The following is a 144,179-nucleotide window of genomic DNA, read 5'->3' on the forward strand; positions in this document are numbered from 1 at the left end:
GGACATTTATTTTAATCAGTTTGAAGTCACACCTCTGAACAGCAGCATTATCCACTGGAGGGTGCGGGCGGGGGGGGGGGACTACAGTTCTACAGTTCATGCACTGGCCACTGGTGTATCTTGGGGGTGGGGTGGTCATTTCACCCATTTCAAACAGGGACACATTTTCTTCAGGTACACCACCACATAAAGTCTCCATTGGGAAGAGAAAATGAATTGCACTGGTAGGCATATTAGAAGTTTGGGGTGGTGGAAACTTGTTCTGAATTTCTGGTGGAAGACCACCAGTCCCAATCCGAAATTCTTTCTGGTGACCCTTTGCATCGTTTGTATGTGGTTGTTCTTGAAAAACTGTTCTTCAAATGTTATCTCCTTGGGTTATTTCTCCACAGGGTTACATGACCTGCTCTTCAGAAGGTAAGTGGCATCCCAGATGTCCTTCCAGCTATTTCATTTTTCTCCTCTTCTTCGACTAGTTTGTGATTTTCTTCATCTACTACTCAATCTACTTTTATTAGTCCATCAGTTGGATCCTAAACAAGAGCGAGCAATTAAACTAATGAGCTTCTCAAAAGAGAGCTCCCATTAGGCAGACAAATAGCATGGTATCGGGCCAGACTATCTACTGGGTGGCTTTAGGCAGCCTAGGGCATCTAGGGGTGTATCTCTGGAAAACAATGCCTAGGGCAAGCACTGAAAACCTCCTGTCTTGCAGCCTGGCTGAGGCAAGCATTCAACTGCAGGCCTGGCCTGGTCGGGTCCAGCTTTATATGTTTGGCTTCGCCACTGAAGTCCACATGACTTTGGAGGTGGAGCTCCTGGGATGGAGCCAACTCTACCAAGCCGGACCTGGTAATCCCACACACGTGCTGTTTTTCCTTTTTTTGTTTTGTTTTCAGGGGGATAGCTGTGAAGCTCTGACGACACAACATGAGAATCTGCAATATGCGCATCTTTGTGATGTCATAGCTTCACAGACCTCCCCGCTGGGAAAAAAAAAGGAAAATTAACACATGTGCAGGATTGCCAGGCAAAACAAACCTTTTTCATGTACTTCTACAGTGAAAATATGTGCAGATGAGTTGTAAGCAGAGGTGGGATCCAGCACGTTCTCACAGGTTCCCGAGAGCAGGTGACTAATTATTTGTGTGTGCCGAGAGGGGGTTACTAATTGGTGATTTTGCCACGTGATTGTTGCCTTAGTTACACCCCCTCCTCTCAGCAGTAGTGCGCAGAACTTGAAGCAGTCTAGCAGGAGGTGCACCGGCGTGTGTGGCAGCCTGCGCCTGCGTGCATTTGTTTCCCGCCCAAGGACCGGCACAGCCGCTGGGCGCCCTTGCTGGCACAGCCCTGCCCAAGAATGCCCTCACTCGAATGCCCGCTGGCCACTCTGTCGTGTCTCCACTCCAGCCCCATTGGCGCTACGCCACAGTTTAAATCCCACCACCATGGGAACCTGTTACTAAAATTTTTGGATCCCACCACTGGTTGTAAGCAGGGGAAACCTCCCTGGGAAACCTTCACCAAATGGTGGAGGCGGGAGAATCCCTGCAGCAGCACACAAAATGGCGGGTGCAACTTTGAAACTAACAAGAGCTCTGTTGGGCAGTAGGCACAAAAAAAGAACCGTTTTGGCTGGCAACACTTGTGTTGTCTATGCAGAGCAAACACAAAAAGCCAAAGTGGATCTTTTAGAAACACCAGCAGGAAGGGCCTCTGTCTCCTGGAGATCAGTTGTAATCTCAGGAGACCTCCAGTCACCACATGGAGACTGGCAACCCCATAAAACCATGATTTGTTGCAGCAAACAAGGCTTTGAATTACACCTGTGAGCCAGGTAGTTTTACAAACCACCCATGCTTAAAATAGGCCTTGTCTTCTGTCGGACCTGAACAAACCTGTGCTACTGTTTCATATGAACAGGACATATAAACCACTGTTTCATACGAACAGGACATAGAAATCCCAGCTTCAGTTTGCCCGTGTCTCTGCAACAAAGCCAGGGTTGCCCTTGTGTGCACTGTAGGTGGAAAACACATATGTTGCCCTTTTCAGACAAAATGGTGACTGTGCATATAGAGGCAACAGCACAAAACATGTTCTCCTAAAACACAAAGCAGGAGGGCCAAAAATGTGACAACTGAAAACAGATGTTCTCTCTAAGTTCTGAAAAGGATGGCACTCGTAAAGGCCAGGCAATTAATTTTATATCTCCATGAGGACTGGTGGTGGTGGTGGAAAGTGTTGACAAGTCACAGCTGATTGATGGCAGTCCCGTTGGGTTCAGAGGTGGTTTGCCTTTGCCTGCCTCTGTGCCATGATCCAGAGCTTCCTTGGTGGTCTTCAGTCCAATTACTAACCAGGGTGAATCCTGGTTAGCATCCAAGATCTGACAAGGGTGGGTTAGCCTGGGCTATCCATGTTACCCATGAGCACGACAACCCCAAAATAAAAATATGAAAATTATTGGGCATTTGATGAGAGAAGGCACTGAGAAGTATATCTGTTTTGGACTCTCCCTCATGTCCCTCCTGTGTCCCCTTCCTTTAGAGATGGTGCAGAAGCTCAGGAGCGCATTAGCAATCCAGAAGATGCTGAGCAGGAGGCAACGACAGCGGTGGATGTCGGTGAGCAGCCTGGAGAAACCTCTGCTCCGGCTGAGGAAACTTCTGCAGGTAAACAGCTAGTGGGCCACCTCTGGATTGATAGCATTCACTTATTTGGATGAATCCAGCAAACAGAGACACACAGATACTCATTATAATGTCTCTTTAGTGGGCACGGGGGGACTGGGGGGAGGGGTGTGGAAGGATATCATTGTAGGTAAGAGGCCCTAACTCACTGGAACAGCATCCACTGTGGATGCAGAAGGTTCCTGGTTCAGTCCCCAACATTGCCAGTTAAAATATTTCGAGGACTGAGGAGAATCCTCTTGTTTGAGACTCCAGAGAGTTGCTGCCGGTCAGAGCAGCTACAACCAAGCAGTTGTCTGACTCAGCAAAAAGCAACTTTCTATGTGGGTCAGGTAGACAGATGAATGGTGATTGGATTGGGTAACATGAATGGTGATTGGTTGGGTAACATCCAAACCCTGCTTTCATAGGCCTAGTTCACATTTAGTCTTAACATTTGGTCACCAACAGAGTAACTTCACTGCTATTCTGCCTTCTGAAGAGGCAAGCCATTTTTTTTACTTAATTTTTTTAAAATAAAGGCAATGGCTTAGCACACTTTTTAGGTGGTGGAAAGTGTGGCCAAGTTACACCTAAATATTAGGAAGAACTTCCCGACTGTTAGGGCGGTTTGACAGTGGAATTCACTACCTCAGAGAGTGGTGGAGTCTCCTTCTTTGGAGGTTTTTAAACAAAGCCTTGATCAGCATATGTCAGGAGTGCTTTGAATGTGTGTTCCTACATTGCAGGGGGTTGGACGATGGCCCTTGTGGTCTCTTCCAACTCTATGATTCTAAGGAGTCTCAAAGTGGCTCACAATCACAATTTCTTCCTCCACCCACAACAGACACCTTGTGAGTTACTTGGAGACCGAGAGAGTTCTGAGAGAACTGTGACTGGCCCAAAGTCACCCAGAAAGTTGCATGTATAAGAGTGGGGAAACAAACCCGGTTCTTCAGATTAGAGTCTGCTGTTCTTAACCACTGCACCACACTGGCTCTCAGAGATGGTTTGCCATTGTCTCCTCTGTGAAACCACCTCGACTTCCTCGCTGATTTCCCATCCAAGCGTTCCTTGGGACCCACCCTGCTTTGTGTCTGAGATCTGCTGAAATTGGGCAAGCCTGGCCCCTCCTGGCAAACATTTCTGTAGATGGACCAAACTAGTTTGTTTTTAAAAATCACACCTCAAATTTTGTACTGAAATGTGAGTCTAGGGTCTCTTGAGACTGCTAACATGCACACCTGTGGCAATGTGGAACCACCTGCCGCCAGACTTTTTGCCTCATCTACCTATCTCCGCCCCTGGTGCCCTGTATGCATTTCCCTGCCTTAGTTCATTGTAATCCAGATACAGCACATTTGTAAAACCACATATACTGATACCTCAGTATGAGATATACAGCATAGTTGTTTGTGAGCACAACATCTGCATTTCCTTGTAGCAGAATGGAAACCACTGTTGTGGGGTTAGTGTTCCTGCCTCACCTTAGCTGGGATATATTCTGCCCCTGAGTACCAAACCTCAGTACAAAGATATTGAGGTTATTTATTAAGCTCCCTCCTTTCCTTCCTCATCTCCATCCCCTGGAGTCTCCCAAGCGCTGTAGCTTTTGCTTGAGTGCCCTTTCTGTCTTTTGCAGATGACAGCCCACAGGAAGCTACAGAGGTCCCGGAGGATTCAGCCCCAGCCCAGGAGGACGCCTCTGATCCCGAGCCTGCTCCAGCTCCCGCTGATGAGGATGCGCCAGTTAATGTGACAATCACAGTGGCAGCAACGCCTTGACTGCCATGAGTTCTTCTGACTCCCTGTTCTGGGGGAAGGGAGGGAGATATGATGTTTGGGAAGACGGGAGAAAAAGGCCTTCTTCAACAACCGGCATAGCAAGGGCTTTCATGTCATACTGGCCTTCTTGCCCCTTTGAAGGACCAAGGCCGTCTTTAGAGAGCGTGCCTGCAACTTGGGCCACAGAATCACAGCACACCTTGGAACGAAGAATGGAGGGCTTGTGAAAATCCTGAGGCTGCCTTTCTGTGGGCTGAGGAATCTGCCCAATTCGATACCTTTCTTCCTCTTTGCAGAACCTAGCAGGGCTGGATTTCGTCCAGGAACCATGGCCTTAAATTTGATTTGAACGGAATGGCAGACTACCTGGAGAGAGCTCAGCTGGGGCACTCAGGATGGCATTCTGTTGTCGAATACCTTTGTATATATCAATACAGAAGAGCAATTGGTGTCACTAACACTGCTAAACAGTCTGATGCACTGAGAGCGTGGCACTTGTCTTTTTTTCTTAGCAGAGTTAAAAACCAGAGCCACAGTCCAGGCTAATAAGAGTGCCATCTCTGAAGGGCTGGAAACTGTTTAACCTTTCTCACGGCATCTAAAAGGTTCTTGGTAAAGTAGATTAGTTGGAAGTCTGGTTCCTCCAGCTTTTCACTAGGATTAAATCAATTCCAAGGACACAATAGATAAAGCACTTATTGGCAAGTGAGTTGCAGAAGGAGCAAGTGTAAAGTGGAGCAAAAAATACTAATATCACATATCCACTGACTGGATCTTTGTAAGTAATACATTGATTCATAGGGTCACCAAAAATTGGAAGCAACAACATACACAATTATATCTACCTCGTTTTTGGTGGGGGTTCTAATAAGTTGATCTCCATCTACCCTATTACTTACAAAGAACACTTGCTTCAATGTATTGTCGAAGGCTTTCATGGCCGGATTCAACTGGTTGTTGTGGGTTTTCCGGGCTGTGTGGCCGTGGTCTGGTAGATCTCGCTCCTAACATTTTGCCTGCATCTGTGACTGGCATCTTCAGAGGTGTATCATAGAGGGAAGTCTGTTACACACCATCTCCAGTGAGAAGGGAAAGTTTAGAGGGGTATATATATTGTCCATGTCCCAGGGTGGGAACCAATCAGTAAGTGTTTGGGTGGAACTTGCTATGCAAAGGTGTGGTTGACTGCATTGTAATGCGGGCGGGGGTTTTCATTCTACCTGGCTCTGCTGTCTTTTCCTAGCATGCAGTTTAGAACCAGGATAGCCCAGGCTCATCCAATCTCATCATATCTTGGAGGCTAAGCAGAGTTAGCCATGGTTAGTATTGAGATGGGAGACTGCCAAGGAAGTCCAAAGCTGCTACATAGAGGAAGGTGATCGCAAACCCCCAGTGAATGTCTCTCACCTTGAAAACCCTTCAGGGTCACCACAAGTCAGTTGCGACTTGATGACCCTTTCCACTAGCTGTTGGGAGCGGGAGAGCACAGAGAAGCGAAGCTTTCCAGAACTGCACATAGAAAGGGAGATTGCTAACAAAGAGCTATTTCCAAAAAAAACCTGAGCCCAAAAGGGTCATTAAAATGCTTCTCTTATTCATCCTCTGTTGGGATGTGGTCTTCCTCAGATGAAAAAAAAAATCCCTTGTCCATTGCCCAACGATGCTGGAAAACTGATGAGAAACAGCAGTCTCAAGCACCCTGTGATCTGACCTCAAGAGGTGATCTGCTATTGCTCACCTTATGTAGTACAGCTGCACCGCATTACATTCAGACGCAGGCATCCCCTATATTTCAGTCTGGCAAACCACTGAGAACAGCCTGCCTGACTCAAGATGCAGGGAGGGCTCTTTCCAACACCCATCATGGGGACTAAAAATGGAATGTCCTCACAGCCATCTGGAACTGGGTGCAACAGGAATGCAAGATAAGAACCCAGGGTTGTCTTTCTGAGGAACGCTGAATCCAGAAACACTAGACAGGAGGCTCGGGCATCCTGCAGGGCTCACTTCTGACCCCTAGGAAATCACTGCTGCCAATCACGAACCTCTCACTCCTCTCTGGCCACAATGTCCTCTCTTCCACAGCATTTCTGATGTTATGATATTCCTGCCTTGCTGAGCTTGCTTCTCTAAAGCTCCCAGGCTGTCTTGAGTTTCTGCCTTTTATGCATCTGTAAAAGCCAAAAGAGCTCTACCATGAAACAGAGGTAGCTGTGATCCTCAGAGCTGCAATTGTTGAAGTTAAATGGATTCTAGTTTATGTTTGTGTCAAAGGCAGTGGTGGGGAAACAGAGGATGCGGGAAGCTGGTGACCAGGGCAGAGGTATGGAGCAGACAGTGTTTGTTGAGCTCAAATAGAAGAGAAAGAGGGGCAGGGGGCACACACAAACAGGAGTGCTGACTTCATCACATTAATCCCTCCTGGTTTTAATCCAGGACCCAGAGAACGTGGCATGTCAACACCAACTTTACAGCGGGACACATTCCTTTCATTGTCTCCCAAGAAGACAGTTGGCTGCCCTGTGGGAACGGCCAGCCCCACCAGCATCCGTCCCCTCATCTGCCCTGGAATCTCTTCATCGTGTCATCTCTTGTTAGCTCGGAGCCCAAGCCAATAAAACAGCAGCTCTAAGCAACAGGGACAAAGCGGCTCTTCAGCAAACAAGAGGCAGAACTGCTTTGTTCACTAGCTGGGCTACTGGAGGGTGGTGGTGGATGAGAACACACACACCCTCCCCAGCTTGAAAGATGCCAGCTGCTTGCTTAGGCATTTCAGCACCTCTTTTCTCTCTAGCACCTTCCAGCCAGCATGGCGTACTGGTTAAGAGCAGGTAGATTCTGATCTGGAGAACCGGGTTTTGAGTCCCCACTCCTCCACCTGAGTGGCAGAGGCTTATCTGGTGAACCAGATGCGATTCCGCACTCCTATATTCCCCTGGGTGACCTTGGGCTAGTCACAGTTCTCTCAGAACTCTCTCAGCCTCACCTACGTCACAGGCTGTCTATTGTGGAAGGAGGAAGGGTAGTAGTTTGTAAGCTGCTTTGTGGCTCTTTAAGAAAACTGAGGTTTAACTCCAAATTCTTCTTCCCTTAACACTAACTGCCAATGAACTGGTAAAACTTCATGCAGGGGAAGTGAGCTGCTGCCTCCAGATGCAAGGAGGTTTCCTGGCCTTTAAGAATTGCATGGAGGAGGCCAACTTACAAAAAAAAAGTCTGAATGAATGCACACGTGAGGAAAATGGAGAAAGATAAATCTCCAGGGAGCTTGCTTTTGTATAGCTGGCTACTGCAGTATGAAATCTTTACCCCCCTGATTAGCCATGACAGAAAAAGGAATTGCATTTGCTCTAATCAAAAATCAAAGTAGTCAGCTTTCACATACAGCAGACATCTCGAGTTGGTTAAACACAAAATTGTGAAGGTGGGGGTGGGTCAGGAGGTGGTTGTTATGCAGAATGAAAACCCCTTGTGTGCACACAGTAGCAACACATCCTCTCCAAACCTGATGTGACACATCTTTTTAAGTGGCCGTAAGAAGAGGTATTAGCCTGCTGTTTGCTTTGCATTTTTTTTAAATTTCCCCCCTATTGTTCAAGGTAGCCATGGGATTTGCAGAACCTCTACAAGCATGCAGGACACCAGCTGAGAGGGAGACCAAGGAAGCGGTGGAGGTGGCCATCAGAAACACTCAAGGACAGAACACGCAATGATTAGCACATGAATGTGGGAGCTGAGAAGACAGGAATGCAGATCCAGATGCACAGGTGGCACTTGGTAGAGTCCAATGCAGTGGTCTTCAAACTATGGCCCTCCAGATGTTCATGGACTACAATTCCCATCAGCCCCTGCCAGCATGGCCAAATGGTTGGGCTCATGGTAATTGTAGTCTATGAACATCTGGAGGACCATAGTTTGAAGACCCCTGGTCTAATGGCTTAAATAACACCGGATGTGCACAGTGTTCTACGTAAACACACAACTGAAGCTTAAATGGTGGGTTGAGATCTCCCATTGTGTCACGTCCACAGATAAGCCAGCCACCCTATAGTCCTGTGTACAACCATGAACATATAATTAAAACTCACAATTCCTAACAACTCTTCTCAACTGTTTACACCTAGCAACAAAACAACCGGCTCCCAGAAGAAATGTTAAGAGCGCTAGACTGCTTTTCCATATGGAACTTGCCTATTTGGGGAAAGACTTCAGCATTTCTCCTCCTGCATGCACCATGTTGAAGACATAACCTCCAAACCCCAGTACAAGTGGAATTTTTTTGGGGGGGAGGGGGGAGGATCCTCTTCTGAACATATGACAGTTCTACTGAACTGAACCATTGGCCTATCAAGGTCACTATTATCTACAGCAGGTCTTTACATGGTGTAATGGTTAAGAGCAGGTCGATTCTTATCTGGAGAACCAGGTTTGATTCCCCACTATTCCACCTGAGAGGCAGAGGCTTATCTGGTGAACCAGATGTGTTTCCACACTCCTACATTCCTGCCGGGTGACCTTGGGCTGGCCACAGTTCTTCGGAACTCTCTCAATCCCACCTACCTCACAAGGTGTCTGTTGTGGGGAAAGGAAGGGGAAGGAGCTTGTAAACCACCGTGAGTCTCATTACAGGAGAGAAAGGTAGGGTATAAATCCAAACTCTTATCTCTTCTACTGCCTGATGCTTTTAACTGGAGATGCCAGTGATTGAATTAGGATCTCTGCACGCCAAGCAATTATTTATCACTGAGCCACAGCCTCACATCTGCTGGAACAGATGTAAGCAGATCAGAATGCAAGGCAAATAAAAAATTCTGTGCCAAACAGCTGATGGCAGTAAGGTCATATGAACCCACTCTTGCGGGTAATTATGAACTGGTTTGTTCAAGGCAACCCCCCCCCCCCCACTCAATTCCTAGGCAAAAATATTTGCACTGTTCACCATTAGGTGACATTATGGCAATCAAATATGCTCTACAGTGAAAGTAAAGTTTTTATTGACCAGTAAATTGTTAGCTTATTCATGAGGCTGCTTTAAAACAGTAAAGCACCAATTGTTGTACCTGGAAAGTCCAGGGATTCATCCATTCTCAGGCAGCCACAAACAGCAGACAGCAGTCATAATTATTACGCTCGTCATTAGACAAAGCAGCAGCATTCTCTTTAATATTAAAACATAAGAAAAATCCTGCCCCAAACTACATCATTTAAACATATGTACACTTCCAAAAAAAGATTACAACTTTTAAAAGGGAAAATATAGTATATTTTCTATATGATACAAAAGACATGCATCTTTAAATCATTTATTTGCAAGACGACAAAAGTACAAAATATAAAAACCGCCTATTGCTTAGACATCAATACTTTGTTTTAGCCAAGTGACTTTTTAGAGGCTCAAGGGTGAGGAAGAACGTGAACAGCTAAGGATGAGTACCCTCAGGGAAGCTGAAATCTTGTCTGAGCTCAAGAAATTACTGATGTGGAACCGCTTCAGCGCCAACCTGACTGCAGGTCAATTCCAGTGGGACATGCTTGCAGTGTGGCATCCCAGAATGCAACTGAAAGCCATTTGGGATACCCTCTGGGAGCTCCCTGTACTTACAACTGGGGGAAATAAGCCATGAGCTAACATGAATAGCTATGGCGTAACCAGACATCGCTCACCTAACTCATCTCATTCTTAACCAGGCAGCTGTATAACAATCTGAAAGTGAATTTCAGAAGTATGGGGGATAAAGCTTCCCAACAGCCATACAATACAAAGATGTCTTAAAAGACCAAGCAACCATTAACATGAACAGTTTAGATTTCTCCTTGCTTACCAAGTTTTGAACACATACATTCAAAGTCCTCTGTAAACATGAGGACTTGATATATTAAAAAGCTGGCATTCTGAAGATTTTAAATGAGAAAATCTCACAAAAGAACTCTTACAAAAGTGCTTTAGGGGCTTCCAAGGAAGCCCACAAGATTACTGGGCTTAAAATTTTTTGACAAGGCAGCAAAATAAAACCATATGAAGTAGGATGGCAAAACGCTAAGTGTCAGACAAACAAGATTTTCCTAGCTTCCCGGGCAAACTTTGCGAGCCAAAATTAGAAATCGGAATGGCCGCTTGGATTTGTGAAAGGGCCACATGCATAAGCTTTGTAAGGTTCATAAGAACATACCTATAGTTGGGAAAGCACACACATCCCCCTAAAATATTAAAGCAATATATAACTTTTATAAATAAAAATACAATAAAAGGGGGGAAACACTTAAAACAGTGTCACACGATATAAATAAAGCATTCCTTGATGAGATTCTACTAATACAACAGTTTACTTAAGACTGTCACAGCCTCCAAATATGACAACATTTAAAGACTCATGTTACCTGCCTGGGGTCTCTTGAATCAAACTGGCTCCATGTTACTGAAACGATGCCTTGAATTCCCACTTCAAAATTATGCTGACATTTTTGTTCTTGGGAAAGGCATCCATTTATGTCCAAACCAGCAAGGGCATTGCACATGACAGGTCACACTAACTTACAGGACTGATTCTTTTTCTACAGCTACAAAACATAATCCTTTGGAAGTCTCAATACGTTATCAGTTCAGTGTGGAGACACATAGCAGAGACTTTCTATAGGCCCATTAACCAAACCATGTCTTGTGCCAACTTGTTTCCTAGTGGAGAATATCCTTGCATAGTAACCCAGAAAAACGTACTGCAAATTCTCATTAGGGAGCCTTATTTATAAAATTATATAATATATATCATATCATATATTATATAAAATATATCACACACTATATACACACGTACAGCATTTGACATTTGCTGCAGCAGTTATAAAAACACAAAACTTGTTTTCATCACACACACACACAGTGTGGTACATTGCACCTGCGGGCATCTCCTCCGCGCTTCTATAAGGGGGGGGGGGGGGGTTGCAATTTTTATTTGGGCCGCTTTGCTCTCTTCTGCCTCCCCCTTGAATGGGGTGTTTCTGGTTCCTGTCTCTAGCTAAGAAAAATTAATTCATATTGCCTTGGGGCAACTGTAATTTTAAATTTATGTGCCTCTGATTCTTGGAAAAGGTGTTTTACAAGTGCAAGTTTGTTTTATTTATGCTGGTTAAAACCAGGAGGGGAAAATATGCAGCTTGCCTTGCGAGACATACATCACACGCCCTCTGCTATTTCTGAGACACAGGCAGATTTCTTAAAGCAGTACACGCAGCTGTTATACAACTCATGGCAAGTCTGACGCCACATCTTAACAGCGGAGGGTGAAGCGGAATCGATGCATTTTTAGTCAATAAAGTGAAGCAGGGATTCTGTGCCACTATTCCTAGCTGCCCAGTTTTGCATATACACACCCTACTCCCAACATTTTTTAAAAGGCGTTAAAGACAGTACAAGCACAGATATCTTTGGAAAGACCAAGGCAAAAGGATTCCATTTTGAACCCGGTATATAAACCAAATATAGCAAAAACATTGATCAGAAACCTCATCATAAATGCTTGATTTCCCCACCCCCCCTCTGCTCCAGTGTATTTACAAAACAGGGACAGCAGGACCTTCTTCTGGACCAATTTCCACAAAGGAGCACACAAGCTTTAGATTCTCACGTACGATGCATTTGCACCAACGGCTCTACGAGATGGGCTCCTCAATACAACTGCCGACAGCTAGTTAAGTCTGCATCCGCTTCCCAAACGTGTCCCCATTTAATGCTCACTTTTTTTTTTGCATTAAATTAGTGCATCAATTAAAAGGCACTGATTTCCTTGTGATTAGTCTACACAAACATTCTGAATCTCCCCCACTGTGGTCATTCTCCTGTATTCTCTTCAGTATAAATTACTTTTGTGTGCGTCCACTTAGTTAATTAAACAGCGCCCTCAACAACAGAATGGGAGGAGGAACTGTTTCTAATTCATTTTGTTTGCTTTCCTATCCCACAGACACATCAAAATTGTTGCTGCTCATTTGCTTTTTGGACAGCCACTACTATGCCATTAAAAATTAACCAGACTTAAGAAAAAAGCATATATTATAGGAAACAGCAAGGGAATGCCAGGAGACATTTCAAAATATTTAGAAGTGCAACAAGGGACACCAGCGAAGAATAGTCATGCTTAAGTTTTCTACCCAGCAGGAGGGGCTATGCATGAGCTTCTCAAAGATACACTGTGTCTTCCTACCTAGGATGAGTACAACAAGAACTCTGCACTCCTGTCTAGTACTGTCACTCAGATGAGCCCTGTTGCAAGCATGCCACTGGACAGCCAGCTTTCCCCAGTACTGACTGACCTATTTGGCGTGCAGAGTTAGGATTCACGTAGTTATTGGTACAAAGGCAACCTTTTCATTTTTGCCTTTTAAGAACTATTTCCCTAATGTGCTGTAACAGTTAAAACAGCTGGATCATTTGGAGCAGTGCTTCAATTTGTTCTACTTCCATTCACTGCAATCTTCCTGAAAGATCATAGCCCAAACGTTAGATGCTTAACCTGCAGACAAGCTAGAGTCTAAACCATTCTCAATAAGCAGGTTCAACAAATGCTTCCTCCAGTGTGAATCCAATCAACCTTTCCGACTCAATCTTGTCTAACTCCTTTGCTTACTACAGCCTCTGCCCCAGCTGGCTTCTACTCAGGCAGGTCTCATAACACCAGCACAACTTTTTAAGTAACCCAAGGGCACCCCTCCTTTTTATCAGCAGAAAAGCTGGCTGGATGCACCTCACTCTGCAGCAAGCACGGTTTGCAAAACAGTATCTACTCATGGAAGGCACCCTAATATGTTTCCCAATAATGACTACAGACCTGTTAGATAATCACAAAGGGGCGATTATCTTTCAATCTGGGAAGGGTGGGGAAGAATTTCTCAAGACATAAATAATATGAAAAGGCAAAAGATTTCTTTTTTAAAAATTACATTCATAGGACACTACACTCAAATAATAAATAGTGACTCTTATAATTAACATCCTGTCATCAGTCCCTTTCAGCGACTCGGCTGTGCAGCTACTGGCTTTAAGAGGGGAAAATGGTTGCTTCCTCAAGTCTCCTGTAGGTGGAGCTGCCGAAGGCCCCCCAAACTGTCCAACGTAACTCCATTCGAAATCCCTTCTGTTTTGTCATTACAGTCTTTTGAAAGAGGTTGAAGAATAAGTGGGCTCCAGCTCAGCATGTGATTGGATGTTTCCAAATGTGAACCATTCTCTGCAAATCAAAAGCAACAATCAGCATCCAGAATTACAGTAGTCTGGCAACCCCTACCCATCATCCACAATGCAAGATGTTCCGGTGCAAGACTCATCTGGCTCAGAAGCAAGGCTGTCAATCTGCTGAATCATCAGCCCCCCTTTCCCCTCCTGCAGGTCTTCTGCCTAAAGAATGCAGCCTGATTAATCGGAGCTGTTGAAATATAAGATCACAGCCGAAGGTGGTCCTGGCAGGGATTTGAATAAATTAGCACTGCGATTAAAATAAATCAGTCATCGCAACATAATCTAAGGAGAGTTCTGGGTGAAATCCATCAAGAAAGCAACCCAAGTTCATTATTTAAGCAAAGAGCCATGAAAGGCACTGCAACTTCAGTTCCTGACATACACTAGGAACCACAAAATATTTCAGCAATTGATCTCTGTCTAATCTTGGTTCTGGGCCAATGTTTTAGGGCGGCTTGAAGTAAACAGCAACCACTTGGAAGCCAACTATATTTTCCACCCTCTCCAAACTCCAGCATACCTTCTGTACAATCCGTATGGAGCGGATTCACATTTTCTTGGCAGTAAGAATCCTGGGAAGACAAGGACTCCCCATTCTCCTTGCCATCATCTTCCGTCTCAGTACTGCACCCGGGGACTGGTGGCGTTAAGCACATAGCAACCATCACATGATTCAGCGGCTTCATCTCTAAGCTGTCCTGCTGATAAGGTGCTATGATGGGCATCACAGGTACAGCGCTGCTGCCAAAAGTGCTGGTTTTCGTGAAACACCTAAAAAATTTTAAAAGGGGGAACTGTGAAAATGCCAAACACACCGATGCTTTTGTTGTCCTTGCATAAAATATGAAGGCTAATCATAACCAGAATTTTTAAACCACCTCTGGTCAAGTGCTGCAGTGTAACATCACTATTTCACTAGAGTAATTTCAGGGTGGAACTACATATTATGGAATTCAGTTATTATTTTCCCCAGCCGTTGAAAACATCCACATGCCCTGATTAGAACCACAGCAAGGGAAGAAGAGCTTTTTAACTCTTCTTGTGCTTTTTTCTCCAGCTGAAAGCTAATAACTGTAAGCTGCTTTTACTCCTGTTATGGAAAGTGTATAAATACTGGCCATTCCCCCCCCCCCCCCCAGTGCAACTTGGAGGTGGGGAATTTCAATGGGGAAAAAGTCATGAAAAGACAGCTACGGCACCCCCATTCCCCACACATACATGCTGGTCTTCTCTTTTAAGTCAAAACCCCCCCCCCCCGCTGTTACATGTAGAAAAGTATGGAAAAATAAAAGATTTCACAAAACATGTGAAATGAAATGACCAAAAGAGCTTTAATCAATGACAAGAAGAGCTTTAAATCAATTTGTTCCCTGAACTGGTAACTTAAACTCTTGCTAGAGAGCTGCTGATAGAGCAATTACGTTCAATATGGAATTCTTCACCATTGTAAACCTAAGAAGTGAGAACATGTTTCCCGACTCTTCCCAGAAAGAATCTTTGATAATTCTGAATTGTGAAAGGCTAGTCAAGCAGTGAAGGAAGTCAATTCCTTCTGGGCGAAGCTACTTAGCCTTTGCAGAACAAAAAAGGCAGCTTACAGCTAAAATCCTTTGTAGACATGTCCAGCACTAATCCACAAAGCACTGGGAAACTGCAAGTCCGGTAAAAGTTTGCAGCTCAGCGACCCAAGGACACTGGGGCAGTTATCCACTTGGTTTTTTTAAAAACAAATCAGAATAAATGCTAACTGGTGCTGAATTTGTAATTAATGTTTAATCTAACAAAAGCAACCGTACCTTATATTTAGGACTGACATATGATATAAAGCATATATAATGATAAAAAATGTTTCCAGAACTGTTCTAAGTGGATGGGAGAAAAACTTCCCTTTACTGTTTTGGGCCTTAATGGTCACAGGAAGCCCTGACTTCTGGAGGATCTGCATGAATACCAAAATGTATGTTACTGCTTCACAATTAACAAGTCCAAGAATTACTACACATACTACAGCAGTTGTTCTATAATACAACAAGCTGCTGTAGGAGCCTTGCTTACTTAAGTGGACAGTAGAGGAATCAGGACTGGCTCAAAGGCTAAGCCATTTAATTTCTGCTTGTTTTACACTGAGAGGGAAGACATTTGCTATATTCTGCCACAAACAAACTTAAAGCTGTTTGATAGAGGGTGTTCCCTTACTGGTCAAACCACTAAGCTCAAAATATACAGCCAGAACAGGTAGTGTATTTCATCATCTCTGAAGTAGGAAAATTACTTCAGATTAATTCATAACCCCCCAACTACTAAAATATTCATCATGTCCATCTATGAACACTGAATAAACACTGTGTTTGTTTGATGTAATGACTCAGGCTAGTCAACAGTGTGCAAAGTAGGACCTCAGACAGGGCTAGTACTTCTTTCTGGTAATTCAGTGTCTATCTTCTACCACCACCCCCATCCTGGACAGCTAAATTTCAAGTTTACCACCCCTTGCAAGTTGTAAATATTAAGTGCAGTATCTGAAGGGCTGTAAGATGGAAGTTCTCCCAGCATGAAGGCTCTGATCCATAAATTAAGACTTCCTTGACATCTCTTTTCAACTATGCCCCCCATCATACACCCCAAACAGTCAGTCTAGAAAGCTGGAAGACATTTGCGTCAAGATAATTATGGGGTGGGTAGGTGGGTAGCTGTGTTGGTCTGTAGTAGAAGAGCTGGTTTGAGTCCAGTAGCACATTAGAGATCAACAAGAGTTTGGGGATTTTATCTTCAGAGAGTTAAAGCGCCCCTTGTCTGATAGGTGCCAAGTAAGTGAATTCAAATCCAAAAAATTCTATGGTGAATTGGAGATTGGTTTGTTCATTAGGGTCTTACTGGTCATGGAGGGAGAGAAGGTTTAGCAACTTTTACAAAAGGAGAAAGATGATACATGTATATTACATCCAGTGCTTGGGTGACTTATGTTACTACTAATTTATCCAACTCTTCCCTAATGCAAAATAATGCTTTATTTTAATGAAGGTTAATTTGTTCAGACAGGATTCAACTCAAACGTTTACTTAAAATTTGATTTGCCTCAACAAATGCTGGTTTAATTTCCTCCACTCTGTAAGAAGCACTGAACATAGATACAAACACCAGCAAACCTTATTATCCAATACCATGGACTTTTCTTAATTCATGCTAAGCTTCACAACTCAATTAACACTTCCCCTCACATCGGGTGGCTTGTGCATGAATGTAAAGAAGCTAGGAAATGGTTAATGTATTCCTGTCAGGCATTCAATAACAGAAGAAATCATACTTGCTATTTGAGAGCTTTGTGATCATTAAAATGTAAAAAGTATCCTGAGCACCAGAACCTGGCAACAGAAAATGCAAATTACCCCTCCTGTTCCCCCAAATCTGTTACCTGTTATTGTTCCGACAGTTCCGGCAGTTAGCACATTCAGAAGGGTCTATCTGAGGGACTGCTGTGTACAGTCCACCACCCTGGACAATACAGAAAAAGAAACTGAACTCAGAATAATGCAAGACATTGAAGGATGCTGTGACAAATGGACATTAGGCTGGGAGATTTGGGTGCAAAAAATCCTGGATTCGGCCCGAATCTGGGTGAATTCGGGCCAAAATTGGCCGAATGTGTCCTGCCTGAATACAAATGAATCCGAATGCAAGGTATTCGGGCTTTTGGGAGGTATTTTTTTTGGTGTTTTTTCATGTTTGCCGCAGGGTGGTCTCGGCCTGCAGGGGGAGCATTGTAAAGCTAGAGGCACCAAAATTTCAGGGTATCATCTGTCCTGTCCTGATGATACCACCTGAGTTTGGTGAAATTTGGTTGGGGGGGCAAAGTTATGGACCCCCAAAGGGTTTCCAGTGGGAGCTAACAGGAGATGGGGCTATTTGGGGCTATTTGGGGACCCATTTGAGGGTCCATAACTTTGTCCCCCCTGAACCAAACTTCACCAAACATGGGTGGTACCATTGGGGCTGTCTCTGGATGATAGCCTGAAAATTTGGTGCCACTAGCTTTAAAAATGTGCCCCTGCAGGCCAAAATGCAAAACCACCCCAAAATACCAAAAAAATCACAGGCCCAAATTTTTCGGGTATACCTGAATATTCAGGTATATCCGAATATGTTATTTGTCTTATTCGGGCATACAGATAATTTTATGCCCTAATGAATCCAAATCCGAATTTTACCGAATTTCTAGGGTATTGACCAAGCCTAACGGACACCAATCAATGCAGCAGATTAATTCCAGCCTAAATGATAGCTGTCATTTATCTGAAAAGCTAAACACATCACACTGCCAAGTTTCTATTTTGTGAAGCAGAAATTTCAACTACAGCAAAGCAGGTATCTGTAGCTTAGATATGTCCCTGGTAATTTTCTTGGTCCCCGTTTTCAGAGTTAAACTCTCAAATTCAGCAAAAAACCTAAATTGCTTCAGCACCAATGTCAGACATTACAAAATTATCTGTGTGGACAGTGAGTTATATGTGCCTGATGTGAGAATCTGTCCTTATTTTCTTGCAATTACTCTGATTAGATCAGCTCGCTTCACTAAACGTAGTTTTGAAATTTTCTGTATTTTTACAGATGTAGTAATTCATCAGCCAAGAGCTATTTGGGAGTGAGAAGGATTCTGAGTTGTTGGTTTTGGCCACAGAAAACCTTTGCAAATAAAAATGCCTAGATTAACACATACCTCACTGCTGAATAGTAGGTGGATAAAGATTTGAAAACTATTTGAACATGAAGCTGTACAGGTGGCAAGAGAAAATATGCACTTTATGCTTTTGGACCAAGACCGTAAAAAACAGTTCTACTCTATTTTATTTAGCACTCTATGGAAGCCAGATGACATTTTGGTCCATACCCTGAAGGCAATGCTGAATTGTGTGAGAGCTGAAGGGTTTTAAGATTCAAGGGACAAGTCTCTAAGAAACTTATGCCCATTCATACTCTAGTCGGATATTCAAAGCAGAAAACATTATTTATTATTTAGATTTATCCCCTGCCCTTTACGTCAGCCTCAGGGCATAAGTTACATACTCCTCAGATTTAATGAGAGGCAAGTATATCTCAGAAATCTGGCAATACAACCTTCAAAATACTCAGAATTGATAATCAGGAAAGGATTTAAGGACTGCATGCCAAGAAATACATACACTTGCCCTTCAGACATGAGCATTTTATACTCTTGAGTACAAATGAGTGCCACTGATAAAAGATCAGAGCTTGTTGCCAATATGTTCCCAGGCACAATTCAAACGTGCTGGCTTTCACCCTGAAAGCCTCGAGCAGCTGGGGAAAATGGGATTTGAAAAACTGTATGAACCAGATTTGTCTGCAGCAAGTCAGCCTTTCAGAAAAGCCAGGCAGGCAGCAGTCTTTGGTAATACCATATTCCTCCTAGACAGATTCACGAGGCTCTTACACTTTCATTTCAAAAGCCAGCTTGTTTCAGTTCCTCAAGGCAGTCGGGATGAATTGGTTCTGCTGTGTTATTAGTGCTTATCTGTTGCTTAATTTAATGGATTTTAAATTAACCTTAATTTGTACTTAATTGATTTTACTGTACGCAACTTTCAATGTTTGCTGAAAGAGAAACTGCTTTAAAATACTGAAATAAAATCTGTGACTAGTAAAGAGAATTAACTGTCATGGTTTATTTGTTATAACTGATTTTAATTCTATGCAAAAAAAAAATACCAAGGGGAAAAAAAGGAAACTATCTGTCAGTTCCAAGTTTGGCCACCTGAAATTCTTCAGCTCAAACATGCTTTGATCCTTTAGCCCTATTCAGACATTGCAAACAGATGGACAGTTTGCAACAGGTATGTATTGTGATAAGGAAAAGCTGGATCCTTCAGTTAGTGCAGTGAGAGGCCCTGGCCTCAAAGAAACCTGGAAACTAAGGCATAAAATCCTTGGGTTTTAGGGTGTAGGAACTGATTCCCCTTTTTGAGACAGATAGGCAGGGAAGCAATAACCATTTGCTCAACTGCCAAGAAGAGGCTGTTTGGGTACCCCGAGCTGTAAACAAGGATTTGCTCCTGGTTATGAATAGGTAAAAGGAATGGTGGGAAGCGTGCTGATACAAACCCTTCAAACTTCTCTAACCATCAAAATTCCAAACTTCGCATTTCATAATTGCCATCCCCAAAATCCCAGCATGAGGTCAGCTTAGCAATTAATTCATGCGCTCAAAATTCAGAGTACTCTTTAAACAAGGAGGGATCATTCAACATAAAAGCTAATTTTTCTCTTTAGCTACAAAGGTTTGAAGAAATTGTGGTAAAGATGACAGCAAGTTAGTAACAGGGTATTTCAATAATAATCTGGCTTCCAAGTTGACAATACAAATCACATTATGAAGCAAGTGGCATAACTGAGAAGTACAATAATCATTTAACATTCTACACCTTTAAAATTCAAGAGAAACTTAATAAATTCACTTACATTTCCTAGGTGATGTGTATGTTCATATTCTACATGAGCTCTAGATAGAGAGTTAGTGTGTCCTGGATAAACACCAGTTCCTCCATTCACAACACCATTCATGATCCCATTCATCCCATTAGGAATCTTGTGATGGTGGTGAAGGCAACCATTAGTAACATTTCCATTACTGATAAAGTTTCCATGGATGTTGCCATTGATACGACTTGTGCCTGGCAACGTAGTATACTCAACTATTTGCCCATTGATATCAGCACCTTGATAGAGGTAACTAGGAGGGTCATATTCTGAAAAAATGAAACCCAGGAGAAACATCTTAACAAATGGCAACTGAAATCTCAACCAAACACATATATTACATTTGAGAGTCTGTATATGGAGGAGGCATGGGGCTGAATGATAATCAGCACATTTCATATGAGGACTAAAGCCATTTCACCACCACCCTCAACCCCTTTCACATTATTCAGCTGAAAACTCATGCTTTACACCAATTGGGCTCTGTAGCAGAGGACATTAAGTATACTTGAAGGAACTTACTCTGCATGACATTTTGCTGGCGGTTCTTCCACAGACACATGGCAATGAAAACTATAAGTATAAGAACCATGACTCCAAGGACACATCCCACAATCAGGTACAGCATGTCACTACTCCGGACAGGGCCATTTGGTTGACCAGCATTACTTCCAGCTCCACGATCAATAGAATTAGGTGGTGTGCTAAGATCCTTCACTGGGTATTCTGATGCTCCAGGTGTACGCCGGACTGATTGGGATGAAAAATATTCCACAAACACAAATCTGAGTTTACAGAAGTATGACTGACCATACAAACTATTCTATTCATACCATAACTACTATGAACTACAACACAGGTTAGCATGGCTAATCAGCTAGAGGATAATATACATTTGCTTTGGGTCACCCAACAGCCATGAACTTAAAACCCAAATTAACATAAAACATGGAGAGATGGCAGGCCTTGAAAGTACACTGTAGTAGTTTTCAAATTCTATTTGGGGGCTAAGAGGTAACAATATGAAAATGCCTTGGGCTCTGTGTCCTGATCACTGGCATTCCAGGGCAAGAGGTTGGTGGCCACTGAGCAAAACAAGATGAAGGATGAGACGGACCCTCTATATATCCTTGTTCATGTCGTTCAGCTATAAACAAATTCTGCCCATACTTTCGCAAATTTCAATTATTATTGCATGTAAGAATGAATGTAAATGAGCTGTTGAGCAAGTCTTTTGCCAAATGCTGCATGCTGATGCCTTGAACTAAACACAGATGGACCACATGAAAGAGGATGTATATGCTGAGATACATCTGAGGAAACAGCAGCTTTATGGACCGGATGTGAAGTTTTCTTAGTGATCACATTAGGTTTAATGCCATATGGGCATCTAGGATAGTGTACTGAACAACTATGTTAGTGTGCTGTCTCCCAAAAATTAACCAGCTGAAAACACTAAAAAGTCAAAACAAATTGTTGTATATATGGATTAAGGTCAGACACTAAGTATGATTAGTAAGTGATGCAAAGTCATATTCAATTATTATAACGAGATGAACAGACTGGCCACCTAGGACTGAGTAGACATGGGTTCAAATTCTGTACTATAAGAACTACTGGGTGACCGTTGGCAGTTTAGCATACTTTGTGAGATTGTTGTAAAAATCCAATATGGCAGAACTATGTAAAGTCAGTCTGAGCTCCTTGGAGCACAGAAGAGATTTAAACACGACAAATCAATCTCCCTCCCCCGTTCTCACCTTTGGTTTCACAGATCATTACATTGCTGTAATCACTTTCTCCTCCTTCGTTATAACACTGCATTTTGATATCATATGATGTTTCAGGTTGGAGGTGGCTTATCAAGTGCAACTGTTTGGTACCTAGAAAGAATACAGCCAGAGGTGCTTTTTGTTCAACATGAACTGTGTACTTTGGAAACAAAAAATGAATTATGATCTGCTGCAATTTGAATTTGACTCAGCGATATGCACTGGGATGTTTGCAGTCTCTTGAATTTGGAATTAATTTCCCCAAGTAATCTTTTTGCTTACAATTTTCATTTACACGCTTGTTTCACAGGTGGAATGTAGCTACTGTTTTAACACAGAGCCTCAAGGGCACAGACCGAATCAGGCAACTACATAAAACTGTTAATATGAATATTTTGCAAAATGCAGTTGCTCAAACTCTGCATTTTGGCCAATATACTGCAGTGGTACTACTACTGCTTTTGCAAAATGAGACACACAACTCTTTACATGGGCCACAAGACTTGACACCATACACTTCTACAATGGCGTTCCAAGAATATCCACAAATAGGAACAACTTAAGTAGTTCCTTATCCAGACTAGGAGGAATCTCAGACACCTATCTGAGCTTGTTAAAAAAGCTTTGATATTGTGTTCATTTGACTACCTATATTGGGGATTCCGATCCCAACAAGCTCATAGATAGCAATTAATTGTGTTGGGCTTAAAGCCAATCTGCTATTTAAGCATATAAAGTTGCTGAAGAATCTCAGGTGATGAACAACTTTTCAATAAAGTTTTAATGCATTCATGTTTGTATAGTGGGTTCCCTTAAATATGAATGCAGCTACAGGTTGATCTGGAATCCTGACTTCCCCCAAGGCAGCCATTTTCCAAGGCTTTAGTTTCATCTTCTCTCGTCTTCCACCCAAAACATTCTTTTCAGTAATTAAATCAGGTTTTAGGTTTCTCCTTCCAACTATTACTGGGACTGGAATCAGTACAAGCATTTCAACTCTGCTCTTCATAAAATAGTGCAAGGAAAAATGTAAGCAACTTTCAACAGAAGGGATTTTTAAAGCTCTCTCTCTCTAAAGGAACCAACCATGGAACAGTTTCAGCACGTAAGATGAAAAGGTTTATTGCTATGTTTTTGCTGAAATGGCAAAGCCAGCAACTATTTAATGAACAGCAAAATGAAATTTAAAAAAATAATTTAGCTTATGGCAACATATTCAAAGAAGGCATCAGAGGCATGACTCAGTCTCAAAGGACAAGTCTGAATAGGAAATGATAATTAAACCTCAGGCTATCAATGAAAGAGCTTTTTATCAATTCAGTATTTGGAAAGGGAAATCTTGTTAAAATTTGACACACTAAAGCGTAAACAGAACGAAGTGGACATTTGTAGTGACGTAGCATCTGAACAAAGAACAGAAAAGATTCCTTTTATACATTTGTCTCTGTATAATTGAGGCTGAATGTACTAGTTTAATTAACAAAAGAGCTGTAGCTATTTCATGGACCAAAGAAAAATCTGCTGTGTAACATTTCCCACAGTCTTGCAACTTTCTGTTCCAAGCTTTGGAGCAGCAACACAGCTGCTAGTGATTTCAGGGTTCCACAACATTTCAGTAATGCATAAACTCAACAATCAGAAATGAGCAAATTTCACAGCACCGCAGAACGGACTTAAATATTTATAAATATAGATTCAATATACAAGAGAGGCTAGACAGCAATAGACTACTAAAAACTAGAGATATGCAATTTAAGCATATTCAAAATTAACTGAATAATAACCTATTTGCAACATTTCCAAATCTGAACCTTATAATTCTGAATACTTGAAATTAAACTGGCTCCTGTTTAAACAAAAGCATGAACATGAGGCATATTTCCTCAGTCTAGTTCCAAGGTGGTAAGGGCAGGGAGTCCATTCTCTCCTGGTTAGCACTGCTATGGTTCTGCCAAAGGAAGGGAGACTAGAATGAGGGCAAAAGCAGCGATTGATGTTTCTCTGTACATAAGAGTCCTGAAAAAGGTACAGACAATAGACAGCACTTTCACATTGGTTCCCTCTAACTGAAAGGCAGGCACAGCTGCTTTACAGTCCTGCAGCTATCCCCCGACAATCTGCAGTCAGCTAATGTTTTGCATGATGAAATAGTCCCTGTGACAAGTCCAACAGTTGCTGGAGTCGGCTGCTTGTTCTCCCATTACCATCTGTTGCTCCAACCTGCCTGCCAGGGCTGCCAGGAGGGCAAAGAGGAGTTTTAGGATCATAAAATTGAAAGAGACCACAAGGGCCATCAAGTCCAACCCCCTGCCATGCAGGAACACACAATCAAAGCACCGACTTAGTGCATAAGGATTCACTCCACAAACTATTCAGAGGGATAAGGTAGTGAGGAGAGGTACTTAGGTTGAATATGACTGCAGGAACTAAGTGAGCAACAAACTTGTATTCACGAACCAAAGCCAATGCTTTAAAGTACCCCAAGGCTAAAGTTTTGAAACTTTCTTTCTCAGAATACCAGGGAATGGCTTGACTGGTTTTATGACAGAGCCAGACAGATTTAAGCAGTCCAATTTATCCGAGTGCCTTATTCTGAGACTCCAGAGGAATCCAGAAGGGCTCACTCCTTGAGCATTAGTCACCACATCATTTGAGAAAGCCATAGGAGCAAAACTCCCTTTGTCAACAGTAGACATCTATTTCCTTGTGACTATTCAATTATGACCTCTCACTTTACATCTCAACATAGTATCTTTAGCTGATACATCTCACTATCCCTTCTAAGTAACAGGCACCTTGCTGTGCATACCACTAGAGCATATCTTACCTTCTACAACATCTCGCTTATAGTCACTATCATTGTCGCTATCTGTTGGCCGATAGTAGATATAAAAACCTTGAATAGGTGTATTGTTGTTATTCGAAGTAATGTACTGGAATAGAAACACATAATCTTTGTTCACCAAAACTGTAGTCTAAAAGGTTTATAGACATGCTGTTAATGAATATGTTTAACCATCTGGGCAGAAGTTTTGCAACATGAGGTCTGCTTTACTGAAAACTAACAAAAAAGCAATGTAAACTAAGCAGAGGGGCCACAAAGACTTTTACAGTTTTGTCATTTTCTTCTGTTGACCACACATCAAAATATTCCATAGTTATACTTAAGTCTGCAGATGCATCAGTAACAAGAATGGAAAAATTAAATAATACCCCAGAGGCAATTCAGAAGATTCATCCAAATGTCAGTACATTTTAAGACAATGCGCCTTATTTTGTACTAATTTTAATAAGGCTACAACTCAGTTTTACTAGCTAGTAAGATATAAGTAACAAAACAAGTGTGAGGGAAACAGTGGTTGAGCAACCAGTGCCATACTGATTGTTTCAGAGACTGGGAGCTCTTGCAGCAGATCATAAGATCACTGAAAAGCTTACACGGTCCAATACTATGTACACTGATGAAGGCTATCCAAACAGGACAGAACCAGCAGCCAGTATGTGAACTGTTTTGAATTTGGATAAAACTGCTGAACAGCTTGAACAGAATAAAGAACTATGACTGCACTGCAAGTGACTTTAAGGTGACAAAAACCTCAGCAAAGAAAGCCTCTCTTTCCTACAGTGCTTTCATGAGTAGTCTTTCATGTCAGTAGTCTTTATTACTCCTTGTTTTGTCAGAGTTAAGTCAGACGTATGCTTTAACGATGAGACTAGCAAGTCATATAGACTATTCTGGGAAAGACACATATACAATATACCGCAGTCTATCCAGAGAAGGGAAAGAAACAGATACTTACAGTCCATTTTAACATGATCTGTGTATCGCTGACTGCCTCTGTATAAGCAATGTGAGGGCCTGTTATGGGCCGGTTGGAAAATCGGTTGGTAAAGCCAGCTACTTGATAAGGCCGAGATGCAGAACTTCGTGGGCTCTCCCCATAATTATTGATAGCAATCACTCGGAATTTATAGGTGGCTCCTTTCAAAAGATGGAGAGAAAGGGTGGGGGGAGGGGAGAAGATTAAGTGACAGGATAAAATCCAGTGAGAAGAACCTATCCGTTCATCTATAGTCCAGCCACTACACATCAGTCTGTGTTAAAGAATTAGGTCTATGAAGTCACCAAGTGGCCATCCCCAACCCAAGGAAGGAGATTTTTCAGACAACTATTTAGAAAATACTCAATACTAGACACCCAGTTCTTGGAATATAAAGCAAGATGAAAGGGTTTGCACATATAGCTCTGCCCCTTTCACCTTGAGCAGAATGTAAAATATGACAGAGCCAAATACAGGATTAATTTAGGGAGATTCATGGCACAGAAGGATAATTTGGATGAAGGAGACTATATTTTTGTTTTGAATCAGAGAAAGACAGGCTAGGCATAATGGGTAAGGGGCATGCTGCATGGGCACACACAAACCATACACTGAATCGCTGTATTTGGGTTAGGATTTGGTTAAGATACAAGCATTTCTGATTAGGGACTCACTTTCATGCTTCATAGTAGCATGCTGTTCAGGTACTAGGGCGGAAATGATTTTGTCACAACAGAGAAGCAGGGACTGGTAATGTTTCTCTGAATTTTGTACAGCATCAGTGGCAATCCCAGGCTATGCCTGGAGAGCATGCAACACAGCCACCTTGCTAAAAAGATCTGAATCTGTTCAGTGTCCAGACTGATGACCCCCTTATGTACATCAGCCTGAATTCCATAATAGAACACAATAAAAACTGAAGTAATGCCTCAGTTTTTAAGAGGATCAACTTGGCTGCATTCCAAGATACTGCTAATGTTAATCATGTTATCTGTTCATTAAGGTCACTGGTGCATATTAATACCTGGTTCCAAAAAGCGAACTTCGACTGAAAGTTTGGAAGGGGAGATGTTATCAGCTGCAACCTTCCAGTCACCATTCTTGCTCGTGCGCTTATATTCTACTTTAAAGGCTGTAATAGGAGATCCACCATTCGCTCGTGGGATCCAAGTGACATAAACAGATGTCTCCGAAGCTGTAGAGATAGTAGGTCGATCTGGTGCCTCCGGAACTGAAACCAGGAATGGAGAAACCATTCTAAATTGTGTACAAAGTTTACAAGCCTCCTATATTTGCAATGGTCACATATGCTTCAATTATACATTACATTTCAATGCAGTTAGAAAGAATAAACTTGATCCAAGAGAGTCTTAAGTCCAGGAAATTGTTCCTTAAACTCAAACATGGAGACAATTAAAGATTCTTACAGAAATAGACTACTGAAATAGCTGCCAAGACAGTCGATATACAACAACTATGCTGTGCAAGACCACTGAATTACGTCAGCACACACCAGCTCTGTAGTATTAGCACATCAAGTATTAGCACATTCAAGATCACAGAAACAGGCAGGCTAATCTACTACAGCACCCCTGCTTGGTACTATACTGAATTCATCTTGTTATGCAGAAGTGGAAGGTCTAAAATCTGAACAGGAATTCCAAGGCCCATGAAAGCTTTGTTTCTATGTCTGTCAAGTACCAAGATGTTTTAATCACTCGAAAACAAATCAGCTAGCAGTCAAACCCAAGAAGATCATATTAATACTTACTCAACTCACTTGAAGTTAGACAGCGGTGGAAACAGAAAGAATGGAGAGAGGTAGGGTTAGTAAGCCTGATTACAAGCTTTCTGACATATCCTGCAGTCTCTATTGGATTGTTTTACACATGTTCTTTAACTATTAGTGACAGAGGGAAAGGGGGAATTTAATATGAAAAAGATATCATGAGATTGTAAGTTATGACTAGCTTCCAGTTCATCAACATCTGACAGAGTAAACCTTATGGTGATCTTGCATTTTTACACAAAACACCACACATTCAAGAATTAACTGTTTCAAATTCATGTATAATGTGGCATAAAACGATGTAATTAAACATGGTTTGTAAAATTGGGTAATATGACTGGACTGACGGAATCTGCATTGTATCAGAAGCCCAATGTTGTATAGGGTAGAACAGTCTACTAATTCACTCGCTTAATTTCAACATCTGAACATATTCTATTGCTCAGGATATTATTCATATGTTTTTTTCTAGCAAAATAAATTTTCATTTGCAAATACAGGTTCTTATACCACAAGCAATTTTTTGTAGATCACAAACATCAAAAGACAGAAACATCAAAATGATTCCTGAATATCATGTTATTCACCCACTATCCTACAATAAGAAAGAATAATGCTAAGTTTCTATAAGGAATCAGACCATCATTCCATCCAATACCATCTATTAATTGGTCAGTAAGGCTTTTTAGTGGACTTTTAATACCGTATAAGCCTGCTTATCAGTCATCTACCTAGCCCTGCTCCATACGTTCCTGCCTTCAGAAGTCAGGTAGTGCCTTCTCTGTAGTGGTGACCTGGTTATGGAACATCCTGACATAATCACTACAACATTCTACACACTAAATGAAGTCTGTTTGGTTCACATATTTCTTAAATAATTGGATCCAATAATATTTGTTTTTGTTTCAACAAACTGTTATTTTCATTGTATCTCTCTGTACCCTATCATGAGGCTCATTTGAATGAAAAAGAGCTATATATATATTTTAACAAAAAGTTTTATTATTACATTATTACATTAAACATTACATATTAGACATTCTAATAATAAACATTCAAACCCAACCTAATCACATATCACAGAGCTATATATTTTAACACACCCACACAAAATCAAACGTCCAACTGGCAATAGTTCTCTACAGTCTCAGACAACAATCTTTGCCAACACTCACTCTTTGTCAATAACCAATATTTTAAAACTAGAGATACCTAGGACTGAACATCAGATGTTCTACATGCAAATGTTATGCATTGCCTGAGTTATACTTACCTCCACTATGTCGAGACGAATCTGGAAGGACTACACCAAAATTGTTGGTTGACCCTTCCTGAATGACAGGGTGCTTAGGAATGCCAACTGGTTGAGATGGGGTCTGTGTGTTTTTTGAGGAGGATGATCTTTCTAATAAATGTTGGAAACAAACTCCATGAGTGGATGAGATAGCGCTGAAAAATTATTAGCCATTGTACCATCGTAGCACACTGCACCTTTCAACAAGCTTAAAGTCACAGACACTGTATACAATTTCTGCTTTACTTTAAACTCAACACTGCCCTATACAAGGCTTGTGTCAACTAAAAAAGGCCTGTTGCTAATTAAATGTCACAGAGTAAAGGTGAGTTGAAGCAGATTACTCCCAACTACTAAAGACACCATCCAAAACGAAACATTTTTTTGTTTTAAAAGCATGCAGACTTGGGAAAAACCCCAAGGAACAGACTTCAATAATTTATTGTCAATTCATTCACAGGCACAATTCAAAATGCAAGGGCTCAGTGGATTGGGATGTCGGTATTAAAAGACCAACTCTCACACTAACCAGATAGCTAGAAAAAAAACCTGCGCCAAAGGGTCTTCCCTGTGTACCCCTCAAGCTTCTTAAGTAAGGTATGTGGCAACTGAGACAGGGTTTCTATTAAGCAGGGGCCACAGTGGCAGAATGCCCTCTTTGCAATGCCCAGGTCAAAAACTAATTTGTCCAACCATTTGGTTGAGATTTTCTCCTCCACCATCAACGATCAGTACTTGTTTTAAAGATGTTTTGAGCCATCCCAAACACTTGAACGGAACCTGTTAAATACTTTTAATGAATACAATGATTGTAAAATATCTATAAACAAGCTCGGGAGCTTTAGTCACAGCTGTCAAAGCTGGGCAAATTTACAGCAGGTCTGAATATGGTTTTAATGGGACTGTATCCCCTGAGGTGGACCATACCCCCATTCTACCACTCCAATGAGCAACGCTTATTTATTAGAATATTTATACCCCAAATTTCCCTTTGGCTAAAGTCTGAAGTACTCCTCTAAACAAAACCGCATGTTCAATGGCTGAAGAGTTATTCGCTCCTGTGACAGGAGAAAGGCTACTTGGAGGAAGGTTAGAGTCATCACACTATCTTCGGTTTTTCTGGGTATTATGTTAGGGAACTTAAGAGGAACTTAAGAGGAGAAAAGATCTCATCTACTGAAGCATTCTGGAGAAGAGGTATAGAATAGCAAACACCACATTTACCTTTGCTGGTACGAAAAGTAAGCATAGAAGGTTGCCCTTCACCAGCAGCACTTCTAGCTACCATCAAGACTTCATAAAGACTGGAGGGTTCCAGTTCTGAGAGACGAAGTTCATTTTCACTTCCAGGAACACGAATTGTATTCCAACTGGACACATTGACATTATCATCCAGCTGTATAAAAGAGGAAGCACAAGATACTAAGAGAGAGAAAAACCCAACCTAAATCTATTGGGGTTATATAAGAGGCGATAAAAGACTAAATCTGATCTGATCCTAGCTATTCTACTAGAACAAGGTGTAACAAGCATGTAAGTGCGCTATGACAATGTAATGTATGGAAAAATGGAGGAAAATATAGCACGTATTTCCTTTATATTGCTTAATTAAGAAAACCCCAAAGGCACTGAAACCTGCTTATGCACTAAAAAAATCCACCCAAAGGACAATGTGTGTGATGCTGTGGTTGTTGTTTGCTCATTTCAACAGAGTTTAACTCATCTCCATGGATGCCACTGAGGAACCTCACCATTCACATTCATTATTTGTTGGTTTTGTATCTGACTGGTGATCACAGTACCTTTTGATTTTGATTTGAGAAGCACAGTTAAGCCATGTGAATTCATAACTTTTGTTTATTTACTTAATTCATCTATATTCCACCTTCTTCACCAATGGAGCCCAAAGCAGCTTCCATCATTCTCCCCTCCTCCATTTTATCCTCACAACACTGCCATGAGGTAAGTTAGGCTCCAAGAGTGTGAGTGGCCTACAGAAGACTAGATTTTCCCCTCATGCAAAGCTTTCCCCCCCTAAATTCTGAAGGGAAAAACAGAAGTTCTGTCCAACATGATTAAATGCAAGAGTTCCAGATCTATCATTTAGGTTGAATTGATGTAATGGAATTATCAAAGTGTATACTGAGGCTCTCACATGGCAAAATATGTCCTATGGTTCTTAAATACCTTGGGAGAAAATTCCAGGTGGCAATTTTGCAAATTCAGTAGCAGACATAAAAAACCTAGCAGCACAAACACTGTGAAATTAATCAGCAAAATCCATCTATAAATCCCAAAAAATGAAGGAAATAGATTTCCAATATGCAGTGAAAGCTCTTGATTTAACTGAACCAACTATGTCTGGATGCAACATTATATAAACAGCCTGTCATACGATTTCAAGGATTTTGCCAGATCAAAAAATACTTTGTGGTATTTCTGGTTTTAGGTCAAAATGAAACCAGGATACACACAGATGAACAGCTTCAATTTATGGGAAAGCTTGGCTTGCAACTTAAGCAAACATGTTGCTGGTTCTAATTTTGGGTCAAAGTATTTTTACATAGCTAGACACAAGCTGCAAAACGTTTCCTTAGAAAGCATCAGTACTAAAAAAAGTCAGACATATGCATTTTCAACCAAAATTTTAGCAATAATATTTCTCCATTTAAGTACATAATTCTCATTATAGCTTCATTTACTATGATGAATACACAGGCACATACAGAGGGTGCAAATGAACTTCAATCTCTATCACTACCAATCTAGTGATTAATTGTATCATCTTGTTGTATCACTATTGTTAACGCCAGGGATTTTTTGCAGCTTTCCAAAATTCACGGTTTTTAACCACTGAAACATTAAGTTCTGTTTGGTAATAAAATGCTGCAAGTCTTAGGATGAAACAAGCAATACCAAGTCCTTCAGTCTACCATGCAGATGTGATGTCACTTTAAAAACTGTGCCCCCCCCTCGCCCTGCCACTTTTCAAAGCATTACAGATGCCCAAAAGGGATTGCCCCTTTTCCATTTTCAAGAGCCCAAATGGTTATGCAACAAACTTGAGGGTGCACCATTGTGAGTTTCTCCCTCAATTACTTATCCATTCTGCCAACAGCAGCAAGAGGAAAGAACATTAGATATGAGATAAATCAATGAAGAATTACCTTACGATATTTCACAAAATAGAAATTAACTGGCAGGCCGCCGTCCTTTCCAGGCCTCCACACAAGGTTGTACTGGTCAGGTTTAAGTGTCTGTGGAGGGCTGAGAATGATTGGAGCATCAGGTGGAGAAACGCCATTCAAAGCTTCTTCTGTAGCAGCTTCATCAGTCATCTCAGTGGGGGATAAACTTGGGAGGGCCATTCCTGAATCAGAATCTCCATCACCTTCATCACCCTGAGCAGCTTCCACAGGAGCTGCTGCATCTGGCTTCATACTAGCTTCATAAGAAACTGCAGAAGGAAGGAAGTTAGAAGCAGAAATAGGCTAAGCAGTTCTGTGCAGACCTGAGAATGATGTACAGCCCACAGCACAGATGTGGGTATTTTAAACAAATTGGAATCTTCAAACTTCGGTCTTAGATCTTCATGGCAAAAAGGAAACAATCTCATGGAATGATATCATGCAATGGAGTGTTGATTCAAAGAGTGTTGATTAACATATGAAGTGACAATGAATAATGTTTAAGGAATGCACAATTATGATTACTACTTGTTCATTCTACAAAGGACAGCTCCCAATAATTACTAACAGCTTTAGCCCATTTGTTTGAAAATAATTCTTAAGTAGTTCTAAGTTATTTTTCTGAAGTCATACTGCTTCACAGCTTCTTCATTACAATAGCCTTCGCTAAGGTAATGCACTGGTTAAACAGACAGATTAAGCAATACACAAATTTAAGATCAGCAATGTTTGCCAATTATCCAGGCAGATGAAATTCTGAAGTTTATCATTCCACTCAAAATATGGAAGCATGAAAGGAAGAGCTTCTCTGCCCCTTCCCTCCAACTACAGATTTTTAAATATGCAAGTGGCACACAGTCCCAGTCACATTCCTGCTTAACATATACTGTTTGATTAAGGAAACAGTTTACAAAACAAACACTTCATAGAGCATGGACTGTGAATGACTACTCTAGCCTTCCTCACATTCCCTAAAATATCTACTGAAATACCAACAAGCATGATGAGTTTTGGCCACTTCCTGAAACATGAATTAGAGAGAAATCACACATGCCCGCTCCCCACCCCCACGAGTTATGTCCTCAGAAAGCACAGCTTGGAGTAAAGTTTTGTATGGTAATTGTAACTGTGAACAAAGTGGGGAAGATCATAGATGAAAGCATGTTTATGGTAAAATGTGAAAGAATGTTTTTAAGTAAAGGCCTGATATGGAGAGACCATCCACGCAAGAGATGAGAGACAGTTAATAAGTGCCTGATAAGTTTTGGGGACACATGTAAGCAAGTCATACAAAATGCTGCCGCCACAAGATCAGCTGCATCGTCAGCCCAAGGCCCTGGCAATATTTATTCAAAATATTTACACTGTTATTTAGTAAGCCAACTAGGATACCACTTACCAACTGTAAGGAAAGCTTCTGAAAGAGCCACGCCATGTTCATTGGTTGCTTCACAGGTATATTTCCCCGCATACTCTGGTGTAACAGGCTGGATATATAGGGAGCTTGATCCAGCCCGAGACATGATGAAGTAGGCTCTATCTGAAACCGAGTTGCCAGCTCTTGCTTGTGAGGATGATTTCCTTGGTTTTGAATACAGAACTTGTGAAGGATGGTTGGTAATCAGTCCATGGCTGTTATACCAACGAATTACAGGAACAGGCAGTCCAGTTGCATTGCAGGACAGTGTAACCGTGTCACCGTCTGGAACTTCGATGTTTGCTGGTGGTGAGGTTATCACTGGCTTGGAACCTCTTTCTATTGAAAATGGAAATACAGAGTAACAATAATGGTTGTGATTACAGCAACCATTCTGTAATTCTGTCTTGAAAGACAAACTGCTAAATTGCAAGAAACTATATAAGAGCTCCTTCCTTAAGTATAGAGAGTGCAGAAACAAGACAATGCTCTGGGCCATATAAATACTTCAAAACCCATCCACTCAGGAGAGACTTGTGAATCTGGAATGAGCTCATTAGCTCAGCAAGCATGGTGTTACCAGACCAACCCAGGGTGGGTGGGGCTATGTTTCTAAGACAACAATGTCTCTATCCAATGTCTCTATTTAACCCAATCCTTGGGTTCCTAGAAGTGCAGTGCCAAGATGAGGCACCCATTCTCTGCATTGGCTAGTATACCCACAAGAACAGAAATCCTGTCTGGTTTTGCCCTCATCCATATCTGCCTTGTAAATAGTCTACCTCTCCCTTTCTTCGTGCATGCATGGTATTTTCAACAAATCTCTCAATGAATGACAATTTGCAACCAGAGACTAACAGCGGAGAATCATAAGTGGTCTGACATGAATTAATTGAAAGACTTGTACTGCTACAATTGAGAGATTAACTTGACTGCCAGGCAGTTTTGTGCAACTTTCTCTATTGTTTGTACAAATGACTATTACAGCAGAGCAAGTTACTTCTGGGTGCTGCCATATGAGAAGTTTGGAGATATATTATTTATGAAGTGATCTTCATGAACAGAGTGCTTCACAGCAAAGGAAGCTTAACTTCAATTTTTTAAAGCCAGAATTAGTGTATACTACCAATATATTTTGCTTCAAATGCAGTTCAGATATAGCTAATATCTGTATCAAATAATATCAATGCACACTCTTGCCAAGAACATAAGAAATGATTTATGGGACAAAGCCAGCACCCACCTCATTGAATACTATTTATTTGGAGAATTTATATGCCAACTCTCCAGAGATCTGTACTCTCTACAGGAAATCCAGCATCATGTAGGTGACCAAAAAATGGCCAGTGAACTAAAGTCCACTTTTCCCCATCACTGTTTTACAGTATAAGCAAGAGACAAAACCAGTGAACTATGATCTGAAGTATAAGCTGTGAATGAATACTAATAATCCCCGAAAACAGATTTTTTGCAGGTGAGTTTGAAAATAAAGGAAAACTTTAAACAGAAAGTTACCTGCTTGTAAATGAAGTCTCCCAGTAGACTGAACAAATCCAATACCATTGCTGACTAAACACTGGTACAACCCTGCATCTTCTCTGGTGATACCACTAATTCTCAGTTTGCTTCCTGAAGGTAAGGGTCGAGGAGAGAGATGGACAGGAGCTGCGTTATGGAACCAAGTGATGTTAGGTGTAGGGTTCCCATGTACTTCACATGAAAAATGCACAGTTTTTCCCAGAGATGCAGTTTGATTCTGCAATCCTTTCACAACAGAAGCAGATTCTGAAACAAATCATACATGTTATGCTAAATTAAAATGTGTTTCATTGGTGGGTTTTACTGAAGGTTAATTTTTAAGGTGCCTCAATTTGAACAGTTGAAGGTTTACTGCCATTTCTTACCAAGAACATTCACGCTGAAGTTTACATGTTTCGTAACTCCAGAATTGTTATCCACTACACAGGAATAATTTCCAGCATCTGATGAGTGAAGCGAATCTATTGTAAGATGTGAATGAAACATTCTCCACCTGCCTCCAGCTAGAGCATCTTGGCCATCCTTATACCAGTGGACATAGGGTAAGGGCAATCCACTAACAACGCATTCCAACATCAGAGGACTGTGCTGAGGTACTTCCAAAGCCTGAGAACTGGTAGGGTGAACAATGTGAAAATCTTCTGAGGAAGAGGCTGAAAATCAGGGGAGAATCTGATAAGTGATATGGGTCAATGCCTTTCCACACCTTTTCCAAAGCATCCTATTCACAACCACACTTCACACACATTTAACTGGAACAATCCCCTGCTGCAGCAAACCTACGGTAGACTATACTAAACCCACTTAAGAACATAAGAACAAGCCAGCTGGATCAGATCAAAGTCCATCTAGTCCAGCTCTCTGCTACTCGCAGTGGCCCACCAGATGCCTTTGGGAGCTCACATGTAGGATGTGAACGCAATGGCCTTCTGCGGCTGTTGCTCCTGATCACCTGGTCTGTTAAGGCATTTGCAATCTCAGATCAAGGAGGATCAAGATTGGTAGCCAGAGATCAACTTCTCCTCCATAAATCTGTCCAAGCCCCTTTGAAAGCTATCCAGGTGAGTGGCCATCACCACCTCCTGTGGCAGCATATTCCAAACACCAATCACACGTTGCGTGAAGAAGTGTTTCCTTTTATTAGTTCTAATTCTTCCCCCCAGCATTTTCAATGTATGCCCCCTGGTTCTAGTATTGTGAGAAAGAGAGAAAAATTTCTCTCTGTCAATATTTTCTACCCCATGCATAATTTTGTAGACTTCAATCATATCCCCGCTCAGCCGCCTCCTCTCCAAACTAAAGAGTCCCAAACACTGCAGCCTCTCCTCATAGGGAAGGTGCTCCAGTCCCTCAATCATCCTTATTGCCCTTCTCTGCACTTTTTCTATCTCCTCAATATCCTTTTTGAGATGCGGCGACTTGCCTTAAATCTTAAGATTCCAAGCCTATAATGAAACCATGTTTTAGTTTGATGAGCTAAGTCCTCCCATGAAAGACCTGTTTGTTGCTTTACAAGCAGGTAGGATGGAGAGACACAAAAACTACTTCAACAAATCACCAGCACCATGAGGAAGAGAAAACAAACTCCCAAATTCATTTTTGTAAAAAAAAAAAAAGTGTACAAGTGAAAAGCCTGGCATAACAAAATGAAGCAGCTTGAGTATGAAATGCCAATTGTCTTCCTACGATACGTGCATACATGGCTTTAAGACTGAAATCTAACAAATACAGTTCTTACTCTATCAGCAAATGCAACACTTTTAACCTCCAAGAAATGGATACGTTCACACAAGCAATAGTCCTATAACAAAAGTTATCTATGACACTCTTTGGTAGCTTACACCCCTCTGAGTCACTACTACCACATTCCAATACTACCATATTTAACACTCACTGCTGATTATGAGTTTATGTCCCATAGGTTCAACTTTGAGATCATCAGTGACTGGGTTATACGCTGCACATTTATAAAGTCCTCGGTCATCTAAAGATGCACTCAAAATTTGCAGATTTCCCGATGGGAGAATTAGGTAGTTTTCTAGGTTAGAAAAAGAAAAAAGGAGATAATTAACTTTAAATAGATTATACAAAGTTATAAAGATTTTGACTTTCTATTCCAATACAGAGATTGGGCATTTGTAATTCGTTTTAAAACAGAAGTATAGAGCAGAAAATTCTTTTAACAGTTTTTAATGATGAACTAGAATATGTAGAATTTCACCTGTTGATTGTTCTAGCAATTTTCCCCGCACACGGAAGCGAACCTGTGCTTTTGGATTACTTTTTGGTAGCTGGCAAGCAATGAAAGCTGCATTCCCTTGTTCCACTGTAGTTACATGTTTCACTGAAGTCTCAAAGTCATCAAGATCTGGAAAAGAATAATTTTTAAAAGAAAAAAATGCTTCATAACTTCAAAAGTTTTGGAACTAAGCACAATTTATGCATTCCTCCACAAAAATTTTCTGTTGTGTTCTCATGGTCCATTCAGATATTAAGAAGGTGACTTCTCCATATAAATTATAGTGTGGGCAAGCCTTAGGCTTATCAACACCCTTCCCTTAGGAAGTCTGAAGAGAAGGCTGGACTGTTGGATTTGTATGCAAGTTCTCAACAATACATCCTCCTCTGAAATAGACAAGGGGATTTTGGAGGGGGGGGATGGGATGCATGCAAAAGGCAACTTTTGATTGCAGAAGTGTGGGTGAGTTCTGGCACAGAAAGAGAATGTGCACAATCTTGAGACGTGTTACACTGTTTTCCCACCTGAACATTCATGACATGAAAGTTTGTCTCAATTCAATATGAAGCACACATTACAACAGAGAATACTTCAAATGTATGTCTCCTTGCTCCCAACTCCAGTGATTAAACATATGGTTGCTTCTTTTACGTATTTATTAATCAATTAAAGTAGGGAAAAGCTTTGTGCTTGTCAACCCTCAAAAACAGATCTGTTAGTCCTGTTTTTTGTCTACGGAATTGATTACTGTATTTTATCTTATTGTGCATTTTTATTTCACTGTATCTCTTTTATTGATTTGGTTTTATGTTATGCTATTAAGGCTTGTGGCTATAACACTCAATAAATATTTACATTTCATAGCGTGTTTGTGCAGACTGACCTTTACAAAGTCTCAAGAGAATCTGGTTATGGGTCAAGACTCTACGAAAACATTTACCTTTCTCAATTATGAGAAACTTTCCACTTATGGGTATTCTGGATATGCTTCATAGGCAGAGCATCTCTACAAAACCAGCTTATAAAGGGCACAATTCAGACATTTTCTCTCTGATCCTGAACAGACAAAATGCCCAGATCTTGAGAAATAATCTTCAGTGTAAGATACAAAGATTTCAGAACACAAGGACTGAGGCACAATAATTTGTTAGGCTAAACTGAACTGCATCTCATGTCAACGTACAGCATTGAGACCAGTCAAGAAAACATATTACTTCACTTGCTGTTCCTGCCACAGCCCTTCAGATTTGGTGAGTAGGATTTGTATTGGGGTTAAAGTCAAAGCTTCAAGTAGGCTTAGCAAAATTCCAGATCATAGAATTTAGCTTGTTTTTTAAGAAGCAACATTTTATTGCTAGTTATTCCTTCCCCTGCCCCGGGTTATGCAGATATTTTCACAGAAAAAGCCCAAAATACTAATTGTTTTATTTGGCAGTCTTTTCCTAAAATTATTGAAAGGGCTCATACCCCCTCCTGTTTCAAAGAACAGAGTAACTCCAAAAGTTCACATATCTGACAAAAGATGAAGAGGTCAACTCTGAAACCAGAATTTCATAAAAGGTTAATGAGTTCAGTTTTACTATAAAGCATATCACTTACAGGCAATCGACACTGTGGCAGGCCTGCTGATTACTCCACCAATGCTGTTATTGGCAACACATTGGTAAACACCAGAATTAGAAGGGCTAAGAGAATAGATTGTCAGGGATCCTGGTTGTAGATCTACTTGGTCCACTTTCTTGTGCAATTTCTCTCCATTGAACAGCCAAGATACATGAGCTGTGGTGGGCTCAGCAGAGCAGTGAAGCTGCACAGTCACACCAGGTTTCTGGATGGTAGAAAGGGGCTCAGAAACAAAATGAGGAATCAGATCTGAAAAGGGGAAAAAACACACAAGTGACTGATGTCTATTTTCAGTACTTTGTTTCGAATGCACTAGCATGCTAAGCACACTTGACATACCATACGAACATATACTTTTAAAGATCTTGCCACACCAAGAGAAGAAGGAATCATTAGGTAGGAATATATATCAGGTTAAGAAGGTAAGCTTACCTGAAGCTGTGGTCGAGAAAAAAACTGTTACAGTAAGGAAGAGTAGTTCTTGTAAAGGTCCAGGGTCAGGATGCATAGTGCCAGGTTAGAAAGGTTGATAGCAAAGAGCTTCAGTCTACTTGGAGTCACTGAGGAGCCTTAAAAACAGAAATAAAAAATGGAGGTTATAATACTATATCCTCTATTTTCATGCCTTGAGCAGGCTAATTCATACTATAATCCTATGGCAAATCTTTGACAGGAAATGTTCCATAAAGTATTGTGACTTACAGACCCATAGAAAGGGTTTGGGCAGCTGAGGACAGTACTACTGCCACGCCGCCGTCTCCATCATGTGTCCAGATTAGCAGAGTTCTTATAATTTCTGTTTATTTAGATATATTGCTTTAAAAATAAGCTAAGTGGCTAGGAAGGTTTAAAGGGACAGATGTTCTGAAAGAGGATCTTTGGAGATCAAGGCTTCTGTGTCAGACAGAAGCTACCTCACGTTGGAATCCCTCACCCCTACCCCAAGAATTGACCTTTTGTAATTGGCTCAGAAAAAATGTAAGCAGTGTAAAATGTCTGGCCAGGTGCTTCAAAAATCAGTTTGTTTCTTGCCTTCAAAACCTTTAAGAGCAAGAAATCAGCTCCAGCCTTTTCAACTATGTACTAAAGTCTTCTGTGGAGAGAGGAAATGGCAAGCACATTTACGTCTACAGCAACTCTCAGAATTTCTCCTGGTTGGGCTGAAAAACGCTGATTGTCATTTCCATAACACACAAATTCACAGCAAACCACTCACTACTTAGGTGGATCCCGTTTAAGAGCACAATCTTCATGCGAGTTTATTTAAAATATTTATACAGCACATGACTTCCTTGGACTCAAGGTACTTAATGATGCAACATCAAGTTGCAGGAAAACAAACAATAACAAGCCCACGAAAGTAAAAACAGGACATGATAATAGTTTGGAATCGTTTTCCAGATACCAGCACTCCCTATCAAAGCTGTCAGCATGGCCAATTGGCCATGCTGGTAGGGGCTGATGGGAATTGTAGTTCCTGAACATCTGGAGAGCTGCAGGTTCCCTACCCCTGATATAGCCAAACCTGTCATAGTTCACACTTTACCAAATGGCCTCCGGAATAAAACCATCTTGAATACCTCCCTAAATACAGGAAGTGAAGGCTCCCTTTACACATAATCTATTAAACCAATCCTGAGGATTGGACCTACTACGGAGAAACCCCATGAGCTCACTGCTGCCATACAGATAATCTTAAGAGACTCACAGATCAGTTCTAAATGAAATTATAGTCTTTTAAATTATTTATCAGTTTTGACTACAAAACGGTTCTGTGTATGTGGTCATTTCAGAACATTGTATCTATTGTAATGATACAGTTGGTTTTGTAATCTACCTGCACGCACAAAACAAATACATCTAGCAACAAATCTTGTCAGCAGTTCTCCATGCTTGTTTAAAAACTGAGTTTTTGGCATACTACTGCATATGATACAATGACTGCACTAACTGTTCAGTGTATGAGCACATGATGTCAAACCACAAGGAACACAGCATTTTCTGTATTGCCTGCTGGCTGCAACTGCAGATTGTAAGAACACATCAAAATGAGTTCCAAGATGTTTGGCTGACTTAAATTCACAAAACTTTTGATTTCAGCTTGCTAGTTCCCACTGAGAACAAATAGGAACACATCACAGAGGAATAACCTTGATGTTTTTTTTTTTCATTTGGCAGTATGGTCAAAAGGCAACTAATATGTGAGAAATAAACATTTGGAGAACTTTTAAAAGAGCATATAAAGCAATTTTTCTCTCAGACTGTTTCTCCCTTTTTACAGATAACACAAGAATATCTCCTATTTCAAGGGCAAGCAACCCTTCTGTGCCCAACTGAGGGGAAAATGCAGTGGTCTGCATTGGGTAGGGGAGAGGGGAGGTAAGAACAATACTTTGCCAGCCAGACATACTCAAGAGCAACTAAGCCCCTTGGCACTGCTAGCATCTCAGAGATTAACCTTGAATTCAGCTATTGGCTCTGCAGGTCTGAAAAGCGATGACAGGCGCAAGCCATACTGGTTATCTTCTCTCACCCCAGTGGCCCCAGCAGTAGTGCCTAAATGTCACTTGCTTGGGCAGAGACCTGATCCTGAGCGCAAGCAAAATGAACTGATGAGACATGTACCAGCGCTTCTAACTAATGTTTGACAACACTTTGATAAGGCGTAAGAACATAAGGCATTTTCATTTTCTAAGCTATCTCCCTTCACTAGTCTCCAATTTTCTTTGCTTTCCTGAAACTTGCAGCAAAGATCCGCCCACTTTCTAAAAAAGCTTGTATGAAACCTCCAAGTTCTGGATTCTGGGATTAGGTTTATCAGTATTTGACAGGCCAAACCACTGATCCTGATTCCACAAGTATATTTTATCATTCCTTTTATGATTTTCTAATCGCACCTGTGCTCAAACAAAAATTGATCAACAGTAGAAAGCTTCTTGGGGTCAAAGGACTCATATTTGGTACTAACATATCTGAGATGGAATAACCTGCATCTGATACTTAACTAAACGTACAAAACTGAAACATGGACTAAACCTTATACAATTAAGTCAACAGATTTATTTAGTGTACACATGCACAATGTACTGACATTGTGCATGTGTACACAAGTCATGAACTTGTGGTACTGACTGAAGTCTATCAAAGGTCAGCCAGTGAAGTACATCTCAAAAGCCTTCTCTCTTTACTTGCTGGGTTCATTTTAGGTGTTGATCAATACTGCACAGTTATGAAAAGGAGGCAATCAACTGCAGTCACACAGGATGGTGAGAACAGCCAGCAATGAACAGTGTCTGCATATGTGTCACAACATTGAGCATACAGAGCACAAATTGTTCATTTTTTAAAAAGTCAGTTTCCAGCCCTCATGGTTGTCAAGATATACTTGAGGAAATACCAGGTAACACCTGGTAAAATTTCAGAATCCAGTGCAATTACTGAACAGGTTTCTGGGTAGAACTTCAGAACTATCTGCCTTGTTAAAAAGAAACAACTTAAAAGAAAAACAATATGCATGATTTGCATATGTTGAACGTGTCACAAAATTCAAATGTTATCATAAAGTTCTGAATATATCTTGCTTGTGACTCAATTTGCTCTTAAGCAATCTTATATTGCTTTTTTAAAGTTTACTTAATGCTACGAAGTTTAGATTGGATTTTTTTTGCATATTCCCACATACTTCATTTTAAAATCACTTAAATGGTTTTCAAACCAGACCTGATTTATCATTTGCAAGTTAGCTTCCAAATACAAGGAGATATTTTTCTCAGGAGAGAACAGTTACTCTCAAATGAAAAAACAACAACCCTTTACTCATGATATAATGTTATATCAAGAACACCCACCCCCCCAAATTAAAATTCTACAATGTTGTAAGTAGCAACCAATTAGATTTCTCGCTTAGGCAAAGGAAGGTAGAGCTACACATCACTTCAGACATAAGACACTTCAGAAATAAGTGCAAAAGAAAGCCTTGAAACTATCTAGTCTTGCAAGTAAATCTACAAAAATTAATAACTCCCAAACACTTAGAAGCTCACTTGCTCACATACACCTGAGATAGTTATTTGTAATCTGGGGGAAAAACCAGAACAAGGACAATATGGGATCCATTTTGAAGATCCTTGCCCATTTCTTTTACGAAACACAATCAAAACAGGTTATCTCAATGTACATACAGGCAACATACAACAAATGGATTACTTTTAGTTTATTTAAAATATACAACAGTGAGCATACATACAGGTGATTAACATAGGACAGGTTACTAAGGTAGGGTAAAGGAAAAACAACGCTTCCATAATACTGCCCACATTTAAAATAGTTGGAGTGCTAGGAATCAAATCACAGAATCCGAATTGGTAATGTTTTCCTTAATTGATGCTTTTATTAGTAATGTCTGATCCCCATGGCTGCCTATTAGGTTTCACCTAATAACCACTTTCCATGAGAAGCCACCAACTTTTCCTAGCTGGCAGGTGTCCTTTTAAATTTATCACTGGTTCTTTTGTTGATCATCTCAGTTGGGTCAAGGATTTAATAAGCCTGTACATTTAACTCCCTGTTCATCCATACAGGTGGCTGCCCTTTAGGTCAGGGACAAAACTTCAAGACAGCAATAAGAAGCACCTAGACTGGCTTCAGATAATAATTTCTAATACAATTCTGGATAATTCCTAATACAATATCATTTTGCTTTTTACTTATTGCTTATTCACTGTGCTGATCAAAGTGAATCCAGCAGGCCATCTGACAAAAATACTGTAACTAGCAGTATTCTTATGCTCTGTCACAGTATATGCTTAATACTGTGCAATACTGTCTACATATCTAGCTACTTATTAATTCAGGTATACTTTAGACTTTATTACCAAGGAGATTAAAGTATTCATTTTAGAATATCAACTACTGCTTTAAAATTAAGAAATCGTTCCACTTCATAAACAAAACTGCTTTGCTGAACCCAGCTTTAAACAAGGTTGGCAGAAGGGACACTTCCTTTATATGAGATAGACTATACTTTGGCAAAATCATTTGGTTATATTAATTATCATAGTTTATTTATTATACCTTTGAGATATTTTATTTTTTTAACCTGTGTAAGCCACTTAGAGACTTTGGTATGAGGCAGGGTATAAATATTTTAAAATAAATAAAATAAGCCAGTAAGTGGCAGATAATTGTGGGGGTTTGTCCCTGCAGGTCTAGAGACGTCAAGGTTTTTACAAGAGGAGTTTGGAATTCCTCATGTTTGAAGAACCCAAGGAACTGTTCAGGGACTTCAAGAGAGTTGGTTTCCTCATCAGAGATTAACAATCCTTCCTCTCTATCCTCCTCCTTACTCTGGGAGAGATTCCTGGTCCCACAGAGTGGGTCTGTTGGAGTAGTTGGTGTCCCCTTCCCCACCCCGGCTTGCAAGCCACCTTGGTGAGCCATGGCTTTGAATTCCCTTGGCTATTATGGGAACGGGATGAGTAAGAGGAAGGATTGGGGCTTCCCACTGTCCTCTGGTTGCTCCCCTCCTGGACCAATTACAGCATCTCTTGTCTAAGAGTACACACCTCTTGTCTAAGGCAGGGGTAGGGAACCTGCGGCTCTCCAGATGTTCATGAACTACAATTCCCATCAGCCCCTACCAGCATGGCCAATTGGCCATGCTGGTGAAAACTGATGAAGAGTATAGTTCAGGCTGGAGAAACACTGAGTTCTAGGGATCTGTTGATGTAGTCTGCCAGATCTGCATATTGAGATTGGGAGAATCAAGTTCAGAGGGTTATTTATAAGCAGGCCTGTTCCCCACCTCCCCCCACGGATTGAGACCATGGTGAAGTCCTTCCATGGTTCCTAATCTGCCCTGCAGAATGTTTTGGGAGCAGTCACAGTCATCAGAGTCTGTGCCCAGGCGCTTAGAAGGCAAGTCTGAAAGGCTGCTTCTGAGCTCTTCCAGTTTGTGAAGAGGTGCCACCTCCTTGCAGGGAGTCCTCCCTGAAAGCCTTCTGCCAGGAGGGTACTGGAATGGTTTCCTGGGCAGAGTGGGGCAGATGGTGCTGCTGTCAGGCGAAAGGGGGATGCCAACTCCTGAAAGACAGCCATTCCAAGGGCCATTTTCTGCAAGAACGGGGGGTGGGGGGATCAAGGGCTCCCCATCATGTCTCTCCAGCAAAGACTGGAAAGAAGACAAGGAGAGCCGAATGAAAGAGAAATGAAAGGGGGAAAATGAGATTGAGGATTAAAGAGACGAATCAGTAGTTTTGGATAAAGAAAGAGAGAAGAACAGATGCTTGCAGGATCTTCGCACTACACTGTTCTCCCTTGCCTAGGCAGGAAGAGGACTGGAGCAGGTGACTCCCAGGCAAGAAACAGGAAGCAGAAGTTAAAGATTGATCCTGCCTCCCTGATCCAAGGCTGGGAATCACCCACTTAGGATGTGCTCCTGCAACCCAAAGGAGACTGAACCAATGCAAAGTTTAATGTGACAGGAATGCTACATTATTAACACTTCTGATCCCATTCTGCTTCCATTTCATACCATCTTCTTGAACAAGTATTCCTGAACTCAGTGTTGCAAAAAAGTCAGCTTCTTCTGTTGTCATCTTTGCACATCTGAAAACACATCTTGGTTCTATCACATCCTTCAGCAATTGAAGAAGTACACTGTACTATTAATTTGAAAAGTCACGATGGATTGCTAAATTTCACACTGGGTGACCTATGAAGCAAAAGTACCAAAGCCCACATTATCTTAACTGAAAGCAGCCAGACATTCTTTTAGCTGTTGGCTCCATCCTGATCAAAGCTGCTGCCTGCAGTCTTTATGCTATACTCTTTGGGGATAGGGCGGTATATTAAATCAAATAAATAAATAAATAAATAAATAAATAAATAAATAAATAAATAAATAAATAAATAAATAAATAAATAAATAAATAAATAAATAAATAAATAAATAAATAAATAAATAAATAAATAATAATAATAATAATAATAATAATAATAATAATAATAATAATAATAATACTCCTGGAGTTCAGAAAGATGGGTGTTAACAGCTGGCATATGCACTTCCCTTGTTTGCAGTAAGTGGTTAGACAGAGGCTAGTAGCAGCCAACATGCTACCCATCAGATTTAACTGCTGACCCAAGGCTGATTTTCTGGTTCTTTGGGGAATTGTTAAATCTCTCAGAGCAGTCATATACAATCAGCCAATGCATTCTCTCCCATACACAACCTACTTTCCCAAAAACAAAGCTGCTGTGCAGAGTGATGAAGCACTACTGCCAAGGGACAGTAGAAAGAGAAGGGAACAAATGCAGGCAAATGTTTAGATATTTAAAAATCAAATCATTATCAGGCTATAACCAGGAAATGTAGCACCTACGGGCTTTGCTATTCTGCACTCCCACCTCCTTCACAGACTCAATCAAGTCAGCCAAGCATGCAAACTGATCCTGTCGCCAGCAAAAGCATTTCCTTTCACTGTGGTCAGGCAAAAACAGAGGAAGAAAATGGAAATGACTTGAAGTTATGGCACCAAAAAGGCCAGACAAGCAAGGAAATAATCAACTCCACATGAACCACTTCTAGCTCATCACAATGAAAAAGGCCCATGACTAACCCCAGGAAAGGTCATCAGGACTGTGGGGGTCACATGCAGAAAGAGGCAATAGTGAGAGGCTGCCAGCTGCAATAAGAAATCATTGCGTTCCTAATTACACCCAGAGAAAAAGGGACTGAGCTCAAAGAATGTTTTGATTTAGTCACAACCTAATGCAAAAAGAAAAATAAAAGTCCAACTGTTCCATTCAAGACAGCAACCACAACTCCTGTTCCTGAATTTACTGGACTAAACAGAGTCCAATATACCGTATTAGTGTGGACCTTGCACAAGTGATCTGAAAAGGGAGAAGCACAACTATTTATGAAAGACAGGACAGAAAGCCAGCTAGTTTAAGAGGATCACTCTCAGTTTACAATGCGCAAAGTCATTCAGCAAGCTTCAGACAAATGGATACGAACCATGGCTTCTTATCATGCTCAAAAGATAACTATTGAGAACAAACTAGTATTCTGTAGTTCCAGTGATCCTGTTCCTCCTAGAACCCACACTATGCCACAATAAAAAATTGTGGTTGATTTCTTTTTTTGATACATTAAAGCACAATGTGGTCACAGAACACTTTATTTACTCAAGCTCTCACATGTCTGCCATATGAGCTTATCAGGTAAAGGTTCTGCAAGCACCTCGTCAATACTGACCCATGGGGTGACATCCCATCATGATGAATACTAGGCAGACTATGTTTACGGGGTGGTTTGCTTATTGCATAGATACAGTTTTTCATCTGTACTACATAGTGGGATATTGGAAAAGTAAACCTGTTTGAATGAGTGCAAACCTAGCTACTTTTGCAAACAAGATCCTTGACCCCATGTGACACTGCTGTGCTGCTTGCAATGTGAGAGGATCTTAACATATAACTGGAGAGGGATATGAGTAGCAGCCATGTCCCACCAACTTTTACCAATCTGAATAACAATGCACATACAATAGAACAACTTGGCAGAAATCTCCCAAGGTATCCTTCTAAAGGTTGCTTAAGGAACCATTTCTCTACACTGGGAGGAAAGATTAGTAAGAAGGGCCTCCAGAAACACTGCTTTTGAACAGCTGTCTATCCCATGGGGCAGAATTTACAGAGAGATGCAGTAATAGCAAGTCAGTGATACTGCTGCCAAAATGAATGACATTCCTGTTTTGTTGCACAGTTTCTCCTCCCTTGCTAAATTAAAACCAAACAGTAAGTAAGCGGGCACAAAAGAATACGTGATAATGTTTTCAACTTTGCGTGTACATTCAAGACTGGCTGTGCTCAAGTTCAACTGGTTTCTCCACAAATGATAAGCCATAACAGTGTGGCACTTAACAGCATAAATATATGATAGGTCATAACAGTGTGGCACTTAACAGCATGTATTTATAACCAATCCCAAGATTTGTTGGTTTTCTTCTTTCTCTCAGTTCAATGTCCTGATCAGGATAAGCCAGACTAGTCTGATCTTGTCAGATCTAAGCACATCCTAGTATTTGGATGGGAGGTTTTCAAGGAATACCATGACATGGAGGCAGGCAATGGCACATTACCTCCCAACTTCTCTTGTCTTGAAAACCCTGCAGGTTGACCACAAGTCAGCTTTGACTTGACAGCAAAAAAAGAATAAGGAGGGGGGGGGGGTTTCAATACTGAGGCACTATGTGGAAGTATGTGATGAGCCAGCCAGTCCCAACAATTTTGCTTATTTTAATTCCATGCAACTAAATTTGATTATCAACTCATAAATCTGGCAGAAAGAATTCAACTACCTTAGTGCCAATATGAACTTGCAAGTGTTAATAAAACTTGATAATATACTTCATAAAACATGCATTCATTTCTTATCATCTGAACACTCTTCTTACTACATTTCCAAATGTATCCTGGTAGTCAAGAAGTTTTGAAAACCTTTAGATTGTAAAAATCTGTGGATTGTATGAACTTGGGAAACATACGCTGCCTAATCCCATACTGTACAATTTCATGCTAATAGTGGGGAGCCGAGGGATAATGAGTTTTGCAATCAGTCAATGATGTGCATTTGAAAGACTAGATAGCAGCTAAGTCCATTAATTTAAATAATTATTTCAATTATGCTAATTTTTACGCTTGATATGTACTTTTTATTTTGCTTTAACTCTTGGCCTTAACTAACAGGTCAAATGAATAATGCACATATAACGTGAAAGGACAAACTGAATGTTCAACTGTTAATATTATTCAACTGCTAAGAGTACAAGATAGTAGATTCATTTTAGATAGTAGAGTACAAGACAGCAGACTCATTTTAAAACTTGGCATACATGTGGCCTTCTTCCATTATGTTGTTCTTACAGGTTCTTCAAAGAAAGAGGAGAAAGGAAACATCTAGAAATGCTGAGAACAGAAGTGAACCTATGGTAACCAAAATTCATAGCAGTCTATGTGCTTAGCTTAGTAAAGATGTGAGTTGAAGTACAGATGTAGGAAGATACTGAAATTGCTTGGCACAATGTTGAACTATAAAGCAAAGCAGGCATATCTGAGAAAATTGTGGGGATTTTATTTGACAGCAATTACCTATGCATTGATACTATGTTTTAACAGAACACAAGTTCTGTTTAACAAAAACAAGTTTCAGAGTTGGCTGCAACATCCAGGAAATTTCATTAGTTTGCTGAATGGAAAACTTATCTTGACAAGTGATTTCAGTGCAAGTCAGAGCAATTAACAGATAGAACTCTTGGCCTCCAACTATGTGTGTACTTACTTCACTCATACCTGATGTTCTTCCCCAATGGGCACTCTAAGCAGCTTACATCATTTGCCCTTTCTCAGTTTTATCGTTACAATCACTTCCTATGGTCATTTAGGCAGAAAACACATGACTAGCCCAAGAACACCCAGCAATCTCCTCAGTGGGGATTCAAAGCTGGGTTCCCAAGTCCTACTCGGACATCCTAACCAATATATCATACTTGCAAAATATGAACACTACAAATACTTAACAAATATCAATATTATAGTTTCTATTAAAGCTATAAACTACACTTATGGCTGAATCCTAAACCCCAATTCTGCTTATGCTGTACTCTCCTCAATTGTGTGAGTGGACTTTCACTGAGGAACACACAAAAACATTCCTGACATTTTGTGGCTGGCTCCACCTACTGTGGCACCTGTTCTGTAGCTGTGCCATTGCCCTGTGTTAAGACTTCCAAAGATGCCTACGAACACAGAATTGTTGGAGACTTTGGCATACAGTCTCAGGATGTTTGGACAATTCTATCAGTTCACAACTAGTGATAAATCCAACTATATCCTGTCAAGATCTATAGCACTTTTCAGTTAACTGAGATACCAGCCATCTATTTGTACTAAATACTAGTCTACTGAATCTGAAGGCCAAACTACAAGTTATTTTTTGTAATGAGCCAATCTGCATCTCTAAAACAGCTTCAACAACTCTCCTTCATTTTGGCTCAGTACATGGAAATGATGGAGGGTAGACTACCTCCACACACAGCAGTCCTAAGGGAAAGGAGGCCCCTATGGACCCTTAAAACGTCAACTCCTGCAGCTGCTCCACAGTTGCAGGAAAAGTAAGTTGGGTCCAGAGAACATGGCTTCAATTTGTTACAAAACAGTGTAGCTTGGTCCTGAACTCTGCTCAAAGGAACAAGACATTAATTACTTAATCAGCAGCTATACTTCTATTGACATTATCAAACAATTACGACAATTCTCTAGAAACACAGGACAAAGATGTATTAAACCAGCTTAACGAGTCTTACATTTTGTTGTAACTTGCAAAGATCTATGCAATTCATGATCCCTAGAGGAACATAAATCTATTAAACCTACACCTGCAGTCAAAATTTATAGCAATGCAATCTACTACTGTCTTACATCATAGGTAATTAGAAGCCATTAAATTCCTGGCCACAGGGAAAAAGCAGTCCTCATGAATGAGAACACAAAGCAAGCTTGTGTATGATGAACTGCACAGAATCTCAATGTACATATAATAACTCATCTTCATCAAAGCTGACTTAATACAGTGCAAGAAAGGATCAACTGTTAAGCTTTAACTTTTCATTTGACTTTATACCTCACACGGATTTTTAAACAGGCGTTCATATATATTACATTTAAGTGCATCCTTGGACCATCTTCTGTCATTCTGTCTAGTTATAAGTCCTTGTTCAAGAAAAGGCAAACCTCTAGGTAAAATAGCCCAGCAGCAATGTTTCTTGGGGAAACTATTAAAAATGCATCCCAGAACAGCATCCCAAACATCATATTTTATGACAATTACTTATATCCCTTTGATTACTGAATACTAAGATACCATGACCTGTGTATATTCCATCAACACTAACAGTTATGGTGCAAATCATGTCAATATGTGCACTACATAACCCCTAGCAACTAGAGATGGCCACATTCTGCATCACCCATTGAGTGCTTACCAGCTTTTTAAAGCTTCAAACAGAGCATGGAGGGTCAGTACCATCCACTGAGGACAGCTGTGACATATTTGTAAGTCACTTTCAGGATAAAATCGCCCAGAATTGGACTCTATGGTTAAAGACAGTCTGGAGGAGGTGACCAGCCCACCATCTTGTCAGATTGTTTGGGATCAATTCCAAATGCTGCAGCCTGACGATGTGGACAGAATGCTTGCAGGGGTCCACCTTGACTTTGCCCATCCTGGCTGATTAAAGCTAGCTGGAAGGGGTTGACTGGGTGGATCCAGGAAGTCCTTAATTCCTCCCTAGGGGTAGGCAAGTTACTAGCTGATCTAAAGGAGGCCATGTTCGCCCCCTCCAGAAGAGACCAACTCTGGATCTGACAGGGCTTAACAGCGATTTGGAACACTCTGTCCCTGGAGGTCTTCCAGGCACCTGGCCAAGACCACCTTCTGTTCCAAGGCTTATGGGTGATCCCTCTTGGGAGGTGCCTTTCCCCTCTCCTCCCCCTATTTTCCCCCTTTTAAGTTCCCCTATGTCTTGCAATAATTCTTTTTACCAACACCTAACACACATGTGAGGAGGAAGGTAGCATGGTATAGCCCAATCTCACAAGATCTCAGAAGGGCTGGAACTTGCAAGTGAGATAATCAAGGAAGACTCTGCAATGGAAGGCAATGACAAATTTGACACCTTGATTCTCACTAGCCTCAAAAGCACCTTGCTGGGGTCATCAAAAGTCAGATGTGACATGACAGCACTTTACACATACACAGTTGTGCATGCAGGCTGGATATCACACCTTTCTATCAGGTGACATTTTTACCGCTTACAAACCAAAAAAATGGCTCCTGTCCCAAAAGACAAAGGTCACAGAATCACAGGCTGATTCCGCATGGGCTAAAAACAGCGATGTGAAAACAGTGTGAAAACGGTGAAAAAACCCTTTTACGTCATTTTAAACCCTTTTACACCATTTTCACACCACTGTTTTTGGCCCATGCGAAATCCGCCACAGTTAGGGTTTCCACATATCCCGTGGATTCAGAGCATTTTGGCCCATATGGACTCCACATTCTAAGGCTGCGACTATTCCCTGACTTCCTCCTAATTTTCAAATTCCATGTTTCTGCTTTCCAACATCCCTTCAGCCATAGAGAGCAGATCACTAGTCCCCTTCCTTGGCTGCTGAAGGTAACAAGAAATCCATGCAGCCACAACTTTTACTCATTTGCTTTCTTACTTCATCCACCACTCTAATTTGTACTAATTTGTACACCCTCTCCTGCCATACCCCCCAGCTTTTGGATCACTTTGCCCCTCCCAACTGAGAAGGCGAATATGCTCATGGCAAGATTTCACTGCCACAAAAACAACATATTATTATATGCTTGAATTCCAGAACTGTCAGTGCGCAATACTTGTGCAGTTGGGAAGAAGTTTAACACTGAATTCATACACAGTGAAGCCTCTTTAGGAAACCCAGAAGATAGCTTTCAACACTTCTCACTGTTTGTTTGTTTTTGCTTCTTGAGTCTTGAATGAGCAGTTTGACACCATTTTTTAAAATCTTGCTGTTTTGTTATCAGTATTTTCAAACTCAATCTTCCACTTTTACTTAATGACTTGCAAGCTTTAGTCTCATAAACTAATTACCAGAATGATCCCTGCTGCCTTGAAGAGGAAATAAGCGCTTGTTGAGTCCACAGGTGTCTTGGGCTACTTGACTCTCATGATAGTTTGCCACAGAACGTGGAAACAGAGGTGTAATACAGCATGAAATACCCTTATTCATCAAAGGAATTACAACTAGTTGATAGCAGATGCAGACACCACTGTTGCAGTAGGCAACAGGAACAAGATCTGTGGTTTCACAACGTTCAATTAGACTACCAGAAGTGTAAAAGCAGGAAATGTTTGTCCTCATTTAAAAGCAATAGCTTTGAATACATGGTGGCTATGTCACAGTACCCCCCACCCCCAATTTAAACAAGTCATTCAGTTACAAAATTCAAAGGACAGTATTTTTAACAGATTCAGCAGCTTAAACATCAGAAGTTCACTATTTGCTTACCTGGAAGCACAGTCACACATCTAAAACTTTACTTGACAAGAGAATACAACACTTTTTTGCCACCAAATTGAAGCTGGCTTATGGAGACCCCACAAGATTTTCAAAATAAGACATATTTAGAGGTAGTTTGCCATTGCCTGTCTCCGTGTAGCAACCCTGGTGCTCCCCATTCAAGTACAAACTAGGGTTGACCCTGCTCAGTTTCTGATACAGTACTGGGAGATCAAATGTCTCTCTCAAGCACCAAAATTTGTGGATAAAGCATCCCACTGACTAAAGGTCTTCTGAGCCTGGATGTTAGATTTAAAATATTTGTTACTATAAGTCTACTACAAATAGTAGACAATATAAATATCTAAAACACATATGTGAAAGAGTTGTTTCTAGCTCTGTAGGTGGGTTATCATACAAAAACACTGATGTTTGTACATATCAGCAGTATTTTATACCATACCTCACATTACCTTTAAAGCTCAACTTATGACTTTAATAGATTAGAGCACCAAAATATATAGAAATTTTAGTCACAAACGGAAAACAGATCTGTCAGTCTCTAAACATGCACGAAGTATTTTTGACAACTAAATGTACAAATGCTTGGGAGACATAAAGATCTACAGATGATGGTAAAATCAAGATTCTCAGTATGAAAGTGATTACAGCATTTGCTATGAGATGCCTGCTGAAATGTTGAGTACATTAATTTTTGGTACGTGGATCATCACACATGAGGCTTGTATGCAGTAAGAATGTGAATGAGTGGCAGCAGTCCGCCGAAGATACCTCAAAGCAACTTTTGAATAGTTTTTGTCTTAGTTAAAAAAAATATGCTTGACATATTCAGGTCAAGCCATTGCCATTTTCCCCCTCAGCCTTTGCTTAATTTAAAATGCTGTCCAAACAGGAGAAAGATCTGATAACTAAACTGGTTTCCAGTTTGCATTACATCACTAAAAATATTATATTTTAGATAGATATATTTAGGAGCAAATATTTAAACCTTCAAATGTAAAAACATGGGATTGCAAACCACATTTGGGTGCATCCTGCTTCAAAAGAACAAATCAGAACAGAAGACAGCAGTTTTGATCCCCCAATTACTGTCTCCCACACCCAACCACTGGGTTTCTGTGTCTATTAAAACGGGCAAAATGCTGGGGTCTACTGTTTTTGTTTCCTCAACAGGTACTCCATTTGGTCACGGCTCTGCCAAAGGAGCTGACCAGCAGAGGGAGTACACAACATCCAATGTACTTCAGAGCTAACAGACTGTCTGTAACACTGCATACCAGACCTGAAAATGAATTAAGCCAACCTCCACCACACAAAAATACAGGAGAAAGGTCAATACCGGCAAAATATTTCCAAAGAGTTTTACTCACAGAAATTAAAATTTGCTTACAATGTTATTTGGAATTTCAGCACCAGAACCCATGCACAACTTAGGGATAAAGGTCAAACTACTACAACCATAAATGCAACATTTGTTCATTATAACTGCTGACTAACATTTTCATGTTGTTGAGAATCAGCTGATATTTAAACCATTTGTTTTACTTTAGTTCGTCTCATGTCAATCTGGATTAGCATTCCCCCCCTCACCCCTAAAAAAAAAATCACAGCCTTTAACAATGACAGTTTCCAGTTCAACTAGAAGTATTTTTGCATAGTGGACTCATCAGGGAGAATGACTTATAGAATTCCTAGCCATTCATTTGAAGTACAATACTTGATGGTCCACTTATGAGTATATTCCATGATAAACATGTAGCAACTGTGACGATGAATCTGTTTAAGCTGCATTCCAAATAGTGTTTTGCCAGGAACTTTTAAACCAACCTATTACAATAAGAAGCCACTACAACTGCGCTCATTTAATCTGTTTATGTAAATACAGCACTTTCTTCAATTTGCCTACAGCAAATATATTTTAACTCAAGCAAGGAATCTCATGTTGTGAAAAGAAACATTTGCATGACGTTTACTACAGAATAAGTTTCCCAAATCTTTTCAAGTTAAAAGGATTGTTAAAATATTGGAGTGGGGGATGCAAAGGAGAGGGAATACAATCTTAAAAATAATCCACTAAACCAAAGACTCACAGACTAGTATCTGTAAATCTCAGCACTTGTGGCCAGGAAATGTATACTTTTCAGCCGCTTCCTTCATCTGCAGCAATTTTTTTAAAAGAACCAATGAATCATTAATATTATCGAACACCTAGACCAAGATCCAAAGTACTGGTTACCCAATGAGCTAATTACTGAAATAAACTCAAAATCACTCAACAGAAAAAGATAATGATCAAATATTTATAGCATCCATAATCTCAAATTTTGAATCAATGATGCAATCGCAATGAAGCTGCAATAAATTTGAGTATGAACTTTTCTAAGACTAATAATTTAAAATTTCTGTAAATCACTACCAAATACATTTCTCCCACAGGGAAAACACATCTATAACTTCTCACTTTCACTAACAGAATCTGTTTTGAAAAGTAGTCTTAAAAAGCTTCCCAAAGCACATTGTGTTTAGACACCAGTTGTAACACCACAAAAAAGTAAACACTTCAGAAGAGAAACAACAACTAAAATCCCATTTTTAAAAACTCATCCACTCACCAAGTATAAATGATTATTATTGCTTCTCCACCAGAGTGCCTCTCCAAGTCAAAAGACAGGGAATCAGATGGTTTCAATAATAAAAGTTAGTGAGCTAGTATTAGTACTCCGAGTAGAGCACAATTCTCCGCTAAACAGTAGTGTCTGCCTATTAGTATTCTTTGGGGCTGGGCTTTTTTTCTTACCAGATAAGCTATTAAGTCATGCCTTGATTTTAGATCTGCCAACATATGGATTCTTCTAGTGCAGCCTCCCCCACCTATCATCAGGAATGATATACTTCTGGTTCTATTTCTCCCCCACCCCATCCCCCTTACTACTAAAAAAAGGCACTGCAGGGCAGAAATTCCTCAGGTGCTTGCTAATGGAATTCCCAGGGTCTATGAGCCGCTTAGGGGATCAAGAGATCTCATAGCCCCTGCTGGGGTAAGAAGCAACGAGTCTGTTCCATTTAATCAAATACAGAATGAATTTTCAGCCCTATTCACTAGGTTGTCTCCAGGGCTCCAAAAAAGCACCAGGGAGCTAGAATCACACTAATGTGGCTCTTTCAGGCAAATATAATTAGTTTGATTTTAAACAGCCACATTAATATCACCTCAGTACTATTATGCAAATTGTGCAAAACCTGCATGTTTCAAGACAGAAAAAAATACTGAAACTAAGAAATAAAAACAACTCTCCTGTAGATTATTACGCCTGTTGAACAAGCATTACACCAATTTGCAATGATTTCATACGTACAGCAAAACAAACCACTCTAACGCTTTAAGTACATGTCACTCTTGTAGCCCATCAGCATTAAATACATCTTCACGGTCTGGAGTTTTAAATTCTTAAAACATAAAAAATGCCAAGTGGCCTGTAATGCCAACTGTTTTGCTGACAGGGAAAGGGTTATTTTCCAATTAAATAGCATGCCTTCTTTTGGACACATTGTTTCAAATTCTGTTTCAAATGCCAGCTAACTGAATTCCAAGTATAATCATACACAAATACTGAAGTACAGTTGTCAGAAAACATTTTGTGATAAAATATGCTTAAATCCTTAACATGTACATATTAACAGTAACAACCCTCATCTTATCACACGTACAAGAGTAACTTTACATGTATTTTATCAACTGAGGAATGTCAAATTACACACCCTTCCAACAGGAATTTTCAACTGGCTTATCTCATCTTTTTACAGCAAAAATAGTGTGATACTACTACTTGTTCTGGTACACAGAAAACTCATTATACACTGCCTTGCTGACCCAGGCAAAGAGGTCTGTCTAAACAAGGTCAATCTATTTCACATCAAGTCAAACCACCTGCAAGTTTGCTTAGAACCTAAGCAGTAAAGCAAAACATATAGAGTTAATCAGCAAAGTTTGGGGGCGGGGGGAGGGATTGGATGTTTCTGTTTCCATGCATCTCTGGCTGTTCATCTGAATATTAATTTAACAACAACATCCAAATATCAGTTACACAAACACAGGAGTCACACCTGATCTCTTTGTGGCACATGCAAGTCAATACAAGAATGTCAAGAGTAGGAAGAAAGGAACAGTTAACACTTTTGATTTGAGTTTCCTCTGACATCAGTGAGCTTTATATCACCTAGATCTATAACAGATCAAGTCAACCATCTCTGCATTTCCAGCTAATTAAGAAGGTGAAAGTAACTGATGTCAGGAATTCTCTTATACAGATCCAAAAAAATCAAAGTGGATTATATTGCTGACTTAACTAGGCAAACCAAACCTCTGGAACTCAGCACAGAGAAACAATGGAGATTCTCATCTTAAACTATTTTCTCTTGCAAACAAATCATTTGGATACTGTGCAATTTTAACATGTGCATAACAGATAGTGAGACTGCAGGCCATTCCTGGTAAGAATGCTTTCTAGTTGAGGAGCAGTTAACAGTTAATTTAAAGTTTCCAGACAAAATGTGATGTTTCATCTCAACCCAAATGAGAAGAACTTCCCAACATGTTGCTGCTAAAAATACTCCTTAAGAAAAACAAGATGCAGCTTACAATTTCATGTTCAAAGACAGCTGTACCAGAAGTTAAACAGTTTGACGTTGACAAGCAAGTCTTTCAGTCAATCACATTCCCCAGTTCAGATCAGTTCTATCAGGGGTAAGTTTAACCAGAAAGATAGCAAGACACCGCAATTGCTTAGGAGGAACCAATTACCTGGTTCTTTAGAAATCCATTCTGGAAGACACAGTACCAACAACCAAGTACTCTCACCAGTATTTCACTCCTATTCTTCCATCCAGCTACATACATAATATCTTTTGAAGCCACATCATAAGCAAGAGAAACACAATCTACTGACGGGCCACTGGCCAAATTACCCTGGATTAAATGTTGACTTCCTGGTTGGAACAAAAATGTTTTAAAACTGCACCACAAGCAGGCAGTGCACATTTTAACAGTAAAGCAGCCTGAAATCAAAATTCATAGAGACAACATGTAAGTGATGGTTTCTATTGGACCAAGTCCTGTTAAGGAAACAATACAGGAAAGGACACACAGCGTACTCTTTTTTTCCTATCTGCTATCCTCAATTACTCTTCGAGAACGTGGTTACTGAACTAGGGAACAGCATCTATTTCAAACAAACTGGTCTAGAATACAAGTGTGATAGTACTGTGCAATGCAAAGTCCAGTTGCATGGAAGAAAGGGACGCTTTTCCGCTGAATGTTGACTTACATAAGGAGGGATGCCTAGATTTTACAAGTTTTCCCAGTGGACATAAAACCACAACACTTTCTGTCCCAGGATAAAGAGGAACCAACTGTTTCTGGCATGTGTCCTTGCAAGCCTGATAACAAGAGGTAAATTATTGTAGATTAAGCAAATTTTAGCCTCTTTCGATTTCCAGAGGGATGACCCTGTCACAGTGCAACCCTATGCAGAGTCACTCCAATCTAAGCCCGTTGCAATTGAGGGCCTTACCCTGGAAGTAACCCCACAAACGCTCGTCTTACTACAACAGCCCAGATTTGCAGCACTTGAAAGGCCAGGCTGAGAGCAGCGGTGGATCAGAGGATGCTGATCTGTTGCGCTCCGATGGGGCAGCCAGACTTGCCAGGTCGCTGAAGCAATCAAACATCCCAACATCAGCCTTGCAGCCCCCTTGAAGGCTGCAGCTGCAGAATGTCTGTTTTTTTTTGCTTTGGTGGCTTCGGAGGGCTCAGGATTTTACTCCACGAAGGCTTTGCAAACGTGTCAGTCTTGTAAGTCCCACATGAAGCTCTGCCCCGCGTTCCTTCTCTTCCCAATGCAACCTTTTGCACCCACCCACCAGCCCAACTCACCCGCACTGACATGACGAGGAGCCGGCTACACAACCACGGAGGCTGCGGCGTCTCCTGTGCCCTCCCTCCTTTCCTTCCTCGCTCCCTCTCTCACCTCTCAGCAGCGCCCATAGAGCCCTGGGTCCCGCTCGGCAGCCGCTCCCCGGTACATTCCAGAGAGACCAGGCGAGGCGGACGGGAGCCTCCATCCAACACCGGCCAGCCCGTCCCGTCCCGTCCTTGCCCCGCCACCCAACGCCTCCGCTCGCGCACTGAAGGCGGCCGAAGCGGAGAGAGTGAGACAGAGACCAAGGGAAGAGCGCGCGCCGCACAACTCGCGCGCCCGGCTCCGCCGGAGGCTCCAGAGGGGGTAAGCTCCGCCCACACGCCCCTCTTCCCCCGCCCGCGCATGCTCGCGCGCGCGCGCTCCCCAAGATCCCCGCCCCCTCCGGGCCGACCCTTTCTCCAACCTGCGCGCGGCCACGCCCACGCGGCCAAACGGCGGTTATTGGCGGTTATTCCTCTCCTCCCACCTTGGTTTCCCACTGGGAAGGGAATGTTCCAACTGCGCGGAGATGGAAGGGGTGAGCGGAGGAAGAGAAGGGCTCCGGTCCAGAGTCATTCTCTGCCCTGCTTGGGAAACGGACCGGTTGGCGGGGCTTTCTTGAAAGGAAATGCCTGGCTTTCGAGGGAGCCGGTGCTGTTAAGTAAGCCTCGGGATGGGGAAGGAGGGGAGGAGTCTCCCCTAGTGTGAACGTGGGCACGGCCATCCTGGGAAGTGAGAAGGGAGGAGTTTAAGAGAGTTAATAGGTATGAAGGTTCCTCGAGAACGTGTTGGGACTTCTTGTGTCCTATATTTCCCATATGATGCAAAACACACTATTATCATAATCAGGTGTTTTGTGGGATCTTAAAAGACTGAAAGAAATTATTATTTCTGCATAAGCTCTTGGGGACTAGAGCCCACTTCTTCAAATGCATGCATTATTATGGGATGAACAGAAAATCAGGGTTGAGAAGCCATGAAATGCAAAAAGTGCCCAGTGAAATTCAGTGATTTAAAATTCAAATGGATGGAATGTTGGATTAGGGTCTGAATGACCTAGGTGTGAATTCCCACTGAGATGTGTGGGTCAGTCACACATTTATTGTCTACCCTACTTAGGAATGCTGTTAATATAAAATGGCCAACAGAATGGTGTCAGTCTCTTTGGGGAGTACATGAATTTTAGAAATTAGGAAATAAAAAACAGATCATGCACCAGATATGCTAAGTACAAGATTTTGCCAAGACAGTAATAGTGTTATCCTAAAAAGAGTTATGCCTTTCCAAAGCCATTGCTATCAAGGGGCTTAGGGATGCACTGTAAATGTGAAGGTATACATACATATGTATATGCAAGCAGATCTGTGATAAAGTACAATTAAACAGGATGTTTCCGTCCCCTGCACTGGGAACTGTTAAGAACTTAAGAAGATCCTGCTAGATCTGACCAATGGTCCATCTGGTTGAACATCTGGATTCACACAGTGGTCAATCCTTTGTTATGGTGGGCCAACAAATGGGATGGAGTCCAATGCCTCCTCTGATGTTGCCTCCTGTTACTGGTATTATTGGAAGAAAAAAAACAATTCGCCTCACCCCCTACAAGCTGAGCAGGGTGCCCCCTGGTTAGAATTTGGATGGGCAACCTCCAAGGACAATAAGGGTCATGAAATGGAGGCAGGCAAGTGCTAACCATCTGCAAAGATCTCTTGTCTTGAAAACCCTACAGGGTTGCCATGTGAGCTGTAATGTGACACAAACCCACAAAATGTCTCCTATCGAAATTCTAGGAAGCTCAAGCAGACTAATTCCACCCCCACGCACACACCACCTGTATTACAGCCTTTCAAGAACATTTTCAGTCTTAATCAGACCTATTTTTAGATAATGTTTTGGGTTAATTTACAAAGTTATTTTCTGCAATACCTGGACTTCAAGAGAAACTTAGGTACCCCCCGCCCAAATATTTGAGCTTTTGAGTATCACGTAGTGTAGTATCACGTACCCCCCTGCCTTTACCGTTATACTTTCTCTTCATCTCAGATTCACATGATGTGGCAACCCTATCTAGAGGACTTTTCTTCACCATCTTCATTTCTTATCCTTGAAAACTTTACCATGAGGGACAAAATGAATTTATATTTTTTTCTCTTTCCGCATCCCTTATATTAAATGATGGAAAAATACACATTCTTGACATGTTGCTAGATCTCCTTGGGGGGAACTGTTATAGAATAATAGGATGTGTTATCAACATTAAACTAAGACTCTGGTAGTTCCAATCAGTGAGCCAGTGTGAAGTTGTGGTTAGAGTATTGCACTGAGCTCCAGGTTCAAATCCCCATTCACCATTAAATTCACTGGATGGCCTTGAACCAGTTACTGTCTCTCAGTCTCTTAATTCACAGGGTTGTTTGGAGAATAAAATGAAGAGGGGAAAGAATCACGTTCGTGGCTCTGACCTTGTAAGAACTGTAGGACAAAAACAGATTAATCAGGGAACCATGAAAGTGTAGCCATAGCATAAAGACTGCCAGTTTTGCCAAGAGTAGTTCCTGTGTCTGTAAGGTAGGGGGAGAGGGAGTCTGGATCAAGTGATTGGTAGGTTGGGTATCCCTCCAGGCCAGTAGTGGGATTCAGCCGGTTCGCACCACTTCGGCAGAACGTTTGTTAAAATGGTGCTTGTAAACAACCAGTTGTTAAATTATTTGAATCCCACCACCGGAACCGGTTGTTCAATTGTTTGAATCCCACCGCTGCCTCCAGGCATTGAAAACTGGCAAGGAGCCTGTGAGAAAACCCCATAGGTTGTTGTGTGGGCTTTGCCTCATTCCTGGTTGCTACCGTATTCCCTTGTGTCTAGCGAACAGCCCTTGACTTAATTGCAAAAGGAAATGATATGAAGAGTCCATTATTGTACCACTTAAAAACACAAAGGGCCATTCCATGTTAAAGTGCTTCGGAAGAAATGAAACAGAAATCTGCTTAAAACAATGTCTTTATTTGCCACTCATGTATTTCTTACCATCAAGAAAGCTAGGAGTAGACAATGTTAAAATGCTTGAAAAATGGAACAAAATCTTATCTTGTGAAAAACCTGGAATGCTTTCATGCAATATATATATACATGATAAAAAGGCTATGTAATTCCTTTTAGTAAGATCAAGCAAAATAACACCAGTTGCCTCTGAGGAGGAGGAGGAGGAGGAGTTTGGATTTATATCCCCCCTTTCTCTCCTGCAGGAGACTCAAAGGGGCTTACAATCTCCTTGCCCTTCCCACCTCACAACAAACACCCTGTGAGGTGGGTGGGGCTGAGAGAGCTCCGAAAAGCTGTGACTAGCCCAAGGTCACCCAGCTGGCGTGTGTGGGAGTGAACAGGCTAATTGAATTCCCCAGATTAGCCTTCACAGTTCAGGCAGCAGAGGGGAAAATCAAACCCGGTTCTTCCAGATTAGAATGCACCTGCTCTTAACCACTGCGCCACTGCTGCTCTTTGGAGGTGGCACTGTGGTTCCATCCCCCCCGCCCTTTGTATTGGGCTGTAGGAGTAATATTATTCTAGTCTTTACTATCTGACTGTGAATATTATTATAACATTATATACTTCACAATGGGAGCACAAAGGAGAAGGTAAATTCGTAACTTTTGTGTTAAACAATATTGAAGAAGAGAAGAAAAAGCTAATATAGATATCATGTGTTTTAAAAAACTGTCTAGACTTACTAATAATGATTCTTGGGGTACTATAATAGATTTTTATATAGGTTTGAGGACCTAACTAGCACAAGTAGCTAACCTGGTTGGTTGTTTATTCTAGACAAATAAAAATTCTTTCATTCTAGATAAGTAGAAATTCTTTCATAGCTTCCCAGACCTACATCTCAAGCTGTTCTGTGACCTTCAGGAAAGGGCAGGCAGTGGGGCTAAACTGGCAGTACAATCCTATGCAGAGTGACTTCTACTCTTAAATTAATTGATTTCAATAAGGGTAGACTGGCCTAACTCTGCATTGGATTGCGCTGTAATTGGACGTCCTTCGCAAGGCTGACTTAATATATTTTCCGTCAGCTGCATGGCATACTGTATTAGAGGTTCACGTCCTCAGAGACCACAGTGATGATATGCATGACAAATTCTGAAATAAAAATTGCCATGTGTCATAAATAAATAAAACAACCCTTTTGCTAACTGGAATCCCTCTCCATGGGGGATCTAGAAACCTTGAAAGGAGCACCAGAGTGTCAATTCTAGTCTTACACTGGTACAAATCAAGAGCCGTTTAGTTGGATCTGATTGTAAATTAACAAGAGAGCCAAACAAGTTTGGCCCTTTTCAGCTACCACCATCAATACAAGCAATATCTGTAAATCGCTGCTGGATTGATTTCATTGACACACTGTCCAGCCAAGATTCACTTCCTATGGATAGTTGCCTCAAAAGAAGAAAACAATTGTGCAGTACAATATTGCTAGCTGTCCCAGCACAATACACAACCGTCAATTCAGAATCATAATCCTTCAGCTAGGGATGCCATGATTTTAGAACTCACTCAAATATAATGGCTTTTAAAACTAACAACAAAACACGAAAATGATGGAGGTCTGTATTCTCCCTGTCGGAAAGAAGACAGATTGTGGGCTGCTGCATGTTTGGCTGTCTCCAAGGCACTCTAAAAATAAGCATTTTGCAAGAATTAACATCACTAGACAAAACAAGATTTTTCATCACCAGCCTTACATATAGATGAAGAGTAAATTGAAAACAAAAGGTTTAAATTAAGGAAAACATTTTCTAAACCCCACCTCTGGCTCCCCCAGGTTTTAAAATAAATATTCTGAAGGTTTGGAGATTGCGTGGTTGGGAAAGTCAGACATTGCCTGGCTCTTATCCAGATAAGTGCTTATGAATTGTAACACCGTTAGTGAAAACATTTCTCTTCAGAATTCAGAGTATAAGCTTATATCACTGCCGCAGGAATGTGTACCGCTCAGCTCTTACTAGCTGAAATGTGTATCAAACCCATCGTAATTGCTTTCAACATGGCAACAACTGCGAAGTAGCCTCCACCAGTCTCAACTCTTGATGAACCCGGAGCTCTGCTGCTTTTCCTTTCTCTATCGTCACTCCTGGCCACAAATAGTCATGGTTGCTCTACAGCTTCGTATCGCATGCTGGAGGGAATCCTGACCCAACTCCTGCAAAGTCAGGTTGAGCAATCTAAGCAGGAAACAACACCGGAAGATGGGTCAAAGACCCAGACCCAGGAGCCTGCCTAAAAGGCTTACAGAAAGTACAGCAAAGGAAGAGAAATGGATTTTTTTTTCAGCTGAATGTGAACATACTTCCTTACACAGACAATGGCCAGGTCTGTCCAGTAGGCAGGAAAGAGCGGTTAGCTCCCCATTTCTGAAAGCTCCCCATTTTATAGTATGTGTAAGTAGGAAACTTGCATATTAGAGAAAAATTATTCCAACCCAACTGTTTGTCTGTTGTGATTAATATTGTTTGCAGGACATCTTTAACGGGAATATCTTTTTAAAAAGTGACAACCCCCCTCCCCCGCCCCAATCTGCATTTTGAAAGAGCACTGTCTATTCTACCAGCTCATGCCAGTGCATGCATATAGACTCCAGCCCTTTTGAGCTGTTCTGGTATGGAAGGGAAACATGTTGGAGAGGAGCCACTGTATGTGCATAGCACTGTCTGTGGACCATTGGTTGCTGTTCCTCTTCAAAATTCTTAAAGGAGTTGAAAGAGTAATCATTTCCAGCGCTGAATGACACATCCCATTTCCTGAAAGGAAAGATGTGAGAATGCAGACCGGAGCATGGCTCCCTTGTGCAAGAACTGCATCCCACTGTTTTTGGGCACCTCTCCCAGCATGAAATTGGGGGTTGTCCCACAGCACACTGGAACATCTCCCATTCCTGGTAAGAATGGACAGGTCAAGCATCTCTGATCAGCAGTGATCTCTTGTGCAGTCCTTAGCAAATGCTCAGCAGTGCCATCCCTTGATGCCAGCCCTGGTGGTCTTTAAAAATAACATTAGCGCAACAAGTAGAAGGCCTGCTCTGTCAAGTTCCTGCTATAGAGAAGTTTCTTTTTATACAAGAAGATCTGATTTAATACTGTCCATTTTGTTGCCTTGTTCTACGGCAAAGAGTTGCCAGCCTCCAGGTGAGGGCTGGAAATCCTTCCAAATTACAACTGATCTCCAGACTGCTGAGGTGAGTTCCTGTGGAAAAAAGGGCAGATTTGGAAAGTGAACTCTATAGTATTATACCCCAGTGAAGTCCCTCCCCCCCCTAAAATCCTACCTTCCCCAGGGTCCACTCCCAAATCTCCAGAACTTCCCAACCAGCAGTTGGCAACCCTAGCACGGCCTGCGGATAGGATGGAGAAATATCATACGTGCAACAGTGAGAAAAGGCTGGGAATAAGAGGAGAATTCATGCAAGGCAAAGAATCCGTGAATGACTGGGGCTCAGTACGAAGGCCTCTGGTTTTCAGGAGTCGCAGAGATTCAAGGAACAAGTCTGTGGTTCCAATCTAGCCTTAGCTGATGACCACACCTTTCACCAAGCCATACAAACCCTATTTGAGGAATAATGAAGATGGCTCATTGTAACCAAAGAATTGCATTTCTTTTCGTGATTTCAGGACAGTAAATCCCAGCCCAAGTCATTTGGAGCATTTATTCTTGGATGATCTTGGCATTTTTTTGACAACATTTTTTTTTGCTGTTAAATGCTAATTTAATGAATATATTTATACTCTGCCTCAGCACTCCACAGCATTTCATCAACTTCGAAATGAACGTGCGGCATGACTGAAAGGAAATCTTTATTTTTGCTTTAAACAATAGAGTGGAGACTGCCCGTGAGATTGATGAAATGTTTCCTTACTGATCAGCCAACAAAAGGTCCATTCCTTCATGCCTTTTCTTTTCATTTTTTGCAACAGACCGAAGTGACTGTCAAGCAAATACTTAGTCATCAACCATCCATAAAACAAAATACTCCTAACAAGCCAGGAAGCTGGTAAGCAAAAGAAATAAAGAGATAACTCCAGCATCTTTCTGCTGCTTAATCTTTGTTAGATGTGACTCCTTGCCTTCTTTGGGTATAAAAATATTTTCCTTCACTTTGCCCTATAGAAAGTCAGGATGCCCAGGGACTGTTTCTAATCCAAGTCCCCTGCCAGGATGCACTCTATACCCCAGCATGGTGCTCTCTTCTGTCCCTCCTGTTCCCTAAGGAAAGGATAGTCCTGCTGACAGCAGTAGCTCAGACCCAGGCAGAGATCCTTAAAGTCAGCCACAATGCAATTTTCTATGGTCTCAGATTAAACATCCTTTCTCCCCGCTACCTGTCTGGCCGGAGCAGTTGTGAGAGGATGTATATAATCAGCAAAGTCCATTCAATACACCTCCATTCACATTCTTCTACCTGCATTCCTGGATGTGTCTTTCTCCCCCCTGCCCTGCATTTATTTCAACTGGATTTGTCAGAAGCTTAACAGGGAGCTAATTAGCACCCTTGAAGAGCTGTCTTTTTCTACAGTACCTTTACAAAAGGTTTATGTCCTGATTAAAGTCAGGTGCCTCAGGACACCCCCATTCAATGCATCTTTCTGCATTCTTGAAGAATTAACCAAGAAGGAAGAGAAGGGGAAAACACACACACACACACAATTTTCTTCCCTTTAATCTTAGGAAAAACAAAGACTCAAAACAAAATGAAAGCGGACTTAACTTGCTCCTAGAAAGTTTAAATCACTTAACTCTGCCTGACCTGTGGTCTGAAGACAGGAAGCTCAACCAACCAAGCCTCTCTGCCCGTGATCCTTTCGGACAAAAGATCGGCTGCTTTCTGCTTTGTTTTTATTTAGGTGGAATTACTTGCCTTTGACACCCGGGTTCCACTCCTTCAATAAATCAAATGACTGAAGATAATAAGGGCAGAATCCAAAAACCTGATTGTAAGCCCCTATGTCCACTGAAGTTAATGGGATTTACAAGGTTGTGAATGGGTTTGAGACTGCAGCCAAAATTGTCAGGCGGGGGTTTATCTTCCTTTTAGCAAGAAGACATTTTATTTGTCAGCTTTACTATGTTAAAAATTGCATTCCCTTCCTGCCCCATATTGTGCTTTGATAAGCTGAAGCTGTTACCAGTTTGCAGGATTTCCATGCCATCAAAGCCCTGTAATGCCTATAGATTGTGTGAATGAGTTAGAATTAAAATGATCCTCTAGACTCTCAGCTTGACTCAGAGTATGGCCCCTCAATACAGTGGTAGGGGAACATGCATCTCCCACCCCATGGTCAAAGAGTAAGGGCTGTCAGAAATTTCCCAAAGTTTCAGTTTTTAGAGCATACTATTTTTCTCTAGATGAAAACTGGAATTTCATTTCATCCTTGCTCTTGGAACAATGCATTTATATTGAGCAATCAGGAGCAATCTTGAAGCTGCAAGATAGACCAGATCTTTTGCTTTGAAAACCCTACTGGGTCACCATAAGTCAGCTTTGACTTGATGCACACAAGTCCTCAAAAGAACATTTTAGAGATGCCTGGCCTCATGGGGTAGAATTTCTGCAGGAGAAGTACTGAGACCTTAAAAAAAAATCAAAATGGTCTCATTTTTGCTGCACCTGTGTGTAGAGACAGGAAGGCTGACGTTGCTAGCAGCTGGAATAGAGACATGCTGTTTTTGATGACAGCTCATGGAAATTTTCTTTTACTCAACTGGCAGAGCAGCTGCTAATTGGCTGTAAGAGTTCAAGTGTCCATTGAATAGATTCCTTGTAATAGAGCCAGACCTCTGCGCAGTGACTCTTGCTGTAATTTTTAAAGGTCCATGATTCAATCATTCCTAGCCTTAGGGGGAAAGGACTGCGAGAGAGGTAGACAACAGTGCGGCCAATGGCAGCTACTTAGGCAAAATGAAGATGGTTTCCAAAAAGGGGACCTTAAGATTCCATGTGCCTCTGGGGGGGAAACGCATGGCCCTGCAAATAGGAGAGATAACATGGCATGCTTTATGTGAACATTTTGAAATCAGACGGGGGGGGGGGGGATCCTGCAGATTCATGCTTGCCAGGTGTTATTTAGCAAGGCCACTCCATCCCTCACCTAAAGATCCATTACTCAGAGACCCGTGACTCAGCCACACTACTTAAGTAGATGTATTACTGCTCCCCAACAGAAATTTATTGGAGGATAAATTAAAAACTAGCATATCATACATCTCTAATGAAACAAGATTTTTTTTAAATTAATGACCTGCTGTTCGGCGCAATCCCTTTGGAATGAGCTGCTCTCAAAACATTAGCCATGCCACCAGCTGTAGTCTGCTTCCTGCTCACCAATTACTTACTAATAAACATTCTTTGTCCTAATGCTGATGACATGGCAAAACTGGCCCCAATCCAGCTCTGATTATGACGGCTAGTGTGCAACAACCTGTAGTCTCAGGTAGGGATGTGACCCTTATCTGTATCAAAGGAAACATCCAGCAAGATGACCGAGAACCAAATAGGCATCATGGTGCTGTCAGATGTTCATCCAAGAAAGCTATGATTGTGTGCATGGATTCTCCATGCACAGTCCTTTTTGGTAAGCAATGAAAACCACCACTCTCAGGAGATTTCTGCTCTCACAGATCACCACTCTCTCACAGATCTCCCCTTACTTTGGAAATCTAGTCCATCCACTGCCAGATGCTATGAATGCTATTTGAACAGAGAGCTTCTTTGTGGACTGCAGTTCTAGTAGATTCCTACAAGCCATGGATTGCCATCAGCCACTGGATGAAACACTAACTGGATCTACCCCACAAGAACACAGAAGTGACACTTTCCAAGCATAAACTTAAATGTAACTCAGAAGCGCCACACCCCTCTGGCTGCAGCATCATGAATGCAAGTAGCTGGGAAGGAGGGAGGACTTTTATTTTGATGGGGAATAAGCAGGAGATATGATCCTGCTGTCTGGAAAGAAGGTAATGGGAAAAATTTAAAAATCCTGTTGTCAGGTAAGAAGGAAGGAAGGAAGGAAGGAAGGAAGGAAGGAAGGAAGGAAGGAAGGAAGGAAGGAAGGAAGGAAGGAAGGAAGGTAGGTAGGTAGGTAGGTAGGTAGGTAGGTAGGTAGGTAGGTAGGTAGGTGCACTGTTGATTCCCCACCTAGTCATTTTGCAGCATGGCTGGAGGAAAATGGCAAGAAGGTGGCAGGGGTGGAGGAGAGGGCCATTCCCACTGATACCCTCCTCTCATTCTCCTCCCTTTCCCTCCTCTCCCAAGCATGTTATGAGATGGTTTGAGGAAGGGGACAGCATGGGCACCATCTTCCTTTTTGTCTCCCAACCCCTTGAGAGCCAGTGTAGTGTAGTGGTTAAGAGCAAATGGATTCTAACCTGGAGAACCAGGTTTGATTCCCCCACTCCTCCACCTGAGAGGTGAAGGCTTATCTGGCGAACCAGATGTGTTTCCGCACTCCTACATTCCTGCTGGGTGGCCTTGGGTTAGTCACAGTTCTTCTGAACTCTCTTAGCCTCACCAACCTCACAAGGTGTCTGTTGTGGGGAAAGGAAGGGAAAGGAGCTTGTAAACCACCTTGAGTCTTACAGGAGAGAAAGGTGGGATATAAATCTGAACTCTTCTTCTTCTCCATCTAAGGCAGTGGTTTCCAACCTATGGTACGTGAAACACTAGAGCATTTCAGGATACATTAAAAAAATGACATAATGGATTTATTAATGGGGTGGGGGGGGTACAGTTTTAGGGAAATTATTTGCCAAGGGGTACACAAATGAAAAAAAGGTTGAGAACCACTGATCTAGAGTAACTAATCTCCAGATGGATTCTCAAGTTATCCCAGAATTACAGCAGATGTACAGACTACAGAGATCAAGTCTTTGGAGGAAACAGGAGTTTGAAAAGCAGGCTTTATGGCATAACATCCCCACTGAATTCCCTCCCCAGGCTTCACCCCCAAATCTCCAGGAAATATCCAAGCCAAAGTCGACAACCCTATTTTTGTACACCCAGTGATATTTCCATTTCTCCAGTCAATTTTTTCCCCCACCAAAGTGTTGTTTTGTTAAATCCAGCTATACTATCTCTCCACTAGTGACCATAACTGGATGGATACAGCATTTTCAAGTTTCCTGTAAGTGTACACATGGAAAGTGTCATGTCTGGTTAGGCCCTGTTAGACAAGCATTAAAATATATCTGAATTTGGTCAAGTACCATACATCCTTTGGATTTTAGGTAAAGCCAAAAGGATTTCGACACTGAACGTTAACCGTAACCAAGCGAATGTCTCCCAATTGCTCACAAAAACTCAAGTGAGGGGTCTTTTTAAAACATACACACACACACACACACACACAAAACCCTTCAGAACATTATGATAGTTTTTTTTTAATTTAACCATAACGGTCCAATTTCCAGAACAAATAACAAAAATTAAACAAGGTAAAAGTATGTTCAGCATGAGTCATTAGGTTTGCTTGATATCTTTTGCACTCTCAACCGTGGCAGCCCCGTGAATGATGAAAATGTTTTGCTAACAAGATCTGGCAATGTTTTGCTTCGGTCTGCTCCCCCTTCCAAATATGGCCTGAGGATTGGCGCAAAGAGTGCAAAACTGGCAGGCCTTTTTCAGATCATATCTCCAGCATGCTGGAACACAAAGCGTTTATTCTGCTGCAAGTGAATACAATATTGTTAGCGGTCCAAGTCTTCCAAGTATGCCTGCAATCTGTTTTTTTTTCTCTTCCCACTTTCAATATTCAATTAAGTGTGCACACGGGCACACTTCCAGACTGTACCACTGACACATTTCAATTTGGGTTTATTACAAATAATTAAAAAATCCAACAATAGAAAGGTGAGAAGAAATGTGCAGATAGCAGACAACAGAAGTCTCTCTAGAGGTGAGCTTGCGGGGAGGGGGCAAGCCATGCAGGTAAAGAACCATTCCGCTGCTCGCTTTTCAGGAGCTTACAATGGTCTTTTTAACAGAGAGGCCCAGCCAAGAATGTACGGTTTTTTTCAGGAAATGTATTTTCTCATGGGAAAATGCTTAGGATTCTTATGCCATCAATTATTTAGGGAAAAACTTAGGAAAATGATGACTTAGGGACAGCATGTTTGGGTTAGAGGATGTGGATCAAGAGAACTTTTTCTTCCTCTCCCATAATAATGGAATTTGGGGGCACCCAATGGAGTTGATGGGCAATGGGATCAGGACTGAACCTGAAAAACTCCTTTACTTAATTATTAATTAAATAGTCGAACTTGCTGCCAACAGATGTCAGTGGTGGCTATAAGCATGGATGGCTTGCAAAGGGTGTTAGGCAGATTCATGGAAGAGAGGCTCATCATTGGCTACCTGCCATGGTGACTAAAGAGGACCTCTACAATCAGAGATAGTCAACCTACGATAACAGCTATGAAGCAATATTGGGGAAAGGCCTTGGCCTCTACACCCTGTTTTGTTGGTCCTCCAGTTTAACTGGTGCGCTACACGAGACAGGGTACTGCACGCGATAGACTGATCCAGCAGGGCTCTTTTCATGTTCTTGGAGGTTAGTGTAACCAGTGCTGCACCAAAGCAATATCAAAAAAGTGGCATTGCTAAACACCCCAAATATCTTCGTTATCCCTGCAGACGAAAGTGGTGCAGTAAACACAGGAACCACTCTTTTATCAAGCCAGTCTATCAATCCACCAAGTTCAGAATTGCCTGCTTTGAATGGCTGTGGCAGTCTAGGTTCTCCGGCAGGTGATAGTTTTTCCTAACACCTACCACTGTTGATCTGAAGACACTTGGGATAGAACTTAGGACCTTGTGTAGATAAAACCTCTGCTTGACCCCAGGGTCACCACAGAAGTCACTTGCACACTCTCAGTGATTTCATAGCAGCACTGCCCAGGAATGGGTAGAAAAAGTGATTTTCTTTATGCTTATAAACATGGTGGGATCCAAAAATTTTAGTAACAGGTTCCCATGGTGGTGGGATTCAAACAGTGGCGTAGCGCCAATGGGGCTGGGCGGGGCACGAGGGGGCATGGCCGGGCATTCCGGGGGTGGGGCATTAATAACTTCTCTGTTTCTGTAAAAAAACTCTTACTGTAAAAAAAAAGTTCCTAATTTCCAGCTGGAATCTTTCTGTCCATAATTTAAACTCATTAAAGCAAGTCCTATCGTACACTGCCAACAGAAACAACTACTTCTCTTCTAATTGACTGCCTGTCAAATACTTAATACTTTCAAATACTTAATTTTGTTTCTAGAAATCAAAAGAAGGATACTTTCCTTAAACAAGGAACTTTACCATATTTCTAAAACATGTTTTTAAACAGCCCAACAGGGAGAATTACCCCGTTTTCTACCTTCGCTAACCAGCCGCATAGGAAAACAGGACTTTATGATTTTTGGACCTAATGGAATTTCTAACGGACAAGCAGACCTAATTAGTAACCCCCTCTCGGCACATACAAATAGTAACTCACTCTCTGGTACTGGTGAGAACCTACTGGATCCCACCTCTGCTTATAAACATGTATTTACTTTGTACCATGTTAACTTTCCTGAGTTTCTTGAAAGTATCTTGACAATTGTGATTCAGTGACGTACTAAGAATTACCTGTTTCTTTATCTCTGTTTCTTTTGTTCTGTTCCTATCTGGTTTAGTTTCAAGGATATAGATTGGATAACCACAGTTACAAATAAGTGGAAAACATGTTTAATTTTTAAAAAAATCTGAACAAGTTAAAAGTTACCTCTCACCTGCTTAATACAGGCCATTGGAGAGCAATGAAAAGAGGAAAGTTTTTACAGTGTTTTTGGACAAGCTGGAACGTCAATGGATCCCGTAGGGAAGGGAGTTACACGACTGTCATGATTAGGGTTAAGTCCAAACAGGTCCATTGACCTGGCAGTTTCTTGCTGTGAATTTGGATACCTCCCTCTGTAAGTACACTGTTTCAAAGTAGGGTGATGTCTGCTCAGGAGCAGGGGCTGCCATGATCCTGCTTCCAGTTAAGACCTGGATATGTAAGTAAACTGCATGTGGCAGATTAAGAGTTAGGTACATAGAAATTTTTCCTACTACTATTTTACACCATTTTGGAAGCACCTTGGAGAGGCATGATTTAGTCCTCTGAATAGAGACAGTTCAACCAGTTGGAGTTTATTGATAGGCAAAAATTTGGGATTTTCTACAAGGGCCTGTAATTAGTTAATTAACCAAAATTTGTACAAATTGTGGTGTGTGTTTTTTTAAAAAAATCTGTATTTGCGAACTACAGTCTGTTACGTAGCAATTCCTTCATGGTTGTCTGACTATAGAGGTGCTTATAAATGACGTTTTCTTTCTGGTGGGAGGTGGAAAAAAGGTAAGAAGCTAACACATTACATTTTATTTTGCAAAACAAACAAATGTGAATATATGCTCAAATCCATATTTGTTATTTACATCAAGGGCACTAAATTAGAATTCATTGCCCAAACTTCACTTTATTCTGATGTCTGAATGTAACCGCACTGTGTTTTGTATCATTACATTTTTCAGAGTGAAACCTTGATATTGAAATAGGTTCCAAGGTTAATTCACGGCAACCTAATCTAATATTAAGCCTTTATCTTATGAAAAGAAGATGCAGTTTCCAAGTTCTGCTTTGTTCTTGTTTCACTGCAATGGAAAAGGCTGGCCCTTAAAAGTTATATGGCTAAGTTCAGAAACAATATATTCTAAAATACAATTTAAAGAACCCCTTTGCATATTTTCTGGCATGATTTAAAAATCCAGATGTGGAATTGAAGGATACCATGTACAACGATTTCTGTTATTCAACCTCCCAGTGAAATTATACGCTTCCTATTCATTCCAGTGGAATCTGCACAGGGACGGGTCTACTGGATTGTACTCATACTCTTATGATTTGCAATAACCCTTTCAGATGTTACATCCACAAGTACCAGCCCATCCTCCTAATGGATATTATTACCATGTTGTCTGAACAGGGGTAATGAGTGTATTGTGCATGTATATGCCTACAGCTTTGATGTAGGTTGAATCAACCCAGTGGTGTAGTGCCAAGGGGGTGGAGGGGGGCACGATGCGCCAGGTCCACACCATTGCAGGGGCGTGGCGGGGCATTCCGGGGTGTGGCAGAGGCACAGGGCGTGCACATGCCCCGGGCGCAGTTCCCCCTCACTCCGGCCCTGAATCAACCACTGGATTTTTCAGGTTCATAGGTACCAAATTTGTATAAAATAACTCATACAACAGACAACATGGCAACTGGTATCAGGAGTAGTAAAGGTAGAAAGCGCTCTCAATACATGCAGTTGTTGGGCACCTAGCAAGTTGACCCTAATGACTGAAAAAGGGTAGAAACAAAGTAATGATTGTTCTCATCTTCATGAAATCCACAAAGAATCCCTTGCAATCACATGTGGGTCTTTGCTAATACAGATGTGAATACAAAAGCCTTGTACTGTATCAGAAACCAGCATGCCTCTTCTTAACCTTGTCTCTCTGTTCCAATCATATGATTAACCAGAAATCTTAAAAATGGCTCTAAAAAAATATCTGTTTGCTTCGTCTCAGATGGCAACGATGGGTAAGCCCAATAGAGGACTATACTTTCATCCTTAATAGATCTAGCTTTATTTGTGTTGCTAGAAGGCTGAATTCCAAGGATGACTGTAGAGCAAGGATGATATTTAACCTAATAGTCTAGAATCTGAAAGCATAATATTTACAGCAGTCTTCTTGGAGCAGCAATTACCCGTCATTAGCCCAGGGCTCTATCACTTGCCTCCTTTGCTTCAAAACAAAACCAAAAGCTCTCCAGCAAAGCAATTGTAGGATGCATCAGCCCAGAAAGGATAATGGTGCTCTTTAAAGCCCTAAAAGATTATATTACTAGCCTCAGCGATACCCTTGTTGTTAAGTGGGGGGGGGGGGCAGGAGAAGGGATCGAAGGTAAATGGAGATGTTAACTCATCCAGTCTCTTCAGACTGGTAGCTTCTGACAGCAGAGTTAAAAGAAAAGAACAGAGAGATGGATGATGCCAAAGAGGCATTTCCAGTGGTGTTTTCACTTAAAGCCTGTTCTAACTGTGTAAATGTCAGACAGGAAAGCCTGCACAATATTATATATGCCACCAAATCATGGGGTTGCCATGTGTATCCCTGTAGTCATGAGAGTCTCTGGTTCCAAAGCAAACATAACATCTACTCCACCCTTGTCGAGATAAGCTTTCTGGGAGTCTGAGATACATGAAATGAGACTTTATAGGGTATGTGGGGGAGAGAGCTCTGTTGGATTCTTATTTGAAATGTCTTTTATTATTTAGGAAAGTTCAGTGGGTTAGAATTCTTCAGGGTCTAGACATTAGGGAAATGATAAGGGTAAAAGAGTATAAGCCGTGTTTCTATAGAAACAAGAAATGGCAGGAATCCCAAGAAAATGGCTGCCTGTGTTGTGAATGGAGTCTACTCCAGAGAGTGTTTACTCTGGGCCTGGCTATATAAATAGCTACTGCTGTTTTAAGTTTTTTTTTCTTTTTCTTTCCTGTGAAAGGATTTCACAGGCCAAGAATAAAATAAACAAAGCCATGGGCTTCAGGCCTCTGTTTTTATTTTCTTCTTCGGATAGCACATTGGTTCTCTTACCATTTGGGTTTACTCCAGATTCGCAGTGTCTGTTATTCTCCTCTTTGTTTACATGATTAAGCTGCATTTTAAAGCCCCATTAAAACAGACACATTTCATCATGGTGACTTGCTTAAGGATTTTCAAAATCATTCCACTAATAAATGCTAAATTCCCAATGCAGATAATTATTCCTTGTGGATTAAAAGTCAAATAAACAAGGATCAAGAAGCCATTTATAGTAAATCTCATCTTGGAAAGAGCCTTGAAATGCAACCATAATCAGACTATACACATCCCTCCACTCTTACAGATTGCCACCACAGTAGTTACTGGAGGGTTGATTATGCCATTATTAATAGATGCTAGTCTAGAACAGTCTGTGCAGTTTGTGGTCTGCAAAGAATGGAGAAGCTCTGGAAAGTCAGATGTGGAACTGGTAATTCAAAGGACTTAAAAAGCATGGACACCTTTGAAAAAGGGCCTGGAGTCACTGTCACATTTGGTCTGAGACGTACAATCTCTTCCTGTTTCTCAGCAAGGCAATCTTCCTTTAAGCTTTTAAAGAACAACCAGTATTGGTGGTAGAAAGTGCCTTCAAGTCACAACCAATTTATGGCAACCACAAAGGGTTTTCAAAGCAAGAGAGGAACAGAGGTGGTTTGTCGTTGCCTGCTTCTGTATAGCAACCTTGCACTTGGTAGTCTCCTAATCAGGGCTGACCCTGCTTCTTAGTTTCTGAGATCTGATGAGATTGGACTAGCAGGGGTAGGGAACCTGCAGCTCTCCAGATGTTCAGGAACTACAATTCCCATCAGCCCCTTCCTGCATGGCCAATTGGCCATTGCAGAGGAGAGCTTGATAGTAGCCAGACCTAATTTATCTGACCCTGTAGGTCCCACCTAACTTCCTGACTCATCCATCTCAGGCGTCGGGTATATTATGGGCACATCTCCGCACACGGTGCAAAGTAAAATAGGTTCGACTTCCAGTTCCCTGGAGAAGGGTACTCAACCTAGGTTGGAAGCCATTGTTGTTCCCTTTCACTGCAACCAGCTTGATCCCAGCTCAGAGGGCGGAATCATCCTGTGCCTCTTCGGCCGGCATCCGTTCCGATTGGCTACTGTTCTACTGCCATGTTCCGTCTATCCCCACAAACGTTATAAAAAAAACTGCCACAGGAATGGAGGGACAAAGGTGGCGTTTTTTGATTGGCCAGCTGTATGCATGCCCGAAACACTCAGCTGTGATTGGCTGAATGGGGGCTCCTGGCACCAGAGATTCCGCACTTTACTGGAATCAAGCTGAGTTTGAGCGTGGTTCCCTGAAAAAATAGTAGTTCCCAACTGGAGTCGGAAATTTGACCGTTTCACGTGGTGAAGCTGGTACAAAACCACGTCGATCCCAGTGGTTGTGCGGAGCACTTAGGTCAAACGCAGCTTGAACTTAGGTCGATAACCCACGTGCGGAATCGACCTATATCTACTGCCATAATTGAAACAGTTGCACATGTTCCATGGTCAGTCCCTGGCATCTCTGGTAACAGGTATTGGGAAAGACCTGGCTCTGACCGAGATTGTGAAGAGACTGCGTTAAGGGACCCATGCTGTGCCTCAGTATGAGTTTCTTATGTACATTTTTATACTTAAATATAGAACAGGGATGTCATTAATTCATATGTATGTAAAGTGCTGTCAAGTCACAGCTGACTTATGGTGACCCAGTAGGTTTGCAAGGCAAGAGACTAAGGCCATTTCCGCATGGGCCAATAAGCGGGGGAAAGGTGGGTTACATGAACCCGCACTCGCCCCAGCCCCTTTGCAAGTCTGGCTGTCCCATGGAGAGGCAGTGCGTTGGCCAGCGCACACCTTTGCACAAAGGCATATTGTTTTTGTTCTTCCCTACCAGCTTCCCCCCAACCCCAGGTTATGATACGGCCCATTTTCCCTGTGTGGCTCTGCAGATGGGAGCCTGGGAAGGGTTTTCCAAGAATTGTGTTAAGTGCGATTCTCTTGTTAGAATGTGCTTTGCAGCCGCAGCTTTTCGGCGATTTTCGAAAAACCCAGGTTGGAGGGGAAAATGCGGAGTGGATCTGCATTAGGAATTTGGATCCATGCGGTTCTCCCTTATCCCCCTGGGTTTTTTACCAATGTTACCCCAGTTCAATAGGCCCATGGGGAAAGGGCCTAAAAGAGGAGGCTTGCCATTGCCTTCCTCTGCATAGCGACCCTGGTATTCCTTGGTGGTTTCCCAACCAAGTTCTAACCAGGGCCGACTGTGCTTTTTCTGAGATCTGGCTAGCCTGGGCCATCCAGATCAGGACCATTAATTGAAACCGACTTGATGGCACACACACAAATACACAAGATCAGATAAGTTCCTTGTCAGTTCTTAAACATTCCCCTTAGAGGAGACGTTTCAGTGCTCTCCTAAGCAAAGTTACAGTCTTCCAAGCTCATTGATTTAAAAGGATGCAACACTTTAGAACTGCACTGTTAATATGCATGCCAGTATTCAGTAATTCCATGTGCTTTAAAATGATGCTGTAGGCTAGGACGAGATCAAAGGACCTTATGCAGTTCTATGGAAATGCAAACAGCGTGCCCAGCAACCTTCCTCCCCAACATCTATCAATAACAATGTCAAGCCTGTTAAATACCCCTTCAACATTTGGGACCTTTCCTGCCTGGACAAGGGAGCACAGAGCAGCGAGTGACCAACGTCTGTAGCTTTGGAGAGAACAATTTATTTACAGGCCCAGTGGAATGAAAATAAAGCAGCTTGGACCGGTCCCTGCTCCAGAGGGGAGAGGCTTTTATCACAAGGCCATCATCACAACAAGTCCTTGTCAGGCCCCATGTTGACAATCTGATCAAAGCTGCTAGGGGGGAAATCAATGAATATCAAAGACTGCCACTCAGACATGCAGGAGTCTCACCAGGCCAGGAGTGGTGCACATTCTGTGGCTATTCTTGTAGCTACAGCCTCCTTGTCTCCAGGCTTACCAAAGTCTGTCACCAGCAGAAGAGCCCGTTTTAGTATTTACCAGTTTCAAAGGGTAATGGCCAGGATTTGCTTCCTCCCAGACAGTCTTTCAACACCGTGCTTTCTAAGCTCCCAACTTCCATATGCCAAGATGTATATGCGGTTTATATGCCATTAAAGGTATTCGAAATCGAAATCGATTCTGTGCTGTGCTGATATGCTGGTATTTCTAATACCAAGATGCAGCTATATAATGACAATAGCTATATTTTGTGACAAACCCACCCCCCTCAAAGAACAGAGAAAACTTTCAAGTTCCCCAGAACTCTTCTCCAGACCAGTTGCTGAACAAAAGAATGCCTCCCTCCAATGGAGTGGGTAGAAATAATTATTACTGGGCATGGGGGGGTGGGGATCTAATTCTGCATTTTGAAATGCTTTTTACATAGAATGGAGGAGGTGTTAACGCAGGATATAAAGCAGCTCTGCTACATGATTCCTTGTTGCTTCTGTGTTCCAAGGTTGACTATTTACTATGCATGCACATTTTACGGGCATGTTTGTTTGTGATAAATTGTTAGTTTCCTCATGTAATCCATCAAAGACTTGCTGTTCGCATGAGACAGATTAAGAGGGTAAGATGTTAGAATGTTTTCCCCCTGATCTATTATTTTTTGCTTGTAGGAAGTTTTTACATAGGGAAGCATTCACACATGACTTTCCCCCCTTACAATCTGAAACAGGACATCCAGTTCTACCACCTTAAAAGTCCATCACCTGTTGCAAATGCAGAACAGGCCTGAGACATCTTTTCATGTTTGTGTCTGATTGGTATGAATGGTACTTTGCCATGCTCTCATTCGATGTGTAAGCTGCGCCTATTCTGCTCGCTAAGCCCAGGCAGAGGCTGAGTGAATTGTCCTTTACATGTGGGATCTTTGCTGCGTTCCTTGCCAACTAACTCAAAGACAAAGTTACCACCAACAGTCAGCCCAAAGAACAGTATCAATGTCCTACTTACTTTGGGCACAACCTACTGGGAGAGTCTTTTGTGCAAGCTGCACTAAAAAGAGCGGGAGTAGCGCAAGAATACGGACACTTTGCGTTCTGCACAAGGCCCATTCATTTCAAGGGAACTTATACGTAAGACATTCCCAACAGGCCAAGCTCTTTGTCTTCATCAGATCTCCAGGACCAACATGCCAATACTAACCTTCCAACTGCAGGCACACACCAACTGCCCTTGAACAGGATCCAGATGGAGTTTCTCTCACATGCACAGCGTATAGAAAAGTATATACACACTTGCAAGATGTTGCTGGCAGGCCTTAACTATTAAATCTGCAGTCTTGAATACCCTTGAACTTGGATGAAAATTCTGAATAGACATTCACTATGGAGGTAGGATTATTCATAAATATATTATTGTGAGCAAAGCCCTCTTGCCCGGCCCCATTGTTCCACAACAAAGCTCCAAGAACCCAACAGCTCAATAAATGAATAACTTTTATCTGGTTGGTAATACCAGTACATGCACACTAGCTTAATGTTCCCCTACCCTGTAAGAAAGAAAGAGCCTCAGATATTGCCCAAAGCATTTACATCACCTAAGAGGGTTCGATTTGCATGAGAATAACCTCTTTGGGGGGGAATTACTGCTTAATTAAAGAACAGCAGTCACTTTAATTAGCATGTCTCCATGCTCCCTGGTACTTTGCATGGATTCAAATGAGCTGCTCATTAGGCCCTGGCATTGATACAAGCTACGCCCTTTGGCTGTGATCTAGCTAAATTAACATCGGGACAAACCACTTCATGGTTCAGAAGGGATGATGGACAGCTTGTTTCTTCATGTCTGCTGCACACACTCTACGCCAGGGATAGCTTATTCCCAGAAGGGCCTTTGGCTAAAAATGCATGGCTTTGAAGCAATTTGCTAAATAGCTGTTCTTGAGGGTTTTTTTTTTTACAAAAAAATTATTAAGAAGTCTTTCTTATGCAGAAGCTTCCCAGGCTGTTAGAAGAGAGAAAGAAAGCAGAATGCTGTGCTGGTCTTCCCTATGTGCTGGTTTATGTCATCATTATATTCACTGCAGTATTCATGGACAGACTGTTACATATCTCTGAAAGCACTTTCTCCACCACTCTGCTGTATGCATTAGCTTTGCAATTGTCTTCGGTCAATTAAAAGCCACCAAGGCATTTGAAGTATTGGTTAAAGATACGTGGTGGTGGTGGTGGTGGTGGTGGTGGTGGTGGTGGTGGTGGAAAGGGGTCTCAAGTCACAGCCAGCTTGTAGTGACCCAGTAGGGTTTTCAAAACAAGAGATGTTCAGAGGCGGTTTGCATTTCCTGCCTCTGTATAGTAAGCCTGGCCTCCCTTGATGGTCTCCCATTTAAATAGTAACCAGAGACAACCCTGCTTAGCTTCCAAGAGCTGTCAAAAAGCAGGGTAGCCTGGACTATACAGGTTAGGGCAGTTAAAAACATCCATTTAAGAAAACATAGGCTTGACGCTGATGCAGCATGTCCATACAAACATCTCTGTCTCATGTTGAAGTAGACCTTTGGTATGTTGTGGTCAGTACTGCCTGCTCTGACTAACAGCAGCTCTTCAGGTAGAAGCAGTGGAAAGCAGAGTTTGCTGTTATGATTTGTGTTTCAGCTTTGCATGAAGAAGGTATCAGGTTCAGTAGCCAGTGTCATGCAAAATTCCTACAGCAGCTCTTCAGCATTTCAGGCAACAATTCTGTTTAGCAGGATGTAATTTCAAATGAGCGTTGTTTAAAAATATTTTCTTGCATATACACAGTTCACCTGCATTCATGCTGGGTAAGTCTGCGGTGGCACCTGAGACTGAAGCAACTTTTAAAAAATCTGCAAAGCCCCTAAGATCTCCAACAGCCAATCGAAAGTCCTGCTGGCCAAAGGTCCCATCTGGCCACACCCACTTTCTAAAAACACTGGGCCAGGCCCTAGGAAAGAGGCTGGCATGTTGGGGACCCCTCAGTGGTAGGACTCAAATAATTTAACAACTGGTTCCAGTGGTGGGATTCAAATAATTTAACAACTGGTTGTTTTCAAGCACCATTTTAATAACCGGTTCTGCTGAAGTGGTGCGAACCTGCTGAATCCCACCACTGGGATCCCTGCTTTAGTCCATGAAAGCTTATGCAGTGGCAAAGTGTTGTTCATTTTAAGGTGTCAAGAGTCCTGTTTATGTAGCCGCCAAATGTATACACCAGGGAACAGTATGATCTCAGATGTTGTGGCTGTGGGCTAAGACAGATAAGGCAGCCAAATTCATCTGGGCCAAGATTTTGCAGCCAGCATCTTCTCTTCGCTCTCTGTGACTGAATCTCCCAACATGCCCCACCCGATGGTCCCACCATTCACAATCCTCTTATTGTGCCACACTTCAGAAGGGGAGATTCCCACCTGGGGGGGAAGTTAATGGGAGGAGGGACTCAGCTTTGAGCAGCTTATAAAGAGAATTAAGCAACATCCTTGAAAGCACTCTTTAAAATGAGCCCTTTTCTTTGTTCCCCTTTGTCCAACTTGCTCAAGGCTTGTCTAAATAGGGATGAAGCAATGTTTCATCAATTAGGTGACATCAAGCAAAATGCTGATATCAGAAGCCGGACAACATGCAAATGAAAACTATACTCAGCTGTTCTAGGAGTGGAATGGCAGCTCCAGGATCCACAGGAAACTGGTAGGGCACCAAGGGTGTTTTTTTTTTAAAAAAAAAAAAAGCACTCCTCAATTACTTTGCTTGCTTTCTTCTCCAGCTGTGTTTCTCAACTCACAATGCAATGCCTATGAAAAGACAGTCTATGCTACATTCACAGCAAACGTTCGCAAGAGTGTTGCTTTGAATCCCACAGAGAAATCAGTTGCAAATTCCATCCATCTGGATCCAGGGAACACGTCTCTTCCTGAATGTACGAGTCCACACTGGAACCCAACGTTTCTATAATTATATTTATATGTTTGTTGCGCAGTCGTATTATGCATCCTGGGCTTGAAAAGCAACGTTTCTATGCCTTATAAACACACTCAAAACACTTAATACTTATTGTGCACGCTCCAAAGGGGTTGCCACATTCGCTGCAGCAAAAATGTAAAGAGTATATTGCGGGAACTCAAAAGGTTCCAAATGAATTCCTCCACGAATCTTTCAGTGTCAGGGGAACAGGAGGAGTAAAGGTAGAAAGTTTAGGTATGATTCCAAACATAAATAAACAGAATTAGCAGTTACACATAATGGGTGATGAAAGAGGTCAGAGGTTCGAACAGATAAGCAAAGCAGTGAAGTAGGATAAATAGTTGTAAGTGAAAATTAACTGAAATGGGCACAAGGTTCTAATCTGATAAAACATATTAAGATCAGCCAACTTGGATGTCTTAAAATTTGTCTTGTTTAGCTATTAGAGATTGTAGTAGTGAGAAAGAAAATTCAAGTCTATTTTTAAGCCAGGATAACATGTAGCACTTTCCCTTCTGAAAGGGTGTGTTTTTTTCATCTATGTTTGTGCAGAAACATGGTTTTCAGTCTGTAATAGCATGGCCAGGGAAATCAAAATGTTCCTCCACTGGTCTTTGAATGTTGTGATTTGTTACATCTGAATTGTATTCATTTAATTCTTTTATGCAGAGACCGACATCTTTGTCCAGTAGACAGGAGAAGGGCATGGTTAGCTATGATGCGCAAGTGGATGGTTATAGCTCTTGTAACAGTGGGGATGTCAGACCCTGCTATAGCAGTACACCTCATAGCATCCCATCTTAGTGCCTGACATACAAGTGGGAAGAAATGGGGTGGGTGGGTATGCACATCACTTCCAGTGAAAACCAGAAGTGAAGTGGCAGGTGCTCTAACATTTTACAAAAACTCCAGCCATTGAGTTTTAACAAAATGCTACAGCAGCTGCCATATCCCTTCCAGAGAGAGCCCCTGCACTCTAAGGTGATTTACCTTCAGGTGGGTAGATGAAGAAGAAGAGTTTGGATTTATACCCCACATTTCTCTCCTGTAAGGACACTCAAGGTGGCCTACAAGTTCCTTTCCTCTCCCCACAACAGACACCTTGTGAGGTAGGTGGGGCTGAGAGAGTTCTCAACAAACTGTGACTAGCCCAAGGTCACACAGCAGGAATGTAAGAGTGCGGGAAAACACACGGTTCACCAAATAAGCTTCTGCCATTCAGGCGAGGAGCGGGGAATCAAACCCAGTTCTCCAGATTAGAATCCACCTACTCTTAACCACCACCCCATGTTGGCTCCCCCCTTATTTCTGTATCTTCAGAAGTTGCTAGTTGCTATTTCTGAAATGCTGGTCTTTGCACCATCTCTGCAAGTAAATTACTCATTCAGCAAACACTGGAATAGTATATGGAAGATATTGGTGACAAATAATTCTAACACCAGAGTCCCTCTCAAGAGATGCTGGTCTCCTCCAATTCATTTGTTGAAGCCATTTACCTCTCTTTCATCCTTCACCCATCTCTTCTCCCTTGATGTTGAAAAGCATTGGCAAAACAAAGGCATTTGTTTATCCAAATCCTTGATTCCCATTGGAGTCACTACAAGCAAAATAAGGACAAGCCCATTCACAGTAATGAGACACATCAAACCCATATCATTCTAACAGTTACTAATAAATGGTACTGACAATTATCAAGAATCTTCTGTACATCTAATATAACAAAGCATGCTAATGGCCTCTGCAAACTATGGCTGCTTCCATGTGGAAATTAGAATATATACCGCTCAGAGCATTTTTCCTAACAGGAAGTGCTTATTTAAGAAATATAACCATGAAACTCTGGTTAAAGGAAATGTATTTTGTCAAAGATCTTTCAGGTGCTGCATGTGAGTTTGAAAAATATATGGTAAAATGGACTTGAGATGTTGGAGGTAATATAGCTACGTATGTGTTGGAATATCTCTGGAAATGGGATATTACTTCTTCTTTGACCATGGATACAGGAGGAAAATGTTTTAAGATGCTATCTTGATGACCTATCACTCCTCCTGCATTAAACTAAACAAACATGAATTATATCGTCTGAAGCACTGGAAATGTTGAAAAAGAAAGGGAGATTTATATCATTTATTGTGGATATGTCTATTTTAAAAAGGAGCATGAGGAGAAAACAAAAGAATTCTTGGGTATACACTACAATTAGATCCAGTATTATATCTAGAAACATGCCAAAAAAAATAGGGTTTACCCTAGAGCTAAACAGCTGATTCCTTATCTTCCCATTTGGAAAGGGGTTGTGACTCAGTGGTAGAGCATTTGTTTTATGAGCACACACGCAAAAAATTCAGTCTTTAACATCTCCAGTTAAAGCATTGCTTATTTTTATAACTCAACTTGATTCCAGCTAATTCCAATATTTACATGTGAAATCATGATGAAGTGGGGAACAATTCAGTGTAAACTCAAATGAAATTTTTAATAGAAAACTATCTGTTAACTGAAAGCTGTTGATCTTGTTTCTCCCAACCCAGAGATTATGTCTGCCTCTTTAAGGGTGAAAAAAAAGGTTGAACCACTGTGCATCCTATCCTGATTCTTCAAGCCATCTCTTTGCTCATCTTCGTCCCCCAATTTCTGTGGCAAGCAATTCTATAATTTATCCCAGCAGCAGAGAAACAGTGGGCTGGCAGTAGGACCTGCATCTCCAGGTTGGGCAATACCTGCAGATTTTCAGGTTGGTTCCTGAGGAGCGCAGTGTTTGAGGAGGAAAGTTCCTTCAATGGGGTATAATGCCATAGAGTACATCTTCAAACATGGACATTTTCTCAGGTGAATTGATCTCTATCGCCTGGAGATGTAATAGCAGGAGATCTCCAGTTACCACCTGGTGGTTGACAACTGTAGCTGGCAGGTACAACAGCTACATCATCTCTTGGTGGTCTGAGATTTTGAAAGTGGCTGGTCTCCAGGTCGACATCTGGCCACCTTAATCGACATGGTAAAAGAACGGGAAAGGGCCTGGCTGCATAAACTGTATACCGATTTTGAAGATTTAAAAGCTAGACTCACTCAGGAAGTGGAATAGAGAGTTATATTAACTGGCTTAACAAATATTCCCGTGTACTTGGTGGCTGAACAGAGAATAGTTTCAGAGAGAAATACACCAGTATAAAATAACTTGGAATTCCAAATATCCCAAAGGTTGTTGAAAACACTTCAGGAGCCACGGTCAATTTAGAGAGGCTACTGAAAGAAAGATATAGGGGCTTTCCCCACTCTCCCCTATCCCCCCCCCTATGCCGCGCGCTGCTCTCAGCGCGCGGCATCCCTGGCGTGCGTCCCGGCATCCCCACGACCCTGTGCTCTGCTCTGCACGGGGTCATCAAAAGGCGCCCTTTGCAAGAGTGCCAGGGATGCCGCGCGCTAAGGGGGTGTGACAGTGGCAGCATCGGGGCGGCTGCGCTGTCGCCGCCCCTCTCGTGGGGAGTGCCGGGGGACCCCACGCTACTCTCCTCAAGTAGCGCAGGGCTTAAGGTAAGTGGGGAAAGGCCCATACAAAAGCTACAACTCAGAAGATAACTTATGGAAGAATACTTTCAAGATGGCAGTGCAAGTACACTCAAGATGGCAGAGCTATGGCATAATCCATTCAGGCTGGTTTATATTTACCTGTTCAGAAAATGTGTGCAATGCCTCTTTGGAGACCTGCTCAAGCAGGCTTACAACAGGAACAATAAAACAAAATAATTAAAACCAGTGGTGGGATTCAAATAATTTAACAACTGGTTCCGGTGGTGGGATTCAAATAATTTAACAACTGGTTGTTTACAAGCACCATTTTAACAACCGGTTCTGCCGACGTGGTGCGAACCGGCTGAATCCCACCACTGATTAAAACACAAGGCACTGAAAACAAGCCAGTGCCATTAAAACAAGCCATTAAAAGCCTGAATGGGGTTGAGAAGAGTCAAGTACACAGTGCTGGATCCAGGACTTGGTGGTCCTTAGACAAGGAACCCTAAGTGGACTTTCCGGGGTAGAACTTGATAATACCAAATTTTCCAACGCAGCCTTTTTGGATGGTCTGTGCAATGCAAGAATGATGATCACGGCTTGGTCACAGTCTTGGGGTTCTGACAAATGCCAGTCTTCACCACCTTACGAAGGAAAAAAGGATTAAATGGAGAATGTCTTCATTCACCCTATTCACCCTATTTGGATTGCCTGATGGGAATATTTGGTTCAAATGTTATGAGTATAAATGGCTAGATTTTTTTTTGTAGGTTCAGCTCCCCCTTGAAAGTTTTTGAAGTTAGGTCTTTGTGTGGTGGATGGTATACATCTCGTCCCCAAGTCTGCATTTCACAAGCAGGTGGAGCTCAGTTTGAACCCTTGATGACAAATAATAGGTCAATTTTGGTTTTTCTAGCATTTTTTTTGGTTTTCTAGCAATGTTGGTTTTTAAGAACAACCTCCTCCTTAGCTTTTAGAACAGGACAGGAGCTTGGATGGAAAGATAGCAATCTTTGGCAGGAGAATAGGGGTGTTCCAGGGTTTTCATCTGCAAAATATTGGTGTATCGATTCATTTTGATGGCTTCAACAGAGTGCCTTGTCTTCTTTAACACCCATCAGGAAACTCACCTTTCTCTGCCAACCCCAATGATCTGGCAAAATTGCCTCTCCTTATGGTTTTTCAGAAGCATGTTCTCATGTCCTGCAAACAATGGACCTCTTTCTCCATCTACTCTCTGCTAATATCCATCTCAGCGACAAACTGGTTAAAGTGACCTTGTAAAGGGTTAGGGAAGAAGAGGGCTGAGGTTACTTTTTCCTTTTGAAGCTTGAAAGGGAGTTTAAAGGTTCTGAGCAGTAATAGAAAGCGAATGGGAACAGGTCAGAATAAATTAGAATCTCCTTCTGAAATGAAAACCAGGTTAGCTGAGAAATACTCTTGCTGCCTTTAGTCCCATAGGGAAAAGCAGAAGTATTTCTTTTGTGGCAAGCACAATGTACTGAACTTGAAAAGGCAGAACAAAGAAAGATCATCCTGCTCTGATTTTTTGGGGAAAAAAAGGGTACTCTGGTAGTGAATCTACATTTGGGATTTGATTCTGGATGCGGAGGAAGTAGAAAATGGAGCATGGGTATCTCTGCCCTTCTGCTCCATAGATCTGCAAAGAACGCCATGTCCTAGGAACACTTTCCTAGGGACCAGAACTACACTTCATGCTGTACTGCTACATGGTGATACCAGGCCACAGCCAGCAACCATTGTGAGGAAATGGGGGTAAGGCCTGGCGTACCAGTGTTGCTCCAGTGCACTTATATCACTTCCAGGCTTCATGTATAGGAGCGGGGAAACTTTACCAGATGCAAGTCAGCCACTCATGCAGAGGAGTGGGGAATCAAACCCGGTTCTCCAGGTTAGAGCCCACAACTCTTAACCATTACACCACACTCTCAGTCAGGTCCAAGGGATAGACACGAATTAAATATTTTCATGCGTGTGCCATTAATTTCCTATGGCAGAATTTTGTCCTTTCGTACTGCCAAGTTTCAGCGCATAGGATTTCACATTGTCTGATCGATGAATCAGAAGGTGTGCTCAAGGAGGCCCCAGTGGAAAATAAGTGAACAGACACTTTGGCCAACCTGCCGTGCTGAGTTTCACAGCCTCCTCCTCCTCCTCTTCCCAGACTCTGGATTGATTTATTAGCCTAGAAATTACCAGCAAGATCAGTTCAGCGTATCCATTTCCCGCTTTCTTGATTGCTCTTTTAGTTCCTCCTCAGATAGCAACCAAGAATCCTTTCTCACTTGACAGCTTACTCCGGTCCCAGTCAGTTTTATACACACGAGGGTAATATCATCTGCTTGCCTGAAAAGAACTCACTTATCATTTTCTCACCAGGGAAGGACCAATGCACATGATAGCTTATTGCAGCTGCTTCTAAAAATTGCTTCCGTTTCTCATGCTGGCTCAAATGCCTCAAATGCCATGTGTAGAAGCTACCATTCCATGGATTGGTGGAAATGTGACTGGTTCGGTGTCAGATGTTTTGGTGTATCATGCTCAGAATATGGAAGAGCTCCGAGCAAGCATAACTAGGGCTGGGTAACCCTTAAAGAAATCTCAGCAGCAGAGTCGTCAGAGTCTAAGCAGGGCATCCAACAGGAAGGAAACAGGAAGGGCAATTTTTCCAGCCAACCTTGGCAGCTTTGCCTGATGTGTTGCTAATAAGCAGGAGATCACAGCTAAGAATGATGTCCGATCCACACATTACAGAGCACACGGATTGGATCTGGAGTTCCCACCTGTGTAACAGTCTGACGTTCGTCGCCGGTTGGCAGTGGGGCGCCCAATTCAGATCAGGACTTACACTGTGCATGGAAAAAGGATGTCTGTCTCCCCAGGTAGGACCTTTCCGCACAGCAAATGTGAAGTGGGTTGCAGGCAGGATAAATAAACCCAACGTAGCCCCGAGCCGTCTGCATGGCTGGGTGTCCAGTGGTAAATGAGAGCATTGGCTGGGGCCCCTTTTTTCCCACTCACCTTTCTCTGCCGCATAGCTACGAAACCTGGCAGGCGTGGACTTCCACAGCCACGCTGCCGTCCCTGGGCTCCTCCATAGCTACGCAGCAGAGAGGCGGGGACTGAAAAATAGGGAAGCGTGGCCAAGTAACATGCTTCCTGGGGCAGCCATTCGCTCGGCCGTGGCTGCAATCCATGTTAAAACAAAAGAACCTTGAAAAACCCAGGTTAGGGGGGGGGGACAAACAGAGCGGACTCGCATTAGGAGTGGGATCCATGCGAAGTCCCCCCCCCCCAACACAGGTTTTATATCATGGTTAGCCCGCATTTATTGGTCCATTTTGAAGGGCCCCTACTATTTTCCTGACTTGAAACAATCACTCATGAAAACACATGAAACTGCCTAATAAACTTACTTACTTACATGAAACTGCCTTACACTGAATTAGATCCTTGGCCCACCAAGGCCAGTATTGGCTACTCAGGCTGACAACAGCTCTCCACAGTCTTTCTTACTGCCCCCTTCTTTTGACTGCCAAATCTTTCACAGAGAAAGACTTTTTTTAACGACAAGGAAGACTTCCTTTATTGGGGTGGTGGCTGCCACGTGTGAAAAACGGGCAGTGCGTTGACACTAGGGATTATGCATCTCCCATGCCAAGATTTAACTTCTAAAAAAACTGTGAGAAGGGAACTGAATCCTGAAGAATCCTGAAGAATGACAAAGCAGGTCTCTTGGGAAGGCAGGCCTGCCTTGATCTCTATAGATGCAAGTGGTAACTGCTGATAATCTACTTTTACTGCATTTTATTCCATTTTTGCGCCCAGTTGCACAGGTAGAACTAGGTCTAAGTCATTCCATTTTTGTCACCTGCTTTCTGCATTAAGAACCAGAATGCATTGGCAGATTTGCTATTGTTATCGTTATTGCTTGCATTGTTCTCCAGTTCCACAATCGTCATCCTTTCTGCCCTGTTTACTGGAGGCCCTCACTATCTGATGGAACCATTTACAGCATTTTTTGTGATCTGCCTCAAATCCCAGTGAGAGATCCAGGCTGTCCACGAAGCACATCAAATAAATAAATAGGAAATTGCCCCAGAAAATAGAGACTGTTCCTGGCAAATCAAGTCATGCTGAAGATACAAGAGCAAGCTGGGCTGCGTTGTCCTGGACCCTTAGCAATCCTGTTGGTGTGCTAAGAAGATTTCAGAGTCCTGTGCCTAGCAGAAGCGAAATAAATTACATAAATGTGTGAAGCAGAGTTGCCATATAACTAGGAGGGAAAACTCAGCATGTGCTTTTAACAGCAGTCAGCATTTGGAAAAAAAATATGCAGGCAAAGTTTTGTATGGAGTGGGGACAAATGTTATTGCCCATGTTGATCTCTGCCAATGGAACTGCTGTCAAAGAAACTGCTATAAAAGCCGGTCGGAAAGTTGGTAACCCGAAGCACCAGGGTCAACATGGAGATTTAGAAACTATATTTAACACCAGTAAGCAATAAACCCCCTCCCCCACCTTTACATTGATGGATTCCAGAGCTTGCCACAGGCAAAGCATGAAACTGAAAGGCACTGTAACAAATCATTCCTCCTTTTTAGTAGCAATCATTGTATATAAACTGTTCAAACCCTTCATCGGGGGGGGGGGAGGTTTTCTACAGGTTGACGCAGAAGCAGGGGAGATGATGGATTGTCAGTTTATGCGGACATGCAAAGGCATGCCGTTAACGAGAATGACATTTTGACTCGTACCCTCCAAGCTTACAATGCGCTGCAAACAGTAGCGAAGTTTAGCTGCTCACCCCTCACCTTTATGAGGCTGGTAACTTATCTCCACTTTATGGGGATTATGCCAAGCATGGATTGCTTTGTTCCCTGAGACATCAGCAGCATAATCAGACATCTTGCTGAATGCACTTTCCAGAACCTCATTTCCCACCAACTACTAAGTTTCAAAGTAGACCAAAACAATTGACCAGAAGAGAGCCAACAAACAAATGTGCAATTGGGGTGGGGGTAAGTTGGCACAGCCGTGGTGCAGCCACACCGCCTCCTAAGACACTTCCTGTGCCACGGCCAGCAATCCAACATCAACATTCCCCCTCCTCCATGAAAGTGCTCCATATATATGGCCCAATAGACTACACTACTGTTTCTGCTGGCGTAAGTTTGCCCTGGCAAATGGGGGTGTTCCTGGGCCAAAAGAGCTCAGTGTCACAGCCCAGTCCCCTACTTAGCAGAGTCAAAGCAGAGGCGTAGCTCCAAGAGGAAGGGGAAAGGGGGCGTGATGCACCGGGCAGGTGCCCCTGTGGGTGTGTGGCGGGGGCATTCTGGGAGCATGGCGGAGGCATTCCAGGCACATGGTGGGGGTGTTCCGGGGCGGGACAGGGGGTGGAGGACACACCAGTGGACCAGGCGTTTCCCCCCTTGCTATGCCTCTGAGTCAAAGGTAGTCATCAGCTCATTCAATTGTCTTAATCGGGACCAGAGTGCTGGATATTGGCAAAAATAAGCCAGAATCCGAAGGAGGAGACCTGAGAGGTCAAAGCAAGAAGCCACAGCAAGTGTCCAAAGTAACTACACAAGTAACTGCAAAGTAACATTGACAGTGGTTTACCAGTCCAAGTATGACATTGCTACTGCAATGCAGCCTGGTTCCCAAAGCCTTACATGCCAAACAATATCCAACCTTCCACAGCTGTGCCTCCCTAAACCTGGCTTCTGCAAAGGCTCCTTGCTGAGCCTCGTTTGCTCCAGGGCTGCCAGCCTGCTGCTGCGTCGCTTCTCCTACAGGCTGGCATGCAGCTTCCTTCAGTGCTGCTCCTGAGGTTCTGGATACGCTGAGAGCAAGTGGACCAACAGGTCCTCCCCTGGCTGGGTGTCAGGAATCTGGGGAGTTACAGAGCTGGGGCCTGGCTGTGGCTCCCAGTCTACATGCTCTGTTGGAGTGTCTGGACCCAATTCTGTAGGCTCTGACCCTGCAAACTCTGGGCCAAAGCTGTGCCCTCTTCCCCATCTGGGTCCTCACCCAAGGCATCTTCTGACAATGCTGGGCTGGGTCTCAACACTCAGAAAGCTGACTTAGGCCTGCCCCACCCCTGGGAATGCCCCATTTTGTGCCAGTGCAGGCTGCTGTGCCAGAGGAGCACTTGAATTGTTGCTGTGCTGCCACTCGGGAATTGTGCTGTTGTGCAGCTCCCCAGCACCAGTGTAAGGGCCCCTGGCACACGTGGCATTTAAACTGGTGCCAGGGTCACACCACCTCCTCAACCATTTCAGCCCTCTTTGGATTGCACTGTAATTCTGGATGTTTTCCCATAAATTAAGGAACTCCCAGACGTCCCCTCTTGCCTCTTGGCTCATCCATATCAAACTGGATTTCCTGCAAGGTGCTGCCAATGCCAACTGCAGTGAATGGGGAATTCCAGGAGTAACCAGACACCCTGACTTCCCAGCAGATGCTATCCAGATTCAACCTGTGCCTGCTTAAGAAAGTTCCGCTGGCAGGAGCAAGTTCACATTGTAAAGAAACTGCAAATGAGAGGCCCAAGCCTGGAAAGACGTCTGCGCATAGCTTTCTCTTCTCTTGAAGTATGTGTAGGCAGGCATGTTTCTAATTGTGTAGAAGAGCTGGTGTGGTGCAGTGGTAAGAGCAGTGAACTCCCATCTGCTGAACTGGGCAGAGGCATAGCTCCCAGGGGGCGGCAGGGGGGGGGCGCACCAGACGGACACCCTTGTGGGGGTGTGGCGAGGGTGTTCCGGGGGCATTCTGGGGCAGGGGCGGAGGACGCACCAGTGCACCAGGTGCTTTTCCCCCTTGCTACGCCTCTGGAACTGGGTTCAGTTCCCCACTCATTTTCCCCACAGTCACAATTCTCTCTGAACCCTCTCAGTCCCTGCGGAGGCAGGCAATGGTCAACCACCTCCAAATGTCTCTTGCCTTGAAAACCCTACGAGGTTTCCATAAGTCAACTGTGACTTGACAGCGCGCGCGCACACACACACACACACACACACACACACACACACAAGTGTGTACACTGGCTTCAGTTTGCCAGTACATTTTTCTTCATCTCAGTTTTTCCATTTACAGACTATTGCAGCACAGCACTTTTTCCTGGCAGAGGCTTCGTGTCAGCTGTGTTACAGGCCGTCAAGCAACAGGTGCAGTTTTCCTAAACCAGTAATCTGTCACATAACTGCTAAACAACAACAACAGTCAAACCTTCATTAGGCATTAAGTAAAATAAATACAAAATGATTTTAAAATCCGCTGCCTAGGGAAAAGAATACAGAACAAACACGAAACAAAAACTGGTGAACTACTAAACCACAGCTACTGTCCATAAGAAAAGTAAGGCAACTTTTAACCACTTGAGAAAAAAACACCTGTGTCTGTTTTGGTGCTTCGATATGCTCAGGTGGGATGCACATACAATGGACCACACAATGTATAAACAGATCCCTTAATACAAACGTCATAACCCATGTCAGCTGTGACTCTTTGAATTCTCTATGCCACGGAAAGCCAAATATGTCTCCCAAACTATGCCGATTTTTCATTTGCATACATGAATCTGATTGGCTGCACTAGTTTGGATTTTCACAGAATTCAGATTGATTTGTGTGAGAGCTCTTGCGCTGCAAACGGCTTTCCCCCACTGTTGCCTGGTTTCAGATGACAAACCTTGATTGTTTTCATCCTCCCTCCATGAGCACTAGAAACTTTGGGGATGCATGCAGGGGGGGGGGCACACTAGTCTGAGAATAAAGGACTCTCTACCACCAAGCACATCAAGGATGTACTGTCTGGAAACTGCAGGTCTAAATGGTCTGGCTTATGATTACGAGACAGGATGACAGGTAGCATTCAGGTTAAATGAGACAATTCTTTTTATGCTGAGCAGAAAGACTAAGTCCCTGTTTAAGGACCCGCAGAAAGAGCAAAGGCCAAAAAACAAACAAACAAAAATCCTAGGAAGATATCTGTATGCAACGATGTCAGGGGTACAATGGGAACAGGATGCTGCTTTTCAGTGCCGGACTCTTGTTTTCCATCCAGGACTTATCGAATGCATCTCAACGGTAAACAGCGCCAGGCCTTGGAGTGTTTTGTCCTCCCGAGGAGGGGCATGGCCCTCAAGTCACAGCAAGGATCATTTTTCTCCAGATGACCCTCCATTTCAGTAATATGATAGTCCTGTCATGGTTCCAAGCCCTGATTTTGGCAGAACAAAGCCACAGTGCATCTTTCACTCCTCCAGCCAGGGAATGCAGCTGCGGGTCAGAGCGTGACCAATCAGGAATGAACATTTGGAGCGCATCTAATGCAGTTTGTACAGGGAGCCTTTCATGCATTCATGGGAGTGAATCCCACAAAGCAGAGCTGACATTGCTTGGCTCCTCCAACTTTGATATCTCACACCCTGCTTTGGGATAATCCGGCAGGACCGGGCCAGCCTGGCTGAATGACGGCAGGGTTCTGGTTCGAGAGATTTCATGCTGAAAGCAGCCTGGCCGGCGGTTAACGTGGCTCTTCACTACGCTTGCCTGTACATGGCCCGAGTTAGTTCCCCCCTTCCTTTCCTCCCCCCTCCCTCTGCCTCCAAGAGAATGGAGCCTGAGAAATAGCCCCTACCCTGGATCAGCCAAACCCCAACAAGGGAGCCGGAGTCTGGGGCTAGGCTTCTGCTACCATCCCGCAGAGAGCGAGATTGATGAGAACAGCAGTCCATAATCAACTCGATGCAACCCTGTTGCTTTAGAATTAATGAGTGTGTGTGTGTGGACCCAGCCTGCTAATCCTTCACAATTCGAAAGCATGCAGCCCCAACGAGGCCACTTCTAAATCAGCCATCCGATAGGGTGGGACTTTGCACGCACACAGTTCACAGTCATCGATTTCAAATTGCCAGCATGTGGGCACTCAGGGAAGGGGGCGGGAACGAAAATAGGTCCACGTTTCCACATCATCTCATTTCTCCAGCTAACATTCATTCTAATCTTGGCTGTTGAGATTTGTATGCTGTACCCCCCCCCTTTTTAAAAGACTACTTGGATAAATGGTCTTTGTTGCGGACAGATGTCTTTGTCACCTCGCGAAGAAAGACATCTTCAAAATTTCAACAGATTGTAAACGGGAAAGGCCATTTTAGTGTATGTGTCCCCTTTCAATACACCTCCCTCCCAAACTGGCATACTCTGCTGATGTTCTCCTGGGGTTCGTATGCTGGGTTTTAAATTTCATGTCCTCTTTGTAGAAAGCATAGCTGGGGACACTGAAATAAAAGTGTTTTGAGATTTCCACTGGGGAGGCGAATATTATTACTGGCTGGTTGCCCATTATGTCATGGCATCCTGGCCCCAGATAGCGAAAGGACCGGGCCTCCTGTCTGGGAGTATGGAAGGTGGACACGCAGATGTTTAATGTGGGGAAATAATTTGCTCGATCTGATTTTGTCCTTTTCGATGCACATTGTTTTTGATGTGGCACAGGGCTGGCTCTTGTTTCAGGAGATGGCTGCCTTTGAAAACTCCTTCTCTGATACAGGAAGGTTAATATAGGAGACAGCAAGGTCTATAAAACTTTAGTGCAGTGTTTACATGTGAATAGCTTCTGTGGTAGCAATAAAAACTATATCAGTCAAATTGTTGGTGCCTAAGAAAACACAGCTGCTTCAATACTACAACAGAGCGGTCATGGAGGAAATTTATTGTGGCTCCAAACACACACACACACACACACACACACACACACACACACACACACACACACACACACACACCCCACACACACACTGCACCACTATTTTGGGGGCGAAGCTGTAGGCTTCAGCAAGGCTTTAACAGTCACAACCTTGGCTTGACAGCTACAGCTGTTTCTAACAGGGCTTTCAAAACAAATCAGTGGAAAACAAATGGCATTGAGCGATCATAGCTTTGCATTTTTACAGGGCTTTCAAAACACGTCACAAACTTTATCTGGTTGCAGTTCTTGCTACAACCCTATAAGAATCACTGCCCCAGTAGCATAGCATTACCTATTGACTGCCTATTTATCTCACCAGGGAGCTTAGGGTGGCACACACAGTTCTACCTTCTTCCATTGTGCTCCCACAACGTCCCTGTGAAATATGTAAGACTGAAGAATGCAAGTGGCCTATAGTCACCCAGAGAGCTTCATGGATGAGAACAACCTTGGACCTGGGTCTCTCATGTAAGGTTACCAATCTTCAGGTTGGACTGGAGATCTTCTGGAATTACAATTCATCTCCAAAGACTGAAACTGGTTCCCCTGGAGAAAATGGCTACTTTTGGAAGGTGGGCTATGTGGCATTGCATGGCCAAGACCCCTTGTCTCCAACCCTCCATTTCCAGGAATTTCCCAACCCAGAGTGGCAACTCTACTCCCAGGTCCCAATAAGACACTCAAACCATGCCTGCACCGTTCTCACTAGGGTTGGTCAATGCTAAAAAAATTCGGTAAAATTCGGATTTGGGTATTTTGGGGCATAAAATGATTTAGGTTAATTCGAACTGGAATCATAGCCGATTTATGCCCTGAAAATTCAAGTAAATCCGAAAAAATTCGTCCATTTTTATTATTTTGAATTTTGGTGTTTTACATCGTTTTGTTCGTGGGCGCAATTTTAAAGCTAGCGGCACCCAAACTTTCAGGATATCATATGGGGACTATCCCATGATTCTCCCTGTTTGGTGCAGTTTGTCTAGGGCAGTTATTGACCCTCAAAGGGTGCCCTGTATCCCCATTGTTTCCAATGGAAGCTAACAGGAGATGGGGGCTGACCCTTTGAAGGTCCATAACTTTGAACCCCTGAACCAAACTTCACCAAACCTGGGAGAATATAGGGACAGTACTTAATGATACCCTGAAATTCTTTGGTGACAGTAGCTCTAAAACTGCACCCCTCATTAGTCACCCAAAGAAATTTCCCAGATTCTGTGCCTGTAGTGGTTGGCTGGCTTGGCCCCGACAGAGCCAATGGGAAAATTTCTGTGAGGGCTGTGGAGTGCACATTTCTCATGGTAAACCCAATAAACTCTAGGGGTCTCAGGAGAGTCTCTTCATGACACCATCCAGGGTTTGGTGACTCTGCTGTTTCTGCTGGTTCAATGTTATGGGTAGGGTCCATCTCCCACTGCCCCATAAGCAAAGTTCTCAAACCTGATGGTGTCATTCAGAGACCCTCCTGAAGATACCCTGAACATTTTGTGGCTGTACCTTGATAGATGTGCACCCCACAGTCCCTCCACCTCAGAAATTCCCCATTGACAGCAATGCAGAAGTCACTGCAGAAAAAAAGAATACAAGGGGTCTTGGGGTGAACCTGCAGGGTGCATTTTTTTATTACATCAGCACTAAAATATCAGGGTTTCACAGGTGATCATCCTGATGACATTCCCAAGCTTGGTGCAGTTTGGTTTAGGGGGGCCAAAGCTGCGGACCCCTCAAAATGGTAGCCACCATCTCCTCCTTAGCTCCCATTGGAAACAATGGGGATAGGGGCCCCCTTTGAGGGTCCAACTTCGGCCACCCTGAACCAAACTGTACTAAACTTGGGGTGTCACAGGACAGTCTCCCTGATGATACCTCTGAATTGGTACAATTAGCTTTAAAAATCTGCTTTCTATGTTTCACCTATTCTGCACATGAAGCCTGCTGGAGTGAGTGAGCTGTGAAACACGCAAACCAGCATTTTAAAAGCTAGTGACACTAGTCTTCAGGGTATCGACAGGAGACTGTCCCGATGATTCTCATAGCTCTGGTGCAGTTTGGTTCAGGGAGCTAAAGTTATGGACTCCTCAAAGGTGTTCCCCCATCCCCTATCAGCCCCATTGGTGCTCAAATGGGGGATAGTTGCACCCTTTGAGGGTCCACAATTGTCCAAACTGCACTTAAATCCCAGGGCAACACTGTGGACAGTCACCTGATGATACCCCTGATAATTTGGTGCCGGATACATCTCTAAAAAATGCCCCTCAGTATTCTTCAGGCTTGCTCAAGATTTCTTAGCCTGCAGTGACTTGTTGGTATTGTTGTCAATGAGTAAATTTCTGTGAGGGCTGTGAGGCGCACATTTGAAGGTATGGAGTCACAATTCTCGAAGGAGCCTGGATGACACCATCCAGGTTTGGGGAATTTTGCCTAGGGGTTTAATCTCTATAACCCTGAAAAGGGTAGGGCCCATCTCCCACTGCCCCCCCCGAAGTAAAGTTCCCCAAATCTAGATGGTGTCATCCAGAGACTCTCCTGAAGATACCCTGAAAGTTTTAGTGGGTTTACCTACAAAAGATGTGCACCCACAGCCCCTCATCAGAAATTCTTATTGACAGCAATGCAGCAAGTCACTGCAGAACAAAGAATCTTGTGCAATTGGTAATGCCTGTGGTGGGGGTATTTGTAGATGTGATTGGGTACTCAATATTTCTGTGTGGCTATCAGGGAGACTGTCGTGATGATGCCTCCTGCTTGGTGCAGTTGTTGGGGCCAAAGCCATGGGACCCTCAAAAGGGTAGCCTCATCCTTTAGTTCCCATTGGAAAGCAATGGGGATAGGGACACTTTTGGGGGGGGTCCATAATCTCTTGCCCCCCCGTCCAACTATTAATTAGTCTTGAGGGTATCAGGACAGTCTCCTGATGATACCCTCTGAAATTTTGGTGCCGTATATGTTTAGAAATGCACCCTGCAGGCCAAAACGTGAAAACACACCAAAAAAAAAATAAAACGCAATTTCCGATGCTGGTGATCCAATCTCTGATTCGATCTGTTAGATTGATACAGCTCAGACTGACCTTGCTCATCCGAATCCGTCCGAATCAGTGCAGATTCGGTAAAAATCCAGATTCGGACTGTCCGAATCTCCAACCCTAGTTCTCACTGATATAACACTAAAAACTGCATTTGAGCATGCACTGTATGCACCTGCTTCACACATCAACTGGAATTCAGGTAAGACTGCCAGCTCTGTGAAATACCTGGAGGTTTTAGAGGCTGGAGCCTGAGGAGGGTGGGCTTTGGCAAGGGGTCTCAGCAGGATATATTGCCATAAAGTCCACACTTCAGTGCAGCCATTTTCTGCAAGGGAACTGAACTTGGTCACCCATGGACCAATTGTAATAGCAGGATATCTCCAGGCCCCACCTGGAGGTTGGCAACTCTAGCTGTAACTGTTTCACTCAAGCCATTTCAGAGGGTGGCCAATTCATTTGTGCACTTATTTTTTTATGGAAGTTATATACTTCACAGCACCAATGGATATAAAGGTTGGTTCACATATGCACACAGGTTACTTGATGACTGAAAGGTGCAGTTGCCAAGTCTGGTCTGGGAAATCCTGGAGATTTGGGGGTGGATCCCAGGGAGGCCAGAGTTTAGGAAGAGGGATAAGAACAGCAGGGGGATGATTCCTTCGAGTCCACCCTCTGAAACTGCTATTTTCTGAAGGAGAACTGATCTCTGTAGACTGGAGATCACTTGAAATTCCAGGGGATCTCCAGGAGGCGGGCAACCTTAAATTACTTACATCATGTACCAGTAAGCCATTACAGATCTAGCAACAGAGACTGGAATTGTGTTGCCCCACCAACATAATACTTTTCACTGGAATCATTTCATACATTCAGTGGTTTGCCATTGAGTGCTGATTCATCCAGTGACGAGAAATCAAGTGATTCACGTGGCCTGCTCCTCCTCCTCCTCCTCCTCCTCCCAAAAGATCTGGTCTGTAATGTAGCACAATGGAATAATTAGGAGTAGTGGACTCTGATTTGAACAACTGGGTTTGATTCCCCACTCATCCACATGAGCAGCAGAGTCTTGTCTGGTGAACTGGATTTGTTTCCCCACTCTTACATTCCTGCTGGGCGACCTTGGGCTAGTCACAGTTCTCTCCAAACTCTCTCAGTCCCACCAAACCTCACAAGGTGACTGTTATGGGGAGAGGAAGAGAAAGGAGTTTATAAGCCACTTTGAGACTCCTTACAGTTGAGCAAAGCAGGGTATAAAGCCAAACTCTTCTTCTACAACTACCACCGTTCTGAGGTGTTTTATCATTGCCTGCCTGCATACGACTGAGAGAATTCTGAGAGAACTGTGACTGGCCCTAAGTCACCCAGCAGACTTTGTTGGGAGGAGTGAGGAACTGGACCTTGTTCTCCAGATTACAGCCCACCACTATGAACCATTACACCACACTGGTTGTTGTGGTTGGGAGACAGACACTATAATGTGTAAAGGGTAGGGAAGGAAGGCTTCTGTTCTCCTTGGCTGCTGTCAGCCAAGATGGTCTTGCTCAGAAACCGACATAAAGCAGGCAATTTTATTCGTATGCAACTCATAGCCGTCTTGTTATAGAGGAAGCAGTTCATTATATGAAACTAAAGCCTGAAGCAGCAGCAAGAAAAGGGATCATTCAATGAATTAACTATGCACATTTCATTTTATTAAAGGTATTTGTATCCTGATTTTCAACTCACTATAATCTCAAAGGGAGTTAACGAAAATGAACATCCATTCGTCTGTATAGAATCACACAATAACTACCAAATCCATCTACTCAAAACCAAAATCCAGTCAAAACATGGAAGAATACAAATGTTTTTACAAACATCTAAAGCTAGAGTAGGCATTATCATTAGAATCCCCCAGCAGGATATTGAACATATAAACCTGTCGGTGACCTTGGCCCTAGGTTACACTCCCAAATCTTTCATTGCATGACATTCCCTAAACATACCCTGCATTAAACCAGAGCCCTTTCCTGCTCAATATTCAGGCCAGCCATGGAAAAGATTTCCAGAGCTTTCTAGCAGATTAGGAGTACCCCCTTCCTCTGATGCTTTCCCACCAAAACAATTACCTGATCGGGAGGGGCCTAAGTCAGAGGTATCCAACTCTGGCGCTTCAGATCTTCATGGACTACAATTGCCATGCCAGCAGGGGCTGATGGGAATTGTAGTCCATGAACATATGACGCGCCAGAGTTGGATACCTCTGCCCCAAGTTCTCTCCATGCTGCTTCTGGAGACCACAAGAAACTGAGTTTCCGGAGAGTTCACAGAGAGGCAGGAAGTAGGGATGTGTGCCTGCACAAAAGATGACATGGTGAACAACAGTTACAGGTAAGATCAACACTGATTTTCATATTTGTGGCTTCTGTGCAGTCCCACTTTGGGAGATTAGCAAACTCACTTAAGGAGGCAGGCGTGAAGCTCTCAATGGAAGAGACCATAGAGACCAACTGCCTTCCAAACAGTTATTTAGCATCTAATATTGAGATTCATCCAGAACTGTCTTATAAAGGAGCAGGCCTAGCTCTCTAGAACCGCCTTGACTGAAATACACACAGGGGAATGGCAAAGAAATACACACAAGAACATGGCAAAGAAAAACAGCAGTCTGTGGAAGAGAGCTGTGATACTCCAAGTGGCATTGAACATCCATGTGCTCAAGACACAATGCAGGTTGTATAAGGGTGCAGAGTCTGCCCCATGCTATTTCCACCAAACTGGGTTTTTTGAGAATCGCGCTGTTAGTGAGTCTTGTTAAAAATCCCGAGTTGCAGCAGCTTGTGAGCCAACAGCTGGGTAGGAGGTGATTTTTTCGTCTCTGTTTTCCTTAAAAAAATTTTTGGCGGCCTACATCTGCGTAGCTATGCAGTGCAGATGGTTGTATCGTGAGACATCAGCATGGCTGTGGGGGGTAATTCGTGCATGCCTGCGTAGCTATGCATCGGTGGGAAGTAAATTTTTAAAAAAGAGATGCATCTCTGTGCGAACGCAACTTGGATTGTTTCCATGGGCTCCAGTCGCTGCCTGCACGGATGCATGTGAACACGAAAACAGAACGGGTTACTTTATCCCAACTGCAACCTGTTATACATTTGCTGTGCGGAAAGGGCCTGAATTGGGAAGCTCTGCCATATAAACTTAGTTCCATCTTTGGAACAGGAGGAAGCCAATCCGAGGCTTTCTTTCCAAACTATTAATTTGGAAAGAACACACAGCTTGCTGAACCTTTCCTTGGGAAGAAGAGCGCTTGCACAGTTGCCAGCCCTTTTTGCCTGGCGTTTTCATTATGAAATGCTTGGAGAGGGTAAACTGTTTCTCTTTGGGGAATTTTCCAGGCCAGGAATAAAGGAGAGCCCTTCATTTTCCTATTACAGTAACCAGAGAAGGAGTTTGTTATTTTAATCACGGAAGGCAGATCCTCGCTGGCTGTTAACCTTCTGCCTCCACTGAAAGGCCCGTTGGCCCGAAGGGAGGAATGAGAGGCTCACCTTGACAAGAGCAGGAACAGGCACGTGAGAACTGAAGAGGGCGAGTTCCTTAAATTATTAGCCAAGCACTGGGAACCCAGCTGGGCTTTATCCATCACTGTCAGACTTTTGTCTTGTGTGGCCAACCAATTAACTAGAAGGTTGAGTGGCAACTAAAGGGAATGTTGTTCTTTCCAGGACAATATTGCCAATTCAGCAGGTTTATTATCTTGGATGGTGCCTGTAGTTAAAATATCACTGATGCATTTCTTAGCAAAAGCTAGAGGGAAACAGGTAGCTGCCGGTAGTGGCAGAGAAAAGATAAGTTGTGTTTACATCAGTTTTTCAAAGATCAGGAGTCAAGAGACCCCTCCTCCCCCCATATCTGGCTTGCAATTGTGGATGGAGGGAAAGAAACTTGCTCCCTACTAAACTGCAATCCAGAAAGGCAGTCAGGACACCTGGCTCTACCACTGCAAATATGGCGCCCAGTTTCCAGCACAGGCTCAAATAGACAACTGTACTGGTCACTCATTATACTGCACTGGTCACCAGGAGTCACCCTTTGACTGCCACCTAGAGAAGGGGGAGGGTTTATTTATTTATGTTATTTATATCGTGCCTTTCCCTCCAATGGGGACCCAATGTGGCTTACATCATTTCTCTCCTCTCCATTTTATCCTCACAACAACCCTGTGACGTAGGCTAGGCTCAGAGTGTGTCACTGCTCCAAATCACCCAGCAAATGTCCATGGCAAGATTGAGGATTCAAACCTGGGTCTCCCAGATCCTAATCTGTCACTCTAACCACTATGTTCTGTTGGCTGTGCTTAGCCAGCTGCTAGAAATTTTTTTGTAAGCTTGAGCAACATTGAAAAAATTCAGGAAAATTAGGATTCAGCTTGATTTGGATGTAAAATTATCGGTATAGCCGAATCAGCGGAGCCCCCAGATTTTATGTCTCTCTTCCTTCCTCCAGCCAGTGTTTCTGTCCCCAGATTCTCTCTCTCTATTCCTTCCTCTAGCCAGCATTTCTGACCCTGTCCTTCTCTCTCTTTCTTTCTCCAACCAGCATTTCTCTTCCTTTCTCTCCCTTTGGCATGTATGGGGCTTGGCAATAAGCATTTCTCTCCTTTCGGCATGGTGTGGGGGCATCTTTAAGATCCCTGATCTGAACGAATGATGATTCGTAAACAACAACACTTTCTACACTGTTTAAAGGGAGCTCTTTAAACACCCCTGAATCAATTTGAATGCCCGAATCATGATTCAGATTCGGGCATTCAAATGGATTCGGATTCGGTTTGCATTCGGGCAGCTTGAATTCAACCGTAGCCAAATCGTGGCCGATTTGGCTGTTTTGGCAATTTAGCCATGCCGAATTGCCAAGCCGATTCTTTTGCTCTCTGGAAGGTGACCTGGATGAGACAGTGACCTGGATGAGACAGAACTACCCCCAGAGATATCCCTTCCACTTCAGGGTCGACAGATGGCCTGTCGTAGCTTGATGTTAAACTGCCACCTCACATTCTAGTGGTACTTTCAAACAACCCTTCAGAAACAGGGTGAGTGGACAGGTTATCTTTTGTGTGCTAGGACAGAAATCCTTGCATAATTTTTTTTGAAAGTATGCTCTATCTTAGGTGGGTCATGGAGTACCTCCCTCTAAACAAAGATAAGCTAAAGCTGAGAAAGAGGGATTGGTCCAAAGCAAGCTTTACAGCCAAGCTGATATTGGAACCTGGATCCCTCAGATCTTGATCCAACGCTGGTCGCTACACCACAATGTGATGCATTTCATTTATAAGCTGCCTTTCTGTTGATAGTTTTGCAGTGCAAAGTAATAATTTGTCCTGCTGAAATGAACAGCAGACTCAACTGCTGCTATGTAACAAGGCAGGAGAGGATGCATTCCCAAAAGGGTGGAAGACTGTACCAGCTGAGGAACTTAACTGGGGCTGCCAACTCCAGGCGGGCTGTGCCAGTTTAGTCTCTCATAGGAGGGAGAACCCAGAACTGATTTTTCTGTGTGCTTGGAACTCCACCTGTGGCTATAGGCAAGCGGAGTCAGTGATGGAGGGTTCACAGGCTTCCCTAATCACACTTGAATGAAACCAGCATTAATAAAAACTCCGAGTGGGGTGGGGAGAGATTCTGTTTGCACAGCCGTGACCTGAATGTCAGCAGTTTACACAAGGTCAGGAAATGGGGCCTCTTTAGTCTCAATCCCCATTTGCACCCCCCCTCCCCAACAATACCTAAAGCAGTGTGAACACTTTGCCATAATAATATCTCTAACCTTGACCCGAAATGCTCATTGCTAGATTATTATCAGCAGTTACCACTTGCAGCTATAGAGATCAAGGGAGGCCTGCCTTCCCAAGAGACCTGCTGGAGGGGGGGGGGGTGGCACACCAGACAGGGTCACCAGAAGCATGCTTTGAGATAGCAACATGAAGAGTTTACACAAGGAATTAAGCTGGGACTGGGGGAGGAGAGGAAAGAGAGATGAAGAAGGGGAAAGGTGGGTTTACGGTGTTAAGTATTCGGGAACATCCAGTTTGGCAAACCAGGCTCCTATAAGGGAAAAGACAAGAACGAACAGTGTGCCATATCCAGATGGCAGCAGCTGACATTTCTGATTGGGGTTGCCAACTCCAGGTTGAGAAATTTCTGGAGATTTGAGGGTGGACCCTGAGGAGGGCAGGGCTGGGGAATGGAGGTACTCAGCAGGGTATAATGCTATATAGCCTACCCTCCAAAGTCACCATTTTCTCCAGGGGAACGGATGTCTGTCATGTAGCATTGTCATCTCTGGATTGGGAAATTCCTGGAGATTTGGTGATGTAAAGGTTTGAGTTTCTGCCCAGAGATCTTCATTTGGAGACTCAGAGGAAGTGTCTAGATGTTAGCTCAAACTACAGCACAAGGAAGTCATGAAGATACAGGGCAAAGGAATTGTCTGAAAGATAATACTGGAAGCTCATATAAAATTCTTTTAAAGCAACCAACTAGTAGGAGATGGGGCAGGTGGGACAAATAGAGGTACCATATAGTTTCCAACAATTCCTAGAGCTGACTGGTATCACTTTTGGGTTTTCCTCAGAAGTGAGGTCAGAGGGCAGGTGCTGACTTAAAAGAAAAAAAGGTTTCTCCTACCAACATTCAGAGCAGTAGCAGGCAATGAGGGCTGGTAGTGGGAGGCCTGGTAACCCCGAGGGTCACCAGAGGCAGAGAAATAGGTTTCCCAACTCTCCCGTTGTGTTATCAACCTCCAGGGGGGACCTGGAAATCTTGTGAGATTACAGCTGATCTCCAGACTACAGAGATCAGTTACCGGGGTTGCCAACCTGCAGGAGGTGGTCGGAGATCTCCAGGGATAACAACTGATCTCCAAGCATCAGAGATCAGTTCACTTGGAAAAGAAGGCCACTATGGCATTACTGCCCACTGAAATCCCTCCTCTCTCCAAGCCCCAGATTCAAGCTCCCGCTGCTCCCCCCCCCAAAAAAATCTCCAGCTATTTTGCAACCCAGAGCTGGCAACCCTACCAGTGATCCTGGAGAAAATGGCTACTTTGGAGGGTGGTTTCTATGACATTATATCCCACTGAAGTCCTCTTCTCCCCAAACCCTGCCTTCCCCAAACTTCAGCCCGAAATCTCTAGGAATTTCCCAACCCAGAGTTGGCAACCCTACCCCCTCTTCCCCAGTAAAACATTAGACAGAACTGTTATTGTTACTAATATTTTCAAGGGCCCAACCTTTAGTCAAAAACTGCTGGGTTTTTTTTAACCATTTTTAGGGACAAGAAAACTTTCAAAAATACCTTTCTGTCTACGCTGGTCTTTACCAGCCAACTTTCCCTGCTTTCAGTCTAGCTGCCTGTCTGGTTTTTAACCAAACTATTAAGGAAGGCAACACCCCCCTTGTCAGTAATTTAGCTCATTTGAAAAACAGCCATCATGTTCTGTCACTTTCGCCAGGAACTCCCGCACCTCAGCCCTGGCAAGGGAGCAGTCGCAGCCCTGCAAACTCCCTCAGGCACCCGCCAGCTTTGAAGCAGGCAAGGCAGGAAATTAAGAGCTGTCTTCAAACAAAAACTCCTGACTCTTCCAGGAATTGGCGAGGAGGGGGACAACAATTTCCTCACTGTCTCCTCAACTTCTTCACAGATCTGGATTCGGGTAATCTAGGGCTTCAGGCCTAGGAAAGTGAGACAACCCTATCCCCCAATTCTTCTGGAACTTTGTTTCAGAACTCCAGAAGCAGATGAGATAGACAAGAGTGATTTGAGAACAATCAGTGATAGGAATACACCGACACGTTATTAGATGTATTTACAACATTTCTATCCTGCCTGTCTGCCCTCACAAGAGCCCGATGGTCCATTACAGTCAACAGCCTGGCTGCAGCATTCTGTACCAACTTCTCAAGAGTAGGCCCACTGAGAGCACATTGCAGTAATTTAACAGATGTCACCAGAGCATGCATCACAGCTCAGGAAAGGCCACAGCTGGCTATCCAATCAAAACTGCAAAAACTGAACGTACCGGTGCATCCAAGGAGTAATTCGGACTCAAAGCGTAAAACCTTCTCAGTACTGATAGCCCAAGGAACCATTCCTCAAACTGGCCAGGCAAAAAAATATAATTTCAGGAAATGAGAATTTCTTTAATAAGGACAGGGGTGCTTACAAATGGTGTCTACCAAGGAGGAGTTGAATCAAGCATTTGCAGTCATGTTCAGGAACCTCTGGCAGTGTTTGGCTACACTGTAGGCCAAGATCACAGAAAGCCAATAGAGTCAGAAGGTTTTCGGATCAGACCTGAATTTCTCTGATCCTGAACATCCCTGTCTACAGATAAATGATAAACTACATGCTTTACACTCAGAAAGATGAGCACATACATACACAAACACATGAAACTGCCTTATGAGGCCTTCGGTCTATCAAGAGGGGCATGGACTGTTCTACTGCCAAGACCTCTGCTCAGTCTCAGGTAGTTTCCCACATCATATTAGGTGGATGTGACCTGGTCCCCTTAACTGCAGATGCTGGAGATTGAACCTGGAACCTTCTACCTGCGAATCAGATGCTCTGTCGCAGATGCTCTGCCACAGCTCCTCCCCTGCTCACAAGTTCAAGCCCTGATATCTCATTGTTAAAAGGATGGCAAAGCTAGAATCGGTAACCATTTAATTTTGTCCAAACCCTAGAGCTTCATGTTGGTCATGTGACATCATTTCTGGATATTCACTTTCCAGCAATTTTTTTCTCAATACCTTCCTGAAGGTCTCACTGTTACAGTCTGAGCAGACAGTATGGGGATAAATGGGCTGATTATCTGAGTTGGTATAAGTTCGCTTCCTGTATCATATGCTCTGAACCTGAAGAGTGGCAGAAGAGTCCAGCCATAGAACAAGCAGAGGTCTAGGAGACAAGACCAAAGAAGGAAGGTTTGAAGGCACGAAGGCTGAAGAAATGAGTCTGAAAGGTGGAAAAAAGCTTAAAGAGGGAATAGGCAATACTGCAAGAAAGGCTGAAATTATAACATTGGTCAGAAACCACCATTTTGGGCTGTAGTGGTGTAAATTTATAGAACATTTCATGGGCCTCCATAGAAATCATAACCTTTTTTGACATATCCTTATACAGTGTATTTTTATGACTCTGCTTATTCTTGTACAAAGCCTTGCAAGTAGATCTGGAGTTTTATACTGAAGAGTGATACTCTTCCGTCACTGAGTTAATTGAGTGCAGGAGAGTTTAGACAATTTGTTTGTACAGAGGGGGGGAAGTTACCTTTCTAATGCCTGTAAAATGGCTGAACAATTTTAATTAAACTTTCCAAAACAAGCCACCTTCTGGCTAACGCTAGAGATGGAAAATAGCAGGCCTAAGGGGAAAGTTATAAAAGAAATGAGAAACAGTCTAAGCAAGTGTTGACAGACGGCAATAATTGAAAATGGTTAGCAACTTCAAAATGTAGTAGTTACCAAAAAGAAGAAGGTAGAACTTCACTAGTCAAGCACTTTGCATTCCTCCGGAACTGGCCTGCAACAGTGAACCTTTTCCCTCTCTGGCCGTTTCCGCACGGCCACGCTGCGGGGGTGCGTCGGCATAAATGACGCCGATGCAACCCCCCGGGACCGTTCGCATGGACAGTCCTGGTAGGGACGGGGAAGGTGGCACAGCCTGTGCAGAGGCTGCGCCGTCCCCCGAACGCCTTACTGTCCCTCTGACCTTCTGGTGTGTCGCCCAGGCCAGGGGACACGCCCCCTGCCCTGCGTGACAGCTCTGGAGTCGCAGGGCAGGGGGGGCATTTCCCCTCGCCTGGGCAACGCGCCGGAAGGTCGGAGGGACAGTAAGGCGTTCGGGAAAGGGGGGAATGGCGCCTTCCAGCTGCTGCCATTCGCACGGCACCGGTTGGAAGCCACTGTTTCCGAAAAACCTAGCTCAGGGAGCGAGGTTCCGAAACAGCAGCTTTGTGCCACTCGGGGGTTGCGAGGCCGCCGCTGCTGCGATGCAGCGGTGGCGGCTGTGCGAACTCCTCCCCAGGGACACTGTTTTTAGAGTCCCTGGGATGCTGTATTCTGCCCATGCGGAAACAGCCTCTGTTTCTGTCGGAAAATCTGCAGAAGAGCATTAACTCTTAAACCAGTGGTTCTCAACCTTCTTAATGCTGTGACCCTTTAATACAGTTCCTCATGATGTGGTGACCCCCAACCCTAACATTTATCCATTTTACAGAAGAGAACACTGATGTAGAGTGTTAGGCGACCCCTGTGAAAGGGTCGTTCGGCCCCCAAAAGGGTCCTGACCCACAGGTTGAGAACCACTGTCTTAATCTGTCTTCATGGATAGTTCACTGATCCTTTTTGTCAAGTTGAATTGACAGCATCCTTCTAGCACCCACCAATCCATTACCCTCAAAGAGTTTATAGACAGCATCGATTCTGTTAGGCATTCCTCTAGAATCTCTGTGCATTACTAATCCTTAAACAATGGGAATTTAATTAACTAGTCTATTAGTGCCCTTGCAAGACTATGGATTGATTCCAAACATGACATCCCACATGCCACCTGAAGGACATTTCTACCCTGTGGAACTACCACCTCACACTGTTGCAGGTGTCCGCCATCAGACCCAAAGTAGGTACACTGAGCTGGTAACTTGTTCTACTTCCACGTTCCAGGTAAGCTAAGTTGTTGAATGCTTCCCCATATATATATGGGGAATATATATATAAGCTAGCAAATCACAGAGAAGGCTATGGTAAACTTTTTCCTTGTTAGTTTTCTACATGTGGGGTTAATATAAAGTAGTATTCAAAAAGCTCGCTACATTCCTGACTTCTGCCTCTTCAGTCTCTTCAGTCTGTCTCTGCTCTAAGGAAGGATTAGTAGAACAAACCACACAGAAGTCTGCCGTGTTTGAGATGCACCCTGGTCCCCCACTTTGCAGATTTACAGCTTGTGTTGGTTGCAATAGTGTGTGGAACTTATTTCCTGGGGGGAAAAAAACTTTCGAATTAACACGCATATGTGATAAGCAGCTGTGAGACCTCAGGCAGAAACCATATCCTGAATTAATCATGGCTTGTACCTGCATTACAACAATTTGCCAAATGTATTTGGCGCTAACTAGCAACATATTAATAATGCTGCAGCAGAGCCAAACACCATGTTTTCCCTCCCCACCTCACCCCACCCTACCTCACACTCTGGCCCGAGGAAACACTTCTAGGCTAAGAAATTTGATCTCTTATTTGTTTATACCAGTAATTTGTTCCATTTTCTAAAACCAGTTATCTCCATTTATGCAATGTCATTTGTTCAAACCTGCAATCTCCAACATGGTGTCCTTGGGAACCCATCATTGGCCTTCGTGGTACCTAATTATTCTTTGCCAAATTGTTTTTTCTTCAAAAAGAGCCAGTCTTGTCTTTGCTCCACTGTGCTGGAATAGCTAGTGCTTCAAAAGAACCTGGCTGATTTTTCACGGTAAAAATGCCCCGTTGTTAGCATGGAGAATACTCCGGTGCAGCCGGGAGTTCTTCACGGCTCCCAGCACTGCAGCTTGTTTGCCATGTTGTTGCCCTGGCGGCACCCCGCAGCATTGGCTTTGCTCCGCGAATTTCAAAAGCCGCCAAAGTTGAGGTTCTTTTGAAATGCCCCTTTGTTGCTCCGGTGGCTTCCACTACCATGAAAAATTCCTCGGCAGCAGAATCAGGGCCATTTTCCCCACCTCATCGCTCTGGTCCGCCCCTCTAATGAACAGGCACTGAGATTCGGCGCCCTGCCCCCCTTGCAGTGGGAAAAAACACAGGGGGAGAAACTTCAGAAAAGTGACACAGAGGCTATTCTCTCGCACATGCAAGAATTTTAGACAGGGGGGGGGTGAGGGTGCCAATTCTCAGCACCTGTTTTGTGTTCAGTGTCATTTAAAACTAAAATAGTGAAAGTGTGTGGGGGGAGCGGCGGGGGGAGATTCAGCCAATCGGAGCATGAGAAATGGAGGTTGTCTGTGCATGTGTGGAAGACGTTGCGGAAGAGCTCGTGGTACAAATGGAGAAGTGCTGAGCTCGTGTAGAAACAGTTGGGGCATAATGCGCCAGCCCTGCCTCAAGTCCCAGGTTGAACCAGGAAGCAGTGAAGAGTCAAAAGTGGGGCCAAAAGTGCCATGGCAGGTGTGGTCCCAGATCTACCACGGGGCATTTTGACAGTGAAAAATCAGCCCCCAGAAGGTATCCTCTTTGTCCCTTGAGAAACCATCCATTTAGAAACAGCCCCCTTCATTATGGAGATTGCTATACTTTCAACCTCAAAACACTTGGAGACCTCCAAGAATAGCAGGGGCATGACACAGAGGCAGGCAATGGCAAACCACTTCTGAACTTCTCTTGCCTTGAAAACCTTATATAGTCAGATGTGACTTATTGGCAAAAAAACCCCCTATTATTAAAAATGTTTTCAGATTTTTCTGCAAACTTGGAGAGACTCCCAAGTTTGCAGAACTCTCTATTTTGGGTAAGTGTGGTCCCAGTCTCCAAATTTAAGTATCCACAGATGGAGCCACATTTACGCTATTAGATAAATAGATCTTGGAGATCAGACCTCTCATCAGGTAAGGAGACTCTGCTCTGTCACTAAACTTTCTTGGTAGCTTCAAACCAGCTACAACTCCTCATATCCAGATCAAAGTTTGTCACCATTTTGGTGGGCTCCAACACCTTGAAGGGAAGTTTTACCTGTTGAATTTCAGCCTGACAGGCAGCTATTAAAAGTCCCAAGTAGAGTTTTCTGCCTTCTGTCACTGTGGATTCCGTAAATGATAACATTTCAAAGTCAAACAAACAAAGTTGGAGTGTCTCAGACTTCTTGTTTATGAAGAAAAAAGCAATGAAAGTGTCACTGGATTGCAGTGGGAGAGAAATATTTATTCAGTGAACACCCTGCCCAACCAAAAATGCCACCAGCAATTTTCATATCCAAGACTCCTGAGGCAATGTTTACATCCTGATATCTATGGCAACAAAAACTGGTCCAGGCTTCTCCCAGCCTCCAGTTCTTAACACCGGGTGTATCTTCCCTTTGTTACTCTGGTCTGGACAGTTTCCCCCTTATCCCAGACCACTACTTACTTCCCCATTGGCTTCCAGTCTTTGCCCAGTGAGAAGATCAGCAGATTTCTGAGAATAATATAAAACTGGAAATTGTAGTAGAGGTCAGTTAGGAAATGAATCTATTTGTGTAGACATTTATACTCAATTTTTCTCCCCAAATGGGGACCTAAAGTGGCTTACAACACTGTTCTGTCCTCCATTTTATCTTCATTAAAGCCACCCTGTGAGGTAGGTGAGTGAGAGTGACCATTCGGCCCAAAGTTCCCCAGCAAACTTCCATAACATTGTGGGAATTGGGGCTGGGTCTCCCAGGTCCTACTCTGACCATTTACACCATTTTGTTCAGTTTTATTTTACAAAGTTTCTATTCTGCTTTCCTACCTTTACAAGACCCATCAACATGGCAACAAATTAAAATTTGCATAATAAAATACCACATTTTAAAACTGTTTAAAAAAGCCATTCCCACAAAAATGCACATCATTGAAACAAGAAAAAAACAGAGCAAAAATAAAAAAGACATAAAAACAAAGACAAAAACATACAAGCAAACATTAAAACATTGGTCAGGAATAAGGGATCACTGAGGGAACACCAAACAAAACAAAAATTCTTCATCTGCTGTTGGAAGATGGCAACAGAAAGAGAAGGATGAATGTCCCTGGCCTGGGGAAATATTTCCAGAGGCTTGATACCAACTAAGAAGACCCTGGCCCGGGTTGCCACCCACCTAACCTCTGTAGGCGGGGCCATCTAAGGATAACCGTAATGGTCAGACAGGCTCATAAGGGAGCAGGTGGTCCTTCAGGTAGGGTTATTAACATCCAGGTGGGATTACAATTGATCTCCAGGCAACAGAGATCAGAAAATGGCTGCTTTGGGAAATGCATTCTATGGCATTATACCTCATTGAAGCCCTTCCTCTCCCCCAAACCCACCCTCTGCCAGCTCCACCCCCAAAATCTTCAAGTGTTTCCCAACCTGGAACTGGCTACCCTAGGTATGTTGGTCCCAAACCATATGGGGATTTGAAAGTTTGCATCCCACCGGCTGCTGGAAGCTAAATAATATCTCCTGGAAGGTTCCCCTCCAGCAAAGGGTAAACACAGTCAGAGGAACACTATACATATGTGGATCTTGGGCGAACTGAAACAACATAACCTGTTCCTGCACTTAGGGTCATTTGGCTGGGCTTGTTTAATTCATGTTCAATATCATCTCCAAGACATGACAAGGCCTGTCCAAGGTTCTGAACTTCCACAGTCACAGACATGCCCAGGTCAACCTTTCTTCCCACAGGAAAACCCCATCTTCTCATAAAGGGGCCACCCTGCTGCTCAGGGCTATGAAATCCCCATTGGCTACACAGTTGGAAACCCCGCAACGAGCAGCTTCCACTCGGCTCTCATAACCAAGAGAGAAATAATTTCAGATATTGAAAGTGGATCTTTTCAGAGCTAGCTTAAGGGCCAGACAATGGCTGTGGCCTGTATCATCTCTAACTCGGGCTGACAAATGCATGGCAGGCCCCTTGTCTGCGTCTTTGATGTATGCAAATCCCACTGTCTGCTGTGCGGTGCCCACGCCTACTCAACCTCCTGCCGCAGCCTTTTGCATGCAGACCTGGGGAGTAGTCTTCTCAGGACAACAAGCCCCCACCTTTTTTTCATTGCAGGGAGCAGGTCTTAGTACTTGGGATGTGCAGTGCTAGGGGGAATGGGCTTTATGTCCCATAGAGGACTGAGACTTTCCCATGGCATCCTAAAGCCTGAAAGAAAGGCAGCAAAAGGACACAGAACTTAACTCAAATGGGGCATTTAAACGGGGAATGTTCATAGGGACAATATCTATTTAATACTATGCAAGCCAGTTGCGGGAATTTGTAGCAGACCATTGAATTCGACTTATTTATGAGGCAGAATTAATCTGAAGCTGCTGGACTGATGCAGAGGATAGAATGTTGGGAATTAATGTGGAAGGTCCAGCCACAAATCTGTGGTGAGATTGTAGCCGCAATGTGTGACGTTTGGCAGTTATTAATTTTATCTTCTCCTGACCTTTGTAAGTTCAATTTAATGCCTGCACACTGCTGTTATGTAGCCAGGACTCTCACGGTGTCTCCAGAGTTTTTAAAAATGTGCAGAGCTACCCTAAACGGAGTCACATCCATCCATGGGCTTTGAAGGGTGTAACTTTGTTAATTTATTTTATTATTTTATTTTACTTGATATATACCCCACTTTTCACTCCAGTGGGAACCAAATGTGTCCCCCCATTTTACTCTGTAAGCGGCCATCTGCCTCAGATGCTTCCACCACCACCACCACCACCACCACCATCTTTTCCTCCCCCTCGCTTGGCTGTACATTCTTTTGCGCTCTGTGCTTCCAGTTTCTTCCTCTGTGCTGAGTCTTCCTGAGAGCTTCATTTTTATCTGGACTCATGTTTGCCCACGTTCCCCACAACACAACCTCAGACACCACTTGAAAGGAAAAATCCTCAAAGCCGGCAAGGACTCCCAGCGAAAGCAAACAGCTTGGCTTTGCCACTCGGCAGATCTCTCCAGTTAGCGTCTAACCACCCACCAAACCACAAACAACTCAGGAGGGACTCAAATTAAAACCAGGGCTCGGAAGCAACCAGGACAGGTGGCCTTTTGCTTTCAGCACTGACTCCCCGGACTCGGCCTTGAGCATCCCACCTCTCTCCCTCCCGCACCCCAAGGGGTTCCCCATCCATCACACTTCTTAAACAAGCCAAGCCATTACTTTAATTCCAGCTGTGGATCCAGTTACACTCCCAGGCTGCTCCATTAGCTGCCAAAACAGAAACTGTCCCCTTGATAAGTGGGGGGAAATCCAAACCCAACAGGTTGCTGTGGAAACACATTCCTGCCTGTGGGGGCTGAGTCTTCAGGGGTCAGAGTTCTGACCTTCTGGATAGCCTCAGGGCCGCACACTGCACTCTGTGCTCATGAATGATGGCAGATGCTCCTCTGGGTAAAGCTGTTGTCAATCTGGAGAGATTCCACTCCAGCCTCTGCGCCTAAACACCTGCGCAGCGGAAGAGAGTTGGTTCCTATTGGGATGGGCTCGCTCCTGCATTTTCACGGCGGCCCCACCCCGTGTGACCAGATGATCTGCCAAATAATCCCAGTGATGTGATCATGACCCTGAGGCAGAAGGCAACTGCCTGTGTGTCCAACGTTTTGGGGCCCGCTTGCCTTTCAGCTGTCTGCCTTTAGCCCAAGCTACATTTCAACCCACATTATAATGGCTTGTACCTAGAAGAATCACATAATTCACAGTCACAGGATTTTTGCTGGTATTGTATCGATGTAGTGGTGGAAAGTGCCACCAAGTCATCGCTGACTTATGGCAACCTTGTAGGGCTTTCAAGGCAAGAGACATTCAGAGGTGGTTTGCCATTGCCTGCCTCTCTGTGGGCTGAAAGAGTCTGAACAGAACTGTGATTGGCCCTAAATCACCTGGCAGGCTTTGTGCGGAGTGGGGAGCTGAACCCAGTTCTCCAGTTTAGAGTCCACCACTCTTAACCGCTACACCACGCTGGCTTTCTGTAGTACTGATATATCTCTGAACAGTTGTATAGCTAGTATCAAAAGATATTTTTCATTACACATAGATACAGTCACAGAAGATACTTGCTTCCATGAAAAATTTATTATTTTTGATTCTTATATCTAGTGACTGCTCACATACACTTTCATTCTGTCCTTCCTTCCTTCCATTTTAGCTCCGCAGCCACCCTGTCAGGTAGGTAAATTGGAAAGAGAGTGAGTTGGTGGCCCAAAATTACTCAGTTGCAGGCTGGTGTGGGTTTTCCAGGCTGTCTGGCCGTGGTCTGGTAGTTTTTTCTCCTAACATTTCGCCCACGTCTATGGCAGGCATTTTCAGACATAAGCCACAGGGAGATGTGTTTCTCTCCATGGCACAGTAAGAAACACATCTCACCGTAATATACCTTTGAAGATGCCAGCCGTAGATGCAGGGAAAATGTTAGGAGCAAAAACTACTAGACCACAGCCACACAGCCCAGAAAACCCACAACAGCCAGTTGATTCTGGCCATGAAAGGCTTTGACAATACGTTACTCAGTTACCTTCATGACTTATAGTGGGGAATTGAAGCTAGAATCTTCCTATCCACCTACCAGCAGACTTTACTGCCTATTTATAAAGACAACTGTTCTCGATAAAACAGACTCTCTCCTCCTCCTCCTTTTGCATACCCACCAAGTTAACTATCCCCCCAAACATCTCCCCCACACAAGATCTTGTTCTTTAAATGGGAGCTGCAATATCACACATTTTAAAGTGCAGTTTTGTACAAATAAAACTTTGATGAAACAAAGAGTATATTCAGGTCGGAGCACGTGCCCATCGCACCCCACCCCTCGGCCCCCCCAACCATGGTCCCGGATGAACAGGCAACAGATCTGACGAAAGCCATGTGAATCTCTGCAAAGGTGTTCTAATATTTGTTACAATATTCCAAAAGGATGGAACCAACTTGAGCTCTCCTCTGGATCAATTTTAAGCTTCAGCTCGTCAAACTTGACTCTGTGCAAACTGCTTCTCTGCCCAGCTTCATCCAGTCTCACCCACCCTGGAGCTCAGGAGGTTTCTTTATTCCCCACAAAGTATGTCTCTAACCCTGAAGTCTGTTTATATTTCTCCTCTACACACCCTCCGCTTGCGTTGCCTTTTATAGGCTGTTCTTGCCACAGGCATACATGCTGTTATTCTAAACAAGGCCCTGGACGTCTGGGCACTTCAGGTCCTGGCACATGCCACGGCTGCCTTGAAACAAACTGCAGCCTCTTGGAAAAGGGCGCTGAGATGGCTTTGGCATTTCACAGCTTGGGATCAAGAGAGATCGATTCGCTTCAGCTGGCTGAACGAGCGCAAAGGGCAGACCTGTCTCAGGCAGTGTGTTCTGCAGCTTTGCTATTAGCAGGATTTGCACAGTTGCTAAAGGAAGATTGAAAATGAGATTGCAGGAGATCAACAGTTGGATCTCCAATGCTCATTTTCTATGCCACAGAGGACCCCACTCATTTTAGTGCCATGGTGGTATGTAAAAAGGAACTGAGTCTTTTCTTTCCGTAGCAATACTCTGATGCAAATTGTTCACTTAGTATTGCTACTTGCCCCAAAGGGAAAATCTACAGGTGCCTGTAGTTTTTCTTCCTACGGGACAAGCATCATCTGTGTGTATGCGGGGTGGAGGGGGTGGGGGTCTGACTTGGAAAATGGCATGGAAAGAAGGGTTATACAGAGCTACCTCATTAAGGTACAATGCCATACAGTTTACTCTCTAAAGTAATCATTTTCTCTAGGGGAACCGATCTCCAGATCAGTTGTCATACCAGGAGATCTCCAGGTGGCATCCAACATAACTTTGATCTGAACTTTCCCCTTTCCCTGTTCTATAGCAGCTGTAAACCTAAAAATGTTACAGATGGTAACTTCACAAATCTCCCCTTCAAGTCCAACTTGACCCTGAAGTTTAAGCTACACTTAAGAGCAGCAAAATAGCTGATCCATTTGCAGTAGTATCTTATTTTTTAAAATACATTTTGGTCCCACCCTTCCTCCGAACAGCTCCTGTGGTGAATATGTGATTCTCGCAAGAACTCTGTGACATGTTAATGTGAGAGATATAAAGTACGTTTTGTGACCAATTGGGATTTGAACTTGGGTTTCTCCAGTCCTGCTAGTCTAGTGCTACACTTTGGCTTAGCAATAGGCATTGCAGGGTGATGTTGCCTCCTGGCTCCCATCACTGCTGGAAGGAGTGAACTGGCTAGTACTTCAGTGGAAGACCACCAAGGAATACCAGGGCTGCTATGCAGAGGAAGGCAATGGCAAACCATCTCTGATAGTCGCTTGCCCTGAAAATCCTACTGGGTTGCCATAAGTTGGCTATGACTTGATGGCACTTTATACATACTCGTGAGGCTCCTACAAGGAAAGTTTCCAAAACTCTGGCAGCTGTGTGCATGTAGACTTATTTATTTAAAACATGTTAATACTTCTTGTCCTCCCAATCAGGGACCCCAAGACTGTGCACATAAACAGCAATACAACATTTGAACAATTAAACCACATTTAAAATGATAAATTACTTCAATAAGAACACATATCAGACAACAGAGCAGAATGGCCAATAACAGTTCTTGATGATGCCAAATGAAACAAGAAAGACTTCAGCCAATGGCGGAAGACACTGGCAAAGGGAGACAGATGCATCTCCCTAGGATGGGAGTTCCAAAGTTTTCGGATCCCAATTGCCCTTTCTCGGGCTGCCACCAGAATAGCCTCAGATGGCAGAGGCAACTAAAGCGTGACCAGAGTAATTAGGTTAATATGGAAGAAGGCAGTCCTTCAGGCACTGTCCAAGGAATTATTTTAATAGCTGACCTGTTACTGGCCTTTGTTTGTTTTCAATATTCAAGTTATTTCATATTGCAAGGAAAATCATGGTTTTCTTTTTCTAAAGGAATGTCAGGAGGTATTTTCCTTGGCTCATGATGGTTACACTATGCTTTTGCCAGGTAATGCACATGCCAGAATGAATGTTGTTGGCATCTTTGCTCCTAGAGGATGGTAGGAGGCATTGTTTTGGCTAAAGGTATGGAAATAGTCCCTTCACATCCATCGGAAAGAATGCAAAAGGAGAACTTTGCTTTATCACTCATCCACAGCCCCCAAAGGACCATGAGGATGGCCTAGTTTGCCCTGCTGGATCACAAGAACTTTGTTTCACTAAAAACTCCCACTTAAATTCCAGTTGTTTCTGATTAAAGTTCAGAATTTCTAGGTTTTGAAATTCAGTGGAATGTCGAGACTGGCAAACAGTGTAGCTTCATGCTTGAATGGGGTGCAGTTTGTTGTATTTGCCAGGGTTACCATAGCTTTAACCTCAGCATGACAGACAGAAACCTTACAGGCACAGTTTTTCCAAGCCTATGGATACAAGGGAAGAGCCACAAGTCAGTGGTAGAGCATCTGTTTTCTGTGAAGATGGTCTTAAATACAGTCGCCAGCATCCCCAGTTTAAAAGAGTCTGCCAGTGTGTCGACAATGCTGACTTTGATGGGCCAATGGTTTCACTCCCTATCCCTGTTCACAGATGACAGGGGACACAGGTACAGCCTGTATGCACATGTGCACATCTGTTCGTAAGAAAGAGCCAATATACATTCACTTTACAAATGAAGCCAGGAAGCAGTACATGGATAAATGTGAGGTTTCAATTATTTATTCAGTTGTACATGCATCAACTGTAACATGAAAATTACTCAATGTCGTATGAAGAAAAATCAAATGTACACTGTACACAGATAGTACATACATTAACTTAAGGTCATCAACCTCCAGGTGGGGCCTGGGGATCTCCTGGAATTACAATTGATCTCCAGATGACAGAGATCAGTTCTTTTGGAGAAAACAGCTGCTTTGGAGGGTGGACTCTATGGTATCCCAAACTGGCTGAGCTTCCTCCTCTCTCCAAACAACACATTTCCAGCCTCTGCCCCAAATCCTAAACTGGAGCTGGCAACTGTAGCTATTGTAAGGCAGGTTCATGTGAACAGTGACAGGGAAAGCTGTGTTGGCTGGATTTCAATGTCATGCAATTGATGGTATCCCTGTGCTCATGGTGGACCTAAACAGCTTCTTGCCTATAGTGGAATATCAGTGGAAGATATCAACAAAAGTGTGAGGCAGATCATGTTGATGGAGAGAGTGACTAGCCCAGTGAGCTTCCATGGCAGGGTGGAGATTTGAACCTGAGTTTCTCATATCCTAGTCTAGCTATACCATAGTTTACTGCACTGGCTGCCATGACGCCATCTCTTCCTCCTAACAAATACAATCATTGAGCTTTGCTTGGCACCTGGCAGTGAAGGGGCACAAGTCATATTTGACCTTCAGAAATTGTCCTCCACACAGATCAAGCAATTATCAAAAATGTAAAATAAACAACCTTCATTTTCCCCATCCCACCTTCTGGCAGTAAAAGTGGTTATACCAGTACATCTTAGATTTGTCTACACAACCTGGTTCATCACTCAGTGATAACTTTATTCTGTTTCTGTATACACCTGTATACACCTCAGATTCTGTATACACTTGAGCCCAAGCATGTGCTTCTAAGAGGGCTTCAGCATCTGTCTGTTCACTTGCATTTAGACTCCTCAAGCACCTATGACAGGATATACCATTGGCCCTTCCTTTACAGTACAAAAAAAAAGCAAGATGGCAGACTGTTCCCTCAAAAGCACCAGCTATTCCAGAGAAGCAAGACCGAACAGCACTGGTATAAAGACATGGATGGGGTTACACCTCACTTTCAATGTATGCACATTTCCAAATTATTCCTCATTCGATCAACAAAGGAACATTTTTTAAAAAAACAACCCTTCACATTTGTATTTCATTAGGATAATGAATCCAGGATCATTACCTGGACTGGTTTTAATTAAAGCAATACCTCAACAGGCATGCACCTGCTGACCTGATGCTGCAAATGTGTCCCAGAAGACTCCAATTCAGTTGGGAACAAACTCAATCAAGACAGAAGCTCGACTGTGTCCAGCATGTGCTGCATTTAGGACCAGTCTGGACAGAGACTGTTTGCCAGAGCAGCAATCCCTAGCGAATCGAAAGGATGCTTTCGCAAGGACACCTGCGAGGAGGCGTTGCTCCTCAAACAGTCCCTTCTGATGGCTCTCCCTTTACGTGTGTCTTCACTTCCTTTGACTGCTCTACCTGAAAACCCTGCAATAAGATTTCAGTCCTCTTGTGAACGTGCTCACATTTGCAGCTTGGAACAGAAAGCGCAAATGCCAGCTCAGCTCCCTCAGCAGGCAGTCTTGCCACTTCGTAGAGTAAATATTTTCCCAGAGGTTTGGCTGTCGACAAGCTGTTCACTTTGCAGAAAAAGGCAGCAAGGGGGGAAAGGGGTGAAATTTTCACAGACACCCTCTTGATGTATCTGAGAAGCTCAGGGGAAAGAAAAAGGGGGATAGGATATGCCTCAGTCAATTCGCTGGCTTTCCCTCCCCAAAATGTGAAGCGGTCCCTTACCTTCAGCTCCGTCAGTAAATTCCTGTCCACTCTGGAATCCTCCCCTGTTCAAATCTCTGCTCTCAGGCACCAGACCCTTTTCTTAACATTTCCTTCAAAGCAAACCCCCACCCCCAATCCCACCATGGCTTCTTGCCCAGTCACTCTCCACATGGAGCCAAGAAAACCTCACTCAAGGAGAAAACAAAATTACTTGAGAATGATGCGAGCAGGAGGAATGGTTCTTGTCTTGGGGGTTTAGGCTCCGTACCATCCGGGAATGAAGCATAGGGGGACTGTTATAAGAGGGGGAGAGATTTGGGGTGGGGGGTGGAGAAGAGAGAGAGAGAGAGCATTTTAAAATTGACAACACATGGCTGTTTCTTATCCTAGGGCCTAGTAAATAGGTCTTTCATGCTGGGCCAGTTGCCATGGCAACAAACATGCAGGAAATATTCCAGATAACTAGAATAGTGGCAAAAACATGTGTTTTGGATAAAACATTCCCCCTCCTTTTCTCATAGCTTTATTCATTCTGCTGATCAACACAAGCTTGTCTTTCAGGGCAGACACCTTTCTTGTGTCTGGCAGGGGTCAAAGGCCAGCCCTTGCTGCAACTCAGAAGATGAGACCCTTATTTTTCTCCATGGGAGAAAGTGAAAAAAATGCGGTTTCTTCCTGCAGCCCTGTCTTCCGATGAAATTAAACAAAGATGCTGAGGGCTTTCAGAAGAGATCCCCTTCTGCTGCAACTCTAAATGAAGAAAGGAATAGCTCGTGTCTGAGGCATTCTCTGGTCGACCTCGAGTTCAGTTCTGGATCTCAGTGTGACCTTGGATGAATCAAGGACATCTTCTTGGTCTTTGTTCTTTGAGAAAAGACAGAAAACACAATTAGTCACATAAGAAGGATGGCCAGCTTTTTTTGGAGGCTACCATATTCTCACAACACCAGCCTGAGGTCAATTTCCAGAACAATTGTATAGAGGTCAGAAGTATAGTTGGCATCATCTTATGATACAGCCTCACAAGTATGGAAAGCCAAAACTCAGGTGGTACACAGCCATCAATTGATGGGAAGTCTGAAGAATCCATGTACCCCCTAAAAGATCATCTCAACAGATCTGGGTCCAGTAGCACCTTAATCTGGGTCCAGTAGCACCTTAAAGACCAAAGGCTTTTTGGGGGGAGTGAGGGGAGTTTGAGAGCTTTGACTCTTGAAAGCTTATAATAAAAAAACCTCGGGGGTCTTTAAGATGTTGCTGGACTCTGTTCTACTGCAGACTAGCATGGCTTTAATTTGAAAGAAAGCCTCAATAGACAGGTTGGCAGTGATGTGTTGGTTTTACATGATATAGTACCAGTATTTTGGTTTTTTCCCAAATGAAACTGAACAAAACTTTGCAATGTCTTCATTAAAAATGAGTAGGAAACATGAGGAGATAAAGAAGGATGTCTTGGTGCTGGATCCAACTTTCAAACAATTCATTGAGCCATGCTGGCCCACAATAATGAGGAATGGAGAATGTATAGAACAGTTCTGTCTTTCCCAGTATTTCCAGCCATCCCTTATTTGGGGTACTGCGAATATGTGGTTGCTTCTTCATTGATCATTTTAAATGAATACTTTCCACTTGGAATGTTGGCCCTGCAGGCCAAAATGTAAAAAAACACCCCAAAATAAAAAAATCAAACGAACCCAAATTTTTCGGATATACCCGAATATTTGGGTGTATCCGAATATGTTATTTGTCTTATTCAGGCATACAGATAATTTTAGGCCTGAATAAATCCAAATCCGAATTTTACCGAATTTTTAGGGTATTTATTAAGCCTATATCATCATCAGAAGAAAAACAATCAGAATCAATCCAATTGATGAAAGACAATTTGTTGTCAAACATTAGATCAGCAGCTTGTTCTCGGTAGTCTGTTTATCATAGGCAATAACATCTACTGATTTTGAATACTTGGTTCTATTAAAACGCATATCCAGTCTCATGTTAAAACTGATTATTGTTATACTTTTTATTTGTCTTCTCAGAGGGATTTAGAACTCTCTCTAGGCTTAATTTGTAATTCTTCTTGTTTATCTGTGGTAATTTTTTTATTGGCTCCCTCTGCCTCACTGGAGCAGATTTCATTTTAAGCTGCTGTTATCTGTGTCTTAGTTCTTATCTCTTGTTCCTGCTTTCTCATCATACTTTGCTCTTTAGATACCTTTGCTGAAAATGTCCACATGAGCTGTTTCTCAGCTTCATTCTTTTTTCACTGCTATATATTCCAGAATGTTCATTAATGTGGCTGGATTCTTCTTACGCTCAGGTAAGAAGTCAATGAGAAATGGATTGTTTGACTTTGATTCCCTTATTAATCCTTCTTTTTGTTTTTTGATTTACATTTTACATATTCTCTAGACTCATTTTTGAACAAGCACTGAAGTAGAAACTGTGTGACCTGGGCTGAAATCTCTACTTAGGCACCAATCGCAGTAGGCTACTCACTTGCTCTTAGCCTACCTATCTCTCAGGGTTATTATGGGGGTAAAATGGAAGCTGGAAGAAGTGTGTATGCTACATAGAGGAAGCATAGGATGAAACTGTGACACAGTGGCAATTCACTGTGCAACCTTCATTGCTGCTATAAATGCAAAGCATTTGCAGTGGCAACGTATCCATCAGTTTCCTTGCCTCAGTCTCTCACAACCACCATATTCCCCTGCCACTGGAAGATTTTTAAATCACTTTTTAAATACTGGCATGATGATGATACAATAATAAAATTGCAACAATGTATTACCACAGTCTATTACATGGGTCCCCTCCTACAGCAGCCATTTTGTGACTCACCCCTTCTCCCATGGCAGCCATTTTGTGGTTGCACCCACCACCCAATGTCAGAATTCCCAGGATACCCACATGATCACAAAGTCTGGATTCCCAGGGCTGAATTATCCATAAGGCTGACTAGGCGGAAGCCTGGTGTTATACCCCACTGAAGTCCCTCTCCTTCTCAAATCCACTCTCCAAATCTATAGGAATTTCCCAACCTGGAGTTGGCAACCTCATCTTTACCCCCATTCCCTATTGCCATAAGCACAGAGAGGAAACGCTGAGATAGAAAATTCAGGCTGCTCAGTTGGAATCAGTTATCTATGTAAATTATATCTGAGACAGGGGAGAAAACTTCTGAAAACAGGACATGCTTCCAAAGTCCACTTTCAATGTAAAGCTGAAGCTTCACCAGCTGCAGGTATTTCAAAAGATGTTTGCTATGCAGCTGAGCCTTTTTTTTTATCATACCAGCGGCATACCAGTGGATCATCAACTTTTTTTTAAAAAAAGTGACTACCAGACCTACTCATGGATGCAATAAGCAGACTCAGCTACATCCCCATGAATGGTTGTGGGGTGAGGGAAAATCAATATTTCACTCATGTATCAGGGTGCTGATGGGTTGCTCCGAGTGATATTAGGGCAATCCATCAACTTGGCTTTGCTTTATCTGGTCTCAGACGAAGGGCAGCCTGAAATCATTAGAATCTTGGTCAAGTTTGCTGATGCCAGCATCATCATGGCCCAAAGCAACAGGTGTGAAGGATAAACTTCCACCTGTGACTAAAGGACCATCTGATGGCTTTTAAGCTGCCTTTCTTCCTCCCTCCCGCTCACTGATCTCAAGCCTTTGATGAGGCCCTAACAAGACATTTATCCACGCACATTTATCTCCACTAAAATATGATCAGATTTGAAAGTGATTCCTGTTCTTGGAAAGCCTGGCCCGCACTGGGGGTATGATAAGCACATGAAAGACATTTGCTGAACACAGGAAAACAGCCAAGTCTGTCTTGCTTTTGTGTAGATGTGGTTTTGTTTCGCTCCATCTTAGAACTAGATTTTCTCCTCAGCTTTGCCTCTCCTTGGTTACTCATTCAATGAATTCTAATCTATCATGGACTCTTACATTCTATGGAGCTGATGGATATAGATCACTGTCCTTTTATCTTTTTATTTTACCATCACCTCTGTGAATCTCGATCCTTAATTTACCACATTGCTAGTCTGCCCTCCTGGTAATAAGGTGGCCAACTTCCAGGTGGTTGCTGGAGGTCTCTTTCTATTACATCTGATCTCCATCTGATCTCCAGATCTCTATTACATCTGACCAGTTCCCCTGGAGAAATAATGTTATACTCAATTGAAACCCCTCCCTCACCAAATCCTGCCCTCCTCAGGGGCCACCTCAAAAACCTCCAGGTATTTCCCAACCCAGAGCAGGCAACCCCATCCTGAGAGGAACTTAGGGAAGCTTTTTTCATCCTGACAACAAAGTAGGCTAGATTGGGGAGAGGGATACAGATCCTTTGAACCTGACTTAAAAATTCCTTAGTGTCCCTGATATAATACTTGATTTTAAAAACAATAGGGCTCCCCCAAAAGTCAACGTATTGAGACCCAGTGGGTTGTTGTTGGGCTAGGCCTGAGAGAACGCTGGTTCAAATCCCCATTTGTCATGAAACTCATTGGGTGACTTTGAAACAGAGGCTTGCAGAGTTGTTGTGAAGATTAAATTGAAATGAACCTTGAGCTTACTGGAGAAACAACGAAAGAAATATGTAGCATAAATATGGAGGTAATGATTCCAATAATTAATTAGAACCAGAGACAATATGGGGGTTAAGAGAAAACATGATCCAAAATTTTAGAAAATATGTACGAAACAAACAGAGATGTTAGCAGATTCAGGATTACGTATACGACACCCAAAGGGAAGTTTCTATTACTGGGGTCTACACCTACAATGCGACGACATACAGAGAAGATAGAATTGCACTTCAGGTTGGAATACTATTTTTGAATAGTTCCTGATGTTTTTTAAAAAGATACTCAACAATTAGTAAATATGTGCTAAAAACCTTTCTCTCTGATAATGATAGTTTACTATAGGCAGGGAAATTTATTCATAGGGAAGTACTGGAAAATATGATTTCACCTCTGCTCTCTGAAATGATACAGATCATTTTACCCCCTCAAAACTCAGCCACCCTCATTATTCTGCACGTGTAAGCTAATAGGAGACAGGCCATAACGAAGAATAAATTAATACCACAGCAAGATCCCATCCTTTAGCCATGTATCAGTGGGGAAGCTCAAGCCATAACCCTTCCTGTGAGAATAAAGTATATTGTAAGCTTATCCCTATTTTCATCTGTTTAAAATACGAAAGCATGCTAAATTAGGATAATATTGCAAAAAAGGTTCTGGTTGAGTCCAGACCTTCATTTGCAGTTCTGGTTGGTTTGCAGAGAATGTGATGTATTTTTCCAGCCTAGTTTTGCCAGCTATTGCCTTCCTTTTCCCCAGCCAGACAAACCCATGCAAACAGAACTCTTAAGGGCCTGCTTAGCCATGATGATTTTTTTAAAAAAAGAGCTTAACTTTCCACAATGTTTATGTTAAACCTCCCCCTCAGAGTGTCTTACCCAACTGATACATTTTCTCTCTCCTTATTTATGATGCTAATTAAAACACTGCCTGTAATTTTACCCCAGGAAAAATCTCATTCGCCCCAGACAGCTCTGTGGAGACTTACTCATGGCTTTTAAAATATTATTTTTTTAAAAAAAATGAGTTACGTTTCCCTTCTCTTTAAATGTTGTTTGCATGATTTACGTATTCAAGTCAGCCATGCTACACCGTCGGTGTTTTCTAACCCAGACCATGTCTTGTTCTAGTCCAATCAGCCCTGTTGACCAAGGCAGTCCGTATTTTCTGGAATCTAGCCCTGATTTTTTCAACACCTGTTCCAGTTTACATATTAGTTTGCTTTTGGGGGAGGCTTTAACAGGTGCTTTCTAAAAAATATCATTGTTATGGTTAGGTAGTTACCCCCTTGTTGTCAAACAAGATTTTTTGTTTATTTTGCACATTTAGATAACACATGCATAGAAAGATAAATAAAATATCCCAATCTAATCCCCCTCCCCCCATAATAATAGTTCTAAATGAAGTGGGGGGAGGGAAAAATGAAAAGAAAAAAACACATATACATACCACCAACTGTAACTGGGTAGTTACAGTTACCCTTAAAGCTTCAGCCTGCCTTTTTAGGCCTCAAGTGACCTGGCAAGCCTGTTCTAGTCAGATCTAAACAAGGTTGGCCTTGGCTAGTCTTTGAATGGGAGACCTCCGAGGAATACCAGGGTTATTCCATAAAGGCAGGTGGTAGCAAACCACCTCTGACCGTTTGTTAGCTTTAAAACCGTTTTGGGTTGCCATAAGTCAGCTGTGTCATGATGGCAAAAAAGAAGAAGAAGAAGGTACATCTCCTGCTGGGGGTAAAATGTAGGCAACTGGGGAAGGTCATGGCAAACCATGTCCCAGCAAACATCTCAATGTGATGTCACCCCATGGATCAGTAATGAACCGGTGCTTGCACAGGAGACTACCTTCGGTACCATAGGCATACACATACATGTTCTTGGTATCCTGTCATTGAAAATGGCTTGCCTGGCATTGATAAGGATCCATGGTCCCCCAGTGGTTGTTCTCTCTTCATGGGACTGACTGTCAAGGAGGTGAGATAGATGTGATGTCCTTGGAAACGTTCAGGAGGCCCCATAAGGCTTTTTTATTCACCATAATGTTGTAGAATCATGGAGTTGGAAGAGACCACCAGGGCCATCCAGTCCAACCCTCTGCCATGCAGGAAGATGCAATCAAAGCATTCCTGACAGATGGCCATCCAACCTCTGTTTACAAAACTCCAACTGTTTAAAAAACTTAAGAAACTCCATCACCCTCAGAGGCAGCATATTTATTTATTTATTTATTTATTTATTTATATATTCGGTTTATAGACCGCCCTCCCCCTAAGGGCTCAGGGCGGTGAACAACATAAGTAGAGCACAATATAGCAAATCAAGTTAAAATTCAATAAGTTAAATAGTACAGGCTCTAAAGAATAAAATATAAACCTTTCCCATTAAAATGCAGCATTAAAATTAACATTAGTACATGATGGCATCCACTATTAACTCCTCAACCCCAAGGGGTGGTAGGATTCAATGATGTTATCAGAGGAGGGGGGGAGGGAGGGAGGAGGGGCCCTCATCAGCGGCTGGTCTCCCCCACTGTTGAACAGCCCTTACTGTTAGGAAGTTCTTTTTAATGTTTAGGTGGAATCTCTTTTCCAGTTCTTTGAATCCATTACACCTTGTCCTAGGCTCTGGAGCATCAGAAAAAAAGCTTGCTCCATCTTCAACATGACATCCCTTCAAATATTTAAACATGGCTATCAAATCTCCCCTTAACCTTCTCTTCTCCAGACTAAACTTACCTAGTTCCATAAGCCACTCCTCATAGGACATGGAATTCAGACCTTTAACCATTTTGGTTGCCTTCCTGTTCCAGCTTGTCAATATCCTTCTTGAATTATGGCACCCAGAACTGGACACAGTATTCCAGGTAAGGTCTGATCAATGCAAAATACAATAGTACTACTACATCCCCTGATCTAAACACCATACTCCTATTAATGCAGCTCAGGATTGCATTCACTTTCTTGGCTGCCACATTATACTTCTGACTCATGTTCAGTTTGTGGTCTACTAGACTCCCAGATCCCTTTCACATGTACTGTTGTCAAGCCAGGTGTCACCCATCCTATATCTGTGCATTTCATTTATTTTCTGCCTAAGTGTAGTATCTTACATTTATCTCTGTTGAAATTCATTTTGTTAGTTTTGGCCTAGCTCTCTAATCTGTCCAGGTTATTTTGAATGTAGGCATTTATAAGGTTGGAGTGACCTGGGGCTTTAATAGTCACATGCACTTTTAATGCTGCATTGCTGGCCACCTTGAGCCATGGTGAAAGGCTGAGTATAGTTAATATATACGGTATTTTTTTAAAATGAGAAGTTTTAAAATGCACATTAATGAATGCTGAGGTGCCATTTAGTTCCCTCACCTCACAAATGTCAAGTGCGACCAGTTCCCAAAAGCAACAAAGGAAAAACCAATGCCAGGCCTTCTTGCTTGACAATTTGCCATTGATGAAGAGAGAGAAAATGGCTTACAACAGCCCAATTCCCTTCTGGTACTTCCCAGGGTAATTCCACTCAAAGTATTGCCAGCATCTGCTGGGTACATTTGGTGGGTGTTTGTGGGAACAGAAGGCCCCTTCCAGCTGCAGAGGATGTAGGTGCCAAGGCCCAGCTGTGTTTCAGATTAGATATTAATAAAGGGATCTAAAAATCAGAGGGAATTTTTCCATATATTGAGATACAGAAAGAACTGCATGGCAGATGTTGCCCCTTTTTTCTTTTATTGCACACCAGAATGACAAGAAACAGTTGTAGGGTTTTTTTTCTGGAAAATCTCTGAATTAGAGTCTGGCACATAAGCTGAGCAGCAGAGAAAGGTAGTTGGGGTCGGTAGCTACAGGTTTCTAAGAGGGGTCACTCTCCACAGTACTAGTTTTAAATCATAGAATCATAGAGTTGGAAGTGACCACAAGGGCCATCAAATCCAATCCCCTGCAATGCAGGAACACACAGTCAAAGCACTCCAGTCAGATGGCCATCCAGCCTCTGTTTAAAAACCTCCAAAGAAGGAGACTCCACCACACTCCGAGGTCATGCATTCCACTGTCGGACAGCCCTAACTGTCAGGAAGTTTTTCCTGACGTTTAGGTGTAATCTCTTTTCCTTCACCTTGAACCCATTACTCTGGGTCCTAGTCTCTGGAGCAGCAAAAAACAAACTTGCCCCCTCACCAAAGGATGGAGGACTGACTGAAAGGCAGGTTATGACTGCTTGTATTGTCCGTGGAGTGATTTAACCTGATCATGAGAAAGCTCTGCCTACAATAAAAAAAACTTGCAAAACTGGAGCCCATGAGGACCAGTTCCCCAATGCTTGTTCATATCTAGGTACACAGAGTCTGTTAGACTGCCTGTGCCCACAGTTTTGTGGATAACTCTCAAAGGACTCCAAAGGGTTGGTGAGGAAGGACTTCCTTTGGAGCAAAAGTGGGGTTGCTAGCTGCAGGTGAAATCCGGGGTGATAAAAAGCTTCCCAACATTGTCCCCGTGTGTGTGACTTCTGTGCAAACCTACAAGACAAGTCATTGCATTGGGGTGATATTCTGGAATTCACCCAAAACTGGCATCTTGAGTATATAGAATTCAATTTGACTGAAATCAGTGGGATGTCTTCAAATAATGGGCACAATCAAAACATGGCTAAGCATTTCAAAATTAATTGTAAGACTCAAGGGCCAATTTGATTGTATCTTACTGAAATCAATAGGAATTAAAAGTGCTGTTTACTGGGGGTTTTCAGGGCTGAAGATCTGCCTGCCTGCCTGCCTGCCTGTCTATCATCTATCTATTTCACATTTATATCCTGCCCTATCCCTGCAGGGCTCAGGGCAGGTCACAACAATCAATCAATACAGTCCATTAAAACATTTAAAATAGAGCTATACAAAAATTAAAACAATAATGCAATGCCTAATAGCAATATACACTGCAGGAGTATTACAAAAGTAGATGGCAACATAATCCCTTCCAACCCATCCTGTTCCCCCTCCTCCCCTCCCCCCAGAGACCGAAAGAAGATGACTCTAATTTGTTTGATCTGACTGGCCATTGAGATAAATCCAGATGGAACCAGCTGTGGCCATAGATGATTCTGATGAGGATTTTTATCCCACCATGACAAATGGAAGCTATTTCAGAAAATTCTACAATGCCTCTCTTCTCTACAGCTATGTCAGAAAACAATCTAAGACTGTCATGCCTGAAGCTGCTTTATACTGAGTCAGACCACTGGCCCATCAACCAGTCTGGTCCACTGTGGATCTCAGGAGGAACTCCTCCATACTGCCTACTACATGATTCTTTTACATGGAGATGAGAAGGTTGAACCCGGGACCCTTGTGTGCAAAGCAGGAGCTCTGTCGTAGAGTCATGACCTCCATCTCTATGTCCATCAAGTCAAAGACAAGAACTCAGGAGATGTACTCCAGCCCAGTCCGTCCATCCAACAATGCAATTTTGTTTTTGTTTTTAAAAATAAGGGTCACTTATCACTAAAGCTTCCAGGTGTTCCCTTCTCATCTCATTTATAAGGCAGTTTATGTAAGGAGGAAGGGCCAGGTGTAGAGTTCTGAACACATGAGGTATTAGCTGCACAGAGAGAAAAACATCTGCCATGATCATCAGAATACAGATGGCGCCTTGAATTACACTGGTAATGGCAACTGTGTCTCGCAAAGTTTACTGTGCTCCACATGTGAAAATGTAGACAGGTGAGTCATATTTAGAAACCTTCCTGTCTAACCCTAGGAGTTAGCTTATGAAACATACTCAGCGAGAAGGTTAAGGAGGAGATATGCAATGTGCATTAAAGGGCACAGAGCAAAGGCTCAGTGGGAAACACTCAAGAGATGTCTGGACAGGACGAAAAGCAGAGCAAAATCCAGCATCTGGAACTGAAGCTAGACAGACTGAAATTTGGCACACGTTATGACCAACGAGGCTAAATAATTATTGGAAATAAAATCCCATGGGTTATGGGGGAAGCTCTGTAGCTGGAAGGCATTTCAGCCTATCTGCAGAAGTTACACTTGAGCACAGCTGGAAATGATGGATGATGTGCAAGAATTAAAGGATGTGCGGAACAGATGCAGCCTTCGTGTGCTCCAGTGGTACAGGGGAGGAGAAGGTGGAGAGGAATGGTGGATCAATTAAATAAAATCATTTATTGGATGAGCATCACATAGTACATGTGCTGTGCCCCTACAGATGTGCATACATGTGACAATGCCCAGAATCAATGTGCTGAAGCAAGACAATTGTGCACATGAGGTTGTAGTGCTCGGAGTTGCCATCAGTACATGACAAAGATAGACAACTGGCCCTGTATGATTACCTAATTTCACATACATATCATTGCATATACACATTGCTTATCATCTGATGAAAGTATCTTGACAAAGGAAGTTTTGATTCTTGAAAGTTTATGCCCTGGAAATCTTCCTGGTCTTTAAGGTGCCACTGGACTGAAATCATGCTCTTCTACCGAAGACCAGCATGGCTGCCCATCTGAACCCTTGCTTATTATGTTACACTTAAGATATCTTACAGAACATGGGTACAATAACCTTTGAGTCACTTTCATGCTGTTTTCATGTTATTTAAAGTCTGCTTTGAGAAGAAATGGAGAAGCACTCCCAGCCGAAGGTAATAGTGGAGTGTAAAAGAAATAAAAGAACTGGGGTCCTGGAACATTCATTGATTTGATCCACATCTTGTTTGTCAACCATGAACAAGGAGCCGGTTTTCCAACAGACTGTTCATCTCTCCCTTGACCTGTTCAGGGCTGTTCAGCAGGTTCAAGGTTTCCTTCCTAACAGTACAGTAGAATGCCATCAACTTTCCCTGTGTGCATGTTCTCACAATGTCCAGTGGTGTTCTCCTCCACCACCTTACTCCCCTGCTTAGCAGTGGTTTAAAAATCAGTCACAAACCAACACCATTTTTCTTTTTAATTCTGCCATTCAGTGTTAATTTAACTAGTTCACAGTGAGATCCATAGCTAGGGATCTGCTAAAGTGAACAGACTCAGCAACTGTCTCATGTCTGACTGACAAAGGCAAACACGGAAAATGTGACAGTCGATCGCATTCTTCACGAAATTCATGTGATTTCGAACACCATCAGCTAAAACATCATCCTGTGTTTTAAACTGAAACAACTCTGCACCTGTTAAGTTTCCAGTTGCATGCAATGATATATGAAAGCGTATATTTCTTGTCTCTCTGCCACGCTGCAGCAATGGACATTAAACACTGCAGGAAGCCAATGCATAAAGCAGTGCAGGAAGAGGCTGTTCAGAGGGGAGAGATTTGGCTTTTTGATAGCTTGCTGAGCAAGCAAGCTGCCATCAGGAATGCCCTGTCTCCAAAAGGATGGCTTTTTTCATCATGAAAGATTGCTATCAAACATTTAGAGCAAGGGCTGCATGAATGTAACATTTACCCTGTGCCCGAGAGTAGTTATTCCGAACTGTACCCTCTGCCATGTTTTCGGCCTAACCCATTCAATGGAGTGCAGTCTCTTTGGGTGATAGACACTATTCTCCACCTATCACTGTCACAGGCAGAGGAGTCCTGAGGTGCTTTGCAGCACCAATATGATATCCCAGGTCTACTCCCAGTGCCGCAGTGGGGACATGGCTTGGCATAGCAGTGCCACATCCCAAGGAATTTGTTGATCCAGGGGATCAAAGGAAGTAGATGAACTCAATGAAGTGTCTCCAACTGCTTTCTTATTAAGGCTAAACATAGCAAGTCCAATGCAATGTAAAGAAAAAGAACATCTGTCATAGGATTACATTTAATTGCTTACACTTAAAGTGACACATTAATTGTAAGTGATTGGAGTAGGATCTGGGAGATCCAGTTTTGAATTCTTACTCAACCATGGAACCCTGCTGGATAATCTTGTGCTGGCAATAAGCTCTCAGTTTAATCTACCTCACAGGGTGGTTGTGAGGATAAAATGGAGGACAGGACAGCAATGTATGCTGCTTGCATTTCCATTGGGGAGCAAATCATGGTATAAATGAAGAACAATAATAAATGGAGCAAACAAAATGGGAAAAATATTTAACCAAATGAGCAATATAGCCTCAATCTTTTTGCATCTGACATGCAATGTTTCTTGTAGGCAAGCCTTTGCCAAGACTTGGCTGCTCTGTGGCTGCTTGACACCAGTCGGATCCCAATAGCTGCTTCTGAAAAGCAAGTGTGATGAGAAAAGAAAAACACGCTCTTGAGTTCCTTCCTACCATTTGTTCCCCAGCCTACTGACACAGATCATGGGGGGCAAAGTACTCTCACTTCCCGGTTTGTTCAGTCATGCCTGTGCTTTGGCTACAGTATGGTCAGGAAGCTACCTCCACTCAGGGATTCAGCCTCTTTGGAAGGAAAACTTCCTTCCACAAAACGAAAGCTGTGCTTGCAGGCAGAATTGAGCAAGAGGTTTCTCTTCCAGCCCAAAGCTCCTTCCATATCTTCTTCCTTGAGACTTTTGACTCCCAAGATGTCATTGTTTGCTGATTTTGATTTGAAATAATCTCCATGGCCATTCCTCATTCTTTCCCCCCAGAAGGATTAATGGCAATTTTACACCATTGTTTTCAGCATTATGTGTCTGAATGTCTGTTTATAGCCCAGACTACCTTCAAGAGCCAGTGTGGTGTAATAGTTAACAGAGGTGGACTCTAATCTGGAGAACTGGGTGCAATTCCCCACTCCATCCCATGAAGATTGCTGAGTGACCTTGGGCCAGTCACAGTTCTGTCTGAGCACTCTCAGTCCACATCGAGTCGGGCGATGGCAAAGCACCTCCAAAAGTCTTTTGCCGTAAAACTCCTATGGGATTGCCGTAAGTCAGCTGTGACTTGCCCATACATACAGTGAAGTAAGTTTTTGTGATTTGATTGCCTGGAATTTTTCAGATAGTTTTTAATAAACAGTTCCTGGCTAAGTACATAGATGTGTGAGATTACACCTGCTCCTTCACATCATCATAATTTGTGAAGTGCCTCAAAAACTAGCCACTGTATAAAACATGTACAAAGGACAGCTCTTCCCAGTGGGTCTGCAATGCAATTAGAACAAAGAAAACACATTCAAAGTAAAACAGGAAGTATAAGAACACTAAACAAAGCTGACTCAGATCAGCTATGCCAAGGAGTCATATGGATCAACAGAAATACAGGTGAGCTTCAAAAGGAGTATAATAAAGCAACAGCTCATCAATTTGGTGTTGTGTGCATAAGTTGTTCAAGTGTCAGGCTAGGGTTGGGGAGACCCAAGATCAAATCTCCATTCACCCAGAAACTCTGGGACAGTTTGGGACAGTTACACCTTCTCAGTTTACCCAACCTCATTGTTTGCCCTATCTGTTGTGCAGAGCAAGGGAGAGTCATGTATGTTGCCAGAAGTTCCTCGAGGAAACGGGCTTAGGAACAGAGCAGCAAGGGAAAATTCCATGTTTAAAATATTAAACTAAAGAGGAACAATGGTAATAGCAATACAGTGAGAGCAACTAGTTCATCCCAATCTGGAGGAGGTAAACAGGACAAGGAAAAACTTGCATTTTATTCGGGTGCAGGTGAGTTGATGGTATACAAATGTGTCTGTCCTACATCTCCTGAGACTCAAAGAGTGAACTCACCGCACACGCTTCTGAGAATTCACCTTCTGCTTCATCACTGCAATGTCAAAGATGTTGACCTCTGACCTGGAAGATTAAGGAGGATAACACCTGGTCTTTTGGAAAGCCACAGGATAAATGTAGCCTTTGTACTTGGCTAACAATACTTTCCTAAATACCATTAGAGTAACTCAAACCATTGGCAATGGTTGTGTGGAGGTGGAGATTTATGGTGGGTGTGCAGAAAGGCAAAAAAAGGGGAGCAAATCAAAGTCTCAAAAAAGGAGCAACCGGGGAATGATTTGGATCTATGTTAATGTTTACCAGAAAACTTAACTGTGCCTTCAGATAACAAAAGATGAGCTATCAGCATTCAGATTGCTCAGTGGCATTGCTGAAAAATTGTGGCACTACATAAATGATAAACAGTAGTATGCAGCTGCCTTAGACCATTTGTGCACAGGGTTTCTCCTTGGGGCAAGCCCACCTTTCCCTTTGGGGCAGGGTTTCAATCACATAACAGATCCATGAGATTATCCGAGTTTGATTTTCATTTCTGGAAGTTGCCCAATTTCGCTAAATGAATAAAAGGATGGATTTTCTCAACACGGGAAACTCTGAACTTTTTCTTCTAATTTGCTGGGAACCCAAACCTGAACGAGTGTGCCATGCCTTCCTTGGGTCCTTTCCCCCCTTCTTTTGACCTCTTCCCCTCCCAGAGTGATACGTTCCTCCTTTTCCTCTGTCCACTCTTCACCAGCTCTTCTGCCAGCTCCTTTGTTTCCCTCCCACAGCACTAAGAAAGAAGAAAGAGCCTGCTGGATTAGACCAGAGTCCACCAGATACCTTTGGGAGCATTCCCCATTTGGTTGCTGCCATGGATTGGTCAGGGTTATGGGTTGTGTTTCTCCCCCACTTTTCACTAGGGTTGGGTTTCCCCTAATTCCCCCAAATCTTGGCTGCAGCAAGAAGCCTACTATTGGGAATTGGTCTTGTTCTCTGTTGGAGACTACAAAACCAGGAAATGGAAGCCAGGCACACAGTGAAGTCAACAACTAGACTCAAAGGGCAGCCTCTCTGCAGGCAGAGACATAGGTAAGGGGGGTTCTCGGGGGTTGTCGTGGGTAAGGGGGGTTCCCTCCCATTACATGTCCGGCTTACTTGAAACAATGCATGGAGTGGAACAGCCGGAAAGCCCTCAGTCACCAAACCCATCTCATACAAAATCTATACCTACGTTACTGTCTGCAGGGTGGGTGAACCAGCTGGACTTATGGAATGGATGATCTGCAAAGTACAAGCAGGGTTCATAGGAGGGAGGGGAGATAGAAATGGCAGGAAGAAGCTAGGCTAAAATAGACACACCTGAAATCTGATGCTGAAATGGACTTATCCAAGTGCAGGCATAAACTATTAGCCACTGTTGTAACCCCTGGAGGGTTTTCAAGGCAAGAGACTAACAGAGGTGGTATTCCATTGCCTTCCTCTGCATAGCTACCCTGGAATTCCTTGGTGGTCTCTCATCCAAATACTAAATAGGGTTGGCCCTGCTTAACTTTTGGGCTATCCAAGTTAGGGTGATACTGTCTCAGGCTCCATTTAAATATTACTTTGTTGGGGAATAACACAACATGTGTGATGGTGATTGTGTACTTCCCACTCTAGTTCTTTTCTGATTAGAATGACAAAATGCAGGGGGGAAAATGGCTTTAGCCTCTCCCATAGCCCCTAAGTATATGCTGGTTTTGCATCTGTGAACTACCTTTGGCTTCATTGTGAAAATTATGTGTAGCCATGCAAATGATGTGATTGTTACAAAGGAGTGGCTCCATGCAGTGGTTTGAGGGTGTGAAAGCCGCTTCTCCCTGCACACTGTTGGGAATGCAAACAGAGAACAGCTGGTGAGGGCCTAGGACACACAAAATCCCCACTGCATGTGTGAAACAAAGTTCTTTTGCAGTTTACCAACAAACACAAGGACTTTGTAGTGCCCTCATTTACATCCCCGGTGAGCCCTGACTGTTGATTTTAATAACTAAAGGCCAGGTGTCAAAAAAGCAGAATCATTATACTTAGGTCTGGCTCAGTTAAGTGTTACTGAACCCTCCAAGAAGTGCTGGGAGGGGTGGAATCAGTTAAAACAGGCTTCTGGAAGTGATGCCACAACATTGCCTGATGCTGGTTCCCTCCTCTACCATTTTTGCTCCCACTGTTCCACTGAGTTGCAGCAGGTGCCCGGAGCATGTGAGCGGGAGGTTGCCCACCATAGCAAGAAGCCTGGCTTCTCTGTCCCTGGCCCACCTTGCAGTCCATTTTATGATTTGGCAACATATGGTGGTGCTGGATGGGAGTAAAGAGGGGTTATGGGCTGCCAAAGGGTGGTGCGCCAAAGGTCTTTTCCAACTTAGTGTGGAAACTAAGCAGGGTCACTTCTTGGATGGGAGACCACCCCGCATGACTCTGTAGAGGAAGACACCAGCAAACCACTTTTGCTTCCCACTTGCCTTGAGAGCTCCTTGCTGGGGTCACCATAAATTGGTTGCAGCTTGACAGCACATGCAGCTATACATATGCAGCCAGCGTGGTGTAGTGGCTAGGGGCAGGTGGATTCTAATCTGGAGAACCGGGTTTGATTCCCCACTCCTCCACCTGAATGGCGGAGGCTTATCTGGTGAACCAGTTTCCCAAACTCCTACATTTCTGCTGGGTGATCTTGGGTGAGTCACAGTTCTCTCTGAACTCTCTCATCCCCACCTACTCACAAGTTGTCTGTTGTGGGGAGAGGAAAGGAGCTCGTAAGCCACCTTGAGTCACCTTACAGGAGAAAAGGGTGGGGTATAAGTCCAAATTCCGCCTCCACCCCCCCTCCTCCTCTTCTTCTCCCACAATGACTTCCATCAGGCCAGAACGTCTGGGAGGCAGAAGGAGATTGTCCTCTTCTTCTCTCCAGCTCCCCTTTTCATTATCCAGGCCTCATTCCTGGCGGCTGCTGCATTCCTTTGCTTTGCACTGGCCCTCATAGGTACTCTGGAGTATGACAAAGGGATACTGATGGCTTTCAAAAATCTATTAAGAAATTCCTTCTCTGTGAAGGAAACCAGCGAGACTTCTCTTTTTTATATATATATTTCATTCTTTGCTTTCTTGAGGCACAGCATTCCCCAGTCCTTGGCTGTCCTTTCATGTTTTCTGATAACACCGCGATATATCATCTGTCATGGTGCCGAGCCTGCCGGCACCATCCATGTGTGTTCGCTCCAAAGCAGTTTGTCCTGATTTCAGTCCCTTTCTAATCTCAATCTGATTGATTTCTTTTGGAGCTGGATCCAAGTGTCATATAAAAGCCACTGAAATATGAGCATGGGCAGAAAACTTTCCCGGCAGTGTGCACGCCTGCTTGTATCTGTGAAAGGCAGAAAGATTGAACTAGCACTGAGAAGCGAGGCGGCTACAAAGTGGCACATCATGGGCAGATAAAAGACTGGAGCAGCCACAGAAGAAGACAAACATTTCCATCTTCCCAGCCCTCTCATGGGATGCATTAGCCATATAAAGATGGATCGACTTGTACAGCTCTCGCTTACCCATTACAAACATTTCTCTTTGATTCGCCAATGAATTTTTCTTCTTAAGGATCAACAGACCCTCCTCCCTTTCCCCCTCCTCACATCTGGCAAGCAAAGAAGCCAGAACATCTCCCCTGGCTTGACTCCAAGCAGTTAATGAAAAAGGCGGGAGCCCAAGAACTTTCTAAAAAAAACCCCCAACAACTCAAGATGCATTTTCAGGCGTCTCAGATTAGATGCGATGAGCAATGAACTGGATCAAAGAGGCAGGAAAGAGGGAAGCTGGCCTCCCTGGAAAACAGGTCTGGGAAAGTCCAAGACACAATGCTGACCATTGTGTCTAACCGCTATCCTAATCTGTCTCAGTCAATAACAAATGTGATGAACAAATGGAAGGATATGCGGAGAGATTCACAGTTGTCTTCTAGAAAGGGGCGTTTGTATATCTACGGATAGTCCCGCTCCAGGAAGAAGTGGTCTTGACCACCTGGCCAATGTCCCCAGGCTAAAGATCCAACAGTACAATTACTTATCTCTCTCTTCCTTTCCTAAAGTTGCCAGCTTTGGTCTGGGAAATTCCTGGAGATTTGGGTGTGGAGCCTGGTGATGGTCAGCGGGATATAAGTTCACCCTCCACAGCCACTTTCTCTAGGGTAACAGATCTTTGTAGGCTAGAGATCAGTGCAATTCTGAGGATCTCCAGGCCCCATTTGGAAGCTGGCTATCCTTATTGCCTGCTGGTCCTTCTCAGGATCTCCAGAACTACCAGAAGGAACTTCCATAGCTTTTAAACCGTCAGAGAATTTCCACATCTTCCTTCCTGCTTATTGTATTAGCAGGACTGCCTCTCCTTCTGTGCTACACCATGGCAGCTCACCTGGCCAGGGCCTTCTGGAGGTGCTACCCAGCAAATGGGAGAGACTGACAAATTCCTGTACAGGAGCATTCATTGTTGTGGCCTCCCACGCTCCCATCTTGTGCAATGGCTTGCCGGAGATCAGGAGGGCTTCCACACTATCCTTCCACAAACTATATAAAACAGAGTTATTCAAGAGGGTTTATCTATAAATAAGGCCACACGATAACAGAATGATTAAAGAGGACACTTTATGGGGGAAATAGATTGTGGACTATACCACAGTGTATTATCTGTTTGCTTTATGCATTATCTGGGTTTTACTGCATGATTTTCTATGTATGTAATACTATTTTCTGTAAACTTATCAAGTCTAATATTAATGCTTGGTTTCAAATTGTTGTAATTCTATTTCTATTACATTGTTTGTTATCCTATTGATTGTTTTGACTGACACTGTGCCACTTGCCTTGAATCTCAGGCCCCTTCCGCACATGCAGAATAATGCACTTTCAATCCACTTTCACAATTGTTTGAAAGTGGATTTTGCTATTCCGCACAGTAAAATCCAACTGCAAAGTGCATTGAAAGTGCATTATTCTGCATGTGCGGAAGGGGCCTCAGTGAGAAAGGCTGACTTATAGATACATTAACTAGCAACAACGACAACAAGGGGCCTGGCTGCTGCTCCCAACTGTATGGAAGCTACACATCTCTTGTAGTTTCCTCCAGCTCTCTTGTTCTTTGTAGTTATCGAATCTTTCCTAGGTCTGATTTTGATATAACCTTGAGCTCTACAGAGGAATATTTTTGAACGCTTTACAACAAGGCACGGTTGAATACAGACAGTTGTTGGTCACATGCATTTACAGGGTGGCCCCTTCAAAATCCTTTGCTGAGATGTGCAAAGTAGGGGTGGGCAAAAAACTTTTATTGGTATTTTTCAGGGACAGGTTGAATAAACCTAGAAATTTTTGAAAACTCCCAAAATCTGGCATTCCATGTGAGACCACCAATTTTTTGTGATCTGTTTTTTCAGCTCCCTTTTATTGCTGCCTTTTTTGGAGTGGGAGAAAAAGCCCCACCAAAATACTGATATTTTTCAGATTTTTTTCCCTGGTCGTCGTTGGGTGAATGCCCACCCCTAGAGCACAGTTATCTCAGTAGAATATGTTAGGAGTTGGAAGAAGTGATCCTGAAGATAAAAGAGTCTTGGGCTATGAGGAACTTTAGAGACACACAGTCCTTTTCTAGAAGACAACCGTGATGTTTCCAATTTTTAAATCTGGACTTTTAAATTTTTTTTAAATCGTATATATGCTATTTTTGAGATGAAGGGAAGATGATTGTAAGTCGCTTTGAGAGTCCTCAAAGGCAGAGAAAAGCAGGGTATGCAAACCAATCCTTTTTCTTTCTGACTGTAGTGAGCAAAGGATGTTTATCAGGCCTTGGCATGCACCTGCAGATCTTTCCTGATCAGCAAGATCCCAGCAGCCAGTTACTCAAAGCCAAGCTGCCATTTACACAGCCCCAGGACACCTTGAAAAGATCCTAGGCAGGAAAGAAAAAGAGCTTTGTGCAATTCCTTTTTTGCCTTCGAAATGAAAAAAGGAGGAGGTCTCAACTGCCTGTTAACTTCCTGACTCAATAATGTGCAAAAAGTACAGCAAACCCTCCCTGCCTTCTTTATCCCCTCACCTGCAAAAACAGCTTAGTAACAGGAAGGCCTCTGTCCCACCAGGGCTAGTTTCTATTGTAATTCCTGCCAAAGTGGCCGAATGAGGGCTGAGGGGGAGGTGAGGCTCAAGTAACATCAAATCAATAAGGACAAGTGTATGTTTGTGGCGGGCCAGGCAGAGAGCATGCCAGGGAGGGAGCCCAACCATACCTCTCCTAGTGCATCAATAATTTTCAGTGTGTTCAGAGGTCAGCTATCACATGGATGGTATCACTGTTTCAACCATGGAAACCTCATTTTCATTTTATCAGTGCAACACAGCAGATTTTTCGTGTGTGTGTGTGTGTGTGCCTTCAAGTCACAGCAGGCTTTTGGTGAAACCATAGAATTTCCAAGCAAGAGAACTTCAGAGATGATAGCTTTCTTCTTTATCCCAAGTTGGAGCTCCAGGAGACAGTTTTTGGTCAGAAAAACAGTTTGGGGAGAAAGGACTAACCCCATGCTGTGGTCCCAATGCACAAGTACACATGCCCAGACTACTGTGTTACTAGCTTAACAGTATGAGAACCTTTTAAAAGTAGCAATGGGGAATATAACTCGGCTTGGCAGTGCAAGAGGTAGGCTAGGTGGGATCTTTTAGATAACTATACCAGAATTGGCTTTAGAAACGGTCTACAGAGACCAAATTGTAGTTTAAATATTTTTATATAAATTTTGTTTGCAAGCAATCATACAGTGAGACATTAAGGCACATACACACAGTTCCTAAGTATATAAACAGGGAGGAAAAGATAGGTTTTGGATGATAGAGTAGGAGGGGAAGCTGGGGACTTAAACGTTACCTAAATTCTGCAGAGAAATTCCAGAAGAAGGCAAGGATTTCTATGCCAGCACAGAAACCCAATGCGAACGATGATATCGTGTCTCACACCAATGTGACCAAGAGAGGTTCAGTCTAGGATTGAGCACTGAGGCTCTGGTGTGCAGTATTTTTATACCCCTTTGCGCAGGTAAGGCGAGAAATTCAAACTTAGGTTTTGTTTCTTTGCAACTGCTTGGGGCTTCCTTGCTGGACTTGCAGAGTTTAGCTAATTAGCAGCTCTATCTATTGTCTCTACTTCCCGGGACAATGGGGTCAATTGGTCCTAAATTATATCTGTGAAACCTTGAATGGTTTATGCAGAGGTACTTCCTAAAGTCTCTGCCTTAAGTATTCAAATTTGGCTGAGGTTTGAGTGAATCAGGAAGGGATCTTGTTGTTAGGGAGATCGTATCTAGAGGTTGAGGAAATGTATGTGAGAAGCAATTGTTGAGGAAATGGTTTCTCAAAAGCACATCAGATATAACATCTAGTACCAGGGAGTTCTCTGGGATCCATTGTGTCAGAACATCTTTAGCGGGGTGTGGTAATCAAGATATGCCCATGGTCAATGAGGCTTCCAGATTCTATTGCCTGGAGAAACTCATGCATTGATTTAGTTTTGCAAACAGACCTTTTGCCTTTGGCCAATTTTTAGATGGACACTCTGCTACCTACACATACAAACATGGAAACTGGCATTTTGTAGCACATAGTGCAAGAAATAATATGAAAATCCAATATTTCATAAGGCAAAGTATAAGGGGCAGAGTTACAATGGATACTATTTAGAAATAAAAATTGCATTGGATTCCTGTTCAACATCACATCTAGCTTGACTCTGAGCGTTGGATGCACATCCATAAAATGAGAAAAACCACATAAAACAGTTTCAAATGGTTTTTGTTGTGCCCAATAACTGTCCACTGCAAGCACCGAAGCTGAATTGCTGGGTGCAATTTATACAATCAGCTGGTACAGCTTTTGAAGATTATAGTTCTTCAAGCTGCAACTGAGGCCCCTTTTGCAAATGCAGAATAAAGCACTTTCAATCCACTTTCACAATGGTTTGCAAGAGGATTTTGCTATTCCGCACAGCAAAGTCCAGCTGCAAAGTGCATTGAAAGTGGATTGAAAGCGCACTATTCTGCATGTGCAGAAGGGGATAATCTTTCCCTGCAACCCCATCTGGAAAAACAGAAACGCAGCGTGACTGGTGTCATCTAAAGATCAGTTGTGATTCCTGGAGACCTCCAGGACTCACCTGGAGGCTGGAAACACAACCAAAGCCATTGCCGCTTCCCACGCCAAAGAAGGGCTCAATATGAACCGAATCCATCTTTCTACCTGCTGCACATCCAGAAGCAATTGTTTCTTTTTATGGCTGTTTATTTTAGTTTAGATTCGGAGAGAGGCCTTGTCAGGCCCTGCACTTGTCTCTGTTTCTCTCTCCCTCTCCCTCCTCCCCTCACTCCACTCAGCTAAATAAACAAACACAGCGCTAGGCCTGTTCGCAAGCTGCTCTGCTGGCAACCTCTGCAGTCCATCCCCTCTCCCCCTCCAGTCTAGCAACACTTCTAAAACAAACACACACACACACACACACACACACACACACACACACTGCTGCCTGAGCACACCAGAGGTCCCCTCCTTCCTTGTACCAGTGTGGTGTGGACTGGATCGCCAGCAGCAGAGAGAGACACACTTTCTGCTCTTTTAAAATAAACACAGGCTGGATGTATTACCGGCTAAAATAATAGGGACCAGAGGGTCCCAGTCTCTATCCCCGCCCCCATCTTTATTCCAAGGTGGAGATGGTGAAGGGCTCTGGGAGGGGTGGGGGAGCCACCTCCCTT

General features: G+C 42.9%; 2 protein-coding genes across 7 annotated transcripts in view; one reads left to right on the plus strand and one right to left on the minus strand.

Moving 5' to 3' along the window:
• VSIG10L2 (V-set and immunoglobulin domain containing 10 like 2) overlaps positions 1 to 4,939 on the plus strand; it is a 25,012-nt gene extending 20,073 nt beyond the window's left edge. The window contains exons 10-12 of the mRNA XM_048513198.1: positions 393 to 417; positions 2,551 to 2,675; positions 4,315 to 4,939. Coding sequence (XP_048369155.1) covers positions 393 to 417; positions 2,551 to 2,675; positions 4,315 to 4,457 — 293 coding nt within the window. The 3' untranslated portion in view covers positions 4,458 to 4,939. The remainder of the gene's footprint in view (positions 1 to 392; positions 418 to 2,550; positions 2,676 to 4,314) is intronic.
• A 4,639-nt stretch (positions 4,940 to 9,578) lies between these two features.
• Positions 9,579 to 121,385, minus strand: CDON (cell adhesion associated, oncogene regulated). Of its 6 annotated transcripts, none has more exons than XM_048512324.1 (20): positions 121,349 to 121,385; positions 39,290 to 39,426; positions 38,834 to 39,106; positions 37,217 to 37,363; positions 36,890 to 37,033; positions 35,361 to 35,648; positions 34,972 to 35,241; positions 33,439 to 33,795; positions 32,019 to 32,308; positions 30,076 to 30,247; positions 28,831 to 28,962; positions 26,793 to 26,999; positions 25,748 to 25,929; positions 24,775 to 24,880; positions 21,936 to 22,058; positions 20,698 to 20,925; positions 20,158 to 20,444; positions 17,099 to 17,178; positions 14,207 to 14,457; positions 9,579 to 13,678 (listed from the first exon to the last, which is right to left on the minus strand). In XM_048512324.1, exons 2-20 carry the CDS (start codon positions 39,363 to 39,365, stop codon positions 13,515 to 13,517), a joined length of 3,777 nt encoding a protein of 1,258 aa, XP_048368281.1. In that variant the 5' UTR covers positions 39,366 to 39,426; positions 121,349 to 121,385; the 3' UTR covers positions 9,579 to 13,514. The 6 variants fall into 6 exon arrangements, with proteins under 6 accessions (XP_048368281.1, XP_048368278.1, XP_048368279.1 ...); XM_048512321.1 differs by lacking the exon at positions 121,349 to 121,385 and adding an exon at positions 121,156 to 121,309; XM_048512322.1 differs by lacking the exon at positions 121,349 to 121,385 and adding an exon at positions 59,435 to 59,565.
• Positions 121,386 to 144,179: the final 22,794 nt, after the last annotated feature.

Source organism: Sphaerodactylus townsendi, linkage group LG12 (assembly GCF_021028975.2).
Source record: "Sphaerodactylus townsendi isolate TG3544 linkage group LG12, MPM_Stown_v2.3, whole genome shotgun sequence".
Lineage (NCBI taxonomy): Eukaryota > Metazoa > Chordata > Lepidosauria > Squamata > Sphaerodactylidae > Sphaerodactylus > Sphaerodactylus townsendi.

Coding starts and splice junctions, on each gene's coding strand:
- CDON (XM_048512324.1), bottom strand. CDS start 39,365: ATGCATCCTGACCCTGGACCTTTACAAGAACTACTCTTCCTTACTGTA. Junction 33,796..34,971: donor GAGACTTCATTTACAAGCAG/GTAACTTTCTGT, acceptor CATTTTCAATAG/AAAGAGGTTCCAAGCCAGTG. Junction 24,881..25,747: donor AGATCATGTTAAAATGGACT/GTAAGTATCTGT, acceptor TTTCTATTCCAG/TACATTACTTCGAATAACAA.